The sequence below is a fragment of the Oryctolagus cuniculus genome, chromosome 5, assembly GCF_964237555.1.
Source record: "Oryctolagus cuniculus chromosome 5, mOryCun1.1, whole genome shotgun sequence".
In the NCBI taxonomy this organism is placed as follows: Eukaryota; Metazoa; Chordata; class Mammalia; order Lagomorpha; family Leporidae; genus Oryctolagus; species Oryctolagus cuniculus.
Window position 1 is genome coordinate 36,649,201 of NC_091436.1, and position 144,179 is coordinate 36,793,379.

General features: G+C 38.8%; 1 protein-coding gene across 1 annotated transcript; it reads left to right on the forward strand.

Annotated features, from left to right (window-relative positions):
• Positions 1 to 15,430: 15,430 nt before the first annotated feature.
• MOXD1 (monooxygenase DBH like 1) lies at positions 15,431 to 119,536 on the forward strand. The gene is made up of 12 exons (XM_051854327.2): positions 15,431 to 15,959; positions 43,385 to 43,531; positions 46,163 to 46,330; positions 46,457 to 46,540; positions 88,736 to 88,915; positions 89,469 to 89,571; positions 91,335 to 91,501; positions 93,066 to 93,257; positions 96,402 to 96,461; positions 103,694 to 103,836; positions 115,209 to 115,377; positions 115,832 to 119,536. Exons 1-12 carry the CDS (start codon positions 15,435 to 15,437, stop codon positions 115,994 to 115,996), a joined length of 2,103 nt encoding a protein of 700 aa, XP_051710287.1. The 5' UTR covers positions 15,431 to 15,434; the 3' UTR covers positions 115,997 to 119,536.
• Positions 119,537 to 144,179: the final 24,643 nt, after the last annotated feature.

Genomic DNA, 144,179 nt, shown 5'->3' on the forward strand with positions numbered 1-144,179 from the left:
CCCCAATTGGCCGCAACGGCTGGAGCTGCATTGATCCAAAGCCAGGAACCAGGAGCTTCTTTCGGGTCTGAAAGTTGGGGAGTGAAATGCCAAGTTCTAGGGCCTGCTGGGACTTGCACACCAGGGTCTTCATGGGAAAGAACTTGGCAGTCTTGCTGAGGAGTTCCCAACATCAAATGTCTCTAAGCGGAGTAGATTCTCCAGAGATTAAGTTCTCCAGGGAACAATTTTTTTTAAAAAAAGTATTTATTTATTTATTCATTTGAAAGGCAGAGTTACAGAGAGGCAGAGAGAGAGAGAGAGAGAGAGAGAGAGAGAGAGAGAGAGTCTGCCATCCGCTGGTACACTCCCCAGATGGCTGCAATGGCTGGAGCTGAACCAATCTGAAGCTAGGAGGCAGGAGCACCCACATGGGTGCAGGGGCCCAAGGACTTGGGCCATCTTGTACTGCTTTCCCAGGTCATAGCAGAGAGCTGGATTGGAAATGGAGCAGCCAGGACTCGAACTGGGATGGTGGCACTACAGGCGGCGGCTTCACCTGCTACGCCACAGGGCCAGCCTCAGGAATAATCTTCTGTCTTCTGTCTGGAAGGTTGAAGTCTGCTCTCAGAACTTGGGGGGCAAGTGCAGCTTGGCATTCAGCATTTATTTGACATTCAGCATTTATTAACTCCCCCACCCCCTCCCCTTACAGAATTCAGTGTGGCTTGCTCTTCTCTCCCTCATTGAGAGTTGCTATGTCACCCTTTCTGCAGGTTCATGTTCAGTTTGTGGTGGGAATAGAAGAGGGTCACTTAAATGGCTGAGTGGAACAGATGGGACAATTGGTTGCCTAACTGCTTCCTACAGTTTTCAAACACTTCCTGTTTTTCATATCCTCCCCACTTGGTCTCCATGCTACTTCATTCAGTGATTCTGTGATTAAAGCATCTTCCTCTGGACTTTCTCTATTTTTAGGGTAGGGTTTCCAAGGTAGTTTTTTTTTTTTTTTTATCACGTGTGCCAAGTGTGTTAACATAGGTCTATAGACTTTATAATTCAGTTTGCTGCTCTTTCTCACCTTCCACTCCATTTTTCTTTGTGGGTTTACAGCTCTGAAAACTTGTATTATTGGGTTTCAAGAGACAGTCCAGGCAAATCATGCATTCAATAGACCACCTTTATTGAGAACTTGGTTATAGTGTTCCTTATATCTTTAAATGTTTCAGAAAGTCTTCATAATCTAAATTAATTACTCAGAAACACAAGGGAATGTCAAAAATTTTGTGGAAATGGAATTAAAAGGTAAATGTGGGGGCCAGCGCTGTGGCATAGTGGCATCCCATATGGGTGCCAGTTCAAGTCCCAACTGTTCTACTTCCAGTTCAGCTCCCTGCTATGGCCTGGTAGAGCAGTGGAAGATGGCTCAAGTCCTTGGACCCCTTCACCTGCGTGGGAGACCCAGAAGAGGCTCCTGGCTCCTGGTTCCTGGTTCCTGGCTTCCGATCAGGGCAGCTCTGGCCATTGTGGCCAACTGGGGAGTGAACCAGTGGATAGAAGATCTCTCTCTCTCCCTCTGCCTCTCTTTCTCTCTCTGTATAACTCACTTTCAAGTAAAATAAATAAATCTTTTTTTTTTAAGAAAGTAAATGTGGGAAGTATTTGACCTAGTGGTTAAGATGCTCATGTCCCATAATGAAGTATCTGGATTCCATAACTGGCTTTGCTCTTGATTCCAGTTTCCTGCTAATGCAGACCACGGGAAGCAGTGGTGATAGCTTAAGTAAGTGGGCCCTACCACCCATATTGGAATCTGGATTGAGTTTGTTTAATGCCAGTTTGGGATGTTGTAAGCATCTGGGGAGAGAACTAGTGGGTGGGAACTCTTTGGCTCTTTCTCTGTGTCCCTCTGCCTGTCAAATAAATGAATAAAAAATAAAGTGTTTACTTTGGGGCCAAAATTTTTGAAATTAATGCACAGTTCATTTATAATTCTTATTTTCCATGAACACCCTTTATATGCATGAATTTCAAGGCTGATTCAGGGCAAGCTTGGTAGCTCCTGGTAAGGGGAGTTATGTTTCCAGAGAATGTATGATCAATATAACCATGTGGAACCATCTTTCCCCAGCACACCCAGAAATTACGTTTCTTCTGATCTCAAAGGAAATTACTATCTTTTTCTTGATAAATGTATATAAAAACACATCTTGGGCTTTTCTCTATCTACACATCTTACAAATATTACTCTTATTTTATTTTTGAAGAGTAGATATTGAATAGTGATTTAGTGAACTTAGCAATTATAGAGCAATAAAAAAATGCCTGAACACATTCACATTTTAAATTCCAAGAATTGACAAATTCAAAATGATTTCCTAGGCTCATAGACTTTGTGTTTCAAATTTCAGTCAAATGAATAGCTGTCTCAGAACCCTTTTAGGATCTGGAGCTTCCCACTGGGTCAGAGGTCAACACGAGGCAGCTCACAGAGGGCGAGCTTTGCGGGTGATGCCAAAATGCTTAGGGGAAATCTGCAAGCCTGTGAGAAGCTCTATTCATCCAAGTCAAGTTCAAGGGCCTCAGTAAGTCCCCACTCAAGAGACAGAGGAATACAAAATACATGCCCTTTGGTACCATGAGTAACTGCCCATAATGCCACTTGCAGGCTCAGCCAACAGAGCTGGTGAAAAATTGACATTTAGGGTCAAAACTGCTGGTTTGGTTAGTGTGCTGGAAAGTTGTGTTAGGCCCAGATCATCCAGGAAGTTTGGGTGGGGCCCCTTCAGCCCATCACACTTTCCCTTCTCCTTTGATGTTGTTTGCCCTGGAACGCTTCACCTCTGTATTTATGGCAAACAACATAGTCGAGTAGACGATTTTTCTCGTAACCGGGTTATTGGAGTCAGGCGAGGTTAACAGGACTCTTGCATGCTTTTAATCATAGGTTTTTTAAACATTTTCCTCTGCTTCCCGTATTTCACTTTTAGTCACTGCTGCTGCACTTCTCTGTCTTTTTACCCTGCCTCTCTAGTATCATCTAATTCCAAAAGGAATTCTGCCTTGAATGAATTACATATGTGTGGGATGGAAACAATAGGGAACTTTCAGAGCGTTTATTTGCAAATGTGAATTTGATGGATAAAGATGGATTCCATTTCAGCTTCTTGAAATGAAATGTATTTGTTATGTAAGAACCGGTGTAATTTGTGAGGTAAACAACAAAAACAATGGCTTCACTAATTTACCAGGCTTTTCTTTTAGAGAAATCATTTCTAGGAGTGAACAAGAGTTTTTTTTTTTTTTCCTAAGCTCATTTATTTATTTATATATCACACACTGAAATAGCATTTCCTAGTGCTAAGCCTTAAGGACTTTACAAATTTAAGCTCATTTGATCCTTATAATCCTATGAGAGGGTGAGTTACTCATCTTCTTTCCACGTTGAAGGATAATGATGAGACGCAGAGAAGTTAACTAAATTCAGAGAGTTGACACAGATACTAAGTGGTAGAACAGAGATTCAATTCTAGGCAATCCCCAATTCTAAAGTGCATGTTCTTCCTTTTCTAAAAAATTGAAATTGAAACCGTATCTCATTATCTACAGGTATACTTTACTTATGGAAACTAAATAAGGAAGGAGGAAAGAAAGGGAGAGGAAGATGGACAAGAAAAGAGAGAAGGAAGAGAGGGAGAAGGGGAAACAGAGAGCAGAGAAAAGAATAACAAAGATCGCTTTCAGCAAAAATTGGGCTTCTTAAGTTCAACAGCTACATTTAAAGGATGCAGCAGTTGAAAATGCTTCCAACGTCATCTTATACATGATGCAAGGAAAAGTGCCTGCATTTGAAAACTCTGAAATGATGCATTAAATCCTGAATGTGCTTTAAATAAAACTTCATTTTCTGAGTAGACTGTGACTGCGAGAGAATAGACTATTTTATTATAATTTTTAGGGTAGTTGGAAGCTTCTCAATTACTTAAGAAAATATGCATAGAAGAAAGATTTCAGTTTCTACTAAGTTCCTAAAAATTGTTTTTTGCTTTAAAGTGTAGACTCAATAACGGGGCTTTAGCTCTTGCAAACATGACTTAAATAGATACCAGAAAGATGCTTTGTATGTATGCTTGTGAAGTCTGTTTCACAATGGAGATGGATTTTTGACTTTGTGCCTATGTGTGTTGCAGTAGCGGTGGTCTGGAGAGTGGTGTCGGGCTGCAGAGGGGGTGAGGCTGGGCAGTGAAGCTGGAATAGTGAGACTTAGAAAATGATTGTGAATGTGTAGATCTATTTGAATAAATGTAAGAGACCAAGAGACTGAGAATACTTAACACAAGAAAGCCAGTGATTGATCATGTCCCATACATACTCAACTATCCATTTGGCTGACTGAATTTTCTTCCTAGTAAGAAGGTGTGGTAAATTTAATTTATAAATTTAAATCTATACTTTGGAGAATCACAAGAAGAAAGGCAAGGGCATTTCAGACTTTGATGAACAATGGACTCAGGCCTATTTCACTGTTTCTTTACTGCTTGGACACATTATTGCTTTTTGATGCTTTAAACTTGTGTTTTAGCTCCATTAAGAATATCTTGGTACTGTTCTCCCTTACGTAAATATTCTTCCCTCATTTTTTTGCTTTGTTTTCATTATGTTTATATAATTCCTACCACATGAAGAAGACACTTCCACATTTTATTTAGGAGAATGGGAGCCTGTATTTTGTTATTGCTTTTTTTTTTTATTAATTTTTTGACAGGCAGAGTGGACAGTGAGAGAGAGAGAGAGAGAGAGAGAGAGACAAAGGTCTTCCTTTGCCGTTGGTTCACCCTCCAATGGCCGCCGCGGCCGGCGTGCTGCGGCTGGCGCACCACGCTGATCCGAAGGCAGGAACCAGGTACTTATCCTGGTCTCCCATGGGGTGCAGGGCCCAAGGACTTGGGCCATCCTCCACTGCAGTCCCTGGCCATAGCAGAGAGCTGGCCTGGAAGAGGGGCAACCGGGACAGAATCCGGCGCCCTGACCGGGACTAGAACCCGGTGTGCCGTTGCTGCAAGGCGGAGGATTATCCTAGTGAGCCGCGGTGCTGGCCTTATTATTGCTTTTGAAAGTGTTCAAAATAAGAAAATAAGATTTCCTAAGTTGTTTTATATTTTCAAAAATATCTTCCATATTCAACTTAAAAGAAGGAAGGAGACAGCTATCAGGTTTGTAGCTATCTACACTTTGATTCGTTCTCTAACAATTCATGAGTTACCTAGTTTCCTTGAATATAAGCTCCATGAAGAGACAAAATGACTTGTTTGAGGTTGTATCTCCAGTGTCTAGAACCTAATAGGTACACAATAGGTCCTCAAAAGTGCTTTTGAATAAATGAATGAAGTAGCATCCTGGAATGCAATCTAAATTAAGAATTTACAAACTTCAAACAAGCAAAATATATCAAAAGATTAATCCTAATGAATTAAAGAGGTGTTCTTTCACATGCTTATGTAAATTTGATAGTTTTTAAGAGAGGATTTGGGGCCAGCATTGTGGTGTACTGGATAAAGCTGCCACCTGCAATGCTGGCATTCCATGTGGGCACCTATTTGAGTCTCAGTTGCTCCACTTCTGATCCAGTTCCCTGCTATTGTGTCTGGGAAAGAAGTGGAAGATGGCCCAAGTCCTTGGGTCCTTGCACCCAAATAAAAGACCCAGATAAAGCTCCTGACTCCTGGCTTCAGCCTGGCCCAGCCCTAGCCATTGCAGCTATTTGGAAGTGAACCAGCAGATTGAAGATCTCTCTCCCTTTGTCAGCTCTCCTCTTTCTATAACTCTGACTTTCAAATAAATAAATAAAATTTTTTTAAAAGAGAGAGGTTTTCCTTCACAATACACTTGAAATTTTTTGTTTGCTTTTTTAGAAGTTCTGTGGTTACATGAAAATCCATTTGCAAACTTTTAATTATTTGTAAAACTATGATTATTAATAACTCCCAGTAGCTATTCATAAAGGCTCAAGTAAAAAACACAATATTTTCCATTTATAGAATGCATGTTGCAAATGTTTCCTTGTCTGAAATGTTTAAGTACTATTTCTTAAAATTTTTTAAGTGTTTTTTTCTAGAAAAATGCAAAGCCATCCTGAATAATCAATTGTGATTATTGTGTTCTGTTTTCTGTTTGAAGCATCCAGGCCCTCCTGGATTAGAAATTCTATTAGGGGATGCCACAAACTCACCAAGTTAGAGCAGTGGCCATACTTGATGGAAAGATACCTTGAAACAGGATATCCAAGGAAGGTAGAGTTCTAGCAGACCAAGATCATTGAATTCATGTTGGAAAAACTCTGATATTCTATTGACACGCTTGTCCCTTGCATTCTTACATTTCCCCTACATTTTTTTAATACTTACTTAGAGGCATTCAATGTACTGCTTTTTCTTGTTTTCTTTTTTCCTCTCCTCAGCCACTAAAGAAATACATGGGATTGACATGACCTTAAAAGCACATTTTTCAGGTAATTTATTCCTATTAAAGAGTTCATTTGCCTAATTGGTAATGCAGAATTAACCAGAAATAGGCTTTAAGATTGATTATAGTGTCTGTTTGTTTAACTAAGCCACTCTCAAATAACATACAGTTTATCATTTGATATTTGTTCTTGCTCATCTTGATTTAAAGAATCAAAATTAATGTTCCTTCTTATCTTTTTGGGAAATGGATGGATCCAAGAATTTCTGTAAGACTGAATTGAGATGTCACTTTCACAGAGAAAGAAAGCAGGGAGCAGAAGATGCTCTCTATGGGCTGGTCATTTGGTGGTAGCGCAAAGGTTTTCTCACATTTCAGCTCGAAGCCCCTTTCCTTGAATGTTTGTGCCTCTTAAATGTTCTTTACATGGATAAACCTCTATCAAAAGATGAGATATTTTTAAAATATTTTCAAATCAAAACATTGAGCTGCTAGTTGAAAAAACTCTTTTAACAATATTAGAGATACAGAAATAATGTTTGGATCTCTGGTTTATATCCCAAGTCATGATTTTTTTTAAAAAAAATTTAAATTTTTTCAAGAGGCAGAGAGACAGACATAGCTGAGAGCAATCTTCCATTCCTGGTTCCCTCCCCAAATGCCCACAATGGCCAGGGCTGGACCAAAGCCAAGAGCCAGGAACTCAATCCAGAACTCCCAAGTGGATAGCAGAAACCCAAATACTTAAGCCACCACCACTGCTTCTGATGTTCGCAAGCTTCTTAACTCTTGTCTTAATAGCCGGGCTAAATACCCACCCTTCAAATCATGATTTTTGGGGACACCTTTGTGTCTGATTTTCTCCTGATACAATAGTTTTGCTATGTAATAGCAATAGTAAAATGCTACCACTATTTAAAAAATAATTTTTTTTTTTTTTTTTGACAGGCAGAGTGGACAGTGAGAGAGAGAGACAGTGAGAAAGGTCTTCCTTTGCCGTTGGTTCACCGCCCAATGGCTGCCGCGGCTGGCGCTGTGCGGCCGGCGCACCGTGCTGATCTGAAGCCAGGAACCAGGTACTTATCCTGGTCTCCCGTGGCATGCAGGGCCCAAGCACTTGGGCCATCCTCCACTGCACTCCCTGGCCACAGCAGAGAGCTGGCCTGGAAGAGGGGCAACCGGGACAGAATCCGGCGCCCTGACCGGGACTAGAACTCGGTGTGCCGGCGCTGCAAGGTGGAGGATTAGCCTATTGAGCCACGGCGCAGGCCAAATTTTCTTTTTTAAATTAGATTTTCAAAATATTTCAGACCCACATATTGGTTAATGATACATCTGTACTTAGAGTATGAATTAGCTTAATGTCTTCACTCTCTAAAATCTCTAGAAGGCTCATAAGATAAACCCACCTTTTGAAAAATGTGATCACAGCAATTTTCTTTGTAACTGACTGCTGCTATGAATTCTAATCATGGATTATATATTTGAAAAAAAGAATTTCAAAGGTAACTTAGTTTTTCTTAGTTGTTCCTTATAACACATTCACTCTTACTTTATACTGCATAGAATTTAGATTTTTAATATATCTATTTCTCCTGTTCCTAATATATGAAAAAAAGAAAAATGGATTTGATTATAACCATTCCCCCTAATGGGAATAATTGAACTACTTTAACTTCTTTGTGTGTGTTTGCTGATGTGTACATGCACCTAAGTGTGTGTAATGGAGAGAGAGGGAAAAAAGGGGGGGGGGGGACTAACAGGCTGTCTTCAGTTTCATTCAAACTCATTTCCCCCTCCTCATTATGCCTCCACCATGACCTTTATATAACTGAAATTTTATATTTTGTGCTACCATGTAATTTTAGTATACAGCCACTACTCTAGGAACTCAGTAACCGCCTGAAATTTTAGAAATTTATTTTGAGAAAATCTCTAAGCATCTATAGCATATTGACTTTCTATGTTTTGTTCATTTATATCTAACAAAATAAGTACCAAAAGAATTCTTTGATAAAAGATCTAAAACTTTCTAAAACATGCTATAATTTATGGTATTGATAAGTATTTAATATTATAAGAAATTTCTTCACAATTGAGAGATACTCCTGTTGTTGGTCTTACAAATTGAAGAAAAATTTTCTTACTCAATTTCCTCCAAAAGGGAACACCACCAGTCTTATGATGTTGCTACAGAATTAAATGAGACAACTCATGTGACATACATGTGGCACTCAATATGTGAATGAGAATGATGGTGGTGGTGGTATTTTGCTCCTAATATCAACAATGCCTGGCTTCTTCCGCATCCTCCTCTTAACAGTGATGGATTATTCTTTTGGCTTCTCAGGTTCACCATTGGTACTGGTTTTACCAAGTACTAACTTCCATAAACATGTTAAGATAAAAAGTAAGAGAAAGAAGGCATTGCAAATCTGAAGTACCTCCAAAATGTTCATGGAAAATAAATATTATGAAAAAGCCATTCATGGATCTCATTTTTTTGCACCAAAACAAATTTCTTTTAATTTCACTTTTCTATGAATTTTTGAGGTCTTCTCCTATAGTAATATGGTCCCCAGCTTCAAATTCTTCAGAAAATACCCTTCTGGTTATGTTGTGTTTTCATTGTTGTTGATGCTTTTACTCCCAAGCCTGATTTCATGATGAGAATTTGATAGACCCCATCTGGACAAATACTGCTTTAGTAAAGTGACAGTGACTTTCTTGCCAATTAGTAAATTGACAGGCAACCTGATTATGTGGTTTATTATTATTTATTATATAACTATTATTATAAATTATTTTAAATATTGTTATAAAGCTTCCATCTTTTATTCAATTACCTAAGTAAGGAAAAAGATGTCTTTCTTTTGAAAACCAAACTACATTGATGTAAAGCTGAGTTAATTATTCAATGTGGCAATTTCCAAAGAATTGAGACTAGAGCTTAGATTTAGAAATGAGAGGAAGTAAAATGTTGTGGCAAAGGAATAAATATACACATTTTTCTTCTCCATGCATTGATTAGAGGGTTTCAAAGCTTTGCTCAACACTTATTCTCAGAATGTCTTTTATTTGCTAGTTTCCATATGAAAAATAATTGCTAATTATTTCAATTTTTTATTTAAGAGAATTTCTATTCATTGTTTATAATTCCAAGTCCTTAGTGTCATGACCTCAGTTAAGTTTTAGGATAATTAAATATTTATATTTATATTTCTAGTCTTTATGTTCTTTCATTAGAGTACAAATTTTTTTAAGTTCTTCCAAAACCGCATGTGGAAATTTGGAATCAAGTAAGTTGTACTAAATCCTTTCATCATTCTCATTGTGGAGTCAAATTTCTATTCAGTTTTGAATTCATGCTGGGTGCTCATTTTGATGAAGCTTAGACATTTCTTTAAACTGAAGACTATAGAGTCTGAATATAAACATATTTAAGTCTAAGTATATAAGTGGCAATTCTATAGTGCAGCTCAAATGTAATTTCTAGGGAATGGCTTGGAGAGAATACCACTAGATTCACAACGACAACTTTCTTTCTACTCTATGTTTATGGAAGTTAAAATTGTGTAAAATCAATACCACTGTTGAACCTGAGGCATGCACGAGAATAACTGTTAAAAGGAATATGTTGAAGGAGCTGGGCATTTTTGTTCATTGTGTCAGCAACTAACCTCTCTGCTTTTATGTTAAAAAATACCATAATAAAAACATTTTTCAGAAATAAAAGGGAAGCAGATACTTAGCCTAGTGGTTAAGATGGCTAAGTTCCACATTACATAGCCTGGGTTCAATTCTTGGTTCTGGTTGCTGACTCCAGCTTCCTGCTAATGTAGACACTGGGAGGCCAACGTGATGGTCCAAGTAATTGGGTTTCTGCCACGCATGTGGGAGACCTGGGTTGCATTCCTGGCTCCCAACTTGGTTTCTTTATCTGCAAGGTGAAAGTATGAATTAGAGAGTCTCTAGGGTTCTTTGCAAGGTTGACATTCCTATAGTAAATGAGCATTGTTCTTACTCCTATAATCATTGTTCTCCCCCTATAATCACTGTCAGTTCCTGTTACCTGCTCTGCCTGGAAGTGAGATTTGCCAATATGTGAGGAAATGGTTATTTTTCTTATGCTAAAACTGACTCTAATAAACAGTGTGATACCAGGGATTCTTACTCTCATCAATCCCCCAAACAACTTTTTTTTTTTTTTTTGACAGGCAGAGTGGACAGTGAGAGAGACAGACAGACAGAAAGGTCTTCCTTTGCCATTGGTTCACCCCCCAATGGCCGCTGCGGCTGGTGTGCTGCGGCCGGCGCACTGTGCTGATCTGAAGCCAGGAGTCAGCTGCTTCTCCTGGTCTCCTATGCGGGTGCAGGGCCCAAGCACTTGGGCCATCCTCCACTGCACTCCCGTGCCATAGCAGAGAGCTGGCCTGGAAGAGGAGCAACTGGGACAGAATCCCTATTGAGCCGTGGCGCCAGCCCCCAAACAACTTTTTAAACATGGTTTTATAGTAATATAATAAATCAGCTTCTCCTTTGCCGCACATCATGGATCCCTCTAGAGGGAAATTCTAACAGATGGTTATTAGTGATTTAAAAAAGAGAGAGTGAGAGCACTGATTTTTTTCTTCCACAGACTTTTTTTTTTACAGTGTAACAGTTATATTTCAGAACATAGTTTACAGATAATACTAAAGTGTAACTTTTGCACAGAGAAAGTGGTTTGTGTTCTGTGGTTTTCATAAGCAGTGAAAAGTGCTTTTCAGGGCTAACTGGCAGTCGATTTCCAAGGCACCTCAAGAATACCATTGAACATTTCTCAGTCTCCTGATGATAAATGCAAATGCTATATCCTCATGCTTTCCATGCGCACCACTGTCCTCAGTAATACAAATATTATCCTTTGTTAAAATGAACAGCATAACATGGAGCAAATAGTGAGTCAGAGCATCTTGCCCATGTGAAAAATATCAACCATGCTGAGAGAATGCTTCATGATGATGATCTGGTGGTTTTAAAGATTTTTTTTTTTTTTTGTATTAACGATGAGGTGAGGGGTAGAGTGGGTAGGTAGGTAAAAAACAAAAACCAGCAACAACCAAAGTTTTATTTCTGGCTCTTCTGTGACTGACTCATAGTATGAACTTGAACCAGTCATCTTTATCCACACAAGTGGCTTAGTTTATAGACTGAAGTGAGAAAATGCTTCAGCTTCCCTATTTGAGTGTTGGAGAACTGCTGAGATCACTTATATAAATATTTTTCTTTGAGCTCCCTAGAAGACAGAAAATTTATAAATATTTAGTGTTATTGTTGCACCTTAGTAGACAGGAAAATTATAAATATTTAGTGTTATTGTTGCACCTTAGTAGACAGGAAAATTATGTTACTCCCGAGAAGAAATAACCTATTTCAGACCATCCTAGTTTATACCATGTGGCTTTATATTGGTTTGTCATCCTCCATCCATGCTGTGGGCTTTCTTTTTTCTTCACTCCTTCTCCCAGCCCCTTGCAGTTAATTAGTATAGAAATATAAATAAACCTTAGCAACAGAGGGTTTGAAGGTGGGGAAGCTCAGCATGGGTGCAGTCATATCGAATGATCTCAAACTGTGTATCAGAATGGGTGTGGAATAAAAATAAATAGTACATTTTAAATCCCTGATTGAAAATTGTGAGAAAATGATTCATTTTAAGAATGAGTAATTCAGTTGAACATCCTGAACTTAAGATCTTACAGACTCTCATTCTGTCTATTCTGTTTCTTTTGTCTATTCATGTGTCCAAAGGACACATTGAGGAAAAAGAGGCATAAGAAAACACAATTGTAATGAGCATCTTTAGAGCAACTCTGTTTATTTCAAGTGGAGTCTTGCAAAATTAATTCACCTGTTTCTTTGCAAACTCTTGCCCAACAGGCTGTTGCTCCAACACTTTTATGGCTCTAGGTTCTGAAATGATGTTCCCGGAATGAATACCAAGGTTATTTTTGGATAGTGGGATTTCAGGTGATGTTTTAAAAAAAGATTTATTTATTATTATTTGAAAGTCAGAGTTACAGGGAGAGGGAGAGACATTAAGAGACCTTCCATCTACTGGTTCATCCCCCACATGGTGGCAACTGCTGAGGCTGGACCAGGCCAAAGCCAGGAGCCTGGAGCTTCATTGGTATCTCCCAGTTGGGTGCAGAGGCCCAAGGACTTGAGCCGTCTTCTACTGCCTTCCCAGGCACATAGCAGGAAGCTGGATTGGAAGTGAAGCAACCTGGACTTGAACTGGCTCCTGAATAGGATGCTAGTATTGTAGCTGGCCCCTTAATCTGCTGCCAAAATGCCAGCTCCCAGGTGATTTTTTTTCTTTTAGTTTACTTACTTATCTATACTTTTCTACATTTCCTAAATTTTCCCTTAAAACAGGTAGGTTTCCTCGACACAAAAACAAATTATTTTTAAAATATAATTTTCAAACCTCTTACCACTGATTTCATTCACTTCTCTGCCACACAGCCTGTGTTTTTAATGAACCTGTGCTTACTTTCTGCTTTCCTTAAAAATTTAAGGCAAGCAATAGCTGTAACTGATTTCCAAATAGGGAAAATGAGTTCTTTATGCAACTGAAATGTAGAGCTGACTTTGATTCATAGAACTCAGATAGCTTACAAAGCACACTTAGGTGAAAACTTCTGTTTTATCACTGGGGCAATTCATGTCAGAGTAGAGTGGGTCTCCTGAGAATGAATTATGCTAATTTTTTGTTTGTTGGCCTAATCTCAAGATGATTATGTTAGTTTTAATGTTCCTTGCACTCCAGAGGCAAAGTTAGTCACAAAAAAAGACAACAGTTTCACCTTCAATGATAATAATCAATGCAATCATCAAACCAATTCAAATTTTTTCTTTTCTGAGTATCCAGGTGCAAGCTTTTCTAATTTTGCCTCAATTTCAATGCAAAGTAGAAAATTCCATTGTATCCAGGGGCAAAGGTTCCCCTTCCATGGTTCAACTTTTTAAGGAGAATGCTTCCAGGAAGATTTGGACATGCAACTATGCACTTTTCCTACTAATACTTACTAAGCACCTACTGCATGTCTGTCTGTATTCTAGGAAGTGGGGTTACAGCAAGGAACCTGATGAGGTTCTTGCCTTAAAGCAGCTACTAGAGGAAAACAAGCATAGCACCAAAAGTGCACTGAGGTGTCAGGGGTGCTATTTGAGCTGCACAAAATATTCCATGGGCCCCACCATGGAGAGGTTGACGCCATCTGTGAAATGTGGGAAGGAGTTTCAGAAAATACTTCAAAGGAAAAGGGAGGGGTGGGCTGGGTGAGGTTGAAAAGCAAACTTGGCAAAGCAAGCCACCTGCAAGGCACAGTGGTGGGAAAAAGGCTGGCTCTCACTGAGGATCCTAGACTTCATTTTCATGGCTTTAGAGGTCAACAGGCAAGCAAGAGAGTGATAGAAGGTAAAGCAAGAACAGTAAATGGAGGGATCATCATTTTGCTTGCATAAGGAAACATAATTTGCTAAGAGATGTAAATTGGGGTTTATATAAGGAAGCCTCAGACAGGTATGTTCAGGCTCCTCCCTGTTAGGAATCAAAGAAATGTTACAGAAGAGAAAGATCTGCCTTTGACCATGCTTCAGGATTTTAACTCTCCTGAATTGCTCGACCCGCATGGTGAGTGTGCCTCACAGGGTGCCAGGACCGAATCCTCTGGGCCTCTGCATCCAGCACTTTATTCTTCTCTCTGCATCTCCTCCTTATTTTCATGGAGGAAGTCAGGATCAGCAGCAGCAGGCGTTGCCACAACCCCTGGTGCTTGCAGAAACCCAGCTCTGAGGTTGCACCCTTTGCTTGCTGCAGTGATGCTGGGAACCCTGAAGTCAGCAGGGTGGATCTTGTTGGAGCCCAGTCCCCAGATGCTGGTGTTTCCCTTTCTCAGTGCCTCTTCCATTCCTTCATGTCTCACTTCTCACTTTACCCCAAGCCTTCAAAATCACTCTTCTCTGATGCCTGGCCCCTGCTTCCTTTATCCTTGGTACAAATTCCTTTCTGGACAAACTCCCCAAACCCCTTGGGAAGCACATCCACATGCAGTTTGCCTTCCAGACTCAGCCAAACGTGCTGTATCCTTAGAAGAACATAGTTTAGATGCATGCTGGAAGCTTTGGAAGTTATGGGAAAAAGAAACAAGAGAAACACAAGCTCGAGAAAAAAAAAAAAAACCTAAAGGTGGTTTCTGTGGAGCCTCCAAATCCAAGATAAATAACACATTTTTTTCAATATTCTTCTTACTCATATTTTCCAACTGAGATAGATCCTCGCTTGTGTGTTTTTCTGTTTAGTATTTTGTATTTTTGTAAGCCACCTCCTTAGAACCTTTTTTTTTTTTTGCAACATGGCAGAATAAAAATAAAGGAATAAAGAAGGTTACTTAATAGTTGCCATATTTGAAGTCAAGAATGATGTAGTAAGAGGTAGAAACGAAAAACAAAACAAACTTTTTGCTAAAACACGGCCAGAGCCATAAGTTGAAAGGGCAGGGAATGAAGACTACATGGCGACCCGTCCTGACTTCCTCTGCCGGTGGTGAAGTAGTCCAAGGGGGGAAAACCAAACCCAAACGAAGGCGGGAGGAAGGTTAAGCCTGGGGCGCGGAGACTTCGCGGCTGCAGACCTTAAGATCTGCAGCTGGGAGAGAGAAGGGAAAGGCGCTGTGGGGTCCTGTGGGGGCCTATGGGGAAAAGCCGACAGCCACACACAGGGACGTGAAGGTCACCGTGGGTGGCGGGATTTTCTCCGCACCACACCCAGCGAAACCCCCTTCGCTCAACGCCCCCCTCTTCCCGGCTGAACTCTCGTCAGTTTCCCCGTCGTTTCCCAGGCGTCCCTCCCCCAAGCGGGGAAGACTTTCTCTCCGTCCTTCCCCTCGGCTCCTGGCGTCCGCTCTGCGCTCTTCCCACGGAGCCCTTCGTTTGCCTCCCTGCCAATGGGGGGTCCGGGCGGCAGGTGGATCGGCGGCCAGGGGCAGCCACCGCGAAGAGTCTGCGGGGCCTGGGCCCGACGGCACTGGACGGGGCGCGGCCCGCGGGCCGCCCGGGGCGGGGAAAGCGGCCCTGCCCCTCCCGGGCCCCGCGCAGCCGGCCCCAGGGGCGGTCCCAGGCTGCCCGCTCGCCGCCGCAGCTCCGCGTGCCTGCTGGGCGCTCCCCAGTGGTGGAGCCCAGGTGCCGGAGGGCAGGAGGCCCCGAGGATGTGCGGCTGGCGGCTGCTCCTGCTCTGGGGGCTGCTCCCCGGGGCAGCGGCGGGGGGCTCGGGCCGAACCTACCCGCACCGCACCCTGCTTGACTCGGACGGCAAATATTGGCTAGGCTGGGGCCAGCGGGGCAGCCGGCTCGCCTTCCGCCTCGAAGTGCGCACCGCCGGCTACGTGGGCTTGGGCTTCTCGCCCACCGGGACCATGGCTGCGGCGGACATCGTAGTGGGCGGCGTGGCCCATGGGCAGCCGTACTTGCAGGTAAGCGCACCTCTCAGAGCAGCTGGCCCGGCCGAGCCCAGTTCGGAGGGAGCGGGCGCTGGCGCGAAGCGCCCCCGAGGCCGCCCGCGTGTCTAATCCCAGCCTCGCTCCCTGCATCCCAGCGCCCCGAGCCCTTCGCGAGCTCACATTGGCGGTCTGTTTCCGTACCTCCGCGGTCCAAAGCGCCCTTGGCCAGGCTCCCCGGCTACGCCGCGCCCTGCTGCTCCGAGTTTTCGGTCGGGTGAGCCCCAATAATTTTCCTTCTCTGAACCCTTTACTGTTCCCAGCGTCCTCACTAAGTAAATCCCGCACGTCCACACCTGCCACAATTCCCGCTTTATTCCTGGTGGGAAAGGAGAGACTCCAGGCGTAGGGGACGGAACGGGACGGCTCTGACCGGACGGCTCTGACCGAGGGAGTGCGAGAGCTTTTACACCTTGCGGACAGGGGTTGGGAATCTTGAACTTCCCCAATGGCTGCGATCTGGAAGCCCCTGCGCCTGGGACTGTTCAGCTCCGTGGTGCAGAGGGAGCGTGAAAGGTTCTTAAGTATCCTAAGTATCTTAGGAACTTTGCTATTCAGAGGGATGTTTAGGAAACTGCGCTTAGAGACCTTCAAAAGCTAATGTCCTCAGGCAAAAATCCCCTATTTAGTGCTAACAATAGTAACAATGGGAGACGCGTTAATGTGACAGCTGCCGATTGGCTGTGAGGGAGATGGCTTAGCGAGGTTGCCTGGTCCTAGGTGCCATTCAGGAATTGGAAAAAAAAAAAAAAAAAAAAAAAAAAGCGGGAGGAGGAGGTGGAGGAGGTGGAGGAGAAGAAGGAAGTTAGGTGTCTTGGACATCTTTGACCATGACCAACGTTTGGATCCTGGTGGAGATACACTGTTATTTGAAATACTCTTCTCAAAATAGTGTCCTTTGTTAAAAAGCCAGGTGAGAGCTCCCGTTGTTTTGTCGTTGTCTGAAGGCTTGGTTGGTATTTTAATCAAAGTTCCCGAGGGATTGCACGGGGCACGACTTCATAATTTTATCCTCAACGAGGGATTGCAAGGGGCACGACTCCATAATTTTATCCTCAACTTCTAAGTATTATTTCCACAAGCTCTGACAGACGCCATCAGTTTGGAACCCTGATTCTTGGCTACAAAAAAAAGTGACAGAAATCAAAAAAAAATCAAAGCTCCCCAAAGGTCTAGGTTGTTCATAAATTAAACGTTTCCTCCCTGAATAAGTGCTCTAAAGCTCCAATAAAGTAAAGTTTTATGATAATTGCACTCTGCTGAAGTCACTGAGGAAACTACTATACTCCTGCTGTGCATCCCAGACATTAAATTTGTGAATTAACAATTTGACCCCAAGTAAACGTCACTGACTGACAATCTGCAGTGTTAGGAAGTAGATAGCAACTTATTTAAATATGATTTGAACCAAGTTGTTGGTTGGTTGTTTGGTCTGTATGCTTATTTTTGAAGATTGGGGACTGTAGCATGCCCCTTAATCATGTGTATGTGTTCTACAGAAGGGACATGAGAAATTTTAACATGACGGTGTTACAGAACAGGGCAGACTTTGAAAATTAATGATATTATGTTTTCCCAAAAGTATAGCATTTTTAGAACGCTCACCCAATTTGATATCAAATAAAAGGCTAAGAGTAGAATCCTGATTCAATGTGCCGTTAATGGACTCACCAAAGGCATAGACTCTGCTAAACTACCAAATATCTTCACACTTCTGGTCGCTTTTCATAAAGATTGCATAAATGGTCTTTAGATCAATTTTGAAACTGGATCCTTTTTTAAAGAAATTGTTGAATAGGTATCACTTTTAGATTAATTAGAAACAGTTTTCCAATATAAAGATCAATAAGTAGGATTTTCATTTCTATATTTATTCTTAAAGAAATAAGATCTTAGTTTTATATATAAAGGATAATCATTTTCTTATTTGGCTGACATTCTATGCCAATCCACTTCTTAAAGCATTCTACTCATTTTGAGATGTATAAAATACAATAAAATGCTGATCAACTAAGTGGAAAGATAGAGGAAAGACACAAAATACTATAAATAAAAAGAAATATATAGTTCTGGCTGAATCATTTGGGCTAGGTGATCCTATTTTTCATGACTTGAACTTGAATCTTTTCCCTGGGAACTATTGGCAAGTCTTCCTACACTAGTGTAATATAGGGTATCTTCAGAAGCTGTACTGAAAAAGAAATAAGATTCTTTAATGGGGTGTATGTGGTTCTATTAGTAGACTTTTGGTTTCATGTAACTTGAGAGAACCTTAGTGGAACAATGGAAAAGCATCTGCTCTGGGGGCAGCCACTAATAGTTGGGCAATGTCTTCAGACCTAATGATAACAATCTCAGTCACCTCATCTTGAGGCTTTTTCCCATCTATTTTCTTCTTTCTTTAATTTTAAGCTTCAGTTTTAGTGTTTCTTTAGGATTCTTCTGACTTTAATTTCTAATTATGTGTGTGTGTGGTTTTTTGTTTGTTTTTGTTTTTACAAAAGGTGTTCACTTCTGGATAACTCTCGAAGAGTGAATCCCAACAAGCAGGTAGAGCATTGTTGGCTAAACCTGGTAGAGGTCAGGAAGGAAATGCAACAGAGTGGTGTGCAGTTGAGTGAGACAGGCAGATGTTTTACAGCAGAGATAGAGGGCACTGAGGTGTTGAGGGAATTGGAGACTTTGTGAGTGAATTTTGACAGAGGAATGCAAAGCCAGAATTACTAGATCTTTTGTATATTTTGTTTTGTTTTGGAAGTAGACAAAAATTTAGCTTGTGTGTGCATATGTAAAAATCTTCTGACTACTAAATATTGGCAATGGTTCAGATTTGTACAAAGCACCACATAGTGGGCACATACACCAGTACACAGACACACACAATTTCAGTTGGGATGTATCTCATAGGCAATCTAATCTTGGACCAAGAGGAAAAGAGCTAAAATTAATAAAGAATCAACCCAATTTATGAAAATCAATGAAAGGCACAGAAGCAAGTCCTATTTACTTTTAGGTCAATTTAATTCTATGCCAAGAAGTGGGTTTAATATTGGGCACCTTTGTCCAATGTCTATCAATCCTACATAACAAACTGCCGCAAAACATACTAACCTAGAACATTTTCCTCTCTCAAAGATCTGCAATTTGAACAGGGCATGGAAGGGATAGCTCTCCTGTGCTCCACTTTGTGTCAACTCCAAAGTAGATGATTGAAAGCATATGTAGGTTCACTCCCTGGAATGTGTGACTGGTGGTTGATGTTTGCTGTTGACTGGGATCTTAGCTAGTACTGTGGTGAGATCATGACTTTTCCATGTGACTACATAGTTTCCTTGCATACCAAGGGTTGATACCATGAGTGAAAATCTCAAGAGGCCCAGATGGAAACCGTGTAGATTTTTATGACATTGCCTTTAAGTCAGGTCATGTGACTTTTGCTATGGATACAGACCCACTGGATTCAAGATGGATTCAGACTCCATCTCAATATTATGTCATAATATGGTTACATGGGAATGAAATATATTGTTGTGGTCATATTAGGAAAATATATTTATACTATATCGATCCTCACTGGCTTCTCACAATCTCTTTCTTACCACCATTTTTGATGTCTATCTACATATCTTTATGTATCTACTCTCTTGACACTACTTAAAATGAGAGGCAATGTTTACTTATTCACCATTTCTTTTGCTCTCTTTCTCCCCTATCCTCCCTTTCTCTCTCTCTCTCTCTCTCTCTCTCTCTCTCTCTCTCTCACACACACACACACACACTCACCCTACTGTTATAGAGTTGGTAAACAGTTGGTACCTTTCCCATTGGCTTCATGTTCCATGCTCTCTCTGTTTCTGCCCATTGCCCCTCCTCCCAACAAGAGTTCTGAATCTTGGCCACTCCATAGTTTTCAGTGGTTGCCTATCACTGATTCAGCATTCCATCCAGTGAGACAACCTGCAGAGGGTGGTGTGCTTGCCTGTATGCTTAAGGAGTCAAAAAATGAGTTTGAATTCCCTTGCTTCTTGGCAAAAGGCTTTGCCACTCTTAAAACTGGTATACTGGGAATTCTCCCTGCCTATTTGGTAACTTTTTTGACCTTGTCTGGAGATATTTCCTTAAAGGGTGATAAAAATGGGGAAGAAAAGAGGGGAGCACTGTGGTTGTGAAGCAAAGCCAGTTCCAGTGTCACCCACTGGATCAATGGATGGGGGGTGCTGCTGAGGTCAGTTTCTACATTGTCTTTTCGCAAAGCACTGAGGCAGGAGTGGAGAACTGTCTTTCCTTTTGCATTGGCTTTTCAGAACCTCACTATTTTGTCTACATGAATCGGCTCAACTCTAATTTTCCTGATAGATTCCTGTCCCTTCCTTATTCTTTGCCCCTCTTTGACACAGAGCAACTCCACCCCCACCGGAACCATTTAGCAGCTAAGAGTGCCCATTTGAGACAAGTAATCCGGTTGATGAATGCCCAGTTTGTGTGAGTGAGAGAGCAGCATTGTAGGATGTGCCTGTTGAATTTGCACAAAAATGGATTCACCCTTCCTATGGGGGTATGAATTGCTAGTGAATGCAGACCAAAACATATGTCATCATTTGCCACAGCCTTGCTTGTTGGCTATCACAAAAACTGAAGCCTTTCTGTGAGAAGTGTCTACAGCAGCAGGGTAATTGCTACTGGGCCGTTCAGTCGCCGAGGAAGAGCTTGGAACTGAGTTGAAATCACAGAAAACAGTGAGCATTCTTTGTGGTTAACGATGTGCTTCTTTTAAGTGCACCCCAGCCAACGGCAACAAAGAAATGTTTGGAAAGCAAATTGAAAGCCTGTAAGGGGAAGATGAAGAGAGTGTGCAAGGCTGACACAGCTCAGCTGGTGCTTTGTTAAGAGATATTTATAAGTCTTTGGATTATGCCCCCCAATTTCCAGATGACGAAGGGACTTTTCCAAGCTTCATGCTTTGTGTATTAGTAACAAGGACACATGGTCCAGTGCAATGCTTTAGCGCAGGCAGGAGGATGCTCTACAGCTGTATGCTTCTCCTTGGCAGAGCAGATGATTTCATAATTAGCCTGAGGACACGGGAAGACCTAATAGCGAAAGCAACAATGCACCTGAATTGACAAATGCGCTTCAAGCCTTCGGGCAACCAACGGCCTATTTTGGAGTCTTGGAGAAAGAGAGGCCAGAGTCCACTTTAAAGGAAGTGAATGGTGATTTTATTGATTCATCATTTGTAAAATAAAATTGCTGGCAAAAGGGATGAATTCATTACACATGATCATGTTTCTGGAAATGTTTAATCCATATGTAATAAAAAATCATGCAAATGGATGCATCACAATGTTTTTTTATTGCTGCTAGTAAAGAACTTTTAAACAGAAAAATATTTCTCCAGGAAGCTTCTTCCAAATTTTTGTCTTTTAACTTGTTGAATTCTAGAGTAGATGAAAAAATAAATAAAAGTTGATTTATCAGTAAGGAAAGCATACAGTGTATATGCAAAAATTACTTCAAAAATTATTTCAAGTAGATAATTTTTTATTTGAAAGTCAGAGTTACACAGAGAGAGAAGGAGAGTCAGAGAGAGAGAGGGATCTTCCCGATGGTTCACTCCCCAATTGGCCACAATGGCCGGAGTTGCGCAGATCTGAAACCAGGAGCCAGGAGCTTCTTCCGGGTCTCCCATGCGGGTGCAGGGGCCTAAGGACTTGGGCCATCTTCTACTGCTTTTCCCAGGCCATAGCAGAGAGCTAGATCAGAAATGGAGCAGCTGCGACTTGAACCGGCGCCCTTACGGGATTCTGGCGCTTCAGGCCATGGTGTTAAGCTGCTGCGCCAGAGTGCCAGCCCCTCAAGCAGATAATTTTTTTTTTTTTTTTTTTTTTTTTTTTTTTTTTTACTTATTTGACTGGTAGAGTTAGACAGTGAGAGAGAGAGAAAGGTCTTCCTTCTGTTGGTTCAAACCCCAAATGGCTGCTATGGCCGGCACTATGCCGATCTGAAGCCAGGAGCCAGGTGCTTCCTCTTGGTCTCCCACGCAGGTGCAGGCACCCAGTCACCTGGGCCATCCTCCACTGCCCTCCCGGGCCACAGCAGAGAGCTAGACTGGAAGAGGAGCAACCGGGACTAGAACCCGGCTCCCATATGGGATGCCGGCGCTGCAGGTGGAGGATTAGCCAAGTGAGCCACGGCACCGGCCCCAAGCAGATAATTTTTATGAAGTATAAGTTTGGAATTCTAAGATCCCTTCTGAGTGCTACACAAATAATGTACAGAGCAATTTTAATCTGTGATTCATCTAATGTAACCAAAAATTATGAGAAAAATTTACAGGTTAAATGCTGATGTTTTGTGTGTTTACTTACTGCCTCTTAAGAACTCAGAGTTTGACTGAATCCTTCAAGCCTTCTGCCCTCAATCTCCTTCCCAAATTTTATGGGTGAAGAAACGATGCCAGAGGTAACTATTAAATGGCTTGTTGGAGACAATTCAGGCACAGATCAGCAACCTGGATTTATTTCCTCTGAGTGCTGGTCTGGTGCCCTTTCTTCTGCAGGCAACCTGTTCTTACGTTAAGAAACACAATCCACATTTTTTCCTAAGTGAAAAAATGTTTAATAAAGCACATCTTAAGACAAAGTGATAAAATCACAGTATTTCTCTTACAACTTTTCTGCTATAAATGTTTGCATACACATTTCTATGGTATGATTTTAAATGATTTTTCATTCATTGAATTCTTAATATATGCCATGCATTGTAAAAAAAAAAAATCTTTGAAAGTGCTTGTGCCAGCAATTTCAAGATAAGTCTGTGCAGTCAATATCTTATGTCTCTCCTTTTGTAGATGTACAAACTTGGGGCTCCAGGTCACACAGCGTGGGAATCATTTGTGGTTTTCACATGACTGTTTCGGTAAAGTACTCACTTATAGGCAGGGAATGTTGGGATTTTCACTCATTCATTCAGTCAATGTTCATTGAATGTTTGCTGAAGAGTTCTAGATACTAGAGACATATTTTTGGATGAGATGAAATAAGTGAAATTATGGAGTTCATGTTTTGGTTAAGGGTACCTGAAAAAAAAAAAAACAAGAAAAACTCAGAAAGGGATAAGCGCTGTGTGGATAATTGAAACATGATGTGATAAGGAGCATGATATGTTTAGGATGCTGATAGCAATAAAGGAAAACAAGTGTCCCAAGTTTAGAAGATTGTTTTTCAAAGTTAACCCTAGTGTTTACAATTCAAAATATTCTATATTATGAAGAACATTATCTAGTATGGGCATCAAAGAATTCAGTGTGCCTTAAATATAGGCGACTACCTACCTGGAAAAAATATAATTAATGTTTTTCAAATATTCCTGAACCACATTAGCTCTCTTTTCTATTTCTGTGGCATTGTTACACAGATGTTTAGTAAGCTCAACTAGAGTCTTTCAAGCTTTGATCTAGAGAAGTTTCTTAATAGTAGGTGTGAATGTTTTTCTCTTATATCCTGTATTCTTTCTCATCTTCAATAACATTAAACAGCTAAGAGCTTTGACCGGCTAGAGCAACAGCACAAAGTGTGTTTGAGGAGAATTTCTACCCTCCATGCAACTTTTAAGCTAACATTTTGAAATCTCAGTTTTTGGAAAAAAAGTGAAGTGCTTTTTTTTGGCTGCGGAGCACATGCACTGAAATCTCACATACACAGGGAAAGTCATGGAGAAGAAATTTATGGACACCAGGCTTCCTGGTTCTTTGGACACTCAGGTCCCTTTCCACAAGGCCAGATGAATTCGTGATATGGAAGATTACAGTCTGCGATGAGCAGGCAAATGTAATGGAGAATTGAGATCTGGGAAAATATTCCATTTTCCTATGTCAGAAGTTTCTCAAACTCATATGTATGGTAAAATCAACTTCGGGATCTTTTTTTTTTTTTTTTTAGTATTTATTTTCATTTTATTTGAGAGGCAGAGAGAATAACAGTTATCTTCCACCTGCTGATTCATGCCCAAATTCCTACAAGAACCAGAGCTGAGCCAGATTGAAGTCAGGAGCCAGGAACTCCATCAGGTATTCCCATATAGGGAGCAGGGGCTCAAATACTTGAGCCATTGTCTGCTGCCTCCCAGGGTGTGCATTAGCAGAAAGCTGGCAGATCTGTTTGGCACAGTGACTTAAGTTGCCACTTGGTACACCTGTATCCCATATCAGGGTCCCTGGGTTCTAGTTCAAGCTATTTACTTGGTGATCTTCTAAAAATTCCAAAGCCCAGGCACCTTCCCACACTGTTAAAATACAATGACAGGGGTGTGGAATAAGATTTTTTAAATGAAGATTTATTTATTTATTTGAAAGGCAGAGTTACAGAGAGAGAGAGAGAGAGAGAGAGAGAGAGAGAGATCTTCCACCCTCTGGCTCACTCCTCAAATGGCCTCAGTAGGACTAGGCCAAAGCCAAGAGCTTCATCTGGATCTCCAACAAGGATGCAGGGACCCAAGCACTTGGGCCATCTTCTGCTGCTTTTTCAGGAACAGAATCAAAAGTAGAGCAACCAGGACATGAACTGGTGCCCTTATGGGCTGGCAGCTTAACTACTGTGCCACAACACCAACCCCTGGACTTAGGCTTCATTATATTCTGTTTTCTCAACTGATGCTAACATGGAGACAAGTTCATGGCTGCTGGCCTTGTGTGGTCAACATCTTCAGTAGGAATCGAGTGACTCAACCTGCAGAAGCATGGAAGATTCCAGGCCCAGGGTTTAAGGATGCACAAAAGATTCCATGCAGTCAATGACAGCAATCATTTGATGTTTGAAGCAAGGGCTAACGTATGCTTGGATGTTTATGATAATTTTTAAAAGGAATAAATAAAGTGTTTTTTTTCATGCATGGAAACATGTCTGAGGTGAATTTAATTAGGCTGTCGATAGTTCCAAGTATTTTCTTAAACATATATGCTTAGAAAAGAGCAACAATTGAACTAAAATGAGTGTGTTTCAAAATATACTGAACTAAAAATCAATCTCTCTAGAAATAAACCTCTCTCTCTCTCTTTCTTTCTCTCTCTCCCTTTCCCTCCCTCCCCCCCCCCCAGCCTTTTAAAAAGAGATTTGTTTATTTGAAAGGCAGAGGAAGAGGGACAGGGAAAGAGAGAGAGACATGGAGAGGAAGTAGAGGGAGAGGGAGAGAGAGAGATTGTCCACCTGCAGTGTTACTCCCCAAATGCTTGCAACAGTCAGGGCTGGGCCAGGCGGAAGCCAGGACCCAGGAACTTCCTCTGGCCTCCCAAGAGAGTAGCAGGGACCTAAGTACTTGAGCTATCACTGCTGCCTCTCAGGCATATGAGCAGAAAGCTGGATCAGAAGTGGAGGTGGAACTCTGCCTAGGCACTGTGATATGGAATGTGGGTGTCCCAAGCGGTAGCTTAACCTACTGGGCCACAATGCCTGACCCTCCTATACACCTTTTGGCAGCTGCTGTATTTTTAGGAAATAGGAATATCTGCCCACATAGAGTCTAAAATTTATTTGTTATATGTGGTCACAGGGCATCAGAGAAACATTATTTCATTTAATTAGAAATGAAAGTCTGAAGTCACTTTCAGCCTGTATGTAAGTCATTAGAACCAACAGTAACCAAATGGACTCCCTTTGTGTTTGGAAAAACCCTCCAGCATCTTTCCCGGTATATTACATAAATACATCTTTCCCTTTCCTCCTCACTTCCAAAGTTACTAATAAACAGTGGAATGCCCTCAAGCTGTAGTTACTGAAGAAGGAGGAAGGGTTGAGGGAGTGGTGGATAATTAGTATCTTATTAGGGCATGGATGGAACATTTAGAAGTCAGTGACTGTGTCAGTGTTGCCAAGTCTTCTCCAGGCAGCAGAAACAATTCCTTGTGTTTGGCACATCCCCAGGAAATACCTGCTGAATAGCTGCTGGGCAGTTGAGTGTAGGAAATACTGTCAACTAGGTGTGAATCCAGGCACTGATGGCTACTTTTTCATTGTGTGGCTTTTGGCAAACTTCTCTCTCTGACAGTTCCCTTCTGTGGAGAGGGGAAATTACAATATTTAACTTCAGGGTTTCTGTGAGGATTAAATTAAAGAGCATGTAAAGCTTTTAGCAGATTATATGACATATGGAAATTACTGAAAAATATAAGATTCTATTAAAATGATTAATCACTAAATGAACCATGAGAATGGTCATAACACTAATGAAGACAAATATTTCAGCTTTTCTTTTTCTTGTTTTTAAAGATTTATTTATATATCTGAAAGGCAGAGTTACAGAGAGGAAGAGGCAGAGCGAGAGCAAGAGCGAGAGCGAGAGCGAGAGCGAGAGAGAGAGAGAGAGAGAGAGGTCTTCCACCTGCTGGTTCATTCCCCCAAATGACTGCAATCACTGGATCTGGGCCAGTCCAAAGCCAGGAGCCAGGAGCTTCTTCCGGGTCTCCCACGTGGGTACAGGGTCCCAAGGACTTGGGCCATCTTCTACAGCTTTCCCAGGCCATAGCAGAGAGCTGGATCTGAAGTGGAGCAGCCAGGACTCAAACTGGCACCATATGGGATGCCAGCCTGCAGGCAGTGGCTTTACCTGCTATGCCACAGTGCCAGTGCCATCCCCTCAGCTTTCCAACTTGGGGAGAAAGGTGTGTGTAAATGTATAAATGGAGGAAGGTGGGGGGTGGGAGAACGGGAATATCATCATGTTCTCAGAACTGTATCAAAAGATCACATTGAATCTGTTAAAAACTAAATAAAATTAAAATTAAAATGTTAAAAATAATTATTGCTATCATAGCAGGAGGTCTCCTACTTAACACCTCCAGTTCACAAAATCCCAACAAACTTCTCAGCCATCCAGTGCAGTCACATTCTTTCCATTGAGATTTAAATCTCAGCCTTCCGGTAGAAGGACTTCTCAAGTTTGTTCCTTTCTCAGATCACCATAGAGATAATAGCTGTTCCCTGCATTCTGTATTCTCATATTCTTTTGCAGCCTCTGATTCTTTTAGAACAGTTAACTATGTTTACTGGCTAATAATATTTCATATTAAATTTTTGCTTGCAAAAATAACTGTACAAATGGAGGAGATGGATAGCAATTTTGGGAAAAATTCAAGGACAAATTTTAAGCAATGCATTTTCTTTTAAGATTTATTTATGTATTTGAAACTCTGAGTTAGAGAAAGAAGGAGAGGCAGAGAGAAAAATAGAGAGAGAGAGAGAAAGGGAGAGAGAGAGGTCTTTCATCTACTGGTTCACTCCCCGATTGGCCGCAATGGCTGGAGCTGTGCTGATCTGAAGCCAGGAGCCAGTAGCTTCTTCCAGGTCTCCCACATAGGTGCAGGGGCCCAAGGACGTGGGCCATCTTCTACAGCTTTCCCAGGCCATGGCAGAGAGCTGGATCTGAAGTGGAGCAGCCAGGACTTGAACTGGTGCCCATATGGGATGCCAGAATTGCAGGTGGTGGCTTTTCCCGCTATGCCACAGCACGATCCTCAAGCAATGCATTTTCAGACTCTTTGCAATCATGAATGATTAGAGGCTAGCCTGGTTTTGGTAAACAGTTTTAAAAGAAGACTATGTATTTTTTTGCATTTGATTTTCCAGACATGTAGATTAGATAAATGGTATTTCTTAAGAATAGTAAGGAATTTTTCTGGGTATCCATTTCATGGTATCCTTGCAGAAGATGGACTCTTAAGTTGAATTAGTTATAAATATTTATTAGTGGGTGAAGAGAGAGGGAGAAAGAGAGACCAAGCTCCCATCTACTGGTTCATTCTCCTAATGCCTACACCTCAGGTTGGAAGCAAGGAACTCAGTCTGGGTCTCCTATGTGGGTAGATGGAACCCAATTATTTGAACCATCACTGGTGACTTTCAGGGTCTTCATTAGCAGGAACTTGGGAGTCAGAACTAGAACCAGGAATCAAACCCAGTACTCTTATGTGGGATATGGGCATCTTAACTTGTGTCTTAACTGCTAGACTAAATACTTCCCCGAATAATCATAAATGTTCAAACACCCACCCCCTGAACATATTTTTAACAGACTGATTACATTAGATTTCAGAATGAGGGCTTAAAAAAGTGATATGCTAACATAAGAAAAGTAAACTAGAAGTTAAAAAGTCCTTGGGAATAAAAATAAAGTCTGGCAACTTTATTGAAAACATTAGCTGTGTATGTACAAAATGTATACAACTGTACTAAATTGAAATTCATGTGAAAATGATCTGTATTTGATCATTTTAAGTTCAATATGATGAGGTTGTTAAACATACAAATGCAGTGTTAGACCTCAAGACCTTCTGTTCACAACAAGGGGAGTAGTATTGCCATAGCATTCTGTCCTAGGCTACTCATACTAGAAGATCCCTTCTAGGAACAGGTTTTTTTTTTTTTTTTTTTTTTTTTTTGATAGGCAGAATGGACAGTGAGAGAGAGAGACAGAGAGAAAGGTCTTCTTTTGCTGTTGGTTCACCCTCCAATGGCCGCCACGGCTGGCGCGCTGTGGCCGGGCACCACGCTGATCCAAAGGAAGGAGCGAGGTGCTTCTCCTGGTCTCCCATAGGGTGCAGGGCCCAAGCACTTGGGCCATCCTCCACTGCACTCCCTGGCCACAGCAGAGAGCTGGCCTGGAAGAGGGGCAACCGGGACAGAATCCGGTGTGCCGGCGCCACAAGGCAGAGGATTAGCCTCTTGAGGCGCGGTGCCGGCAACAGGAACAGGGTCTTAAAAGGACAAGTGAGAGAACTGTGGAGGAGGACTACGAGGATGGTTGGAACTCTTGAAATTCTGGGTACCTGAGGAATGGGAAATAGTTGGCAACGTTTGCCAGGAGAAAGAACAATTAGAATGACAAGATTATTGTCTTTCAAGTTATAGATAATTGTGGAAGTTGTGGATGTTAAGAAATATTACATACACTTTTTATAATTCTCTTCAGTGACTTATTTTTATTTTATTTTATTTTACTTTTTTGACAGGCAGAGTGGACAGTGAGAGAGAGAGACAGAGAGAAAGGTCTTCCTTTGCCGTTTGTTCACTCTCCAATGGCCGGCGCGCTGCGGCCGGCACACTGTGCTGATCCTATGGCAGGAGCCAGGTACTTATCCTGGTCTCCCGTGGGGTGCAGGGCCCAAGTACTTGGGCCATCCTCCACTGCCTTTCTGGGCCACAGCAGAGAGCTGGCCTGGAAGAGGGGCAACCGGGACAGAATCTGGTGCCCCGACCAGGACTAGAACCCGGTGTGCCGGCGCCGCAAGGCAGAGGATTAGCCTAGTGAGCCGTGGTGCCGGCCTTTCAGTGACTTATAAAATCTCAAAATGTCTGGGGCCCCATCCATGCCCTACTGACCTCATTCTCTTGGGCACTGGCATTCAGCCACACTGGCTTTTGTTTGCTTCATCACGCTGGATAGCCTGATCCCACTCCAGATCCTTTTCGGTAGTTGCTCTCTCTTCCTGCAAACTACTTCCTTCACACATTGTGTCTCTGACTCCCAATTGTAGTTTACTTCTCAGCCTCAGTATCTTTTGGTGACTTTTCCAGTCACCCAACCCAAAGCAGTCTCTGATCCCTCTCTGTCATCTCTTTTATTTTCTAATAAACAATTATTATCTATAATGTCTTGTTTATGTGATTATTCAAGTTTATTTAAAAATTGTCTGCCCTCTTCCAACTCTCAATAAATTAAGTTCCATTTTCTAGAAAAATGCCTGCTCTCCTGTTCCATCATGTGTGCACAGCCGTAAAACAAGGACTAAAGATAAACAGCCTTTCAATAAAATATGTGCTGGAGGGAGGATGGACAGAGGAGGAGGAGGAACAAAAGAAGAAAGGAAAATAGGATGAGAAGCAGAAGGAAGGAGAGAAGGAAATAAAGTAGGAAGAAGAAAGGGGTGGGAAGAAGAGAGGGGAAGGGGAAAAAGGAAAGGAAGAATTTGCTTTCTTTCCCAAATTTATTCCTTGTAATGAGTAGTCATGGACAGATAAGTCATCTACATTTTTAAAAATTAAATTGATGGGATAGGATGAAGGTACAATAATACATTACTTGAATAGTAGAGTCTGAAATTGTTTTTTTTTTCCACTGAAGTATACTGTTGTGGATGAAGAGTTAAATCTTTTATTTTATGCAGTATCTCCAATAATTCCATAATTAAATAGTAATTAAAGTTAACTACTTAACTTTAAGTTAAATATTAAGTTATTCTGCATGAAAACTAAATGAGATGATTGACTATGAGGGAAAATTTAGGGTGTGTTTTTTCAGAAGGCAGCACTTGAGCAACAAACAGATTGCTCAGGTGGGCCTCTTTCTTATTTGAACACAGCTCTGGGTTCCAATTTTGACTTTCTGGTAAGTATTTAATAGATCTCTCGTTAGAGCCACAGAGCTTCACTTTCGGTTTCTCAAGGGCAATCCCCTTGCATTTTGACATCGCACTCAAATTTCTTAGATCAGTGAGCAATTCACTTTTAAAGATCAGTTTATATTGAAATCAGAAGATTGTGTTCATGTAGCCTGTTTACATAACCCTGTGATTTTTAAGGATTAAAGATTCTTTTTAGTACAAAAATATTTCTTATTATACCATCAATATTACTAAACCACCATAACATTTATTGTAGAAATTGATATTAGAGACAGCAGTGTTTGAAGGACTAAGGCTTTTGAGATTTAGAAAAAAGAAGAACAACTACAAGCACCTGTCAAAGAAAATGATGACAGATGGTAACATTTTTCTCAAGGGTCTCCCCGCAGCTGTGCGTGCATTCAGTACTCCAAGCTGAACCAACTCTATTCATATCTTTTATTACATCCAAAAGAGTTTTCACTTCATCCTGTTTAACACAGAACCAGCCAAAGCTCTATTCTGTAGTAGAGATTTAAGAGAAGAAAGATTGACAATGGGTGAGAACTGATTTAACATCTGTGTAATCATGTTTTTGAACAAGAGGTCATAGCAGTTTTGTCAGTGATTAAAGCTAGATTTTGCAAAATGTTATCTTAGTTTCAAAGTGGCAATTAGTACTCACACTATCAACTAAATGATAAATACCAACCTCTTACCCATTTCTACTGATGGTAACTTGCTTTATTTCTGCCACACCACATTTTGAAGCCTCAATTAAATACTTCATAAGTTTTTTTCAAAGCATAAAGTGTTCAAAAGAAAAAAATACCTTGTGAGAACATGTCTCAAGAGTAATATTTTTGTGCCATAGCTGAAGATTAACTGTATTACAGGAGGCTAATGATGAAATAGAAGTTCCAGAATAACAAGTAATATTTTACCCAAAAAAGTAAGCAAACTGAATACAAAATCAATGCAAAATTCACAACTGAACAAAAAGTAATATCTATATCACAATTTATATGGAACCTGAGTTAGATATTTGAATTGGAATGTAATTGAGCTTCACATAAAGCCATTCATAGAGAGTAACATTACTGCATAGTTCAAATTGCAGGATATAAAAACTATGTAAGCATAAACAAGAGTGTCTTCTGTATATCAGTTTTAATGTTTACATTATTAAGAACATTTGCCTATTTTTATTCTTAAAATCTTACAGAATAGCATTATGATTACTTGAATCTTGACCAACCCCTGTACTTCAATAAAGTTCATTATAATGATTCTTAATTAGAGCTTTTATTTATCAGTATTTTATGTTGTATTTATACTATATACAAATATATTTAATACATACATTACAAATTACATTTTTATTATGGCTGTGACATCAGGCCATGATAGTCAGAGTGTACTGTGATCAATACTCCTATTTTTAGTTAAAAAGTCTGGAATATTGAGCAGTGCAAGAAGATGGTTAAGGAATGGCTTTCACCAGAATGTACTTAGGGTTGCTTTTGATTCCATTTGCTGAATGGGATTAGGAATGGGAATGAAGGCATCATTTGGCTATTATTCTCAAAGCAAACATCATATGTAAAAATAACCTGGGGAATTTCCTTATTTTAAAAAAAAAGATTTATTTATTTATTTGAAAGTCAGAGTTACACACAGAGAGAGGAGAGGCAGAGAGAGAGAGAGGTCTTCCATCCACTGGTTCACTCCCCAGTTGACCACAATGGCTGGAGCTGTGCTGATCTGAAGTCAGGAGCCAGGAGCTTCCTCTGGGTCTTCCCATGTGGGTGCAGGGGCCCAAGGACTTAGCCATCTTCCACTGCTTTCCCAGGCCATAGCAGAGAGCTGGATGGGAAGTGGAGTGGCCAGGACTTGAACTGGCACCCATATGGGATACCAGCACTGCAGGTGGTGGCTTTACCCACTACACCACAGCGCCAGTCCTGGGAATTTCCTTAAATATCTCATAAGTACTGTATAGTATCCTTTGGTGAACATTAACTTCTGGATGACCTTACCAGTATTCCAACTCTTAGTCTGCCAAATTTTATTGTGTCATTTTCATTCTGTAGTATGTTCCCCCTGGACAAAGGTGGTAGTAAATAACTACTCATTTGAATGCCCTTTAATCAAATTTGAGAAACTCTTAATCTCATTTAGCATTGCTTAGAGGTTTAGCCAATCTAAATCACAAGACCTGATGGTTTGCAGACTGACTGTTCTTGTTCTTTGAGTGACTTGCTTTCTTTTTCTGTTCTTTCCTTCTTTTTTTTCTTTCTACACAGAATAGTTTGAAATACATGAAATTTGACACCCAGAGAGTTTTTTGTCTTTTTATTTCCAGTTGCCTCACCTAACTGTGCTTTTAAGATTTTCCAATATGCCGTTTTTAATTGTAGTGTGGATGCCATTAAGTTTCTGTTTGATTGTAGTTCATGTGTTTTCCATGTGCCTCATTTTTTTTTCGGTTCCATGTCAACAATTATTCTAAAGATACAAATTTATAATGTATTAACAAGATTATCTGTTGACCTATTTCTAGACAGTTACCCCATAGTTGAGAAAATACTGCAACTTCTAGAATATAATCATGCTTATATGGAAATGTAAATAGAGGAATACATATTCAGAGAAGGAATTATCCCTTCCCGTTGGGATAATCAAAGGGAACTTCACCAAGGAAATAGAATCAAGAACCCTTAAGGGAAAGAAGTGTCAATAGGAGGAGCTAGTCAAAAACATACCTCAGTTGAAAGAAAAGAGTAGGAGAGACAGGAAGAATGAGTGAAAACAAAGAGTTGGGGGAAAGCTGAGTATTTTAAAGGAACAATAGCAACATAACAGAAGACATATGATAAGAGGTAAAGGTAAACCATGTTAGACTAAGTTTTAAGGAACTTGGAATCTAAATTTTAGGACTTAGTACGATATACTGTTGAATAAAGCACAATGACCCATAGCGAGTAATTCTTCAGGGAAGCCCTTGACAGAAGTTTGTAAATGATGCAGTATGAACTGAGAGAGGTAGAACTGGAATGAAACAGAAGTAAAAGGCAAGTTATTTTTCCAAAGGATGACTTACTAGGAGCAGCCATCTATGGGACTGTGAGTGAAAGGGAAGAAGGTAAAGTAGACTGCAGTTCTGAATATGGGGCTCTAGGAGAATGGCAGTAAGCTTGAGAACCAGGAGAACTAGTCTTACGTAAAAAAGGTAGATTCAGTTTTGGGTGCATTGCATTTGAAATGACAAAAAAAGTCCAAGTGAAACTGACTTTTGAATGTGCGATAAGGAATATGATTTGAAACTGCTGGAGAGGAGATTCTCAAAGGGTGAAATATGAAGACAGAAGAATATAATGTCAGGGACAGAAATCTGAAGTCCTTAGGGCTAAGTAGAGGGAAAAGTAGAGGCAGAGAATAATAGATGTAAACTGTCAAGTAGACTATCAGCAGTGGGGCTTCTTGCTAATGGAAAGTATGGATATCGTCTCCTTGTTCTCACGACTTTTCCCCAAACATGGTGGGGAAGAATTCAGTCTTTCACCATTAACTGTCAATGGGGCTGTAGTAGATAAATTTGATGAAGGACCCTTCAATTGTTAGCTTACTGAGAGGTTTTATTATGAATGGCTATTTTCAAATAAGACTTTTGATATATATAATGATACAATGAATTACATTCATTGGTTTTCTTTCTTTTCTTTTCTTTTTCTTTCTTTCTTTCTTTTTTTTTTTTTTTTTTTTTTTTTTTTTGACAAGAAGAGTTAGTGAGATGGAGAGACAGAGAGAAAGGTCTTCCTTCCATTGGTTCACCCTCTAAATGACCTCCATGGCTGGCGTGCTGAGCCGATCCAAAGCCAGGAGCCAGGTGCTTCTTCCTGGTCTCCCATGTGGGTGCAGGGCCCAAGCACTTGGGCCATCCTCCACTGCACTCCCTGGCCACAGCAGAGAACTGGACTGGAAGAGGAGCAACCAGGACAGAACCGGTGCCCCAACCGGGACTAGAACCCAGGGTGCCAGCGCTGCAGGTGGAGGATTAGCCAAGTGAGCCACAGCGCCGGCCCTCATTGGTTTTCTAATATTGAAACAAGTCTGCATAGGTGTTATATCAAAGCTGCATAGTTGTTATATATTGGATTTAGTATGTTATATGTGATACCTGATAATTGTTGTTTATATTGCTGGGTTCTCTTTGATAAAAAATATCTATTTATTTTTGTTTTTTCAATTTTTATTTATATAATGTGAACACATTTCATGTATTTCATATGTACAGATTGAAGAGCATAGTGATACTTCTCACCCTACCCTCCCTCTTGCCCATGCTCCTACCCTCCCTCTTCCTTCATTTATTGTTCTTTCTCTTAATTTTTGCAATTGCATACTTTCAGTTTGTTTTATACTCATAAGCTTAATCCTCCACTAAGTAAAGAATTAAACAAATAGTAAGCAAATAAAAACACTGTACCAAAATATAGAGACAAGGGCTGTAAACAATAATCAAATCTCAAAATGTCAATTTCACTCATATACATTACATGTTTTTGTACTCTGTTAGTTACCAGAGATCAGAGAAAACATGTGGTATTTGCCTTTTTTGAACTGGCATATTTCACCAAGTATAATGGTCTCCAGTTGTATCCATTTTGCTGCAATTTTTTTTATGGTTCAGTAGTATTCCATAGTATATTTATAACACATTTTCTTATTCCAGTCATTTGTTCAGGCACATCTGGGTTGATTTTTTATATTAGCTATTGTGAATTGAGCTGCAATAAACAAGAGGATTCAGATAACTCTTTCCATATGCTGATTTAATTTCATTTGGGTTGGTTGGGTGGCTGGGTCATATAGTAAATTTATTTTCAGATTTTTAAGAAATTTCCATAGTGTCTTCCACAATGGCAGTGCTAGTTTACATTCCCACCAACAGTGTATTAGGATATTCTTTTCTTCACATCCTCACCAACATTTTTTTTAATTTCTGTATGGGAGCCATTTGAACTGGGGTGAGGTGAAATCTTATTGTGATTTTGATTTACAGTTCCCTGATGGATAGTGATCCTGAGTATTTTTTCATATGTCTATTGACCATATGAATTTCATATTTCAAAATATGCCTATTCAAGTTGCTTGCCCATTTCTTGATTGGAATGTTTGTTTGTTGTTGAAATTCTTGAGCTCTTTATAGATTCTGGATGTTAATCCTTTATCAGTTGCATAGTTTGCAAAAATGTTCTCACATTCTGTCAGTTGCCTCTTCACTTTTTTGTGTGTTTCCTTTGCAGAGCAGAAGCTTCTGAGCTTGATGTAATCCAATTTACCTATTTTGCCTTTGATTGCCTGTACTTCAGCGGTCTTTTCCAAGAAGGCTTTGCCTATGCCAATGTCTTGCAGAGTTTCCCCAATGTTTTCTTTCAGTAATTTGATAGTAACAGGTCTTAGATTTAGATCCTTGATCCATTTAGTGTTGATTTTTATATAAGGTGTAAGGTAGGAGTCTTGATCCATACTTCTGCATGCAAAGATCCAATTTTCCCAGCACCATATTTTGAAGAGACTGTCCTTTCTCCAGGGATTGATTTTAGCTTCTTTGCCAAATATTAGTTGGTTGTAGATGTGTGGATTTATTTCTGGAGTTTCTGTTTGTTCCTTTGGTCTACATGTCTATTTTTGTGCCAGTACCAGGCCATTTTGATAACTACCCTGTAGTATACCTTGAAATCTGGTATTGTGATACTTCTGACTTTGGTTTTGTAATTATTTAAGAATGCTTTGCTTTTTCAAAGTGTCTTGTGTTTCCATATGAATTTTAGCATTGTTGTTACTAGATCTGAGAAGAATGTTTTTTGTATTTTGATTGAGATTGCATTGAATCTGTAAATTGCTTTTGGCAGTATGGACATTTTGATGATATTAATTCATTCAATGCAATAACATGGAAGATTTTCCCATTTATATGTCTTTTTACATTTCTTTCTTTAATGCTTGGTAATTTTCATTATAGGGATCTTTCACCTCCTTGGTTAAATTTATTCCAAGGTACTTAATTTTTTGTAGCTATTGTGAATGGGATTATCTTAGCAGTTATTTCTCAGCCATGGCATCATCTGTGTTCAAATGCTATTGATTTTTGTGTGTTGATTTTATATTTTGCAAATTTACCAAACTTTTCTTAAGAGTTTTAATAGTCACCTAGTGGAGTCTTTTGTTTCCTGTGTATATAGGATCATGTCATCTGCGAACAGGGATTATTTGATTTCTTGCTTTCCAGTTTGTATCTCTTTGATTTCTTTTTCTTGCCCAGTGGCTCTATCTAAAACTTCCAAAACAATATTAAATAGCAGTGGTGAAAGTAGGTATTCTTGTCTGGTTCCAGATCTTAGTGGAAATGCTTCCAACTTTTCCTCATTAAATAAGATGCTGACTATGAGTTTGTCTATTTATTTTTTATTTGAAAAGCAGAGAGAGAGAGAGAGAGAGAGAGAGAGAAATCTTTCATCATTGGTTTATTCCCCAAATGCCTGCAACAGCTGAAACTGAACTTGCTGAAGCCAGGGGCCTAGAACTCAATCTAAATCTCTCATATGGGTGGCAGGGACCCGACTACTACCTTCTGTCTCTCAGGAAGCACATCAACGGGAAGCTGGATCAGAACGGGGGCCGGGACTCTAACCCAGACACTCTGATATAGAATGCAGGTATCCCAAGTGGTTACTTATTTGCTGTAAAACTCCCTTCCAACTATTTTTCAGTAGAAAGTCTTCATGTATGGTCATGAGAGATATAAGTGTATATTTTTTTGATGATGTTTTTAATTTTGGTATCAGGGTAATGCTGTTGTCAGAAAAATGAGTTAAGTGCTTCCTGTTTTACTTTCTAGAAGAGGTCATGAGGTAGTGATATATCCTGTTCCTTATTTGATAAAATTCCAAGTGCAATTATCTTGGCTTGGGAATTTTCTTTGCTAAGAAGGATTTTTAGCTGTGAATAGATAAAGCTATTCAGAATATTGCTCTTTTCCTGAGTGATTTTTTTTTTATTTTTTGCCAGGCAGAGTTAGACAGTGAGAGAGAGAGACAGAGAGAGAGTTATAGACAGTGAGAGAGAGACAGAGAGAAAGGTCTTCCTTCAGTTGGTTCACTCCCCTAATGGCCGCTATGACTGGTGCTGCACCGATCCGAAGCCAGCAGCCGGGTACTTCCTCCTCGTCTCCCATGTGGGTGCAGGGACCCAAGTACTTGGGCCATCCTCCACTGCCTTCCTGGGCAACATCAGAGAGCTGGACTGGAAGAGGAGCAATCAGGACTAGTACCCGGTGCCCCAACCAGGACTAGAACCCAGGGTGCCAGTGCTGCAGGCAGAGGATTAGCTAAGTGAGCCACTGTGCCAGCCCTCCTTAGTGAGTTTTGATGATTTATGTCTTTCAAGAACTTGGTTTCTTGTATGAATTATTCAATTTTGGGGGGAGGTAGGAAAGTGTTCATAATATTTTTTATATTATTTATTTAAAAGGCAGAGTGACAGAGAGAAAATAGAGGTAGGGACAGATTTCCCATCTGCTCATTCACTTCCCAAATGGCTACCAATAGCCAGGGCTGAACCAGGATCCAGGAACTCCATCCAAGTCTCCTACGTCGGTGGCAGGGGCCCAAGTATTTGGAATATAATCCACTGCTTTCCCAGGTTCATTAACAGGGAACTGGATCAAAAGCAGAGTAGCTGGGACTTGAACTGGTATTCTGATGTGGGATGCTGGCTTTGCAATGAACAACTTAACCTGTTGCATCATAACAATGGCTTTTCGTAGTATTATTTAGCTTTTATTATCTGTAGGCTCTTTGGTGATGTTTCTCCTTTGTTTTACTGCATTGGTTTTCAGTTTATCCTCTCTACTGTTTTTTTTTTTTTTAATTTCTGCTTCTTTTTAGATTATTTTTATTACTGCATGAGGTGAGTTTTGTTTAGGGTAAGAATAAGGCAGGATAGGAGGCCTCATATATCATAATTAGGATTTTCTATAATAGTGAGATTAGATCATAAGCTGACAGTGGAGAGCGGTTAACATCTTGCATAGAAAAGGTTTAGAATATTTGGAAGATCTGGGAAAATAGTGAGAGATTAACTTGTGTGTTAATGAGGATTCTGCTGAAGCAAACATGTAAATAATAATATTACTGCTATTTATGATCAAATCTGAATATATGCCTGTAATAGGCACTAAAATTAGAAAAACATGAAAGAGTAATAATAGAATTGCAATGGAAGTTAGGTTAGTTCACATTTCAATTTTAGTTTTAGTAAAATCCAACTGTATTTTCCCTAAGTTTGAACTCATCACCTTTCATTCAATCACATTCTACTAGGAATCCAAAACTTTGAGGTAACTGGTAGTAGTCTTTTCTAAATAGGAGGTTGTTGGGGTTTGTTCAGGCCAGATGAGCTCACTGAATCTTCAATATAAGCTGATTGAAGATTCTCCTATGATATCTGAAATTTGATAATTTCTCCTAAGTTTTCTGAAATGCCAGAAAAAGATGGAGTGGCTAGATGGAGTTAGGACTGTTTGAGTGAAAATAAAACAAGTGGAAAATTGGCAAGTCAGATGTATATTTTGTAGAACTAATGATTTTGGACACATATTTACAAGACTAGGATAATCATTCTACTCTTTCAACTGATTACTTTGTATTGTATTCTTTTTGTTTGCAAAAATTGTGACTGCATGAGTTATGTAAAGAGATGAGTTTAGTGTAAAGGCACAGCTAGTTAATTCAAATGCTTCTTTGTCCATAAGCATTGTTTCATTTCCATATTGAAATCTTTGTGATGAAAAATGAGATATCACAGCACATGGGAGTGCATTGTCTAAATTGTTTCCACAATTATAACCTGGTTCTCAGAATAAATTTCTAGACAAACCCTGACATTGGCAGTAGGAATGCAACATTTTATGTTAAAAACTGATGTAGGGGCCACTGTTGTGACATAGCAGGTTAAGCCACTGGCTGGGATCATGCTTAGATCCCATGTAGGCTCCGGCTGGATTTCTGGCTGCTCTACTTCCAATCCAGCTCTCTATTAAGGGGCCTGGGAAAGCAGTGGAAGATGGCCCAGGTGCTTGCCCCTTGGACCCTCATAGGAGACCCTAATGAAGCTATTGGCTCTTGCCTTCGGCTTGGTCCAGCCCTGGCCATTGTGGCCATTTGAGGAGTGAACAGATGGGAGCTCTCTCTCTCTTTCTCTCTCTCTCAATTTCTCCCTCTGTCTCTCTGTAACTCTGCCTTTCAAATAAATAAAAATTAAAAAAAAAACTGATGTAGCTAATTTTTATAGACAGAAAACCAAAAATAAACCAGGGTAACCCATCCTCATTCTGTAGAAAATTCTATAGTGTAGAATAGTGAAGGACACAGACTCCAGGTAGACCATCGGGGTCTGAATACTGCCCTTATGTTTACCAGCTGCAGAATCCTGGGCAGATTGCCTAATCTCTGTGTCCTTCAGAGTTTGTGTCTGTAAAATGGGAAAATAGTTTTATCTCATAGATTTGACATAAAGATGAAATGAGTTCATTACTGTAACATGCTGAAACAGAACCTGGTGCATAGAACATATTCGTAAGTTGTAGTTATTGTTCCCAGGGCAAAAAAAGATTCCCTGGATTCTACACATTGACAGTAATTTGAGTCTTAACATATTGAAGAATATTTCGAACAGGTACTCTGGATATCAATTTGCATATTCTTGATAATTATCTGAAAAAGGTATTAGGAATAAAAATGCCAACTATCATCTGTTTGAGTGTGACTTTTTTTATGCAATTTAAGGTTTTTTTTGGTATATTGTAGGTCCTCAGTCAAGATTAGTGATCAATTCTTTAAGTACAATTTTAAAGTTAATAAAATTAATTATATTTCAGCCTGTATGTTATAAAAGAACCTTCACAGTGTTTCAAAAATAAATGTCATTAGGAACTGGAAAAACATCATGACAAATTTTGTGTCTTTTATAAATGATGAAAATTAACATGATTTTGATAACTTTCAGCAGAGTAAACACATGGTAGTAGACAAAGAAATATTTTCTCAGGGAAAACTGTATTCCAAAGTAGGGGAAATAATTGGCATTGAAAATATACTAACCTTGGTAGGCAGTCCCACCATGCTATTTCATTTTACTTATCTTTGAAAATCTATAAAATAGGCATGCATTATGACAATTTTACTAATGTTAAAACTGAAGCTCTCAGAGTTTGATTTCAGCAACTCTTTTTTTTTAAAGATTTATTTATTTGAAAGTCAGAATTACACACAGAGAGAGGAGAGGCAGAGAGAGAGAGGTCTTCCATCTGATGGCTCACTTGCCAATTGGCTACAATGGCTAGAGCTGCACCGATCTGAAGCCAGGATCCAGGAGCTTCCTCCAGGTCTCCCACGTGGGCTTAGGGGCCCAAGGACTTGGGCCATCTTCTACTGCTTTCCCAGGTCACAGCAGAGAGCTGGATCAGAAGTAGAGCAGCTGGGTCTTGAACTAGCGCCCATATGGGATGCCAGCACCTCAGGCCAGGGCGCCTGCTGCACCACAGTGCTGGCCCCAACTTCAGCAACTCTTTAAAGCTGTTTAGGGTTAGATGTTAGTCATTTGTCTTCCTTGTTGAACTTGTCTGCCTCCCCAAAGTCACTGTACACCATTAAACAAGTTTAGTCTAAAAATTATGCCTGATCCATAAAATCAAGCTTCCCTAGTTTTCAGTATCTTCTTTTTTTTAAAAAAATATTTATTGATTTATTTGAAACACAGAGTTACAAACAGGAAGAGGCAGATAGAGAGAGATCTTCCATTCACTAGTTCACTCCCCAAATGGCTGTAACAGCTGGACTTGGGCCAATCTAAAGCCAGGAGCCAGGAGATTCTTTCGGGTCTCCCATGTGGGTGTAGGGGCCCAAGTGCTTGGGCCATCTTCTACTGCTTTCCCAGGCATATTAGCAGAGAGCTGGATCTGAAGTGGAGCAGCCAGGACTTGAACTGGTGCCCATATGGGATGCCAGTATTGCAGGTGGCAGCCTTACCAACTATGCCACAGCACTTGCCCCTAGTTTTTTGTATCTTTTAACTCAACTAATTTCATCTCTGCATATTTTTCCATTGCATTTCACTTTCAAAAGCACATCCCACTAACGTTCATAATGTGACAATACAATCCTTTTCCCATAAGTCTTTTTTACTTATGAATGGTGAAGGGCTGCTGCACCAGTCATAACAGTGGAGAGTGCTAACCCTGGGCTGGCTCTGGCTTTGTTGCTGTCAAGGTATTTTATTTTGGGGTAAGACATTTCATGGTGCTGTATGCCTCTGGGAAATTTCAAGTGCTCATTCACTCTACCTCCTTTGGCCCTCTATGATGTTATAAATCTATACTGCATTTTTCTAAAGGACCAAAAGTTTAAATATCAACCAGTTTCCTAGGGAACTGTTTCCCTGATTGGACTATTCCAGCTCCTTGAAAATTCTCCAGATTTTGAAAATGTCTCTAGGTCCATGTTTTGTAATAAGCAAACTCAGAATTATTTATTTTATTTTATTTTTAACTAATGCAGAAAATTGTAAGTATTTGTGTGGTACCATGTGATGTTTTGATATACATACATTGGCGTAATGTTGAAATCAGAATAAGTATATCTATATTCTCAATCATTTATCATTTTTATGGTGAAAACTTAAAAAATGCTTTCCTCTAGCTTTTTAAAAATAAAACCACAGTATATTATCATTATCTGTAGCTACCTTATTCTGAACAAATCACCAGAATTCATTCCTCCTTCACAAATATAGCTTAATACCAGTCAATCAATCTGTAGACACTCCACCTGCCTCCATTTTACTCCTTCCAGTCTCTGGTAACTATCATTCTACTCTCAACTTCTGTAAGGTTAACATCTTTACATTTCACTTATGAGGGAGATAATGCAGTACTCATCTTTCTGTGCCTGGCTTTTTTCATTTTACAAAATGGCTTATACTTCTATCCATGTTATTGCAAATGAGAAGATTTAATCATGTTTATGGCTGAAGGGTATTCCATTTATGTGTATGTGTGAAATTTTCTTTGTCAGTTAATGGACACTTAGATTATTTCTGTTTCTTAGGTATTTTGCATAGTGCTGCTATAAACATGAATGCAGATGACCAAAATTGTTCTTTTTCAGTTCTATAAATTCTCTTATTTTTTTGCTCTATATTTGGGATATTCTGATTTTTCTTTTAATTTTTTCCTTTTTTTCTATGAGATTTATTTATTTAATTGAAAAGTGATGTGTGTGTGTGAGAGAGAGAGAGTCTTTCATCCTCTGGTTCACTCCCCAAATGCTTGCAATATCCAGAGCTAGGCCAAGCCAAAGCCAAGAGCCAGGTACTCTATCTGGCTATGGTAGCAGGGACCCAGGGCCCAGGTACTTAGGCCATCATCTGCTGCCTCTGAAGTACACAAGCAAGAAGCTGATTTGGAAGTGTAAAGTAACTGGGTACACTAAGTGTTCTGATTTGAGAAGTGGATGCACCACAGCACCCATTTCCTTCCTGCCTGCCTACCTTCCTTTCTTCCATCTTTCCTTCCTTCCTTCCTTCCCTTCCCTTCTTTCACTTTTGTTGTTTATCTATTTATTTGTATTTATTTGAAAGGGAGAGAGGGAGTGAGGGGGGGGAGAGAGAGAAATATCATCAATTTGTTGGTTCACTCCCCAAATTCTCACAACAGTTGGGGATGGGCCAAGCTGAAGCCAGGAGCCAGTAACTGCACCCAGGTCTCCCATGAGGTGTCAGGGCACCAAGTACTTGAAGTCATACCTTGTGCCTCTTGGGGTGTGCATTAGCAGGAAGCTGGATAAGAAGCAGAGGTGGGATTGGAACCAGGCATTCTGATCTGGGAAGGAGACATACCATGTGAGACCTTAACCTGATGCACCACAATGCCCATCCCCTGACTTTTCTTCTTCATTTATTTTCACAGGATTATTTTACAAGTGCAAATAAAGAGTTGAAAAAAGATCCTCAACAAGATTACCACCTGGAATATGCTATGGAAAATAGTACACACACAATAATTGAATTTAGCAGAGAACTGCATACTTGTGACACAAATGATAAGAGTATAACGGTAAGAACTCCAGGAACAATGCTTGCAAGAATAAATGGTTTATTTATACTTTGAAACGCTTGACAGAATAGAAAGAAAAATGTTTTAAAATAATTTTAAAAACAAAGTCATAGTCTTTTGGAATATTTTTGAAAATCCAAAAAAGAAATTTAAGATGATAAATTTCAATAAAGGCATTATTGTGTGAATTTAACAATTTATAGAGCTGTTTAAAGTTTGAGTGATTTCAGCAGACTCATAGAATGACAGTCGCTTTAAATAGCACTCTGACCTCAGAATCAGCCCTTAAGGCATTCTGGTCTGACTGAAAAGCCCACGAGAGCATTTCAGGCATGGAAAACCAAAACACAGTGGCAAAAAAAGTCCTGCACAAAGAATCTCTGTGAATGAGACCCCAGTGTAAAGACGTGGCCATCAAAGAAGGATGTACTTTTCTCTGAAGGGAGGAGAGAACTTCCACATTGCTTATGGCCTTATCTAAATACTAATGGGGATTGTGGCCTCAAAAGGCTTCCATAGCCTAGGCAACTCATGACAAGAGCCTCGGGTGATCATTGACATCATACATAAGAGTGTTAATTGTTAAATTAACAACGGGAGTCACTGTGCACTTACTTCCAATGCAGGACCTATGTCCTCAATGAGTTGTATAATGAGAATTAACTGTGAAACTTGTTGTCAGTTTTTTTTTTGTATGTGTGTATGTGTGTGCAAATTGTTGAAATCTTTACTAAGTATAGAGTTGGTTTTCTGTGTATAAAGTTAATTGAAAATGAATCTTAGTGAAGAATAGGACTGGGAATGGGAAAGGGAGGAGGAGTTTGTGGTGAGAGTAGAGGTAAGAGGTTAGGTATGGTGGGAAGAATCACTATATTCCTAAAGTTGTTCCTACCAAATTTGTACTTCTTAAATAAAAGGTTTCTTTGGGAAAAAAAAGTTTGAGTGATTTGACTTATAAATGTATTTTAGCTTCTTTATAAAGTTTGAAAATGGATTATAGGTACAGATTAGAAGAAGTGTATTAAACAAGAGATAATTATGATACTATTAGAATATAGTTATATGATTTATATCTCAATCATTGTCGTGAATTTCTTCTTCTTCTTTTTTTTTTTTTTGACAGGCAGAGTGGACAGTGAGAGAGAGAGACAGAGAGAAAGGTCTTCCTTTACCGTTGGTTCACCCTCCAATGGCCGCCGCGGCCGGCACCGCGCTGATCCGATGGCAGGAGCCAGGTGCTTATCCTGGTCTCCCATGGGGTGCAGGTCCACTGCACTCCCTGGCCACAGCAGAGAGCTGGCCTGGAAGAGGGGCAACCAGGACAGAATCCGGCGCCCCGACCGGGACTAGAACCCGGTGTGCCGGTGCCGCAAGGCGGATGATTAGCCTAGTGAGCTGCGGCGCTGGCCGTGAATTTCTAAAATCAAGATGAATAGTAGGCTAATTATAATTGTCTATTGGCATAGTATGCCAGATTTCTTACTTTATGACTTCATTAAAAATTAATACCATTATGCATATGCAAGTTAAATATTTAAATAATATATAATTCATGTGGTTCTTCATACATTTCCATACATTGTTTGGATGAATTTCGTTTGGTGTAGACCAATAAAGTGATCTTTTTTACATGGTAAATCAAAGCTTTAAAAATGGGAATGTAAAAGAATCAGAAGTAGTTTTAATTAACATTCAACATAAAGAGTAAAAACGGGAGAAAAAACATGCAAAGACATGGATCACTTTATATAATATATGGTGCAATTATACTTTAATTGGAAAAATAATTATAGTCATTTGAATTATTAAGAGAGAATATAAGAAAGTTAGGAAAGGGAACATTTAAAATATGTAGCTTTCACTTTGTTATTTATTTTCAAAGTTCTTCTTACAAAGATCTGGCAAACAGCTTTTTCTTTGAGAGGACTGAGCACTTTCCTTATATCCCAGCAAAACCTCCCCACCCCACAACCCTCTGTGTGATTTCTCTTGGTTGCTCAATGGAAACTAATTTCACTAAGCAGTACTTTCCCTAGTTGGGGTACCCCAACCCCTTGGAAATTCCCAGGATGTATGAAATGACTCTTGTATCACAGACAAACCAGATTCAGAAATTCCTTCTTCATTTGTACTTTCTGTAAGTACATACATTTGATTGGGCTAGCATCTAGGAAAACAATTTATGATAAATAAAAAGGCTGAAGATAATATTAATTTTCATTCTATTTATTTGTTTCCCTTAAAATATTTCATAGTAATAATGTGGGTTGCGATTTTTCAAAATCCCTGCTGCTTAGCAAGGATATTTGCTTGGTAATTACTAGTTGGTAGTTTAGAGTTTTGGCATAATTGTTTACTCTTTCATACTCGTAATTAGTCAATTGTCTTTCCCTCTGTTTTGGAACATGTATCTTGTGTGCTAAAAAAACCAATTCCTTCCAAAAAGTCAGTCATCTACTCAGATCTTTAGTGTCTTAATAAAATTTGCCTAATGAATGTTGAGAACTCCAAATATCCTTACCCTCTTTTCTTCGTTTCTGTATCCTGCTTTGATAGAGTTCTTTAATCTCACCTCGGGAGATAAGGAAAGCGCTGTCATGAGACATAATGGTGTTTATGTCTGATCTCCAGGATAGTACAGTGAGAGTGATCTGGGCCTACCATCATGAAGATGTGGAAGGAGCTGGACCCAAGTACCATGACTCCAATCGGGGTACTAAGAGTCTTCGGTTATTGAATCCTGAGAAAACCAGTGTGTTGTCTACAGCCTCACCATACTTTGACCTGGTAAATCAAGACGTAAGTTTTTTTAGGTTGTTTGATTGTCATATGGGTTTATTGAAGATGTATAAGAGAGGCTTTGCTTACATTATTGGATTGAATACAATGTGACCTTGTGTCTTCTTCCCCTTTTTATTAAGACAGGTCCCCATCCCAAACAAAGGTACAACATATTGGTGTCAAATGTTTAAGATTCCTGTGTTCCAGGAAAAACATCACATAATAAAGGTATGTGACTCACTCACAGACTAAACTTAGTTTGTCTGGATAAAGGAAGATATTGATAACCTCGAAATAAAAACAGCTTGGGGCCAGTTCCGCAGCGCAGTAGGTTAATCCTCCCCCTGCGGCACTGGCATCCCATATGGGTGCCAGTTCTAGTCCTGGCTGCCCCTCTTACAATACAGCTCTCTGCTATGGCCTGGGAAAACAGTGGAAGATGACCCAAGGCCTTGGGCCCCGGCACTCACATGGGAGACCAGGAAGAGGCACCTGGCTCCTGGCTCTGGATTGGTGAGGTCATCTGGGGAGTGAACCAACAGAATGAAGACCTTTCTCTCTGTCTCTCCCTCTCACTGTAACTCTACCTATCAAATAAATAAATAAAATCTAAAAAAATAAAAATAAAAACAGCAAAAAAATTCAAATGATTTTCAATTACTTAAAAGTTATTTCAAGAACAAAGATCTGACTTGGTTGCCCCACAAAATATTCTAGGAGTTTGAAAGTTTGGATTGTAGCTAATATTTTGGTTATCTAATTTTAAATGTCAAATGTAGGAGTTTGGGGATATATTTGAACACCTCTACTTGTTTATTTAGGTAACACTTCTAAAATTAGAAGTATAATTTTAAAATTATACATAAATTTGTTTATTTATTGATAAATTATACCCAGCAATGTTACATTCTCCATCAGTATTATCTGAGAGTATTTGATTCATTGAAAGGAATGGATACTGTCATCAAAGTCATTATACCTTTTTCTGAAAACAGAAAGAAAAGAAAGTTAGTGAACTTTTATGAAATAATAAAAAAAAAAAAAACAGATTTGCTTCTGGCATACAATTTCTTTGCACCCAACTGGGATTGGCCTTCTAAAACTTTTTCATCTAGTTACTGAATGAACAACCAATTTTTCAAAGTTACAGGAGCTGCCTTGGCCCTGTACTAGTAATTGTTGGCAGTTTCACAGAGAATGAAGATAGGATCTAAGTTAGATTGTGGGAGAGGTGGCCAAGACATAAGAAAGAATGACTTGGAATAGGAATACTGTAAACATTCAAAAGGCCAGACATTGCAGCCGTCCCGTCAGCCCCCAGACTAGGTAATGAAGCAGTGTGGATGTTAGAGGAGAGCAAATTCCTCGACTCTGGAATCTAGAGGGGAACATGTGGGTTTGAATCACAGGTCCAGTCTTTAATTAACTCTGTGTTCTCAGGTAAGTCACTCTGGGTGACTACGCCTTGGTTTCCTCATCTGCATGGCTTTAGAAAGTCATCACATTTTCCCTACCAACCTCAAAACATTTCAGCAGAGATGGGAACACTGAGCGCATTCTATAAATTGACTTAAACTTGTTAATTTCTAAAATATTTGTCCAGTTGCACAGATCTGCCTTTGTTTACACAATGATTCACAACTACATAGAGAGGCAATAGTGGTGAAATTTGGGAATATTTGAGTTAATAGGTAGTCCTAAATATTTGTAGGATACTTTTGCAAACAGAAGACCTACCAACAATCTGACTGTAGATGAATTATTTGCCTCTGTGTAATAAGTTATTTTCTATTTTGTGCATGTGAAAGGGGACTGACTATAAATTCGAATCCTTAGTTAAGAATTCCTACCTGGCTTTCCTAGCACTAACATCACAATAATACTCGATAAGTGGGCTTAGAATTAAAAACTGCTGGGACTACCCTGCTGTCTTCTATGAAACATGTCTATCAAGAGGGATCTTAGTGAAATGAAAGTCTTTGGACAATTTTTTAACATGCTTGGAGGTCTACCGAACAACAAAAGTTCTTTACCTTGAGCAAGGGGGAATTCCAGGGAAGGACAGCAAGTCATAGAGGACTGCTCTTACCAACTTTGTAATTTCAGAGTACAGAGGTCTGTATTTAAAACTGTTCATGGCCGTTGCCGCGGCTCACTTGGCAAATCCTCCGCCTGCGGCGCCCGCACACCGGGTTCTAGTCCCAGTCGGGGCGCCGGATTCTGTCCCTATTGCCCCTCTTCCAGGCCAGCTCTCTGCTGTGGCCCAGGAGTGCAATGGAGGATGGCCCAAGTGCTTGGGCCCTGCACCCCATGGGAGACCAGGATAGCACCTGGCTCCTGCCATAGGATCAGCACAGTGCGCCAGCCGCAGTGCGCCAGCGGCGGCGGCCATTGGAGGGTGAACCAACGGCAAAAGGAAGACCTTTCTTTCTGTCTCTCTCTCTCACTGTCCACTCTGCCTGGTAAAAAAAAAAAAAAAAAAAAAAAAACGTGGAACAGTCAGGACTCAAACTGATGCCCATATAGGATGCTGGTGCCGCAGGCAGTGGCTTAGTGGCTTTACCCTCTATACCACAGTACTGGCCCTCGTGCAAGTTATTTACCTCTCTGTGCCTTGGTTTCTTCATCTGAAATTGGTATAATAATAGCCATTACCTAACACTATTGTTATGACTGTTAAGTGAATCAAATGCATTTAGTATTTTTAAAGTATTTAGAACAATGTCTGGCACTTAGTGTCCCCTAAATAAATTAATTAAAATTATGTATATTACTAGTAATACACAGTTGGTAATCTGCTTGTCATCTTGTTCATTTTCTGGGTTGCTAGACAATCTCCAAACAGCCAACCCCATTTACAGAGTCAATTTCCAAATAAATCCTAGATTGCCAGTTGTTTCATTTAGGAGGAACATTTTGGAAATTTTCTGCTTTGGAGAAATGTGAAATTGAGGTAAACAAAGCATTATCATCATTGTTTTTGTCATCAATGGAGGCAGGAAGGAAAATGCTGTGCTTTATTTACCACTGACCAGGGAGTCTTCCTTTTCATGACATCGGACATTGCTGTTCTCTGCCATGAGTGGCACTCGTAAATCTCAACAATTTAATTTGGAAAATGTCTTCTAGCATCAAGACATGTGAGAAAATGGACATTGAATAGCCATGGAATGTTCTTAAAGCTGTAGAAGTAGAAAGAGCTGTGAAATATTCACTCAACAACTGGTTTTTCTATGCTAGACCCATTATATAAACTTTATTTATTTTATTTTTTTTTATTTATTTGACAGATAGAGTTAAATAGAGAGAGAGAGAGAGAGACAGAGAGAAAGGTCTTCCTTCCATGTTTCACCCCCCGAATGGCTGAGCCGAAGCCAGGAGCCAGGTGCTTCCACTGAACTTAGATTGCCCAGAGTTGTAAACAACATTCCAGATCCTTTTAGATTATGTCTACTTCACAACAAGATTGGAGATTATCTAGTTATGTGGGAGTCCTTAAAAGTCACTTGAGATTACAAGGTAGTTGAATCTACTTTAAAAGCGTGTCTTTGTGGAACTGATTTATTGCTCTGTCACTAGTCAGCTTTCTGACCTTAGAGAAAGTATTTAACCTTGTCTGGACCTCAAATTCTTTGTAAGATAAAGGGATTAGATCAGATAATCTCAACTGGCTCTTTCTTTTTGAAACTATGACTTGATAGAAAAAAAAAAAAAAGTAAAGTCTGTGCTGGGGTTTGGATGCTCTGTGGTCCAAGTTTCTGATGTGCTTGCTTCTTACAGTCTCATTTCATGCCAGGGTAAAAATGCCTCCTTTAAGTAGAAAATGGGCTTTCTTAGCATGTATTTTGTGTCATCTTAGTCTTTTCTAGAGCCTGCTAATACATGTCAGAACACCTAGGTGAATCCAGAATGTCTAGACATGTATGATTACTTGGTATGTTGACATGAATACCTGATTTTTTTTTTAACAAGGTTCATAGTCTTTCTGATTTTCTGGACTCACTGTTAACACCACTCAATGTTTAATCTTTAAATGCCCATGCACTTAACTGAGCATTTCACTAATATATTATTTAATGTTTATTAAGTTTCTCTAATAATGCTATTTATATACATAAAATTGTAATGAACATTCAAGTATGCACATCAAATCAAACTATGAAACCACAAATATTTATAGCATTTTTTATTATCTAGTAGTGGCTTTGGTGTAAAGCCATAGGATCAGACCACCTGGTTCAAATCTTGGCTTCATGAGCTACCAGTGTGTGTTCAAGGGCAAGCAACTCAACTTCCTTGAATCTTAGGAAGACACTTGTAAAACAGGCTATAATTGTACTTGCTTTTACTGTTTAGTTGTCTTTACCAAATGTAGTAATTTCTTATAGAGTGCTTAGGCTTTTCATATATTAGATAGTTCAGTAAGTACTACGTGTATTCCCAGTTTACTTTGTTTTTAAGATACCTTTGAAATCATGGAGTTAATGTTATTCTAAAGCAAGGATAAAAAGGAAGAGGGCCAGAGTGAGCAGTGCTCTACTGAGTTAGGTTGGTAGGGCACAAAATGATCTGTTTTAACTCTGCTTTTCATAATCTCAGTGCCCTTGGACAAACTAAAGTCTCAGAGTTTAAATCTTCACTTGCAGAGGAGGAAAAATAATTTTCAGTGACGATTAAATGAACACAAGTGAGGACACCTGTTGCATAATAGGCTGGTAATTGCTTGTTTTCTTCTCTTGACGGGGATTATAAAGATGGATGACTAAAACTTCATCTGGTACCGTCTCATACTTAGCATCTAGGCTGCACTGAAACTTTCATAGACAGTAAGTCTATTTTATTTTAAAGAAAAGATTCCTTGGGAATTAGATTTCATAGCTTACTTCCATTACTCTAAACAAAATGAAATTTAAGCTTATTTCCTTCTGTTCTTGTCTAAGGAAGGATGAGAACCAACTGGTGACTATGTTCTGCAAAATGTTCTTTCACATTCTTAGGTCATTCATTTAGCCTTCTATTCTATGACCTTAAATGATACCAATTTCAACATACGTAAAAGATACTTTCCTTAATTTTTCTTCTATTACCGAACTCTATTCCAGTACAGTGTAGTTTTTGAAGTACTGTGTTTGGGTGACAAAATTGAGAAGCACTAGTGCAATTAATGCTAATTATTGGCTATAAAATTGTTAAATAATTTGATCAGTGACCTCTTATTGAACAACTAGTATGAATTCTAGGTGTTAATGACACAACAGGATTAAGATGTACAGTAGCATTAAGATATGAATGACTTTTACTTATATACAGGGAAGTCTGTAGCTAAGATGCTTACCTGTTTTTTGCTATGGTAAATACATTATCTCACTAGATTTTTACAATCTGTCATGAGTTTAGTTATCTCCACTTTCCAGATGAACATACTGCGGCAGAGTAAGCTTAAGTAACTTGTTCAACATTACACTGAATTGTGTGAAGCAGGATCAACACTTTACATAGATCTCCTTAGCTAAAAGAGTGGATCTTTCTTTATGCAGTTTTACTAGCTGCAGCCCTATGATTTTTTTCAGTGTGTGAGGGAACTTCAACACATTCATGGAAAGAGGAATTAAAAGACAAGCTTATTTTGGTGCAAAACAATTTTGTAATAAATGAATAATTTCATAATATACATTTTTAAATTTTTAAATATCCCTTGTATTAATGTGCACAACTTGATGATTTTGGACACATGTAAACACTTGTAATACCATCATCACAATCAAGAAATAGACAGTCTTTCCCTCACAACCCTTTGTTTTATTGTTACTGTACTAATTCTTAGTGTGAGATCTACCCTTTTAACAAATTTTGAAGTGCACAATGTCATAGTGTTCAAGGCTACTTTTGAATCCTGTGATGTTGGTGCATAGACTCAAGGCTATGTGAACAGAATTCCCCTTGCCCCCGAACCTTCCAAAAGTTTCTATTCAAAGATCCTGGGAACTGATTTTTACCTAGTTGGACAGCATATGAATTCACTGAGGCCTGGTGTTTTTACCCTTAAGAATAGAAACATTAGCAACGGATGACACTTATAACTTGTGACTTAAGAAGTCACTCAAGCAAGATTAGAGTCAAGGTGATTAGATTAAAGATTATGCATATGGCTATAAAAGTCTCATAATGTTAAATCTCAGAGATGATGTTAGAGAGAAAAGAATTTGAAAAAATTTTCTGGAAAGAAGATAATGAGCCTGTTAATCTTATTGGACACGATTGGACATGTCTTATAACATAAGGATTATTGGAAACAAGCCAATGGCCTGCTGTATAAGCTGAGTTAAAGTCCTCTAGAGAAGTGAAAATAATGGTAACATACTCTTTTATTCACCTTCATGAAAACAGGCCATAAAAAACAACTTCTGATAGGAAACACTACACTTTTTATTGGACCGTTAAATTTATAACAAAATACTCATATTAAAGTACCCTAAAGCAAGAAGACATTTGTTCTTGGGGAGAAAACTAGAAATGTTTACATCTCAGAATGGCCTAAGAATCAGATAGAGTATCTAGATTCTAATCCTGCCATAACCATTTGTCAGTTGAAATCATTGGGGCTGGCGCTGTGGCACAGAGGGTAAAGCCACCACCTGCAGATTTTGGCATTCCATATGGGTGCTGATTTGAGTCCCGGCTGCTCCATTTTCAATCCAGCTCTCTGCTATGGCCTGGGAAAGCTGTGGAAGATGGCCCAAGTCCTTGGGCCCCTGCACCTGTGTGGAAGACCTGGAAGAAACTCCTGGCTGCTGGCTTTGGATCGGCTCAGCGCTGCCCATTGTGGCCATCTGGGGAGTGAAACAGCAGTTGGAAGACCTCTCTCTCTCTCTCTCCCTCTCTCTCTCTATCTTATCTATCTTTCTGCTTCTGCCTCTCTATAAGTCTTCATTTCAAATAAATAAATAAATCTTTCAAAAAAAAGAAAATTGAAGTCATTATACTTCAGAGACTGAGAGATCACATTTATGCTAATAATACAATTAAATCACTATAAATTTGTATAACTGAGAGATTGTTCTAAATTATCTTTAAACCTTAAAATTCTGTGACTTACTTTGTATTGGGTTTGACAAAGCTGGAAATTCATAAAGTACATTTAAAATATATATTATAGCATTTATGAATTTATAAAATAAACTGTAATCAACAGTTTATTTTAATTTTAAAAATTAAATTAAATCAAAAATAAAATTAAATTAGTTTTAATTTTAAAAATTATAAAAGGAATGAAGATAATTTTGTGTGTTCTCATATGTTATATCAATTCTAATTTAATATCTATTTTCAATTTAGAAATTGTATGCTTCTCAAAATAGGATAACATCCATCACTCCATGAACTTTTAATAATCTTCAAGGATGAGCTGTTAATAATTAGCAAAACAGTTATATACCAGGATGCTTACAAGAATTAATGAAAAATGGAATTAAAAGATACATTTATTTTGGTGCAAAAACATCTTGAGATCCATGGATAGTTTTTACATAATACACTTTTTCTATGAACCTCTTTAAGACCCCTCATATTCATGAGTTCAAAGGATTTTTTTGCATCCTAATAAGCTTACATTTTTAAAATTTTTTTAACTTTTATTTAGCAAATACAAATTTCCAAAGTACAGCTTATGGATTACAATGGTTTTTTTCCCCCCATAACTTCCCTCTTGCCCACAACCCTCCCAACTCCTTCTGCCTCTCCCATTCATTCACATCAAGATTTATTTTCAATTATCTTTATATATAGAAGATCAATTTAGTATATATTAAGTAAAGATTTCAACAGTTTGCACCCACACAGAACATAGAGAGTAAAATACTGTTTCAGTACTAGTTATAGCATTAATTCACATTGGACAACACATTAAGGACAGAGATCCTACATGAGGAGTAAGTGCATAGTGACTCCCGTTGTTGACTTAACAAATTGACACTCTTGTTTATGGTGTCAGTAATCGTAGGCTCTTGTCATGAGTTGCCAAGGCTATGGAAGCCTTTTGAGTTCACCGACTTCAATTTTATTTAGAAGGGTCATAGTCAAAGTGGAGGTTCACTCCTTGCTTCAGAGAAAGGTACCTCCTTCTTCCCAAATAATCTTACATTTTAATACTATTTTCCACAAACCTTTTGAAGTACCCTCATATGTAATAGAAGCTTACTTTGCATAAATGAGATGCTTTATACTCAAATTTATACAATATGTAAGTCAGAGAATAATTTTTCACAACTTTAGTCAACTTATATAAGGCTGCACATTACAGTCTCTAAAGTACCAGCACTGTCTTGGTGCGTTTAATCTGGATGTATTTCTGTGTCAAAATTCAGATAATATATAAAGTTCAATAATATATTTTTCAAAGATGGATTTTATTTATTTGAAATGCAGAGGGATGGGGGCAGGGGAAGAGCTATCTTTTTTTTCTTTAAAGATTTATTCATTTATTCAAAAGTCAGAGTTACACAGACAGGAGAGGCAGAGAGAGAGAGTCTTCCATCTGCTGGCTCACTCCCCATTTGGCTGCAATGGCTGGAGCTGCACCGATCTGAAGCCAGGAGCCAGGAGCTTCTTTCGGGTCTCCCACATGGGCGCAGGGGCCCAAGGACTGGATCCATCCTCTACTGCTTTCCCAGGCCATAGCAGAGAGCTGGATTGAAAGTGGAGCAGCCGAGACTTGAACTGGCGCCCATATGGGATGGCGGCACTGCAGGCGGCGGAATTACCCACTACGTCACAGCTCCGGTCCTAAGAGCTATCTTCCATTCACTAGTTCACTCTCCAGATGGCCGCAATGATTGACACTGGGCTAGGCTGAAGCCAGGAGATTGGAACCCCATCCAGGTTCTTATGTGGGTGGCAAGGGATCAAGAACTTGGGCCATCTTTCATCGCCTTCCCATGTGCATTAATAGGGAGTTGGATTAGTAATGGAGCAGCTGGGACTCAAATTGGCCCATCTCAGGTTGTGGTTTACGCTGCTGTGCTATGTAATGATGGCCCCTAATAATATGTCTATTTTGTGATGAAAATTACAGTAGTGTATCAAAAATGTATGGTTGAGTCTCACTTCATTGAGTCATTGTTGTACTTTTCTTGATTCATCTTCTAGGGTACACATTATAATCATCTGACCCAGATCGTTAGGGATGAAGTCCTAGCTTTTGTGAGGTGATGTTGGTTGTTGTTATATGAAAAAGTTCCACAAGTGACCCTTCTAAAATCCCGTTTTCTAAGAATCACTGTTTTGTACTTACTAAAATTTCCCAGGAGACTGCATTTGTTAACTGATTTTATGGTACCTACTATTAAGAAGCACTAGTATGTATTTTTATAGTGAAAGGCGGTTTTATTCAAACATTGTATTCAAACATTGTATTCAGAGATTGAACATCTACTATCAAAATTCACTGTGTTATTTGTCTACACATGAGAAAGAATTAAGCAGTTTATGGTCTGACATAGTTTATTCCTTGAGATGTTACATATTTGTGGGAGTAGAGAGGCAAAAATGCCAGCTGTTTCCTGGAACCACAGCTGCATTTCATTATAAAGTTTGAACTAATTCAAATATAAGAGAGAGATTTTCTTCTATGATGGGAAAGATTTATGTTCTAGTGAAACATATACATAGAAGTTAACTCTATACATTAATGATCATAACGGAATGGGCTTAAATTGGAAATTGTATCCTGCAGGCCACCCCACTGACTTCAAGTTGCATTCTGTTAGCTACCAGTAAAAGGAGAGCTTTTCATCAATGAAATATCACTGCATTGTTCTATGTGAAGTTTATTTTTTATTTAAAATTTTTAAAATGAATTCATTTTTTTGAAAGGCAGAAAGAAACACAGAAATCTTTCATCTGCTAGTTAACTCCCTAAATGCCCACAATAACTAAGGCTGGGCTTGGCTGAAGCTTGGATCCTGGAATTCAATCAGGATCTCCAATGTGGCTGGCTGGGACCCACATACTCACATAGTGCTTCCTCCCACGGTGTGCATTGACAAGAATCTGGGTCAGAAGTGAAGCAGGGACTTGAACTCAGACACTGAAATATGGAATGTGTCCTGAGTGATGTCTTAAATGCCTTGCCAAATGCTCACCCCTGGAATTAAAAATATTAAGACAAGATTATGTAAATGAGTGTGTAAATGTTATCAATAGCCTCTTAGGGTTTATCTTGGCCTATGACAATCCTGCAAATACAGGATAAGTACTTTGGTTTATGTTGTGTTTCTGAAGTGTATGTTCTCTGTATGCCCAGTATATATTTTAGTCAGCTAGAAACATCCATTCACATGTTCCTGTACATCAAAACGAAGAATCAGTGAGTATGTAGTGAGTGTCTTCTGTGGATAGCACTCAGTGCTATGGCTTTTGTCAGATATTGGCAATGTAAAACATGGTTCTCTCCCCAGGGACCTCATAGACTATATGGGGAGAAGAGATGCACACACACATACTGTAGAATCCCCAAAGCTAGACAATGAGCATTTGGGTCAAAATACATGGTGTAAACAGTAAAGGGAGGAAAAAGAGAGAAGGCAGTCATGGTGTGGACACAGTGCTATGCCATATGGAAAGGAATGACTTTTGAAAACTGCAAAGTAGGTGGGTGTTTGGTAGGGGAGGTGGCAGAGTACTTACTAGGTGGCATCCTCTGTGTGATTATACCCAAAAGTAAAATACCAGATATGGACCAGCATTTGTTGAGAGTGCTGTCCGTTTTGTGGGGTTGTCATTCATCATACAAAGCCCTTGAAGCAGGCAGTATCAGAGTTTTCATTTACAGATGAGGAAATGGAAGCCCAGGACCATTAAGTAACTTGTCCATTGCTAATGATATTCCTCTTGGTCTCTTCTCTGCAAAAAATAGGATGTTTAAAAACTAAACATGCATTAGCACTTTTGCTGGTTTAGCCTCAAAACACAACTTTTAGAAATGTGGAAAATGGCATTCACAGGACTCTAGCTTCAGTATTAATATTCTGAAGTACAGTATTGCACATTGGGCTATGTGAAAGCTCCATTTGGTCCCACATGTGGCAAAGAATGCTTGATGCTGCCACCAACATCTGTCTTTCTTGGAGCCAACCAGCAGCTGCTGGCTTAACTTTAAATCCATAGTCTAATAGGTCAAATTAGAAAGCAGGATCCCTGCAGTTACTTGTTGTCAGGGTAACTGCATTTTTTGACCAGAGAATGCCTTGACTATAGCAAAGCCCCTAGTGTGAAATACTGAAAAGGACTGCAGACTGTGGCCTTTAATACCTAAATGGGGGTCACTGATTTTATCTTGAATGAAACCATTGTGTGGCTTTAACAAGTTTTACTTAGTGTTAAAACTCGCAAATTGCATCATACTTTCTAAAATAGAAATCAAGGCTACTTCTTAATTGCACACATATGTGTGTAACTGTTTAGTTCTTTAACATAAAACTGCATGCGGTTTCTACGAGGGTGATGGCCTTTCAGGAAATGTGGAAATGAAGGGGTCTTCCTCAAAGCTCGTGATATGACTATTGAGTTTGCTGGAATGATGGCCATTCCCATTGTCAATGTCAGTCATGTTTTCTTAATAGTTTAAGTGTATATGATATGTGTGTGCCTCTTTGTAGAAGAGGTTGCATTACTTAGATGTTCACTTTATTCTAAAAAAGGACCTAACAAAGACCTGAAGAGACTGTGTGTTTATTGTTCAAGGTTTGAGAAAAAATGCTGTCTTAAAGCCATCCTCCACATGTACACTTGTGCCTCCTAATTATTAAAATATTCCATACGTTTTCTAAAATCAGCTCTATTTGAATTAATTGAATTGGATATTTTCTCCACATAGAAGCTAATTTTAACCTCATGACTTCAAGGGGAAGTTAGTCCTTTTGAAGGGACACTGAGTACAAGTTTTTCATCATTATAGTCAGATTTATGGCCTATTATTTAATATGCACCATTACTTTTCCCTTAACTTTTGTGACCTTAACATTAGTACATGCTCCTTATGTAAAATGGGAATAAGAATTCCTGTCATCTCAAGATGTCTGCAAGTGCTTTAAGAATGTTGAATTTGAGAAAACATCTGTTTATTGGTGTTCATTACGTATCACACTGTGCTCTACTTACTACTGGGGCTGTGTTTCAGATGTCGAGATGGAAGCTCAGAAAAATCAGATATTTTATCTACTGTCACATAGCTGGAAAGTTGTAAACATGGATATCTTGTCTGATTCTAATGCCTGAGCTCTTACTTATTGACAAGCATATAGGCGTTATATAGTGGTGTTAACTGGAACAACTTATTTAATATTTTATATGAGTCTAAGTTTGAAGTGCTCTTTCTGGGCACATAAATTTTACCACTTGCATGACCTTGAGTTACTTATAGAACTTGTATGAATCTGTTTCCTCATTGGCAAAATGGAGATACTACCTATTCATGAGATTATTGTGAAATTGAGAATGTTTGTAAGCTTGATAAGCAGGAAATGTTGTCATTTTGTTAAAACATTTTCTCTCTCACAGTCTAGGCCTTCTATTTTCTTTTGTCATCATTTTATTTCATGGCTGTAGAAAATGAAACCAAGTTGGGCAGGGGTGGGAGTGGAGGGGAGAACCTGCCTTTCACATTCAGTTGATTAAATGAAACCGGGATTCAACTTTAGGTCATAAATTGCTGCCACTTATCTATTTCTCTTTCAACATATGAAATATAAAACAATTTCAAGGTGAAAAATACACCTTAGATTTTATATCCCTTTCTACTGTGTCATCTTTTAATAATCTGTAATTACAGAATTTTTAAAGCTTTTGAAAAAGCTCTAAATTACTGGGATGTAATTATCCAATAATAATTTAGGGCAGTTAGAAACCAGCTTTGATCTTATTGACTTTTTTAGGACACTTAAAACAGGAAGAATGTGGAAATATGTCTGTTTATATCCAACTGGATTTTATATGGTTTATCAGTTCTTTTATAACTTGGAATTCACTCCTTCCACTATCTTTGCTGTTTATTTCTAAATTCACTTTGGAGATAAAGCTTAGTGCTTTTAAGAACTGAACTGCCAAATGTAACATACTTATTATGTAACACAAGCTCTTATTGTACGGGTTTGTAACAGTCACAGTTGAATCAAATTTACAAGGTTAGAGAACTAAGGTTATTTTTTTTAATGACAGGACTTTGAGTAATATTATCCATTCACATTGCAATTAAAATTTTCCACCAGATTATTGGTTTGATCATATTATTTTAAGCTATATTTATTCCAAATGATAAAAGATATTTTATAGAATATTTTTTCTTTAGCTTGATTTAATAATCACATGAAATTCATATGCAATATGATATGCTCCTGGAGTGGCCTTTACTGTTCTTGAAAAGAGATCACAATCGTTAACATTTTGTGCCTACTCACTTGAAAAATTGAATTGGTTCTGTACTCTGTTTCTCAAGAAAACACTCTGTTTTCTAATGCATATGTTTTTTTCACCATGAATCTGATATTTACTTGTTAAGAACAAGTAAAAAGTGAAAAATACATAAAAGAAAAATGTTATAAACCTTTCCTCCAAATTCCACTTCCCTGAGGTAACTAATGTTAACAGATTTGTGTAAGAAAACATTTACAGTATTATTTAAATTTCACTGGGCTAATCTTACCTGTATAAGCAAATTTAGGATCAATATATGTAAATACTATATATGCTAATTTGAATAACTATAATATATATCGTGATCTTAAATTTGTTACATATATATACATATATATAACTTTAAAATTTGATTTTTCAAATTACCACCCTTATTATTACAGGTCAAAATAGAAATGTAATGATATATTTATCTTAATATTTGCATAACATAGCCCTCTATTAAGTATAAACCATAACATCTATAGTCATTCACAATTGATGCACATTCAAGATGACTTAAGTTTTTTGCTACTATAAAAATGTTTTAATTAATGTTCTTAAAAGCATATCCTGTGTATTAGCAGATTGATAAGACTGAGTGCAAAGTACATTGAGTCAAAATTATATATATTTTACATTAGTGCATTTGTCAGATTATTTTCTAAAGTATACACTCCAGCAATATATGAATATTTTCTCATTCCCACTTAGTCTTTTATGTTAATTGCTTACTGATGAGTGATGCTAATATTTCTGATTGCTTTGAGTTGTTCTTCTAGATCTACTAGAGTACTCAAGATAGATGCTCATTTTGTTTATATTTCCTCTTCTGGGAATTGTCTGTTCAACCCTTTACCAATTTCTTCTTGTAAAAATACTTATATTGAATGTCATGTATAAGCATAGGCAAACATTATTACACAACACATTGCATTTTCACAAACTGAATTGACACATGAAATCATAATGCTACCAGTTCTCCAGAAGATGCTGTTGGGCCCTTCCTAGGCTGTCTCCCCAGAAGCTCCCACTACTGTGACTTTGATTGCTTTGCCTGTTTTGAACTGTGTGTAGATAGAATTAGATAGTAGTACTCTTTTGTATCTGACTTCTTTTAGAAGCCCAACATGATGCAAAAGATAGCACATCATTACATGCAGAAAATAATGTGTCCATTTTTGTCTTGGTCTAGTTTTCATTGTCTGAATACACTAAAATGTTTAGTTAATCTGAATCAGTTACTGTGTACTAAACCACCTCAAAATTCAAAATCTTTAAGATTTTAATATGCTTTAAATAAGCATTTATTGTAATTTACAGGTCAGCCAGACTGATCACTATTTAACTGAGCTTGCTGTTAGGTCTCTATTCAGCTGAGTAGGCATCTCTAAAGATGGATGAGTTCTCGTGTGATTGGGAGTTAGCTCATATTGTTGGTTGAGAATAATCTGGTCTAGGAGGCATCCTCTGGGACAAATGGGCCCTTTTTTACAGTTATTTTGTTTTCTAGAAATTTCAACAAATCGTTCAAAAGGTGGTGGCAAGATTTCAAAAGAAAGAGTAGAAATGGTGAAATTATTTTTAGTTTGCTTTGGGATTGATATACCATTACTCTTACTCCAAGAAGAAAATTCAGCCTATGTCTAAGAGATGAGTAAATAGACTTTGCCCCTTGATGGAAAATCTTCGAAATCGCAATGGAATGGGCATGAATATAAAACAGAGGCAGGACCGGCGCTGTGATGCAGTGGGTTAGCACCCTGGACTGAAGTTTCGGCATCCCACATGGGCACTGGTTTGAGACCAGGCCGCCCCACTTCCCATCCAGCTCTCTGCTGTGGCCTGGGAAAGCAGTGGAAGATGGACCAAGTCCTTGGGCCCCTACATGTGTGTGGGAGACCCAGAAGAAGCTCCTGGCTCCTGGCTTCAGATTGGTGCAGCTCAGGCCGTTGTGGCCAATTGGGGAGTGAACCATCGGATGGAAGACCTCTCTCTTTCTGCCTCTCCTTTCACTATGTGACTCTGACTTTTAGATAAATTAAAAAAAGACAGAGTCAAACTGGGGAAATCTTTACAACCAGTTGAGGAAATTTTTGCAATCTGTCTACCTGTCATTTGACTGTTGACAGATACTTGGATCACTTCCAGGTTTTTTATTATTTCAATTACTGGTACTATAAACTAGCTTGTACATGTCTATGAACATGTTTAGATATTTCTATTGAATGTATTTGAAGGTACTTCAAAAAATCATGGAAAATTGAACTAAAAATAGACTTATTTTGATATAAAAAATTGAAATCAGGAGTTTTCAAATAACTATGTAAGGATTTCATTTTCATTTTACACCAAAAGTAAATTTCTTTTTCTTTCTTTTTTTTTTTTTTTCAGGCAGAGTTAGACAGTGAGAGAGAGAGACAGAAAGGTCTTCCTTCTGTTGGTTCACCCCCCCCCCCCAGATGGTCGCTACGGCCAGCGCACTGCGCCAATCCGAAGCCAGGAGCCAGGTGCTTCCTCCTAGTCTCCCATGCGGGTGCAGGGCCCAAGCACTTGGGCCATCCTCCACTGCCTTCCTGGGTCACAGCAGAGAGCTGGACTGGAAGAGGAGCAACCAGGACAGAATCTGGTGCCCCAGCCGGGGTTAGAACCCAGTGTGCCGGCGCTGCAGCCAGAGGATTAGCCTAGTGAGCTGCAGCGATGGCCAAATTTCTTTTTAATTACATTTATTTTCTTGAATTTTTGAAGTACCTTCATACATATGGATGAAATTTCTGTGTCATAAATCTGAATATTAAGCTTTGAGAGATTTCACAGTTTTTCAATGTCTGTTTACTCTGTAGCCTCATCAATCCTTGATATTATCAGTACTTTCATTCTGGCCATTCTAGAGAGAGTGTGATGATAGTGTTTTTTTTTTTTAAAGAGCTTCATTGAGATATAATTGTTCATAAAGTACACATCTGTAAAGTGTACAATTTGGTAAGTTTTGATTTCTATGTACACCTGTGTTATCATCATCACAGTAAATACAATGAGTATATCCCCTAAATTTCAGCATAGTTGTTTGTAACCACCCCTACTCCTTCCCTCTCCACATTTTTGGTCAAAGATGTAGCTACTGTCTGTCACTACAGTTTAGGTTCTATTTTATACAGTTGTATATGGTAGAATCACAGTATATATATTCTTTTTGGGGGCAGGGATCTAGTTTATTTTAATCAGCATAATTGTTCTGAGATTTTTTAGATTGTTCCACATTTGAACAGTTCAGTCTTTATCCATTCACTTGTTGATGGATATTTGGGTGGTTTGTTTCCAATTTGGGGCTATCGTAAATAAAGCTGCTATGAGCGTTTGTGTTTAGGTCTTTGTATGATTATACTGTTTCTTTTCTTTTGGATGTATGCCTAATATGGAATGATTGGAGGACCATATGGTAGGTAGTATATTTGACATTTTTAAAAGCTGTCAAACTGTTACCCAAATTGGCTATGCTATATACTCATGTGCAAGTGGAGGGTTTCTGGTGCTCCACATTCTGACCAATATTTGGAAAAATTGGTCATTTTAAATTTTAACCATTCTAATTGTTGTATCTATTGTGGTTTTAATTTACATTTCTCTAATGACTAATTATGTTGAACATAATGAACATAATTATGTTGAACATATGCTTTCCTTTGGTGAAATACATTTCAAATCTTTATTCATTTAAGAAATTGAATGTTTTTTTATTATTACTTAGTCTTGAATACTCTAATATTCTAAGTTGTTTTCACATTTGTGATTTGCAAATATTTGTTTTGAAAATATTTATAGTATTTTTAAAGAACTGAACTTCAATTTTCATAGTCTGTAACTAAAAAAGTTTTGTCCAATCCAAACTCATGAATTGTTATTTAATTCATCTAAGCAATGTTTTTTGATTTTATATAGAAGTATTATACCTTTTTTGTTAGATTTATTCCCAACTCTTTCATATTTCTGATGCTATTTTAAATGGTATCTACTTTGTAATTTCAGTTTCTGATTCTTCTTTGCTAATAGATAAAATCAATCTTTTGTATATGGATCTTGTATTTGTCAAACATGCTAAACTCACCTGTTAGTTCTAGTACCATTATCATTGAATCTACCAACTCTTCCACATGGGTGATAATGTCATCTGAGGATAAAGAGTTTTTCTTTCCAATCTGATGCTCTTTCTTCTTGCCTTTCTTGCTTCTTCTCCTTATTGGGCTGTGTCAATCCTCTGGTATATTGCTGACTGGAAATAGAGGGAAGAAATGCTTACTTTTTCTTTAGGAAGAAAATAGTTGACCTTTTATCATTGGAGATGCTATTAGCTTTAGCTTTTTCCATTTCTCCCCTCTTATGGTGACTTCAATAATGTATATATTAGGCTGCTTCTGGTTATCCCAAAGCTTATTGAAATTCTGTTTATGTTTTTCAGTCTTTCTTGAATATGTTTTATTGTTCTATCTTCAAATTCAACAATATCTTCTTAATCATCTAATCTGCTTTTTATACCATGCACTGTAGTTCTCATTTCAGATATTATAGATTCAATCTCTAAAAATTAGATTTGAATTTTTAGTATCTTCCATGTCTGTACTTAACGTGTTCATCTTTGCTCTATCTTCTGGAACATATGGAATACAAGTGTAACTGTTTTAGGGTCCTGTATACTGCTTCTGTCATTTGTACAATTTTGGTGTTAGGTTGATTTAACTGGATTTTCTCATTATGTATTTTATTTTAATAATTCATTGTATGGCTAATAATTTTTGGTTGGATGGTAGACATTTTTAATTTTATGTTGTTGAATGCTGAATATGTTTGTAGTACTCCAGATATTCTTGAACATTCTTCTGTTGTATAGTTAAACTATTGGAATAATATCTTTGGGGTCTTATTTTTAAGTTTGGTTAGATGCTAATTTTACCCAGTCAAAGGCTATATGAATGATGAGGTTTTCCATTGTGGTTGTTGGGAAGACACTAGTCTCCATGCTGTGATATGAATGTGACTAGTTCCTATAATCATTAATAGTGGATTTTACCTGGTTTTTGGTAGTTTCCATCTATACTTGAGAGGATCAGTAGAATACTTTAGGTGGACCCCATGCAGATGCTGGGGGTTCTGTCAGTACATCCATCTCCTAACCTACATTATACCCTGTGAACTGTAACCATATAGTGTTCCTTGGCCCCCCAACCTTACCTCTTCAACTCAGGGAGAATTCTAGATTCTCCCTTATTTCTACCTCCTGAGTATCAGCCTAGAAACTAGAGCACTGATGTGACTTATTTCTTGTTTTTCAGACAAATTTGCTATGGTTTTCTTTCTCTGTTGTATATTTTTCATTTTAGGAATTAAGGTGATGCTGGTTTCATAGAAGGAGTTTGGGAGAATTCTCTCCCTTTCAATTATTTTAAATACCTTGAGCAGAATTGGTATTAGTTTTCTTTCAATGTCTGGTAGAATTCAACAGTCAAGCCCTCTGGTTCTGGACTGTTTGATACTTATGGTGTATCAATTTTGTACATTTTTTTAAAAAATCAATTCTTCATTTTACTGAACTTTTGTATTTTTTTGTTTTAATTTTGTGTATTCTCCAATATAAATTATTTATTTTCTCCTACTAATTTTGATTTGGTTTGTTGTTTTTATAGGTCCTTGAGATGTGTTGATATATCACTTATTTGGTGCCTTTCCAATTTCCTGATGTAAGCACCAATTGCTATACACTTCCATCTTAACAGTGCTTTTATAGTATCCCATAAGTTTTGAAATGTTGTACTGTCATCTTCATTTGTTTATAGAAACTTTTTTTTATTTCTCTTTTGATTTCTTCTGTGATGCACTGTTCATTCAGGAGCAAGTTGTTCAATCTCCATTGTTTGCAAATGATCTAGAGATTCTTGAGTTGTTGATTTCCATCTTTATTCTGTTGTGTTCAGAGAAGATACATGCTATGATTTCAATTTTTTTTTTAATTTGCTGAGACTTGCTTTAAGGCCTAGAATGTGGTCTGTCCTAGAGAAAGTTACATGCACTGGTGAGAAGAATGTGTATTCTGTAACTGTGGGATGATATAGATATTAGTTATGTCCATTGGGTTTATAGTGTTGATTAGCTCTGTTGTTTCTTTGCTCATTTTTTGTGTGGTTGATCTGTCTATCCTGAAAGTAGGGTGTTGAAATCCCCCATTACTATTGTATTGGAGTCTATGTCTCCATTAAATCCATTAACATTTCTTTTAAATAGCCAAGTGACCTGTAATTGGTGCATATGTGTTTATTATAGTCACATTCTCCTGTTGAAGTGATCCCTTAATCATTACATAGTGCTCTTCTTTGTCTCTTTTAACAATTTTTCGCTAAAGTCTATATTTTTTTTGATAATAAGATGGCTAAACTGGCTCTTTTGTGCTTTCCATTAGCATAGAATATCTTTTTCTATTTTTTTTCCACTTTCAGTCTGTGTGTATCATTGCTGGTGAGGTGTGTTTCTCATAGGCACCAAATAGATGGATCTTGTTTTTTAATCTATTCGGCCAATTTGTATCTTTAACTGGAGAGTTGAGACCATTTATATTCAAGGTTACTATTGATAAGTATTGACTTGGTTCTTCTATTTTTCCATAAATATTTCTATTGTTTGCTTTGGATGTCCTTTGTACTTTTACTGGGATATTTTCTACCTTCACACTCTTTCATAGTGATGACTGTGTTTCTATGTTTCTGTGTGTAGCACATCCTTAAACATCTTTTATAAGGCTAGGTGAGTGGTTCATTATGGTAAATCTTTATTTTTACCTGCATTCATAAATGAGAGCTTTGCAGGGTAAAGTATTCTGGGTTGACAGTTTTTTTTTTTCTCGTAAGACTTGGACTTTGTTTTACTATTCTCTCCTAGCCTGTAGGGTTTCTGATGAGTAGTCAGCTGTAAGTCTAATTGGAGATCCTCTGAAAGTAATCTGGCGTTTCTCTCATGCACATTTTAGAATCTTTTCTTCATGTTTCAGTGTGGATAGTTTGACTACAATTTCTTGTGGTGAAGTTCTTTTTTTCATCATGTCTATTAGAATTTCTATGTGCTTCCTGTAATTGGATGTCTCCTTTTTTCTCCAAATTAGGAAACTTTTTCTGTAATCATTTCACTAAAAAAGCCTTCTAATTCATTGTCTCTTTCCATGATTTCAGAAACTCCTATAACCCGTATGTTAAGTAATTTGGTAGTATCCCTTAAATCTCCAACACTATTTTTAATTTTTCTAATTTCTTCTTTCTTTTGGTCTGGCAGAAAAAATTTTCAAAGATTTGTCTTCTACTCTGATAGCTTTTCTTCTGCCTCACTAAGTCTGTTGTTAAGTCTTTCCACCACATTTTTTTATTTTATATATTGGATTTTTCATTTCTTACATTTCATTTTGTTTTTTCTTTAAAAATCTCCATTTTTCATTCACATCATAAATGGATTTCTTTAATTCATTGATTTGCTTCTGATTGCTTTTGAGTACTCCTGTGATTCATCTTTTGATGTCTATTTTAGGAATTTCTTCAATCTGTTCATTTTTCATCTAATATTGAAGTGTTTTTGTATTCCTTTGGTGGGACATGTTGTCTTCCTTCTTTTTTTCCTTGAATTTCCACATATTTTTAGGCATTTGTGAAAATATTTTTTGTTTTTTTCCTCTAGTGGCTTTTATCTTTGGACTATCCTTCTGTGGACTAGTGGGGTGTCTGCTCTTTAAGTGAATACCCAGAAGCGTGTGCTGGGTATGGCTGGGAAGGTCTTGTCAGTGTTGCAGGGTGGGTGAGTATCCAGGGTGACACCCAGGTTGGGTATGTAGAGCTCCTCTTTTTTTTTTTTTTTTTTATCAGCAGGGAGAGTTTGATCAGCTCTGTTGGTGTAGTCACACCCTCTCTTCCTGTCTTCCAAGGTGAGAAATGCCTGGGTGTTAGCCTGCTGTGGGTGCAGTACTCATCAATATTGCCATAAGAACCACACAAAGGATCTGTGCAGTCCTTAGTGTTAGCACAGATCCTGTTGCAGTGACCCATTCCAGGCAATCAGAGAGCTCTGAGCGTGTGGAGCCACTCCCAGTCATTGCCCAGAGACCCAGCTACATTCTGTGCCTTCTCCTGCAGTCACACAATTCCCATAACCTCAACATACAAGGCTCCCACAGTCATGGGTGCTTAGGATCTGCTCTGTCCCAACTCACTGTCTGTCCCACCACAGAGAGGTAGACATCCTCCCAGAGTCAGCTGCATGTGGTGCTCGACCTAGGCAGTTTGAGCCCCAGAGCCTGTGATGTGTTGTGAGCCTGGATGTACCTCACAGTCCTGCATGGGTGCCCGGCCCCTGTCAATCCTCGCAGCTAGATTCTAGCCCTCTGTCAATCCTTCCAGCCAGACTCAGGCATCTCCTCTCAGGTGGTTGCTGGGTGTGTGGATATGAGCTGGTGCAGTTTGTATCCACAGGGCTCCACAGGGATACAAACTGCACTAACGGCAGGTTCTCCCTGCTGCTATATCAATGGGATAGGCTGCTGTAGTCTGGTCTCACCTCACTCTCCAAAGCTGGTGGTCAGGCTCTTGGCTGCTGGCATCCTGTGTTGTCTGTGCTCATGCTGCACATCCACATCTTCCAGGAAGATCCCTCTTCCTTCCATGGAATTTCTACTGCAGTTTTCTTCCCTGAGGTTGCACTCTCTACTTTTTTTTTTTAACTATCTCCCCCTTGTCTAGAGCAGTAAGCTCCCTCCATCTTGGAATCCTATTATATATATTTTTTTTTCCAAGAGTAAAGAAAGTATGTATCCATTCTAAGATTTGTATGACAGTATTCATAGCAGCTTTGTTTGTAGCAGTCAAGTTTATTCATTAATTAGTAAATGGATAAGCAAATTTTGGAATACCATACAATGAAATACTACTCAGCATTTAAAAGGAATGCACTATTAATAAACACAATCAGCATGGATTAAGTTGAGAAAATTATTCTGCATAAGTTAAGACAAACAAAATAGAGTACATAAAATATGATCCTTTAATAAAATTCTAAAAAATGTAATTTCTGTAGAGTGACATAAAGTCATTAAGCAGCTTCCAGGGGGTGAGAAAGCAGCAAGATAGGAAGAAAATGAAGGTTACTTAGACAGTGAAGATACTTCATGGAATAATGGATGTTTTCATTATCTTCATCACAATGATGGTTTTGTGGCTACATAACATCAAAATTTGTCAAATTTGATGTTTACTTTAAATATGAACAGGATAGTATGTATCAATTACACCTTAATAAAAATGAAAAATGTTTTCTTGAAAAATGTTGATGTAATAATGATTTTTTAAAGATTTACTTATTTATTTGAAAACCAGAGTTAAACAGAGAGAGAAGGAGAGACTGGGGGAGGTGGGGAGCTAGAGTGAGAGAATCTTCCATCCACAGATTCACTCCCCAGTTGTCTGCAATGGCCAGAGCTGAGCCAGTCCAAAGCCAGGAGCCAGGAGCTTCTTTTGGGTCTCCCACATGAGTGCAGGAGCCTAAGGACTTGAACCGTCTTCTGCTGATTTCCCAGGCTGTAGCAGAAAGCTAGATTGGAAGTGGAGCAGCAGGGACTCAAACTGGCACCCATATGGGATTCTGGCACTGCAGTCAGTAGCTTTACCCGCTATGTCATAGTGCTGGCCCCATAATGATTTTTTGATACCCAGTAATTTTTCCTTAATTGTTTTAATATGTCATTTAACTCAATCATGGCTTTAAATTTCAAGTACCTTTTTTAATTCTAGAAAATATATTTTCTTTTTTTAAAGATTTATTTATTTATTTGAAAGAGGTACTCAGAGAGGAGAGACAAAGAGAGAGAAAAAGAGAGAGAGAGAGAGAGAGATCAATCTTCCATCTGTTGGTTCACTCCCCAGATGGCTGCAACAGCCAGGGAAGGGCCAGGCCAAAGCCAGGACCCATGAGCTTCTTCCAGGTCTCCAACGTGGATGGCAGGGCAATCCTCTGTTGCTTTTATCAGGCCATTAGCAAGGAGCTAGATCAGAAGTGGAGCAGGCAGGACTCAAACCAGCTAGAGGTGCCGACATTGCACCTGCTACACCACAACACAGGCCCCTAGAAAGTCTATTTTTCAATTGAATCAAGTTTGATATTTCTTACCCATCTAAGTCTACCTTTTACTTCTTTAAACATGCAAATATAATATCCTAATGTTTAAAATTTATTTATTTTCATTTTGTTTTAAAAGCAGAGAAGAGAGAGAGAGAATCTTTCATCCACTGGTTCACTCCTCAAATGTTTGCAACAGCTATGCTAGACCAGGTTAAAGCCAGGAGCCAAGAATTTGATCTCCTTCTCCTACATGGGTGGCAGGGATCCTTCTATTTGAGCCATATCTGCTGCCATCTGAGATCCTCATTATTAGGAAATTGGAAACAAAATCAAAGCCAGGACTCAAACATAGGAACTTGGATATGTGATGGGAGCATCTCAAGCAGAGTCTTCTCTGTTATGCCACGCACATAAAACTCAAGTCTTTGGGGATCTAAATGTGTTGTAGATGGTCTCTTGTTTCCTCAAGCATATGTTAGATTTTGTTAAGTGCCTGTAATGCATGAGAATTCCAAGGTGCTGGACTTAGGATGCTTTATTCAAACAAGTACTATATCATGTTTGCTTTTGACATAAGCCAGGGGGATGCATACCATGAAGGATCCTTTATTTTCTTGGTTTGGGATTTCTATAACTGTTTAGGTCTACAGATTCTATTCCCAGTGTCACACATGAGTGTATCTGTGTTTATACTTCATGGTAGAATGTTATGATTTCTCTCTTCTCCCCATATTTTATTTATCTTGGGTTGTCATAAAATATTTTACACTAGATGGATTAGATAACAAAACTTTAGTTCTCACGGTTCTGGAGGCTGGGAAGTCCATGATCAAAGTGCCAGCAGGGGCCAGTGAGGTAAGCTTCATTCCAAGGACTCTTCTCTTGACTTGAACATGACCACCATTTCACTCTGTGCCACATGACCTCTTCTTTGTGTACTCATGGGACAAGAGAGCAAAGTCTTTGATTTCTTCTTTTAAGGGTAAAGCAGTGCCCTTTTAAGTTATGCATTGACCCAAAATTCACATGTTGGAATCTTAATTCCCAGTATAACCGTGATGGAAATTTGGGCCTAATGGGAAGTACTTACCATTTAGGCCATGAGGCGTCTGTCCCCATGAATAGATTAATTCTGCCATAAAGGGCAGTGTGCCTTTTCCATTGACTGCTTTGCAAGCAATTAATTTTTTTCTGGTTTACCATTTCAGTGGAGATGAATAGGCTTGAGGGGTCTAGGAGCTATGTCTAAATGAAGGGTTCAGGGAAAGAGAGAAGTGTGAAAGTTAAGTCTTTCCCAATTATTTGGCTAGACCATCCTAAAACCACTATTCCTAAAGAAAATGGGATCGTAGCCCAGGCATATATTTTCATGGGAGGCTTAGCTGCTGTTTTATTTACAGCTTGAATATCCCTTTATTTTTGGGAAGATTTGCTTAAATTCTTGCTGAGTTTAACAATACATTTTAGGACACATTTCTGAGCATCTAAGTATTTACCAAATGAGAGGTATTCAGATGATTTAGTTATCCTTCTACTTGAAGCTCATGTTCTTATGGGTACAAGGCTGTTTTGTCAGATTTGGAATTGACCAGGCTGCAATGCCATGAACAAAGGCATAGAGGAAAGACGTAAATGGTAGTTTTGGAGTCTCGTGAGAGGATCACAGAGAGTGTGAATAGCAGGCCAAGAAGATGTGTTTTCCTTGGGTTGAAGTAGAACTGTTGGCTTTCAATTGGAGGAATAGCATGATGTGTTGTAAATACATTAGAATACAGATGATTAGAGCCAGCAGTTTTATCTTGCGTGTTAGGACAGTGAGTAAATGCAGCCTCCTCTGGGAAAGGGGCTTTGGAAGTAAAGAGACCATGTAAACAAAGATTGTCATGGAGGTAGAAGTTGAAAGACTTGGCACCTCATTTAATGTGAGTAGTTAGAACTGTAATAATAAAGTCTGAAAAGTGATGCCTCATGGGGGAGAGAAGATGATGAGTTTGCTTTTGGAACCATTATCATAACTCAGTTTATCAGATCTTTTTACAGCTTCTTTCATCTGCCAAGAAAAGAAACTGGCTCCATTTCTGGAACTGAGTTTTTTTTTCTTTGAATACATATGCAGGTTGTGAATTACCAAATTTAGATTGACTGTAGCTTTTATCTGATGGGGAGATAATGGAATACGTCACTCATGCTTTATGTGTTTCTTTCGTGAGTAGAAAACTTGTTATACTTTCTATCATTATAAACTTAAGAATATACTCTGGTTAAAAAAAAACACTGCAAAAATATTTTTAGGGTTAATTTAAAGGATATGGTTGATGTGTTTAGGGCAAAAATTCAGATCATATCTGTTAAAAATTACCATCCCTGAGCCACCCCACCTTGATTGGCAAATGTGGCCCTCAGTTCACTATTTGAGTACCTGATGCTGTATTTTTTATGGGAATTCTCTTTTCACCTGACCGTATGACTTCAGCTCTTTGAAAACCATGCTTGCCTTTGGATCTTTAGCCCTGGACACAGTTACTGAGAGTTTTTAGTAACCATTTGCTGGATCAATGACTGAATTCAATAATGGTGAGTTGTAAATGGTGCTCAAAACAATCTATTTTGGGAATACATGAAAGAAAATCAAAGAGTTATCTTCACTCCCATGTTTATAGCAGTTCAATGCACACTAGCTAAGATATAGAATCAACCTAAATGCCCATCAACTGGTGTATGGATAAAGAAAATATGGTATATCATGATATATATATACACTATAGAATAGTGGTCAATCATAAAAAAGTGAAATCCTGACATTTGCAAAAAAAAAAAATGCAACTGGAGATCATTATGCTAAGTGAATAAACCAGGCCCCTAAAGAAAAATGTCATACTTTCTCTTACTTATAGTAGTTAACATATACAAATAGGATAAAAATTGTGTGGATGTCAGATCGTTTGTTATATCATTATAAATATTGCTTTGGTGAATCATTTCATGTAGATGACAATGTACTTTTATTTCACATGTTAAAGAAATGGAGAAGGGGAAATAGTGAGGACTCTTGGAGTACTAGTAGTGCTTTGTTCTTCATTTGGATATCGGTTATGAGTGTGTCAAATGACAAAAAAAGCTCACTGATCTGTATGCTTCTGTGCATCGTTTGCAGTGTATACTGTATTTTAATAAAATATATTTTAAAAATCTATTTTTTCCTTGGGACAAATTAAGTTTGAATGAATGGCACTATAGATTATATATCTAGGAGACCTGGATGCAATCCCAGGCTCCTGACATTGCAGGTATTTGAAGAGTGAACTGGCAGATAGAAGATTTTCTCTGTTTCTATCTTACTGCCTTTCAAATAAATTTAAAAATTTTAAAAAATAAAAGAAACCAAAATTCAATGACGTAAACCATGATTTGAAGATCTAACCTTATTTTGTATCTTAGAGAAAAACATCTAACGTCAGTTATTATATTCATTGCAAAATAAAATGGGATTCTTCTTTGCAGGCATTTAAGAGTGATGAATTCTAGGCATTTGTATAAATGCCAACAGAGCCTTTTGCATTAAGCAATGACATTAACTTTTGTTGGCTACAGTTAGAACTCATCTTTAGACAATATGCAAAGGACAGAATCATTAATAGTATATCCCTGCTCCCAGAAGAAATAAACATAGCCCATATACTAAATTTCTCCATGAAACAAAATCCTTAAATTACGATGAATAGGTGCTGTAGTAATATGCTTTATTTAAAACTGCCAACATTATTATGACAAATTATATGTAAGCCAAGGTACTAGAAATTTTAGGATGTGAAAACATCTTTGCAAAGGAATTTAATTTTAAAAACATGCTGAATTAAGTTGGTTGTTTTATATGTAAGTTGAGTTGGGTAAATGAAAAAAAAAAAAAACTTTCTCCTCTTTTGGAGCTGTGACATTTTCATCTGTTGGTAATTAAGATAGAATGATGAGGTCTTGAAATTAAAAAAAAATTTCCCCCAACAACAATACCACAACAAAAACAGACCAGCAATTGTATCTTCAAAATAGACCAAAAAAGGAAAAAAAAATACAAAGAAACACAAAAATATTTGTTGCAGCACCAAATGGCCATCGTGTGCTTGCTAGGACTCTCCTATCAGAGCTGTTTTCTGTCCAGGCTGTAGCCACATGCAGAAGCCAGGACAGCAGATTTGCCCACAAACACTCTCTAAGAGCCTAAAATTCAGAGGATATGATTGGTTTTCTAGAGGAAAAATATGTTGTTCTAGAAACCTAGTTCCAAATTCATCCCCATCACTTATTACTCTAAATATGAGCTTTTTTAAAAGGATGAGAAGAGATACATCATGCTGCATTAACTAAATTATTAGGGAAATAGGTTTGGGAATATTAATATATAATTAAGCATGATAATATACCATAAATATAATACAAGTGTGATTTTCAAGGAAACACTCTGCTCTAGATAGCTTATAGATGGGAAATGTGAGAACTGGTGAATTCTTTGTATGCATTCTGTACTGTCTGAGATTTTATAGTATCTCATGCAATTCTCCTAATTGTCCTGTGAGGTAGGAGATAGAGACTCATATAGTTTTTAAGACTCTGATAAGATATATAGACACTGCATACTTTGCCACTTGCTTTTTATATTTAACTGTATATTTTAAAAACTGATTTACTCATTTCTTTGAATGGAATGTTGACACAGAGAGAGAGGACAGAGGAGAGAGAGAGAGAGAGAGAGAGAGAGAGAGAAAGCATTCCCATCTACTGGTTCACTCCTTGAATGCCCATAAGGGCCACAGTGGGCCAGGTTGAAGCCAGAAGCTTGAAACTCAATCCAGTTCTACTGCTTGGGTGGCAGGAACCCAATTATTTGAGCCACCACTGCTGCTTCCCAGGGTCTGCATGAGTGGGAAGCTGGAGTCAGGAACCACAGCCAAGAATGGAACTCAGCTTCTCTGATGTGGGACTTGGGCATCTCAGCTGGCATCTTAGCCACTAGGCCAAACACCTGCCCCTATTATCAGACTTTTAAAATGTTGCCAATCTGATAGGGGGAAAAGAAATATTGTTGTTTTCATTCCCATTTATTTGTGAATACTTTTTAACATTGTTATCTGTTTGTAACTCTTTTCTATGAACTTTCTGTTCATGTATTTTGCCCATATTCAATGGGATTTTGATTTGTTTTCTGAGAGCATAAAAGAAGAGACTTTGCCTTTTGCTTCACATAAATGTTGCAAATAATTTCTCCATCCTTTTGATCACTTAATGTTTACTTATGTGTACTCAGTTGAATCTTTCTTCCAATGCTGCTTTTATACTTTTAGTCTCTTGCTTCAGATTAGGAGTGTGGTGCCATAAAATTAAGTTGGAATAGCCATGAATTTTATTTCAGAGTTTTGCCTCCCCTGTTGTTCTGTGATGCGGAACTGTGTTCCTGTAAGAAGTTTCCATTGTCTGAAGTGTTTATCCTCAATAAAACATGTTGGTCCCTGTGTGAGTATCTATCTTTCACAAAACTGGCAGAAACCCAGATATACTCTTCCCTTTGATGTCCTGCTGCACTGAAGAGCATGTATTGGCCAAAAGTACTGTTGGGAAAATTCTCTGAACCATTTTCTTGTGCAATGTGAAATAGCAAGATCACGTATCACTACTTTATATGAGCCACATGAATCTGAATTGCCAGAATTTGAAATGCATGTTCATCTAATACACAAATCATTTTATCATTTAAAGACTGTTCACACATGGGCAGGCACATAGCCTAGTGGTTGTGTCTCATATTTGCACCTGAGTTCAATATTGACTCCAACTTCTTGCTAATGCAGACACCGAGACATAGTGGTGATGGCTGAGGTGGTTTGATCCCACTCATGTGAGAAACCTGGACTGAATTCTTGGCTCCTGGCTTCAGGCTGCAAGAGGGCAGGGAATATTTAGGGAGTGAACTAGTAGTAGGATTTCTCTCTCTCTCTAATAAATAAATTGAAAATTTTAAAAAGAATTCATATTTATAAAGATGTAAATGATAGCATGTCAAAAAGTAAGCAGTAAGATCTAATCTTTCTGTTATGCTTTCTTAATTATACACATGCATATATAATAAAGACTTTGGAAACATGTTCTGTGCAATGAATTGACAGAAAGTGATAAAACACTTTCTGATTTAATGTAGAGAAAATATCATATATGAAATGATTATACTCAGTAAAAATTATATATTTGCTAAGTTGTAAAGAACTAGGTAAAATGTTAAACTAATGTTTAATACAAGTGATCTACTAGACATGTTTCTCATTTAATTCTTATATAAATGTATTTAATTATTTAAAAGGCAAAGTTACACACACATGCACAGAGAGAGAGAGAGAGATTGGGATCCTCTGGTTTACTCTCTAAAATGGCTTAAACAGCTGGAACTAGGCCAAACTGAAGCCAGGGGCCAGGAATTTCTTTGGGTTCTCCCACCTGGGTTCAGGGTCCCAAACACTTGGGCACCATCTTCTGCTGCTTTCCCAGGTGCATTAGCAGGGAGTTGGATTGGAAGTCAAGCAGCCGGGTCTCAAACTTGTGCCCAAATGGGATGCTGGCACCACAGGTGGTGGCTTTATCCGCAATGCCACAGTGCTGGCCCCACCCATTTCCTTCTTGTCCTTGATCAAATGAATTGTATTTTATAAATAAGCACACTGATTTTCAGTAAGGTTAGGTAATTTGCTTCCAGCTACATAGCTAGTAAACGGCAGCTGATTCCAAACCAGGTCCTTGGCTTCAGGTTATCACCCATGACTGCCTCCTGAAAGAAGTTGAGAGAAAGCACAAATGTGGGCCAAAGTAGTCAAAGAAGGCATCTGGGGAAAACAAAACTGGGCCTTCATAAATGAATAAAATTTCAATAAGCCGAGTTACATGGTGTGGGGTGGAGGACTTAACAGGATGCAAACAACAGTGTTAATAAAGCCATGCCATTAAGAATGAACATGCTTTACACAGGGAAATTCTGTGTGTATGGGACTATGTAGGTAGCACATAGCCAATGACAATGGGCCCTGAATATCAGAAAAAGACATGTTGACTTGATCAGCTGGAAGATGGGTCCCATTGAATATTATTGGTCAGGCTAACAAATTCAGAAGTGCTGATTTTGAATTACTGTCTAGTAGTGATATGGAGTGTTATCCAGAAGGCCAGTTGCTAAATATTTGTCTTAGTGCATATATACTACTGTAACAAGTTACTTCATACTGGGACATTTATAAAGAGTAGACATCCGATTCTCACAGTTTTGGAGGCTAACAAATCCAACTTCATGAGACCATCATTGGTGGCTGTTGAGGGCTGCTCTCTGCTTCCAAAATGGCACACTGTTGTTGCGTCCTCATGTGGAACAAGGTAGAGGTAAGGGAAGGAGCCCAGTACTTCAGTTCCTTTTATAAGGATCTTAATCCCATCCATGAAGGCTCTGTACTCAGGACTTAATCACCTGTCAAAGGTTCTACCAGTTAACACTATCACGTTGATAATTAAGCTTCAACATTTGATTTTGGGAGACCACATTCAGATTATGGCAATATTCAAGAAGATAAATAGGTGGCTGTTTGTATAACTTAGAAAATGTCGATGGGAGGTATGGATAAAGATGATTACTATGACTGGAAGGTAGATTGAAGTTCATTTCAAAGATGAGAATTAGGAAATAGAATATGTTGTATTATTTCAGCATGTCCTGAATCTTCAGTGTTCTCTTGAAAATATTGTAGAGTCAAGATTAGCTACTTTGGAAAGTTATTTTGGAAACTCTTTTTTTATTTCTTCAAAAGTCTAACAACAAAATTTCTAACTTACTCCAGAATTGGGCAGTCACTTCAGCATTAGTTACTTATCTGAAAAGGAGAAGCAAATAAGGGCTATTGAAGACATTAATTTGTATGGGCAGTATGACTATCATGCCCATTTTTGTTTCTCTTGGGTGTTGCTTGGATTTACTTAAATAAATCCTTTAGTCCAGAGCTGATGATACTGAACCTGTAACACATTTTAGCTTCATTTTTAACTTCACCTCAGCATTTTGTTGATTTCATCTCTAGACTGTTTTTCCTCACATACAGAAATAGCAACACAAATTCCTGAGATAGTGTTGTTTCTTTTCACATCATGGGAGAGAGGAGAGGATAACCATTAACTCTCATATAAAAGTCAAAGGATTCCTTGTGATTGGGAAAATTTCAGTTAATGTCAAGGACAGGATCACGTACATTGGTTTAGATGACTCAAGGAATTAGGGGATCACTGTTAACCAAGTGGTATTGCTAAAGTATTCAGGATTCTGATAGAAAGACCTGAAGGATTTGATGCTGGAAGACAACCAAAAATGGCTATTTTCCAGCTTTAGTTTCTCACTGTACTAGAATGTAAACTGCGTCACTGTCAGGTTCATGTCTGATGCATCATGGTTTCTTCCCTAAACACCTAACAAAGAGTACATAATAGATATAGGGTTTCGGGGGGATGGTGGGAGTTTGTTGAGTACCTGAATGAATTAACTAACAAATGAGTTAGGAATATCTTTTAAGGGAAAATATTTATAGGTCAGAGTGTTAGAAAAAACTTATACTCAAAGTCATGCATAAACAGTCATGAGAAGTGTTAACATAGACAAGTTTCCTTAGGAGAAAAGAGGTCATACTTCAGCAGAAAATATAGCTTAGTCTCATACATATTAACTCAAAAATCAAAGCATTAATAAATTGAGCTGGCACATTTGACCATGGCAATATTTTTGTCTGAACATTTGTGACATGCAAGTTTAAAATTAAACTTTGAAATATTGGAACTTGTGAATGGACTATTTGTATTGATTTAATTATTGTCTATGGGAGAAAAATGCTAAACAATGTTAATAATGTATTTTAAAACCCAACTAGTATAATAATACTAGTATTATTATTTGAGCCCCTATAGGGTATTTGTTACTTTCCATGTACCAACTATTTAATTGTTAAGTAATTGCATGGTCCAACTATTTAATTCTCAATTAATATTCTAAATAAGCTTCATTATGATTGATTTATTGGTAAACAAAATGAGATAGAAGTTCAATAAGTAGGAAAAATAGATAGAAAATAATAAAGATTCAAATCCATGAATATGTGGTCCCAAAACCACTCTTCCATTATACTACTTACCTTAGTTGGCTTTCCAGATGAGATATGGATTTATGTGCAAACTATTTACTAAGGAAGTAGCAGGAGAAAACATTGGATGGGTAGAAGGAGAATAAGGCTGAGGAAGAAAAAATTGAGCAAGGGTGTGATCCAATTGTAGTTCCAGCTTCAAGCTAATCCCATGGAGAACATAGCTTACATTTAGGGTTTTTCCCACCTGATGCAAAGTTACAGGATGTTTAGATATCTACCTTTCACCTGCCCCGGAGGCATGTCTATTTTCTGGTACTTCTTGTTCTCTTCAAAGTGATCCATCCCAAGATCACAGGTGTAAGTGATTACAAATAAGGCGAGATTGTGCTTGGGGCACCCACATCCAATTCCAGAGTGCCCTGGCTTCCAAGTTCCAGCTCTGCTTCTCTTTGCAGCTTCCAGCTAATGTGCTCCCTGGGAAGTGGTAGGTGATGGTTCAAGGTGATGGTTCACCACAGTCCATGTGACAGGACCAGATGGTGTCCCCCACTCTTGGTTTTGGTGTAGTCCAGCTCCAGCTGTTTTGGGTATTTGGGAAATTAAGAAGTATGTGGAAAATCTGTCTTCCTGTCTGTCTCTTTCTGCCTTTCAAATAAGAATACATTTTAAAATAAATTTAAATGTAACTCACCCACAACAGAATTCACAGAGAAGTTAGGGCATTTACTCAAGTAACTTTCTTATCAGCTTACTCAAATCCAATTAAAATAACCTGGAAAAGTAAAAACAAAGGCTGTTTTAAATTGAAGTTTTACTTAGTGCAGAAAAAAGGAATTTTGGGGTAATACCTATATCAGTGCTCACAGATATTGATGAATTGATTAAATTTCCTTACTTATGTTTGATTATTAGTTAGGATTTTTGGTTGCAAGTAACAGAAACTCAAGTAACTAGCTTAGGAGAAAGAAAAGGATCTGTTGACTCATCAATTAGGAGGAACAGTTGGATTAGAAAACCATATAACGACAGAGATGCAACTGGGTCCAGGAACAACTCGGTTATAAATTCAAACTGTCAAGACTGTCTTTTCTTCTTTTTGATATACTGCTATATAATGACTTTATTGTTTCTCTCTGCAAACTTGCTCCTTTCATATGCTGGAAACATCCCAGGAATTGCTGACCCACATAACATCCAACTTCCAGAGGTAGATAAATTAGTTTGCATGTTTAAAAAAAATCCCAAGGAAAGACTGATGGGTTGGGTACTGTGGGGAGCAACTCGGACTATACTGTTACTGGAATTAAGACTTATTCTATACATCTGCTCTCCCACAATATGGCGCTGGGAGAGGAGCAAACAGCTTCTACCCAGCTGCCTCTCACCAACTTGACAAGCTGCAGGAGCTGCTCCTGATTGGAGGAGAGCAGCGTACTCAGCGTGTGGGTAGCAGAGTTGGGATTGGTGGAAGAGGACTATAAAGGAGGAGAGAGACAACATGCACGGGGAACATCTAAGGGGAACATCTACCTGAGGGAACACCTGTGCAGCCCCCGAGAGAGCCGGCCGGCAGTGTGCCGCTCCCCTGCAGAAGTGGGGAAAGTGGCCAGGGGGAACCGCCCTTCCACGGAGGTGGAAGGGACGGTAGCCAACCCGGGAAGAACCAGCAGCAAACCCGGGGAGGGCCGAGCAGACGAAAGAACAGCGCAGGGTCCTGTGTCGTTCCTCCGCGAAGAGGGGGAGCGACAGGTACCCATCTCTGAACTAGTCAGTTGAGGCTGGCAGAACAAGATCATTTGGCAATGGTCATTCCCATGAGAATTCAGTACTCCTGTAAGGGGTGAATTATTTCCCAGAAGTCTCCTCTCCTTCAATTCTGTTCTTTTCTTCATCTCTATCATATGTGACCTCTTCTTGCTGTCACCCCTTGGATTAGCTGCCAAGTCTATTCATGCTATAGCCCCTTGACACCACTTCAATAAATCAAGTTTTGATTTGAATTCTGAGTTTCTTCAAAGTGGTATTCCTCTGGGACAACGATAACTATCCCCTTGCCAAATTTGGTTGCCTTTCATAACTTGGACATATTGTTGTGCTAAAACTGCACTGCCCATTAGGGGAAAAGATATGGAAGTAGGGGGAAGAGAGGGGAGAGATAATGGTCCTATTGTCCATCACACCAGCTTGTCAGCACAGTCATATAATCATCTATCTGTGCTGCTAGTTCTGGCCGAAATGTTCTGTTAGGTATTGTCACTTTCTAAGGCAGCTGATCTTTGGGTAGAGATGTTTATGGGCTTCTATATGGACAGTGACCTCTGCCTCAGGCAGGTGCATAAAGCTGGGTGCCAGGAGGAACAAGAATGGGCAGGAAGAAAAGCAATGGGAATTTACAAAATTTCCAGCTCATTACAGATTCCACCATCACCTCTCACCTTTTGTTTTAATCTTTAACTCAGTGAGTTCAAAGTTGTTTTTGGAGAGCTGTGTTCCACTTGCCTACTCATGTTTCAACATGCAAGGAGCCACATCTTAAAAGATAAACTTGAAAAATGAATATTGGAAAATCATTCAGAAGAGCTCTAGGCAATTTCTTTGTGTTTCTCACATAAAGTAGATAAATAACAAACCTGTTTAACTTCAATTGCATAATGAAATATGCATTTTTGTGATAAGTCTGTGTTACAATTACAGGATCATAACATAGTATGAAGTACAAATCAACAAGTTGCCAGTTATGGATAAAAAGTTGAGGATAACAGAGATATTACCTTCCCAGTGGTGCCTTAATAAATTACCATAACCTGGTTAGCTTGAAACAACAGAAATGTGTATCTCATAGCTTTGGAGACTAGAAGTCTAAATCAAGTTGTAGGCAGGGCCAAACTCCCTTCCAAGGCTTGAGAAAAGCATCGTTTCTTGCCTTATCTAGCTTCTGGTGGCCTCTGGTATCCCTTGGCTTGCAACAAAATGACTCTGACCTCTGCCTCCACCCTCACATGGCCATCTTCTCTGTGTGTGTCCATGTCTGAATCTCCCTTTCATTCAGACACAGTCATCGGATTTAGGGCCCACCCTAATCCAGTATTAAATCATCTTAACTACTTATGTCTGCAAAGAACCTTTTTCCAAACAAGATGACATTCTGAGTTTCCAGGTGGATATGAATCTTAAGTAGACACAATTTAACCCAGTACAGGAAAATTAAATTAAAAATTCAGTTTTAATTTGTTTTTTTTTTTTTCAGCAAGGAGTATTACTTGGGTAATTGGCTACTTTAAGGCTAAAAAAGCAAATGACTTTTTAAAATATTTATTTATATATTTCAGAAGGAAGAAGGAGAGAGAGAGAAGAAAGAAAGAAAAAGAAAGAGAGAGAGAGAGAAAGAAAAGGAGGGAAGGAAGGAAGGAAGGAAGGAAGGAAGGAAGGAAGGAAGGAAGGGAGGAAGGAAGGAACAGTTTTCCTCTGGTTCATTCCTCAAATGCCCCTAATAGTCAAGGCTGAGTGAAGCCAAAGCCAGGAACCAGGAATTCCATGTGGGTTTCCTACATGAGTGCCAGGAACCCACATACTTGGGCCATTATCTGCTGTCTCTCAGGGACAGTAGCAGGAAGCTGGATCCAGAAGCAGAGTCAGGCTTGTTCCCAGGCACCTTAACAGGGATGTGGGCATCCCAGTGGCAGCTTAGCCTGCTGCACCACAATGCCTACCCCTGAGTTCTGGATTGTGAGATCTTACAAGATGTAAATAGTTTTAAGTCTTCTCAGTTTCCTAAGCAAATGGGAAGAAGGGGCAGATTATAGGATGACCCACCATTGTGAGGGAATGGGATGGGTTAGTGAGTGTATAATTTCAGTGACTTCTCAGGAGGGAATGGTGGTACAAGCGACTTGGGGAGGGTGAAGAAGCCAAAAGAGCAGGAAAAAGAGATGAAGGGTTTCAGAGGTAGTGCAGTAGGACAGACTGTGACAGGGAGATCCAGTCATTGAAGCAGAGACCATCATTAAGAAACTAAGAGGCAAATGGATGTGATGGTTCAGGCTCATGGAAACTGGCTTCATGCAGAGGGTAGCATTCATTTTCTTTCAGTTCAATACATTTTATTAACTACTCTGTATGGACCGGGTTATGTTAGGCATATTTGACCTGGATAATGAGGGTGAGAGATGATGGCATCAGGAAAACCAGTATGACTATTTGGAGCTTTTCAATTTCCAGGTTCAGTTTCATGGGCAATACTCTAGTGCCTTTAGGTTGTTGTTTTCTTTCTTTTCTTCCTTTATTCCTTCCCTCCTTCTCTCCCTCCTTCCCCCCTTTCCTCCCTTCCCCTCTCTTCCTCTGTATTTTAGTTCCTGATTGTTCTTTACCTATGACTGAGGCTAACATAACTCACTGCTTCCAGGCCGTCCTTGCCTGGCCTCTAGTATCTGAGAAGGTGAGCACTGAGCCAAGCGTCTGTTCTTTGCCTTCAAACCCACTTTAAAAAGAAAAGATTTCATTCATTTATCTGAAAGGTAGAGTTACAGACAGAAAAAGGGAGAGACAGAAATAAAGGGCTTCCAATCCGCTGGTTCATTCTCCTGATGGCCACAACAGGTAGAGATGTACCGATCCAAACCTAAGAGCCAGGAGCTTCTTCCAGGTCTCCCACCTGAGTGCAGGGGCCTAAGCACTTGGGCCATCTTTCACTGCTTTCCCAGGCCATAGCAGAGAGCTGAATCGGAAGTAGAGCAGCCAGGATATGAACCGGTGCCCTTATGGGTTGATGGTGCTGCAGGAGGCAGCTTACCCTGTTATGCCACAGTGCCGGCCCCTAGATCCCACCTTTGATGAGAATGTACTGATCAGTATTAAGTTTGATACATAATTAGAAGATTTTGTTCCATGTTTGCGTCATGGCCACCCACTCTATATGCATGGCTTTCCAATCCTTTTTATTTATTTCTTCTGTCATCAGATAGCCAGACTGAAAACAAAATTAAATTAAATGCTCATCCCTGTCTCAGAAATGCCAGTTTATCTACATTTGTATTCTTTATATAGCCACGGACATCTTGAACAATTCTTGTACCTTTAATAGCTTTTTTGAATAGAGGCAACTTTTGGCATTCTCATTTTGATCGTGATAATAATGGCACATGTATGAGGTATCCTACCAAAGTAGGGTGTGGTTTCAAAGTTCTGCTTGTTGCTGTATTGATTCATTTTAGCCTTACAGTGCTCACATTTTTGAATTGTAAAAAATGTGTTATTCTGCCATCATTCCAAATACTGTGATGATGTGAAAGGAGAAGACTTTCCCAGGACACATGACATGGCAGTGTTTAATGTTTGCGTTCAATCAACAGACAGGAAGTGCCATGGAGCATTTACTCAGAAGATGTCTTACTTAGCAACTCAGCCTTACTTGGGCTACAGAACAATAGCACAGCATGACTTAAAATACAAGTTTTATGACTTAAAGTGCTTGTGGAGCTGCTTGGGGAAGCAAAAGGAAATGATGAGCTATCATTTTGGGGTTGGTGGCAACCATATATGTGCCATTATTATGCCATACATGATTAGCCTTCATAAACATGGTATGAACCAAATAAATAAATGAATCTTTTATAAAAAGACTGTATTTATTTATTTGAGAGAGCGTTAGAGACAGTGAGAGGGAGAGACAGAAAGTCTTTCATCCGCTGGTTCACTCCCCAAATGGCCATAATGGCTGGAGCTAAGCTGATCCGAAGCCAGGAGCCAGGAGCTTCTTCCAGGTCTCCCGTGCAGGTACAGGGGCCGAAGCATCTGGGCCATCTTCTACTGGTTTCCCAGGCCATAACAGAGAGCTGTATAAGAAGATGATCAGTTGGGACTAGAACTAGTGCCCATATGGGATGCTGGTGCCATAGGCAGAGGCTTAACCACTGCACCACAGCGCCGGCCCCCAAATAAATAAATCCTAAAAACAAAATATTTCAGGTGGGGCCAGTGCTGTGGTGAAATGAGCAAAGCTGCCACCTGCAGTGCCTGTATCCCATATAGGTGCCAGTTGGAGACCTGGTTGATGCACTTCTGATCCATCTCTCTGCTATGACCTGGGAAAGAAGTAGAGGATGGCCCAAGTCCTTGGGCCCCTGTACCCACGTGGGAGATCCTGAAGAAGCCCCTGGCTCCTGGCTTCAGATAAGCCCAGCTCCGGCCATTGCAGCTATTTTGGGGAGTGAACCAGTCTCTCTCTCTCTCTCTCTCTCTCTCTCTCTCTCTCTCTCTGCCCCTGCCCCTCTGTAACTTTGTCTTTTAAATAAATAAATAACTCATAAAAAAGATTTCAGGCTTTGTAGGCTATAGTGTAGTGTCTTCATCTACATCAGTATATAAATGGATGAACGTGGCTATGCCCTAATAAAGCTTTAATTAAACAAATAAAAGCATGATAAGAACCTTGTGAAAAACTCTGTCCCCTGGTGAGCCCCTTGAGCTGATGGCCCTACCCTGTGATGAACAAAGTGCTCCTGCTTCCTGGAATTTGTACCGTCCACTCAATCTGCTATGCCCATTCTTAAGGACCATTTTTGGTGCTTCACTTAATTATCCTCCATGTTGCTCTTAAATTCCATCTCCAGAACTTCTAATCTTTAAGAGTTTGATAACCAGTGTCTTTGTCCCTCTACAGTAGTGACTCCTTAATTCATAGTTGTCCTTATATAATTGCCAACCACTTCTTTTTCTTTCCTTCTGCCTCTCTTCTTTTACATGCTTTATATTTGGCACCAGGCTTTGCTTATCCAAGTCTTTTTTTTATCTTCTCCTCTTGTGGTTAATACCCCAACTTGCAGAAAATCTCCTTGCTGTTCAAGGAGTGTGGTTTTTTTTTCCCTATGAGATCCTCATGTTTTAGGCTGCACCCTCACATTGTATTCTGGATGTTGGATTATAATTTAATTCTTGAGAGCTTGTTTGGAGGTTCTAGCAGGGGAGCACAGCTACTCGTATACCTTCGACAGAAGACAGTCCTTCTTTCTCTAGTGGGGAAGATTGTCCTCTTAGACTGAGTGCACAGCTTCAGGAGGGATGCACATGGAGCAGTGAGGGGGAAAGGGGGCACCAGCCTAGCCAGCCAGATCAAGCGAGTCAACCCTGGCAATCAGTGGGGTGACAGATGTCACAGCCAGATCACCCTCACATCCACAATTTAATTCTTGAATGCCTCATAAGGTTGACAGAAGAGATGTTTTATCTTCTGCCTTTAGGAAAGAAAATTGAAAGCTCTGTCTGCAATGTCTAGAAGCCAAGAAACACTTGGACTAGGATGGAAAGGAGATCAGGATGAGCCCCCCAAAGCCACACACACACACGAGTCTGGTGCTGCGTCTCTGATGGCAGTGTTGTGTGGTTCTTGCTAGTGGCTCCTAGAAGCACCTTCTGGCATTGGCTCATGATGTGATCACCACCCTGGATGACAGCTGTCAACAATTTACCTTCATCCTCCTTCCCACTGGCATTGACTTCCAGTGTCCCTGTTGATCTCCAGCACTTCTTCCTGCTGTACTGTGTTATTGTTTGATCATAAGTGCTGGAATCAGTCAGCCTGGTTTCAAATCCCCATCTACCACTTCCTAGCTGTGAACTTTGTTGCTTGATCTCCCTGGGTCTCAGTTTTTTCGACTGCAAGATGAACAGAGTAACATTTAATTTATGTATTTGTTGTAAGTATTAAATAAAATTTGTAGGATGAGCAATAATAGTGGGAGAAGGTGTTCAATAAAAGACCTATTACTGTAATTATTAAATAAAAGATATACTATTGTAATACTTCAGGAATGCATTGGTAGCTTGGCAGCTTGGTGTTAGTTTCAGGACTTGCCATAAAAAGGGCACTTGCTGGTGAAAGGTTTTTGAATGCGGTTTATTTGAAGCTCTCTAAAGTCAGGTACTACCTAGCATTGCATACTCCATGCCACACTCTTTGCTACCTCTTGCTATTCCTCAATGAAGACCTTTAGTTCTGTAGATGCCTTGGCAACAGGCAGCTCTCATTGGACCTAGTGACTTCATTTCAAAATCTCCCTTGTAGATTCAGATCAATCTTCAGGGTCTGCCTGAACTTAAAATGCTCTCTGAGCAAAACAAACAAAGCAAAACAAACAAAAACCTTCTATATGCCTGAATATTTTGCTATGCACACATCAGCAGGGCCCTGTCCCTCTCGGACTCCTGAGGCATCTGAACAAGTCTAGTCTCATGAGAAAGCTCACACTCAATGTGTAAATTAAATTCTAATGAGAACCCTATGTTACACTTCTGTGCAATCATTAGTTATTATGAAATCATGCTTGAACAATAACTGTCAATTTCAAGAAAAATAAAAAACAGTTTCTGCCTCCAGGGCTTACGACCTTTGAGAGACTAGACAAGTACAAACAAAACCATGTGTAGTGTTATTCCTGTGACTGTGATGTCTCCATTGTACATGTGGGTAAGGTGTGGCGTGACTCACTATGGAACACAAAAGAAAACTGGATTTAATAGCTTGGATTCTTTGCACATTGAGACTTCTATCCACTGCATCCCCTTTGTCCCTTTGACTGCTTAGATTTTCCTTCAGGAAAGAGAAACGATGTAGAGAAAATGGAAAGCCCTAGGATAAAATAGCTGAAAACACATCATGTAAATATGCATGTCTGAAGCAGAGAGCAGGCAAAATTTTCAAAATGCGGTGCCTGAATTTGAGTAGTTAGGGCTAAAAGCAGAAGGGTTCAAGGGCTCTATGGCAGCTGTGTCTCTGAAATTTAGGAGCACACCAGGGTTTCTTTATTCAAAGAACCCTATTACTGGTGGGAATACCTACAGCCCAGGTAGGCTGCTTAGGTTCCAATTTTATCTGGATGTAGGGGTCTCTGGGATGCTAAGATGTGCTCCACTCATTCCGAATCAGTTTCCAAGCTCATGGTCTAAAGTAGGCCAATGTTATGAAGGGAACTTACAGAGAAGACACAGACGGAGTTTTTACACCTTGCTTACGCTTTCAGTATTAGGACCCACTTCACTACTCATCCTTTTAACCACTTTCTGGTTTGCTTCTTCTAATTTGAGCAGTGTCATGCACCTCTTTTTCTCTTTATCAAATTATAAAAAATTATTATTAAAATTTGATCTTAATCATCAAAATAAAATAACCATGGTTGAATCCTAAGTTGTGCTAAGCAGGTGTATATATAAAAATAAATGGGACATCATCTATCATGTCCAATAGGGATGGGTAAAGAGAAGATTTTGAGGTGGGAGAGGAAACAATATTTGCACCTATAGTTCTGAATTCTTTCTTCTAGTGCATGGGAAAAAATAGGAGGGAAGAGGATCAATGCAAGGTAAAACCTAGAAGAATGTAAGCAAGTTTTTAAATAGTTGCTTAGCAGAATGGGTAAAGAGAACAAATGTGAGTTAAAAACAAAACATAAGCAGACAAGTAAAGTCCTCTGATTCTTGGAGTAAATAATTATCTTGGTTGTTGCCCTTATCATTATCATCTTCTTCATCATCATCATCATCATCATCATCACCTCTAGCACAAATTATACCTGAAATGCATAATTGAGAAGGATGTCTGGACAATAAACTGGTGATCAGTTATGCTAGTTTTGTACTTGTTGTAGGATGTTGTAACATGGTTCTCCCCATCACATCCTTCTTGTTTGTGTCTGTGCAGGTGGAGCCAGTGATACAGAGAGGACACGAGAGTCTGGTCCACCACATCCTGCTCTATCAGTGCAGTAGCAGCTTCAATGACAGTGTCCTGGACTACGGTCATGAGTGTTACCACCCAAACATGCCCGATGCCTTCCTCACTTGCGAGACCGTGATTTTTGCCTGGGCCATTGGTGGAGAGGTGGGGCTAATGATCACTGAGATGCAGCAGGAATAACTGATCATGTTCCCACCCTCCCAAATACAGTTCTAATAAGTAAAGCTCTACACACTATTTTTGATATGAGGGTGGTGTATTTCTGTTTTCATGGAAAGGATTCTTCCTGTAAATCATTTTATCTAATCAAATATAGAATAATGGAGTTCTTTTTTTAACTTTTATTTAATGAATATAAATTTCCAAAGTACAGCTTTATGGATTACAATGGCTTCCCCACCCCATAACTTCCCTCCCACCCGCAACCCTCCCCTTTTTCCCTCCCTCCCCCCTTCCATTCACATCAGGATTCATTTTCAATTCTCTTTATATACAGAAGATGAGTTTAGCATATATTAAGTAAAGATTTCAACAGTTTGCACCCACATAGAAACACGAAGTGAAAAATACTGTTTGAATACTAGAATAATGGAGTTCTAAAGGGTCAAAGTATCTTATAGAATCCTTGGCCTCTGAGTGGAGTAGAGCTGTCAGGGACTTACATGGTATATCGTCTCATGGAATTTTCCATATTTAGGGTTTTTCCTATCCACCTCACGTGGGATTATCCCTTGGCACTCCGTTAGATCCACATTATGTGCTCCTAGAAGTCCATTATGACAATCCAACTCATAAGAAAGGTGAGTTTAACACTTTGTATATTTTACTTATTAATTTTTAAAAAGTTTGTAGCTCTTACCTTTACTGAGGGGCTGCCGTTGTGGTATGTTGGATTAACCCACTGTCTGCAATTCCAGCATCCCACATGGGTGCTGGTTCATGTCCCAGCTGCTCCAATTCTGATATAGCTCCCTACTAATGTGATTGGGAAAGCAGCAGACCATGGCCCAAGTCCTTGGGCCCCTACACCCAAGTGAGAGACCCAGATGAAAATCCTGAACCCTGGCTTCAGTCTAGCCCAACCCTTGCCATTGCTGCCCCTTGTCGAGTGAACCAGCGGATGGAAGACCTCTTCCTCTCTGTCTCTATAACTCTGCCCTTCAAATAAATAAAATAAATCTTTTAAAAAAAGGGTTGAAACAAAACTGCAAACAGGTTGCAACAAATTGACCTATATGTTTATCATCCAAATTAGGGTACTTTGTAATGTGAAAAAAAGCACTATTCATGATTATACTGGGACAGTCAGCATTAAAACACACTGAACTAGGCAAATGGGCACATATGGCTATAATCTGAAAAAAAAAAAAAGCTTACATATTACCTGCCAGGAAATAGAATAATAGACATTTTTCATTTGTGATATAAATTAGTTCCAAATATACGGTGCTTGTGAAATATTTTCTTTCTAACTGCATATATGGAAAAGCCATCATTTGTTATGATAAAATATACTAAGTTTTTTGTTGTAACTCACAAACATATTTAATAAATCTTTATGTAGTGGCACTGTGCAATATGTTAAAGAAAGAGGCATTGCACTTTTGATGTCTGAATCTACTTAATTTCAAAACTAAGAAATTGCTAGATTTTATATATAATTATCAAAATAAGCAACTTAAAGTTATTATTTTACATTGATTCATATGATTATTGTGCAAATACTAACCACCAACTAGGTCTATTCTTGATTATATAACATGAATGAAAAAGCAACACCATGTCAATGCACACGGAAATAACAGACTAGTGGGAAAAAGAAATGATAAAATAATCATATCAGTTAACAGAAAATTGTATAAATGCTAGTTGACCCAAAGCCAGGATATCTGACACTATGACAGCATATAATTGGTAATGTCACAGAGTCAGAGGTGTGTGGTGCACATGGTTCAAAATTCTTGGAAGTACTTGAGATTCGTAATCTCTCACCTTGTCATAACCTTGCCATAGCAAGAACATGACTTATTCATGTTTCATCTCCACATTGATTAATGCAGTGCTGTTCATGTAAGAGATTCTTAATAATTATTTGTTAATTGAATGACTGTTGAATGAATAAGACACTGGTGACAAACTATAGACAGTTCATCCTTAGCATTGTTCTCCATCAGTAGGTGGCTTCTAGACCCAAAAGTTTTCACTTCAAAATAAATGTCATTGAACTTCACCTCTAAACACTATAAAAGCCACTTTTATTGAGTTATTCTATATTCTCATGATGACTATAATTTTCATTCTGTTGTCATATTAGATAATAGTGAAATGTATCAGTTTTTATCTCAGTAATTTCCCTCAGGATGTGATCTGTGTGTCCACCACAGTGGCAGACAACGTGGTGACTCATTTTAAGTCTTTCATGTGAAACTAATTGTTGTCTTACATTAATCTCTGCTTCTATCATTTCTCTTGTGAGATTTAAAGAAAATAAATTAATTTCAACTAAATACAAGGGTTTTAATTTAAAAAATCAAATACATTTAATGATGTACTCTTATTACAGGCTTAATAGATAATTCTGGACTGCGGTTATTTCATACAACGGATATAAGGGAATATGATGCTGGAGTAATTGAGGCTGGCCTCTGGGTGAGCCTCTTCCATACCATTCCTCCAGGGATGCCAGAATTCCGGTCCGAGGGTCATTGCACTCTGGAATGCCTGGAAGAGGTATGCAGTATCTGAGTTTTTGAGCAGCTATCTAAATATTAAGCAGTGCTCTTAGAAACTACGGTGTGAAAAATTATATGTTTGTTTATTATTTTGCTTGCCAGCACATTGTGAAACCATTATGATATTTTGAGCAGAAATATTGTCTTTTTAAGTCATGAAGTCCACAGGAGTATAATTCCAAAGACAAGAATAACTTGTAGGATATTTTTCCTTCTTACTCCTTCCATTTGTTTATATTAGATACTTTATTTAATCTTTTACAATTTATATCTTTGTTTGTATAGTCTTTCCTTTCACTTCTTCACCTTGTATGCAAATTTTTTTTCATCATTCATTTCATTTTTTCTGTTTTTCTTGTGCTGTGGACAGTATGGCAGATTGGTGCAGTGGGAGAACGATTATGCTCTTTTGAGTTATTTAGACCATGACTCTGATGGCCATGTCACCATGTTGGCTGTAAGACCAAGGGTGATCTATTTAATTCCACTGACACACCTTGGCTTTCTTATCTGAAAAAGTGAGAATGATTTTTCCTTTTAGGAGTTTGGATTCTCGGTTCCATTGTGCTGTGGCACAATGGGTTAAAGCCCCAGCCTGCAGCACCGGCATCCCATATGGGCACCAGTTCAAGTCCTGGCTGCTCCACTTCTAATCCAACTCTCTGCTATGGCCTGGGAAAGCAGTAGAAGATGGCCCAAGTTCTTGGGCTCTTGCATTCTCCTAAGAGAGTTGGAAGAAGCTTCTGGATCCTGGCTTTGGATAGGCTCAGCTCCAGCCATTGCAGCCATTTAGGGAGTGAACCTGTGGATAGAAGAGCTCTGAGGGCTGGCACCATGGCATACTAGGTTAATTCTCCACCTGCAGTGCCGGCATCCCATATGAGCACTGGTTCTAGTCCAAGTTGCTCTTCTTCCAGTCCAGCTCTCTGCTATGGCCTGGGAAAGCAGTAGAAGATGGCCCAAGTCCTTGGGCCCCTGCACCCATGTGGGAGACCGGGAGGAAGCTCCTGGCTCCTGGCTTCAGATTGGCACAGCTCCAGCCATTTGGGGAGTGAACCAATGAAAGGAAGACCTATCTCTCTGTCTCTCTCTCTCACTGTAACTCTACCTGTCAAATAAATAAAATCTTTAAAAAAAAAAAAGGACCTCTCTTTCGTTCTCTCTCTGCCTCTGCCTCTGTGTAACTCTGGCTTTCAAATAAATAACAAAAATCTTAAAAAAAAGTTTGGATTCTAAGGTTACAAATATTCTGAAAGCTTTTTGCTGGGAGTGCTGGCTGTCTCTTAAGCTCCCAAAAGAAAGAAGTAATAAAAATAACATTTAGGAATGGTCTGGCATGTCCTTAGTAAGCTTCAGTTCCTTTGCTTGTCTCCTAGCACCAATATTGCTTCACAGAGAACACTAAACCATCCAAATTCAAAATGTTTGGCAACTCAAGCACTCACTTAAATTGCTTTAGCTTTTCTTCTCAGTTGTCCCTCCAAGTGCATTTGAAGGTGAATTGTCTGTACAGGAGTTTGTTTGTGCTCATCTGATCTTAGTCTTCCTCGGTGTACCTGCAGGCTCTGGAAGCTGAAAAGCCAAGTGGAATTCATGTGTTTGCTGTTCTTCTCCATGCTCACCTGGCTGGCAGGGGCATCAGGCTACGTCATTTTCGCAAAGGGGATGAAATGAAATTACTTGCTTATGACGATGATTTCGACTTCAATTTCCAGGAGTTCCAGTATCTAAAGGAAGAACGAACAATCTTACCAGTATGCATGTTTTTGATCATTTTCATTTAATAAAATCCATGAGATATGTATCTGCTGAGATATAACAGAAAAGTGAATCATCACCTCCACATTCTTAAAGCCACCCAGTGTGGGTGTTGCACAACCCTGATGGAATGTGTTTGATCTGTTTTCCAAAATCAACTCATTTTTTCTTACTATTCCAGAAGTCATTCAAATAGTTAGGGGGAAAAAAGCAGAAAACAAAAAACATCAAGTTCTAAACACTAAACAATACTTTTTTTTTATTTGATTTCTCAATTAGTGATCTTTTGAGTTGCAATTTTGGTAATGGTTGAATCAGAGCTTTGTCCCATATTAACAATATGGGATAATTTATGAAATTTTTTTTCAGTAAAAATGAATATAAGAATAATTCATTTAACAAAAGTATTCAAACATAGCTCATTCCTACTGTGCAATGTAACCCAGCTTGAAACAGTATTTGGAGTTACAGTAAAAGGGTAGGAGAGAATTGCATGCCTTAGAATATTGAAAGCCTTTGTAACATTTTTGTGATATTTCATGTTTTCAAAATTTTTATGCCATGACCATTAAATATCACAATTTCCTACTTTTACCCCACTCTTAAAAGTCACATCTTGTTCTACTTATGAAATGATAGCAATAGCAAAGTATTTCACACTTGATCTTAGCTAAAAGGCTGAGAAGTGATGCAATGTCTTTCTACATGATGCTGGAGACAGTATTTGAAAGAATGAGAGCTGGCTTTCTGGCACAGCAAGTAAAGCTACCACCAGTGACTCCAGCATACTATATGAGCACAGCTTGAAGTTCTGGCTGCTCCACTTTTGATCCAGCTCCCTGTTAATGTACCTGGGAAAGCACTAGAAGATGGCTTACATCCTTGGACCCCTGCACCCACATTGGAGACTTAAATGGAATTGCAGGCTCTTAGCTTTGGTCTGACCTAGCCCCAGCCATTTTAGCCATCTGGGGAGTGAGCCAGCAAATGGAAGCATGCTCTCTGTCTCTCATCTATAACTCTGATTTTCAAATAAATGAATAAATATTTAAAAAACAAAAAGAAGTGAGATGAGAAGGCATAGTACAACATAATGTAAGTTGAAAAATTAATAAAAGAAGAAAGTTATGAAAAGAAGGAATTTCTTTCTAATAACTGTCCTTTAAGTCCACAGTTTTCTGTATTTCTTGCAGAAATTTGCTATTAATGTCCTCAGAGTAGAAAGATGACATTTGAGAAGCAATTGCCCTGTCATGATTGTTTAAAGACTGCACTTTATCTCTTTGTATTGTCTTAGGATTTTTCAAACAGAATTATCTCAGAATTATCTCAGATCTTTCTAACAGATGTTCCATGAGTAGGATCTATGTGCTGAGATACTGACCTCTGGGCCTCTGAATAGTGGAGGAGGGAGGGAAAATCTAAGGGCAAGCACCAGAGGTGGCTGGCTCTGGACCATGAGTTGCTTCATCCACTTATCTTAGAGAGGAGCCACAAACATATTACTTTCCATGTATGCTATGATGTTCAAAAGGTAAGAAAAGATTAGAATAAGTTACAATTGATTTTCTTCACAATTCTGTTGTAAGAACATATAACATGGCCGGCGCCGCGGCTCAATAGGCTAATCCTCCGCCTGCGGCGCCAGCACACCGGGTTTTAGTCCTGGTCGGGGCGCCGGATTCTGTCCTGGTTGCCCCTCTTCCAGAGCCAGCTCTCTGCTATGGCCTGGGAGTACAGTGGAGGATGGCCCAAGTGCTTGGGCCCTGCACCCTCATGGGAGATGAGAAGCACCTGGCTCCTGGCTTCGGATCAGCACAATGCGCCGGCCGCAACGCGCCATCCGCGGTGGCCATTGGAGGGTGAACCAACGTCAAAAAGAAGACCTTTCTCTCTGTCTCTCTCTCTCTCTCTCTCTCACTGTCCACTCTGCCTGTCAAAGATAAAAAAAAAAAGAACATATAACATGACTAAAGAGCTTAAAATAATACAAATGAAGAAGTGATCACAGTAATTAATTAGTCTTTATGACCAACATTGTAAATATGTGATCTCTACTAAGAACTGAATATGCATAATTTCATTTAATCTCACAACAATCTTTCAAGTGGTTTTTTAAAATCACTTTCTTTGTTTAAAAAAGATTTAGGCTGGCGCCATGGCTCACTAGGCTAATCCTCCACCTTGCCGCGCCGGCACACCAGGTTCTAGTCCTGGTCAGGGCGCCGGATTCTGTCCCAGTTGCCCCTCTTCCAGGCCAGCTCTCTGCTGTGGCCAGGGAGTGCAGTGGAGGATGGCCCAAGTGCTTGGGCCCTGCACCCACATGGGAGACCAGGAGAAGCACCTGGCTCCTGCCTTCAGATCAGCGCGATGCACCGGCCGTAGCACGCTGGCCGCGGTGGCCATTGGAGGGTGAACCAACGGCAAAAAGGAAGACCTTTCTCTCTGTCTCTCTCTCTCACTGTCCACTCTGCCTGTCAAAAAAATAAATAAATAAATAAAAAAGATTATTTATTTGGAAGTCAGGGTTACAGAGAGAGAGGACGAGACAGTCTCCATTCACAGGTCCATTCAGATCTCAATTCAGAGGTCTTCCATTCACAGGTTCACTCCCCAGATGGGTGCAATGGCTAGCACTGGATGAGGCCAAAACCAGGAACCAGAAGCTTCATCCAGGTCTTTCATGTCGGTGGTGAGGGCCCAAGCACTTGGGCCATCTTCCATTGCTTTTCCCAGGCCAACGACAGGGAGCTGGATTGGAAGTGGAGTAGCTGGAACACAAATGGGTGCCCATATGGGATGCTGGTGTCACAGGCAATGGCTTTACCTGCTACACCACAATGTCGGCACTTATCATTTTCTTTTAGATGAACAAGTTGTACCTGGATTATTCACTTCCTTAGCTAGGTTATCCAGCTAGAATATTATGGAATCTGGTCTGGACACGGAAGAGCATATTTCTGTGTTTCCTTGCTTTTTATACTAGCAAATCAAAAGGTAAACAGATCAAAAACCTTTCCTTGAATCAAATTGCTGGATACATCCATTCTTACAGGAAATACTAACTAGTATCCTACAAGTATCTCAACTAAATAACAGCATAGAGCTTCACCCTGACTGCTTTTACTTTTATGTTTTAGGGAGATAACTTAATCACCGAATGTCGCTACAACACAAAGGATAGAGTTGGGATGACCTGGGTAAGAATATATTTATTGTTATTAAAGTTCATGTATGGATGGAAAGGGAAAAGCTTTAATTTTAGATTAAAAAGGAAAAACCATTTCCATTTAGAAATAAAATTCTTAAAAGTCTTCTGCATGAAACATCATTGAGTTGAAATAAGAGCCATTTTAAGCATTTTATCAGACTTCAAGTTAACTAATGATGCTATAGTAGTGTTCACAGTGTAATTTATTTATCCTTTCATGAAAAGTACATGGTTATTAACTGCCTGTCTACTTGAGCCTGGACTTAGATAAATCCAGGCTTCAAAAGGAAGAATGAACTCCATGACATCAGGGCCTCTGAGCCGAAGAGAAATCTTGTCCCAGCACATTTATGGGGTAGTTCCACTAAGCATTCAAGAAATTGATAATTCATGACTTCTTCAGTCTTTTCCAGGGAAACAAAAAGAGGGAATATCTTCCACGAACTCATTTTATGAGATTAGCACTACTAATACTAAAACTTCGTAAGAACAGCATGAAAGAGACTAATAATGTACACCTGATTGAAATAACTTTGACAAAGAATTGAGAAACCAAATATTGCATTATTTAAGGGATCTTCAAAAAGGTTCATAGAAAATTTGTATAGTGAAAAAAACTGCATGAATTTCAAATAGTTTTGCACCCAAACTTACTTTTTACTTCAAATTTTTCCAAAAACATTTTGAAGTAACTTTCACATGTAAGTCTAATGTTACTGCCAATTTGGATTTAGTTAAAATTTATTTTTTATTTATTTGAGAGACAGAGTGAAGGGGGGCGTGGAAAGAGAGAGAAAGAGAGAGAGAGAGAAGAGAACAAGAGAGAGCTTCCATGGCAGGTTCACTCCCCAAAAGGCTGCAATGGCCATGGGTAAGCCAGTCTGAGCCAAGAGGCTGGAACTCTATCCACGTCTTCCACATGGGCGGCAGGGCCCAAATACTGGAGTGTTAGCCACTGCTTTCCCATGCACATTAGCAGAAAGTTGGATTGGAAGTAGAGCAGCCAGGGTTCAAACTGCTGCTCTAGTATAGGAGGCTGAAGCTGCAGGTGGCTTAATCCACTACACCACAGTGCCAACCCCTAGTTAATATTTATTTAAATTAGAAAATACGTTAATGCCAATCTACCTTAAGAGGTTGAAGAAAAAAAACGTATTATTATCTCAATAGGGCCAGGATTGATATTTAAAATTAATTACGCATCAGGGTGTAAGAAATTATCTCAATAAATGTAATTTAAAATGACAAGTTGTATAGAAATAAAATCTAACATTAGATGTATTTGACCTTTATGGAAAAATTAGAAATCTTTATTGTAATACATTAAAGGACACCTAAAAATTAAGAGCTGCCATGTTCATGGATAGATGAGCTCAGTACAATAGAGAAAATTCCTTCATTCAATTTAAATTAATCTATAAATTTGGCAAAATAATTAAGATATTTTATGATTTGCAATCTTGATATCCTAACTAAGAAGGCTTCACCTAACTATGCTATGAAGATGATCTCTTCATGTTTAAATATTTATTTAGTATTTTCAAGATTTGATTTTGGTAATAACTTTACACTTTTAGCTTTTACACAGAGCAAGTTGATTCCAAAATTTACATCAAAAAGCAAAATGTTAACAATAGACAAAACACTACTAGAAAGAATGAGATGGAAGATAAACTATGATATATGAGGGCTTATTTTAAAGACGTGGTGATTAATACAGGGTGATTTGGATCCAGATTTAGAACAGTGAAACAGAACAGCAATCCTAGAAATCCATCTTCAAATCCTGTATCTGGAAACTTGTATTCAGATAAGTGCAAAAGGTTGGAGTTTTTCGTTAAAAGGTTCTGGGACTACTTGATATCCATATGACAAAAATAAAATTGAGTTTTAATCTCATGTAATACATAAAAATAAGTTCCAGATAAATTAAATATTTAAATGTGAAGAGCAAATTTTAAAACTACTGAAAGAAAAATTCTGAATATAACTTCAGGACCAAGAAGTAAAGAAATTCTTACACAAAACATAGAAAACACAAGCTTTTTAATGATAAATTACTACCTTAAAGCTCTCCGTCATCAAAAACCACTATTGAGAAAATGACAGATAAGTTTTAAACTAAAAAAATGTATAATACATGGATTAACAAGGCATTATTATCCAGCATATAAAAAATTCCAAATATCAGTAACAGGAGACAGATACACAATAGGAAAACAAATATATTACACAGAAATAAAAATGCAGTTAATTAAGAAACATTTTAAAAAGGGCACAATGTTTTTGTGGAGAATGGCATAATGCAAATGCACAATAGGGTGAGATATTTATACCCACCATTTGGCAATAAAGTTGCAATTCCTACATACAAAGCTAAACATTCTGATATTGCCTAGGAAAATGTAAATTTGTAAAGCCTAATTGGGTAGAAACATGAGATTATCTAGTAGAGTTGGAGCTTCATATGTGCTATTTCCAGTTCCATTCCTGTGTAAATTTACCCATGGTGTTATATTTGCAGGATGAATTTCAGGACACTATAGTGTAAAATATTCATAGTAATGCCTAACAACACAGGAACAAAAAAAACTGGAAACAGTTCACATACCTGTAAAAAGGAAAGTGAATAAATACATTATGGTATCTTTATATAATGAAATAGCAATAGTTATGAAAAATAATAAACCAGAGTTACATATGTTTTTATTTAAGATTTATTTATTTATTTGGAAGTCAGAGTTACACAGAGAGAGATGGAGAGGCAGAAAGAGAGAGAAAGAGAAAGAGAGAGAAAGGTCTTCCATCAGCTGGTTCACTCCCCAATTGGCCGCAATGGCTGGAGCTGCGCTGATCCAAAGCCAGGAGCCAGGAGCCTCTTCTGGGTCTCCCACATGGGTGCAGGGGCCCAAGGATTTGTGTCATCTTCTACTGCTTTCCTAGGCCATAGCAGAGAGCTGGATCAGAAGTGGAGCAGCCAGGACTTGAACCAGTGCCCATATGGTATGCCAGCTCTACAGGCAGTGGCATTACCCGCTACATCACAGTGCCGGCGAGCTACATATGTTAACATTAATGTACCTGAAGAACATAATGTTGATTGAAAAGAGCTGTTTGTAGCAGAATTTATGTAAAGCAATGTCTATGTAAAACTCAAAAACATACAAAATTAAAATGTTTTAATAACCTGGAATAAAATGTAATGAAAAACAATAGAAAGATTAAAAAAAATTAAGACAATTATCATGTTTGGTTAGGTTGAGAAGAATGGGTTTGGAGCTGGGTACACAGGAGTTAATCAATGCACTGGTGTTGATTTTATTTTTCCTCATGCATTACATATAATTTTTACTTGTGTGAAATGTTTTACTAAAGACATAATAAGTTACTATTGTAGCAGATGTTTCAGTGCACTACCTTCATAGCCTATTTATGGCCAATACAACCAACTCCAGCCCCTGGGAATGTCAGGTGATGACATGATAGCACACACCCATGTTCCACAGTGGGAGCTGCTGTTGTGGGAATTACTATTTGTTTTAGAGAACACTCAGTTCCACGAAGTTGGGCAGCCAGAAGTCAACGAGGAGTTAATATGAGACTATAGTAGTTCAACTGCCTTCTTATAATTCTGTACAGCTCTGAATGGTCATCCCAGCTCAAAGATAAATAAAGTACGATATTTACTGGGGCATCAGTTGCAACCTCTTTCACATATCATCTTCTCCTTTTGCCCAGTCCTGCCTTGAGCAAGTAAGGACATTAAGTTTCTAGAATTAATAAAAAATTTTGTCTATTAACCACTACATTATTTTGTAACCAGGAATGGTAGTACTAATTTTTTGACCTTCCTTCTTGAAGGGTGGATTTACTGAATACAGGATTCTTAGTTGACAATTTGGCCGGTGCTGTGGCTCACTAGGCTAATCCTCTGCCTGTGGCGCCGGCACCCCTGGTCCTAGTTCCGGTTAGGGTACCAGATTCTGTCCCAATTGCTCCTCTTCCAGTCCAGCTCTCTAATGTGGCCCGGGAAGGCAGTGGCAGATGGCCCAAGTGTTTGGGCCCTGCACCCGCATGGGAGATTCGGAGGAAGCTCCTGGCTCCTGGCTTTGGATCGGCGCAGCAAGCCGGCCGTAGCAGCCATTTCAGGGGTGAACCAAAGGAAGGAAGACCTTTCTCTCTGTGTCTCTCTCTCACTGTCTAATTCTGCCTGTTAAAAAAAATTTTTTAAAAGACAATTTATCTATGGGAATAAGAGAGGGAGGAGATGTACAATTTGGGACATACTCAATCGGACTTGCCCCAAATGGTGGAGTTAGAAACGTGCCAGGGGATTCCAATACAATCCCATCAAGGTGGCATGTATCAATGCCATCTCCCTAGTCCAAGTGATCAATTTCAGTTCACAATTGATCGCACTGATAGGTCTAAGAGTCAAAGGGATCACACAAACAAGACTAGTGTCTGCTAATACTAACTGATAGAATCAAAAAGGGAGAGAACGATCCATCATGGGAAGCGGGAAACACAGCAGACTCATAGAATGGCAGATGTCCTAAATAGCACTCAGGCCTCAGAATCAGCCCTTAAGGCATTTGGATCTGGCTGTAGAGCCCATTAGAGTATTTTAGGCATGGAAAGCCAAGACATTCTGGAAAAAAACACACAAACAAAAAAAAAAGACCTAAATGAAAGATCTCTGCGAGTAAGATCCCAGTGGAAAGAACAGAGCCATCAAAGAAGGAGGTACTTTTCTCTGAAAGGAGAGAACTTCCACTTTGACTATGACCCTGCCAGAATAAGATTGAAGTTGGCGAACTCAAAAGGCTTCCATATCCTTGGCAACTCATGACTAGAGCCTAGGGAGATTACTGATGCCATAAATAAGAGTGTCAAATTGTTAGGTCAACAACAGGAGTCACTGTGTACTTACTTCTCATGTGGGATCTGTCCTTAATATGTTGTCCAATGTGAAGTAATGCTATAACTAGTACTGAAACAGTATTTTACACTCTGTGTTTCTGTGTGGGTGAAAACTGATGAAATCTTTACTTAATAATACTGAATCGATCTTCTGTATATAAAGATAATTGAAAATGAATCTTGATGTGAATGGAATGGGAGAGGGAGCGGGAGATGGGAGGGGTGCAAGTGGGAGGGAAGTTATGGGTGGGGGAGAAAGCCATTGTAATCCATAAACTGTACTTTGGAAATTTATATTTACAAAATAAAAAAAGAAAAAAAAGATAATTTATCTTTTCCTTGTAGCACTTGAATATGGAATTCCAACTTATTTTTGTTCCTTCCATCATTTATAATGAAATGTCAGCTGTCGGTTGTATCATTGTTTGTCTGTATGTGATGTCTTGCTTTTCTCTTGGTGCTTTCAAGATTTTCTCTTTGCCTTTGGCTTACAGCAGTATGACTGTGATGTGTCTAGGTATGGTTCTTTTTGTATTTCTCTTTGGCATTTGTTGAGCTACTCCACTCTTTATTTAATGTTTTCCTTTAAGTTTGGCATGAGTTTAAGCATTGTTTCTTCATTTTTTAATCCACTTTTCTCTTTTCTCCCATTCTGGAACTTGGATTATGTGTGTGGTGGGACATTTAATATTGTCCCACAGATCTCTGAAGTGTGTTCACTTTCCTTTTTATTTTTCTTTTTTCCTTGGTTAGGATCATTTCTATTGATCAAATTCACTGATTTTCTCCTCGCTTATTTCAAAAATGCAGTTGAGCTCATCCTGTGTAGTTCTTACTCAGCTTTAGAATTTCTTTTATTCATTTATTAAAATGTTTTTCTTTTCCTGGAGCTATTCCATAGTTAAACATCGCTTTTAATTGAACACATTTTTCTTTAATGCTCTGAACATTCTCATGGTTGTTTCTAAGTCTTTGTCTGCTAAACTTAGAATTTGTATCTTCTCATAATCTATTTCTACTGACTTCTACCCCAACTGCAAATCATAATTTTCTGTTTCTTTTTATGCCTAATAATTTTTGGTTGAAAATTGGACATAGTAGATGATATGTTGTAGCAACTCTGGACTCTGTTCTTCTGAGGGTCTTTGATCTTTTAAAAACATTTTAGTAGATAATTATCTAGATTCAAAATAATAAATATTTCCCCTGTGCTATGTAGCTACTGATGTTTATAGAAATGATGCAGATTTCAGAAAATTTAGTTCAATCAGTCAAAAACACCTTAAAACTGATAGATTGGCTTGATGTTAAACAAACATACTCATGATCCACTGAAATGTTCAGTGTGTTGTAAGTTTACATGCATGCCATTAGCAGAAATTTAAGATTACTAGATAAGAAAAGCAACTTTTATTTATCTATTTATTGTTAAAGTTCTTGTTAATTTCTTTTTTTAAAAATTTGAAAGTCAGAGAGAGAGAAAGAGAGAGAGAGGATCATCAATTTACCGCTTGACTTTCCAAATGCACTTAACAACCAGTGCTAAGCCAAGTTGAAGCCGAGATCCTGAAACTCCATTTAGGTCTTCCATGTGGGTGACAGGGACCCAAATATGTGAGCCATTATCTGCTGCACCCCAGGATGTGCATTGGCAAGAAGCTGGGTTGAAAGCAGAGTAGCCAAATTCAGCAAGGTCCTCTGAAATGGGATGCAGTCATCCAGCTGGTGAATTAACAACTGTGACAAATGCCTGCCCCAAGAAAGACAACTTTTAAAGAGATATAAATAATTTTAAGTGTATCATTAACTTTTTTAAAAGCCAAAGCATCACTTAAGTTGCTCATTTTCAGCTTTAAACTGTACTAAGTTTGGGGGGTAGGCACTTAGTCTAGACGTTAAGATACTCATATCCTACACTGGAGTGCCTGGGTTTGAGTGCCAGCTCCAGCTACTGACTCCATCATTCTGCCAGTGGAAACATTGGGAGGCAGCAGGTGGTGGTTCAAGTCATTTGATCTCTGCCACCCATATGGGAGACCTGGATTGTGTGTCTAGATCCTGGCTTTGACCCTGATCCTATCTTGGCTGTGGCAGGCATATAGGAAGTAAACCAGCAAATACAAAGTTCTCTCTTTTTATCTGTTTCTCTCTGCCTTTCAAATAAATAAATAAATATTTTAAAAGCATTTGTTAAATTTAAGTTTTGGACAAAGGTATGTGGTATTGATGATCTGTATATTGTAAATGTTAAATTTGGTGAAACACATACTTTGCTAAATAAAATATCTCCATTTTCAGGGAGGACTAAGCACAAGAAATGAAATGTGTCTCTCGTACCTTCTTTATTACCCAAGAATTAACCTTACTCGATGTGCAAGTATTCCAGACATTATGGAGCAGCTTCAGTTCATTGGTGTTAAGGAGATCTACAGACCAGTCACGTAAGTAATAAAAGAGCTTTATGGTAGGGATATTCTAATTCAAAGAAAGATGGATCTTTTTATTAGATTCATTAACATATTTCAGAATTTTTTTATGTGCTGTTCTGTTGGGTTCTACTAGATTATTTTCAAAGCTTACCTGAGATCAGGTAAGGTTCTTTGTTGCTGTGGCCAGGATCCATAAAACCACGCTTGGGCCCCCTGATTTCATAAAACACATAAAATGACTCAGGATAGATATACTCATGGATCATATTTATTACATTGAAAGGATACAAAGCAAAAAAAAAAAAAGAAAGAAAAGATATGAGGTACAAGGTCAAGAGCAAGCCAGTGTAAGCTTTCAAAAGAGGCCTTACCCAGTAGAGTCACACAGTGCTTTTAATTCCACCAGTATCAGATTGGGATGATATGCGTTAAAGTGTTGTCCACTGAAGAAGCTTGCTGCAGACTCAGTGCTTGTAATTCTTCATGGGAAATTGTCTCATAGCATGTATCATAAAGTCCAGGCTCCCAGGCAGAAAGCAAATTATCATGAACTGCTTTATTTATGAAAATAGTGTAGGTACAATGAGTCACTTTTATCATTTAGAGAAAGTTTTACATTAGTATAGAAAATTATTTACTCATTTACTATTTAAGTTTTCAAATGCCAACCAAGAATTAATCTTGGAAGCAGACTTTTTTCAGGGTAACAGTCTCAAGACTGTTGTGCTTACTCTCTGTGCATCTTTGATTATCATAAGACACCATGTAAGATAAAATCATAGACAAGTTCAACATTTTTCATAGTCTGTTGAGATTATATTCTAGAGTGGGGAAGAGGAAATAAACACATAACCAATTTTAATTATTTATTTTAGTTTATTTTAAAGACACAGAGAGAAAGGTCTTCCTTCAGCTGGTTCACTCCCTAAATACCTACAACAGCTGGAGCTGAGCTGGGCAGAAACCAGGAACACACCATTCAATCCAGATCTTCCATTTGGGTGGCAGGGGCCCAAGTACCTCCCAGAATGCACATTAGCAAGAAGCTTAAATCAGGAGCAGAGCAAGAACTCAAACCCAGGCACTCTGATGCATGATGCTGGTGTCCTAAGCAGCACTTTAGAATAGCCGCAACAAGTGCTCACCCCATAAATATAAAACTTTAACTCTTATATGTTTTGAAGACAATTGAACTGGTGAAGGAAATTTATAGCTGTTGTCAATAGGGTGATGAAAGCCTCTCTAGGAATATCATTTTTAAGCAGAGACCTATATACAGAGAAGCCAGCTGTTGAAAGAATAAAAGTACATGCTATACAGAGAGAAGAGCCAGTGGAATGCCCCTGTGGTGGGTATGATCCACCATGTTTGAGGACTAGCAAAAGGGAGTGTTTGACTGGAGCAGAGCTGAAAAGTGAGGAGGTCTGAGTGGAAGTGGGACCAGATCGGGGAGGACTTTATGGGTAACAGGTCTTCATTTGGAAAGAGAAGTTGTAGGATACAAATGGGATCAGTTTGGCGTTGAGAAAGCCTTCTAGGAGGGCAAGATATGAAAAAATAATCATGACAGGAGGCAATTGTGATTGTCCATTTAAGAGGTGAGATCACCCTGGGCACAGGTGGTGGGCTTAGAGTTGAGGAGAGGTGGTTGTATTCTGGTTACCTTTTCAAACTGCACCACAGGACTTGTTGCCTGCGTTTCTGGGAGGAGAGAGGGAAAGAGAAGAATAAAGGTTCAATGATGATATATGAATAGTATTAGGGAACATGTTTGAAGTGCTGTGGAGACTTCTATTTGGGATACATTAACATTGATGTAGTAAAAGGAGTTTACCTATATTTAGTGATATGAGTGTGAAGATTCAAAATGCTTTGTGGAAATTTGGAAATAGAGGGTTTCCTTTAATAAAAGGAAGAATTTTTAATGATTAGGACTTTTCAAAATGGAAACGAAAGATATAATTAGATGAAATATACACATAGATTTTGGAGTATATTTAAGAACTGTTTTTTAAGAAAAAAATGAGGATATGGCAATTTAAAGAAGCTGAGGAAAAATATAAATGTGGGATGACTTTTGTTGCTAAATGTTATAGGGGTTACAAATTATGAATTAAGAACACTTTTCTTTTAAAATTAAATTTATCATCTGTTAGATATGTTTAGTCAGTTCCAAGTTTCTAATAAAATATAAATAAAATGCTTGAATCACTTATTTGCAGTTTACTAGTATTTTCACATGCATGCTTTCATTTCATTTACTTTTATATAATTCTAATAGACAGAAAAAGACTGCAAACGTAAAGTTATGAAAGAGGAAATAGAAATGAAAATATTAAGAAACCGCTCAACATCACAGAGTATATAATAAATGGGGGAGTTGGGGTTCATACTCTAGTCTCTAAGATATACAAGCATAAATATAAATTAATAAATATATGAATAAAATACATCTAAAATAAATAAATATGTATGCAAATAAAATTAATAAGATCAAAGCAGTAGATAAAATGTTTTAAACACTAGAATAATCATTTTAAAAATATTGATATTAATTTGTTCCTTTTTTAGACTTAAGCACTTTTTTTTTCCTTTGGAATACGTTTTACATGTTAGAGACTTTTCCTAATCAAGGAAGGATTAACTTGAGAGAATGTTAAAAAAAAAAGTGGATATTCAAAGCTGTGTGTTTATAAGATGAATGAAATGCTTTCTATGGCCTAATTATTTGTTGTTGTTGTTGAACTTGTGTGACACCTTTAAAAATGCCCTAATCCTGTTTCTCAATGTGCCTGCCAGTGTCCATACCTTTGATCTCCTCCAGGAAATATTGAAGTTGGGTTTTTCAGTCCTTGGAGAGACAGACAGAATTGCCTCACAGTACAAGGCCAGTTTTGAGATGTCATTGCCCACAAAAAACCATTTAGCTTCATGGTTAAATTTATTCTTCAAAAATATGTATCAAAAAAGAGCCTCTGTTTTAAAACCCACATTTAGACTTTAAATAAGGCTTTGAAATCTGTTCATCATCACAGTGACATAAATGACAGTGAAGGCCAAAGGTACTGGCTCAATGATCAAAAAGAGAAATGATTTAGGTTTTTTTTCCTGTTTTGCTTAAAAAAATTATTAATGTGTTTTAGGATACATTACTAAAAATAATGTATAAAATATGATCCTAAATCTTCTCTTCCATACTTTTAGTGTCATAGCTCATTAGGTGTTTTGTTTTGTTGCAAACATTCTGGATCAATCCTAAGATTCAGAGGCTAGGTTAACAGAAAAATAGAGACAACTCTATTTTAACTTTTATTGCCTGTTCTGCAGGATAACATTTTCCTTTGCCTCCTACAGATCTGGCAAGACTTAAGGAAAACAAAAATCTCACAAAGATCAGATCACAGACTAGATCATGAGGTTAGATGAATTGTGTATTCTCTGTTGTACCACCCATCAGCCCTGAATATGTGCTTTCAGTGAGTCTATGAGATGGAAAGTTATTGTGTTCCTAGCACCATTTATTTAAACGATCAAGAAGAATTTCTCTTATCTTTGCAGGAAAATTATTTTATGTTGTTACTATTTAAAAATCATGCATGCTTGTTATAAATAGTTGTTATACACAGTAAGTTTTCAACCAGAAGGCAAAAGCAGTACTTTAAGTTCTGTTAGAGATGAACTTTACCATCATTAACTGAATGTTATGAAAGACATTATTGAATGCATACATTGCTATAAAGATGTTGTAGCAGGTAAAGCCACCTGGTCTGTGGCACCAGCATCCCATATGGGTGCTGGTTTGAATCCTGGCTGCTGCAGCTCCCTGCTAAAGTGCCTGGGAAAGCAGTGAAAAAATGACCCAAGTGCTAGAGCCCCTTACCCACATGGGAGACCCGAAAGAAGCTCCTGGCTCCTGGATTCAGATCAGCCCAGCTCTGCATGTTGTGGCCATTTAGGGAATGAACAAGCAGATGGAAGATTGTCTCTGTCTCTCTCTCTGTAACTCTGCCTTTCAAATAATAAAAATGAATAAATAAAAAAATAATAGTTTCTAAATTGCTTTACACAAAACCCTTGTTTTACTTTTGTTTTAATTTACCATAAAAAAGAGAAACTATAGTAAAACTGTACTTTGTTGAATTTTAATTAAATGTTGCTGTTGTTTATCACTAGAAGTGATATTATTTTATAAAGGGGATATTTATTTTGAAAGAGATCATATAAATAAATAAGTAAATAAATCTTGATAAAAAAACAGAAGAGATCATAAAATACATGAATATATTTTACTCACGTTTTGAAAAATTGTTTCAGTTTTAAATCATGAAAGATAAGAACATTCAAATTATCATTTCCCCCCACCTCTCTTTTCAATACCACCAAATATTTATTATCCATATTATAATATTTTTATTTTCAATATTTTTAGTTTTTATATTTATTTCTGAAGCCATAGTCCCACAATATTTATATTCATATATGCATTTTGAAATTGTTTCCTTGGGGGCTGACGCTGTGGTGTAGTGGCCTGCAGTGCCCACATCCCAAATGGGCACCACTTAGTCCTGGCTGCTGCATTTCTGATCCGGCTCCCTGCTAATGTGCCTGGGAAATCAACAGAGGATGGCCGAAGTGCTTGGGCCCCCTGTACCCATGTGGGAGACCTGGATGGAGCTCCTGGATCCTTTCTTCGGCCTGGTCCAGACCTGGCCGATAAAGCCTTTTGGGAAGTGAACCAGCAGCTACATCAAGAGAGAGATACATCTCTCTCTCTCTGCCTCTGCCTCTCCCTCTCTGTAATTCTGCCCTTCAAATAAATAAATAATCTTTTAAAAAAATAAATTGATTCATTGGTAACCTCTAATATTGTATGATTTCTACATGTATGAGTTCTTTGATTTGAATTATCATAATTTTATGCACAAGTTGTTTATGCAAGAAGGGCCTCTGGGTGCTTTTGCCCCAAGTTCTTTCATGTCTGAGAATTTCTACACATTTCTTTAGACAGCACTTTGGTTGGATATATTATTTGGGGGTCATACTATCTTTTGTAAAGCCTCTATACGAATGAAAGAATTTTTTTGCCTGTAGGATTCAGAAGTTAAATTGAATTTACTTTAGTATTGAACATCTCAATGAAATTTTTTCTGAAGCACATATAGTCAGATTTTTTTATTTCACAGAAATTTTTATATTATATCTGTAAAAATTATATTTATAAAATTTTTTCATGATATGATTTTTCTCTGTCATTTTATGTTTTTTAGGGCTGTTCTTCTGCCTCTTGTTTTTTCTAATTTATTTGGTGATAAATATGTTTTGTCTTAAATTTATTTTCTTTGGTCTGCAATTTTCCTTTTCACCTCATTCTGGGTTTTTAATCTTTGATTTGAGCTCTTATTTCATTGAATTTGTATTATTAGATAAACATAGAGAAATATTTATTGGAATTGTCTCCAGTGTAATTAGTTTATATTTTCTTCCAGACTCAGATTTTTTCCTTGTTATAAACAATATAATATAATTTCCTTTTTACTCTGTTTGCAGTTATTTTCTTCATTTCTGTTTATACTGAGTCACTTTGCAAAACTTCTTTTTATGCTGATAAAATAAAGGTGAATGTCTGACTTCCTTCTGAGCATATATGATCCTAGGTTTTGTTCTCTCTATACCACAGTTTGAAGTTTTGGGTGACTTATTTTATTTATCTATTTATCTTATGCCCACTACTTCTAAGGTGCCCTTTCTCATTGTCAAGTAAGAAACCTTTTTTTTTAAAAGGTTTTTCTATATTTTATTTTATTTATTTGAAAGGTTGAGAGAAAGAAATCTTCCATCCACTGGTTTACTCCACAAATGTCCACAATAGCTGGAGCTGATCCAGGAGGAAGCCCAGAGTCTGGAACTCAATCCAGGCCTCCCACACAGGTAGCAGGTATGCAAGCACTGGGGCCAACACCAGCTGCATACCAGTGTGCGCATTAGCAGGAAGCTGAGACTGGAAGCAGAGCCAGTACTCAAAGCCAGGTGCTCTGATATAGGATGCAGGTATCACAAGTAGTGTCTTAGCCATTGTACCAAGCGCCAACCCCAGCAGGTAAGAAATCTTGAGTACTCAAGATTTTGATTATTTCTCTTTTCTTTCCATTAAAGATTACGATTTTAGCTTTTACATTGAGGTTGATGATCTATTTTGAATGAATTTTAGTGTGGTATATGTGTTAAATCAAAGGTTCATGGTTATTAAGTTATTCAAGAATCATTTGATGAGAGGAAACTACTCTATTATTATTGAATTACTCTGGAATGTTGGAAGATCTTGTGAAGTTATGTTGATTCCCTCTGGACTACTTTAGCCTTATGGTACCACACTTGGTTATTATTGCTTCATAAGTAGCCTTGAAATAAGAGAATGTACGTCTTCAAGCTTAGCCATATTTTTTCTTTTTCCAAAGTTGTTTTGAGTGTAAGTTTACTACATTTTTACATACACATTTACATCAATTTGTAATTTCTTTAAAAAATGATTGAGTTTATGTTGACTTTCTATGTCACTTTGAGAGAACTGACATCTTAACAATATTGAATATTCTACTCTCTGAACATGGAATCTTCAATTATTTAGTGTTCATTTCTCTAGTTTTCAGTGTAGAAGTTTTGGATAATTTTTAATAAAACTTCATTTTATGCTTTAATATCCTTTTCTTTTAATTTTTTAATCTCTGCCATTTCTAATTCTTGGAGTATTGCCTGATTTTTCTTCTGGTTAAGGTTCACATTCACAAACTTATTCATTTTGTTAGTAATCTTTGACTAGATAGAGATATAGGACATTATGAATTTTATGTTGAATTGTACTAGGTCATCTTTAATTTTTAAGAAACTTTTTGGCATCTTTAAAAGAGATGTTTAGGGCTTAATTAGCTTCGTTACTAAGATCTTACCCATTCTCAGGTCTCTACTGAATGCTGTGTAGTCAACAAAGATACTCTACCCTGGCTAGCCAGAGTTCAAATATCTGCTAGCCCTCTATGAGCTCTGGAAATTGTTTGGCTTCCAAATTCCAAGTTACTATTTGCTCAGCCCTGTGGAATTTTGTTCCAAATATAGTTGCTTATTACTTATTCACAAATTCAGATGCTCCTTGCACTGATTTCAAAGTGTACTCTTTTCCTCTACTACCTTTTCTTGGAAATCCCAGCCTCTTCAGAGTCCATTACCCCTGATTTTTGTCTCCTTAGCATGTTGAGACCACCATGTTCTCTGCTTGGAAATCCTCCTTGACATGTGATAGCCCAGAAGGTGCTGTCAGGGAGAAAGCAAGGATAAACACAGCCTTCGAACATCCCACTTGTTTCCTGCTTTGAGAAGAGTATGGTTCTGTGCTGACAGTTTTCCAAAGTTCAAAACTACTATTTCATTTAGTTTATTCGCTTCTGAGTTCTTCAGAGTAAGAGAATAAGTGTGTTGTTACTTACTCCAGCATATTCAGAAATGGAAGTCTGCTGATAAAGTTTTGTTTTGTTTTGTTTTTGTTTTACTAGTTTTTGATAAGAGTCTGTGATATAACTCAGTCAGCTTTATGTACCTGACACTGTTTCTTAACTAGATGTTTCCATCTTGTTTCCTTCTACTCTCAAGAAAGACACTAGCAGTAAAAATTTGGAACCTAGAGTGGCTCATGGAATAAATGGAACCACATTATCCTCCTTTATCTGCTCAGTTTATGAAGAGCAAGGAGGGATACCAATTATAAAAATCACCAAACTTTTAAATTCCCATTGGTCAATCTGAATTCACAAATATAAATTGCTTTATATTTGCTGGAAAGTTAGAATGTACTCTACGATCATGTGTTATAAACCTTGCTACCTTCCTAGAAAAATACATCTCAGAGTTTAGATTGAAGTTACAAAGGGAAATTACCAATCCCTATTAAATCCTAATATGAACATGACTTGTGTTTATCCACTAGAGCATTATAAAAATAATGCAGTTTTATTTATATGTGTATCTGGCTAAGCATTTTGACACTACTGAGGCTTGGAAAAGTGTGCTTTCATTTCTATAACACTTTTAATATTTCTACCCTAACCCTCATTCTCCCAACAGCAAAAGTCCTTACTACTTTATGGTTACCTGTGTTTTGATGTAAACCTTAGTCTTTGGAGGAAAACACTCAGAATAAATACTTAAAATTAGTGTTTGAGGTTTATTCTTTTTCTGTCTTGTCTTTTCTCCAGGGAGGTAATCTGGAAGTATGGTGTAGGACAGGCTGGCAAGATTATAGATGTAAAAGTTAGCATGAGTGCAAAGGAGATGATAAAAAATATTAGACAAAAATGCCAGCTCAGGGAGGTTGATGACTGTGTCCCCATGTCTCCCAGTTTCAGTCATTCTGTCTTCAACACAGGAGCTGTTGGGTTTGCCCTTTTCTGCATATCTATACTAAAAGTTAAGAATGTCATTACATATTTTCTGTCACTTTATATCATGCAATTTCAGTGAACACTACTTAACTGACTTATAGCAGCAAAACTTCTGAAGATTCCATCTCTGTCTGATAATTGCACTATTCGCTCTTCCCAGCAAAGCTGCAGAAAATTCAGAGGACTTAGTCCACCTCACCATCTTAGCAGGGACTCAGGTGCCACCTTCTGGTGTTGTATGTAGTCAGTCTGGTATTTCACTACCAACATTTCTCTGGTTATAAAGTTGGCTTTCTCTTTCTCAAAATAGACACCTTATCTTGTCCTGACTGTTGATGTACAATTTAATACTTTATCCCTTTTAGTATTTTTTTGTTCTACTTAATACTATTGGTTGAACTCTGTAATTAACACACAATTATTCTTAGGTATTTAAATTTAACTGAAAAGTGATCCCTGTTAAATATAAGAGTGGGAATAAGAGAGCGAGGAGATGGACAATTTGGGACATACTCAATCAGACTTGCCTCAAATGGTGGAGTTAGAAAAGTGCCAGGGGATTCCAATACAATCCCATCAAGGTGGCATGTACCAATGCCATCTCACTAGTCCAAGTGATCAATTCAGTTCACAACTGATCACACTGATAGGTCTAAGAGTCAAAGGGATCACACAAACAAGACTAGTGTCTGCTAATACTAACTGATAGAAACAAAAAGGGAGAGAACAATCCAACATAGGAAGCGGGATACACAGCAGAGTCATAGAATGGCAGATGTCCTAAACAGCACTCTGGCCTCAGAATCAGCCCTGAAGGCATTCAGATATGGCTGAAGAGCCCATTAGAGTATTTCAGGCATGGAAAGCCAAGACACTGTGGAAAAAAAAAAAAAAAAACCTAAATGAAAGATGTCTGCGAGTGAGATCCCAGTAGAAAGAACAGTGCCATCAAAGAAGGAGGTACCTTTCTCTGAAAGGAGAGAACTTCCACTTTGACTATGACCTTGTCTAAATAAGATCAAAGTCGGCGAACTCCAAAGGCTCCATAGCCTTGGCAACTCATGACTAGAGCCTAGGGAGATTACTGACACCATAAACAAGAGTGTCAAACTGTTAAGTCAACAACAGGAGTCACTGTGTACTTACACCTCATGTGGGATCTCTGTCCTTAATGTGTTGTCCACCGTGAAGTAATGCTATAACTAGTACTGAAACAGTATTTTACACTTTATATTCTGTGTGGGTGCAAACTTATGAAATTTTTACTTAATATATACTAAATTGATCTTCTGTATATAAAGATAATTGAAAATGAATCTTGATGTGAATGGAATGGGAAAGGGAGCGGGAGATGGGAGGGTTGCAGGTGGGAGGGAAGTTATAGGGGGGAAAAAGCCACTGTAATCCATAAACTGTACTTTGGAAATTTATATTTACTAAATAAAAGTTTTAAAAAAAGGTTTAAAAACACATCCTTGTATCATCCATCCAAAAAGATAATTACACATTTAAAAAAAAGAAAAATAAATTTTAATGTTGATATTTCATTTCAAAATTATTTTATATATAACAAACCTACCTATAGCTTTTAGTGCAGTCAAAAGGACATTCTATGAAAATATAATAGACCCTTTTCAAGTCAAGCTTTTCTTTTGTACTAATTATGGACTGCATTTCTGCATAAGTTAGCACAATTCAAATATGAATAAACTATAGATTTGAAAATGTTACTTGATATGTTCATTGTAGTGTGATGCTGTTTTATGGTATTTACCTTTAAGCTCCCTGTAAAATAATAGATTTAAAACTCAACAAAGATAAATTAATTATTGATTTTAATTAAAAGAAAAAGGATGTTAGGACTTAAGGTGGTAAAGATCTTGATATACTAGCTGTTGTTTTTCTTATTTTCTCACTTATTAGACTACAGAGGAAATTATTTTAATTTTGATATTAAAAATTTATCTTCAAAACTCCTAAAAATTGAAAGATGTTTGCATTACTTGAAAAGATGCTACTCAATGTACCTAAGTAGATTCTGTGAATTAACAAAGTGAATAAATAAGTGAAATTACAATGATCAAATGTTAAAACTGTAGGTTTCTCAGCTGGTGATTAATAACTGCTGGAAATCCCTGAGACATCTTCCTGGGAAGTCATGGGGATCCAAATCCTGCTTAGGATCCAAATCCTACATCTGATTAGTTGATGTAAATTTTTCTGATGTGCCAATAATTACTTTTACTTTTTCCAGAAATCAATAGGGTAAAAAATATTTAATGGAAGACATCCCTGATGGCTATTTTTTCAAGCCATTTGAACTATTTTTTCATGATTTCATCTTTCTTTCTTGGATATTAAACGTACTTTTTTAGAGTGGCAAGTATAAGCAAAATGTATTGACTACAGAGTATTTTTTTCTATATAGGAGTTTTAAAACATTGATTTAAATTCAATTTTTTAAAAAAGATTTATGATTAGTATTTTTGTATTCATCTTCTCTTGTAGGCAAACAGTAACATGTCAGCCAGCAGGGGTCAGGCTTTTCCACTGATTGATTTGAATTAGAATATTGTGTAACAACCTACAGGTTTCTTTGTTGCATCATTAGCATTGCACTTTTTAGAGATGAATGCTTACCAGTTTACTGTAGCAAAAACAAAGGGCTGAGTTGTTATTATGCTGTGGGAGTCTTTCTGAGCTAAAATTATTTTTCTAAAAGTAAAATTATTTGTCTAAAAGTAATGCTCCTCTGCTACCCAAACAAGGATTATCATTCTTCTTTGGCATGTTATTTCTTCTAGTAACCTCTAATGAGTTCATTAGCAGTTTTACATAGAGTTGACCCTGGGTGTAAAAGTGTGCAATTATGAGCTGTGTCTTAGAATTTTGAAAAATAAAGGAAATACAGGTTTTTTTCTTGAATATTATGGTGATTATTTATTTTAAATTTAGGACTTGGCCTTTCATCATCAAAAGTCCCAAGCAGTACAAAAATCTTTCTTTCATGGATGCAATGAATAAGTTTAAATGGACTAAAAAGGAAGGTCTTGCATTCAACAAGCTTGTTCTTAGCCTGCCAGTGAACGTGAGATGTTCCAAGACAGACAATGCAGAGTGGTCGGTAAGCCCTACATTGTTTTAACCTCTCAACCTAAACATCACACTTACCAGAGTGTACAACAGGAAAATCTAAGGAACAGGCACACATCCATAAATCTGATGGTCCAGTTGGCCTTTTTATGTAACTCGTAATTGTTTGTTCAGTGATTAATTGGGTTAACTGAAAACTCCTGTCGCTCTCGCTAACATTGAGATGTGAAGCAGGAATTGAAGGGGATGTGAGTTTCAGAAAGCACTGGAGCCTGTTTAGTAGCTCTTGTCTAAAGGAGAGCCTGACTTTGTTTTGACCTCCCTCCTAGGCCCTTAATTGTACTCTCCTAATGGTTTATGCATCTTCAGCAACTGTCCCCTACCTCCTTGGCCACCTTTAGAAGTGTGAGCAGTTGAGCAGGCATGCCTACAGCCCTGCTCTTAAATCACTTGCTCATCTGCTGTGTCTTATCTTTCCTTTTCAGATTCAAGGAATGACAGCATTGCCTCCAGATATAGAGAGACCGTATAAAGCTGAGCCTTTGGTGTGTGGAACTTCATCGTCCTCTTCCCTGAACAAAAATGTGTTTCTCAAGTTGTTCCTGTGCTTTATGTCACTCAGCAGCACACTGGGTGCCAAGTCCTTGTGATGCTAATTCTGTTGCAGTTGGTGATGATGTTTTCTGTGATCTGAACCTATTGTTTAAAGTACAGAGTAAAGACTGCGTCCACTCTGGGCATGAAGAGGTGGACACAAAAGGTGTGCAAACTTTTCCTCACACGCTCGCTATCACTGCCATCCCCTCCCCATGCTCCCTTCCTGGTATATCTAAGAGATATCAGTCATGTTTCTTCCTACAAAATGCCTAATGTTATGTACAGTTGTCCAAATAAATCAAAATCAGCCTTAACATGACCTTTAAAAACACATTGGAACTGCTAAGCAGAAATAAAAGAGTTCTTTAATTCCTTCCTTAGCCCTTGTTAAATACTCATTGCTGCAATTTCATTTTTTAATATGACTTCTATGTTTCTTTTAAAAACGCTTTCATCTTAAAAAAATATGAAAAGTACCAGGCTCCATTCCAGTTGTCTCCTTCATTATTGTTCTTTGAGTGTGACCTTCCAAGTGTCACTATGGTCCTTGTTGCCTTTTACATGACCCAGTTCTGAGAATTACTCATGGACTCCTTGGCCCAAGGCTTTTTAATGATGCCCACTCTAATCTCCTGTTTATCTGAGTCCATTGCCACTCTCAAATCATCTTCTCAAGTTCAGAGTAGTTCCTTAGCTCTTCCCTGCTTAGATCTTCCTGGTTGAGTTCTGCCACTCACTAAAAAGAAAGAAACTAAGGGAAATACAAACATAGTGTGCAATGGATTGTACACAGAGGAGAAAATGGTGCTGGCCGCAAACCCAGTGCTGTGCGGGGTCCTTGATAAGGTGCCAAGCTCAGTTCAGAAAGTGTAAGCCAGTGAAGAAGGGATCAGATCTGGGTGGTTCTTCAGTGACTGTGTAGGGTGTTTCACACATTGGCTCCGGATGAGTCATGGTTGATATTCTAGATGTATCTTCTTAGTTTATAAATGAACTTTCCACATAAAATTATCACCAATTCAAAATCTTCTCACTCTTTTTGTTCTCTTTGTGTAGGTCAGCCAAATCTTATTTTTGTCCTGTTTGCCTTTCTTAGTCTAAATCCATTTGGATCACATTAATAAACTAAACGAATTTTAAGTTTTGTGTCATATCATACACAATCCTCGAGAGAAACAGATGACTCTGTGCTTGTGTTGCCAGTAAAAATAGAATATTGCATTTTCTACTCCATTTTTAATCTTTCTATTCTGCAAACAATGTCCCCAACACAAACCATATCATCATTTAAATAAATATGTTTTGGAGTGTTTTCTTGTTGATTCTTAGATTTTGTGAACTTGATGACATGTTTGAATAATTTATGAGGTGTATTTTAGAGTTTATTTCTTTTCATTGTGTAAAGTATGATTTAAAATTCTATGATTTCTGCTTTCAAATATTTGTTTGAGCAATATGATAATCCCAGATGCTCTCTATTTGAAATTTCGTGTTTATTTTTGCTTTGGAATTTTCTGAATGTTGATGTGTCAAAGTCAAATGATTTCCTTTGGAGTTGACATAATAGATATTTGTTTTCGTTGTTCTTGGTATGGACAGTGAACACAGCCACCAGGAAAGGATGAAAATTGCATCTGTGGGGCCAGCCCAGGGACTCTGTTTTTCCACTGATACTACTTAAGAAAGCTAACATTCTTCCTCTCCCAGGATTCTTGTGAATACATATGCCTTTTAAGAATTGGTGTCTAATTTGAAATTAGGAAAAGTTATTTGTTGAAAATTCTGTAGAATTCCAAGTATCTCCTAAATTATTTCCTCTTATATTGAGCAGACTTTTCAGGCATTTTATTTCTCCTTTCTTTTAGAGGCCTTTATTGCTGCTCTGGGTCAAGGCACATCATCTGCTCCCCAGGCTCTCAGGCAGGAGTGGTTGAGCTCTGAGCAAGAATACAATCTCCATATACCATAGTCTCTGGTTTGACCTGTCACTGCAGAGACAATGGAGAATATACCAATATATTCAGGCCCTTGAAATTCATTTTTTTTTCTGATTGAGGTTAAGGCAAGATCTAAAGCATCCTAAATGTGATGAGAGTGATCCAGTCAACAGAAACAGAAATATTAAGAGCTTTCAACTTTATCTTAATGACTATAGGGGACATTTGGAAGCAGTATAGATTGAACTATAAAATTGGCTTAATAAACACTTAATATTGGACTTCAAGGACTATAATCTCAATGAGGTAAATATTGATGACTAACATTCTTATAATGGAAACTTTCTCATGTCTCTAAGTGTTTCCTTGTAATTAAGTTACTATAAGTGGAGCTAGAGAAATAATTATGCATATTTTAAGAATCTTGATATATATACTCAAGTTATTCTAAAATATTTCAGGATAATTTCATGTACCATTTGTCTATCATCTATCTATCAGATTATGTCTCTGTCTAATTATCTATATTCCTCTGTCCATCATGTATTGTGTCATCTATCACGTGTCATCTGCCTGCAGTGAGAGAATTACAATTCATTCAAATATAGTAAAATGGTAACAATTGAGGTCTCTGGGCAAAGTGTCTAGAGTTCTTTATACTATTCTTGCAATTTCTTGTTTGAAATTATTTCAGAATAAAAAATTAGAAATGCACACTAAATAATGAAGGATCCAGCTACACTACAGTGATCCTGGTAAATGTTTTCCCTTATTGAGCACCTCTTCATTTCATGGTTGTAACAATGGAAGAACTGTATTGTGACTAATCCTCCAATATCCATGAAAGGAGGCACTATGACTGTCATTTTGCCAGTTCTTACTGGAGATGAAGTGTGTGCCTGCTTTGGAGATCCAAATCAGACAAAAGATCTGAAGAATCCAGGAAGTGAGGAATGATACCCCAAACTAAAATAAAACAAAAAAAAGGGAAGAGGGCTTTCAGTTAGGAATCATTAAAAAAAAATCTAACTTTTTTTAAAGATTTGATTTGTTTACTTGGAAGGCAGAGTTACAGAGAGGCAGAGAGAGAGGTCTTCCATCCACTGGTTCACTCCCCAGATGGCTGCAACCACTGGAGCTGCACTGATCCAAAGCCAGGAGCCAGGAACCAGCAGCTTCTTCCAGGTCTCCCACGCGAGTGCAGGGTCCCTTGGACTTGGGCCATCTTCTACTGCTTTCCCAGGCCATAGCAGAGAACTAGATTGGAAGTGGAGCAGCCAGGGTCTCAAACTGGCGCCTATATGGGATGCTGACACTGCAGGCGGTGGCTTTACCGGCTATGCCACAGAGCCGGCCCCCAAAATATCTAATATTTATTTTGTGTTTTTCCCCTGATTGTAAACCTAATGTGTAGTGATGTCTATTTGCTGAAGACAATTTAGGATATATGGTAATTTTGAAAACAAATAGAATCTGTTAATACTGTCACCCAGAAAATACCTCTTTCAAATTTCTAGTGCACATGCTTCTAGTACGTGTATGAACGTGTATGTTTTTGTGTATCTGTGTATAAATGTAGATACTTATGTTACTATCTTCTAAAACAAACTCCAAAATCTCAATGGTTTGGCACAATAAATTTTACTTCATCTTCAATTTATAGTTCTGTGTGTGTGGTTCATTTGGTAATTACCTTTCCTCACACAGGATCCTGTGGCTCCATAATTCCTAGAGCCCTTCAGTCCTCTGCATTCAGTCTGCTAATGGAGAAAGACCTACACAGGAAGCTACAGAAATCACTCCCACTTGCGCTCTGTTGTCTAAGACTGGTCACATGACATCAGTGAAATGCAAGAGGGTCTAGGAGTAATCTCTGGGCATCCACAGGATGAGAAGGCTATTGAAGCAATATTATCTGTATGTTTTAGCAAACTTGACTTTCATCTAGACCTGTGATTCCAAGAACTCTGAATTTAAGAAACAATAATCAGCCCAATATAGGGTTATGCTAACCAGGATGATTACTTGTTATTTAATTTAAAAATTTTAATGAAAGTCTATTTGGCTTGGAACCAGAAAGTTGAGCTTATAGTTGTCAGCAAAACCAGATTTTATCTCTAACATGATGCAGGTTGTAGTTTTGTAATAAAACTCAGCTGAGAAAACTAAAACCCTGTATCACCAACATTTTATCTCAGAAAATGCAAGGATTCAAAGTGTCAGCCCTTCAAATGGAATACATTTAGCTTTATGAAAAGCTTACTTGATCATCAGGCATCAGGCTTTTTCCATTGGGTATTGGGACAATGAACCTCGTTTATATCTTTCTGACCGTCTAAGCCTTAGAAGACCTTAACTGATGTTATATCCAAATCTAACATAGTTAAACTGATACTCTGTGACTGACAAATGGTCCACTGAATGGATTTGTAGCATATCTTACATCTCAGGACAGAACTGTGTTCCATGGGAAATAATACTCGTGGGGCCAGCCCTGTGGCATAGTAGCCTATGCCTCCACCTGCAGCACTGGCATCCCAAATGGTGTGGGTCCTGGCTGCTCCACTTCTGATCCAACTCTCTGCTTATGGCTGGGGAAAGCAGTGGAAGATGGCCCAAGTGGACTGGAAGAAGCTCCTGGCTTCAGATCGACTCAGTTCCAGCCGTTGCAGCCATTTAAGGAATGAATCAGTGGATGGAAGGTCTTTCTTTCTGTTTCTCCCTCTCTCTCTCTGTGACTCTACCTCACAAATAAATTAGTAAAATCTTTTTAAAAAACAAAAGAAATAATAACTCATGGGAAATGGCCACACAGTTAAATGGGCTTCCTGTAGAACTTCTCAGAGTCTTTAATACATGAGTGTGCATTTGGAAGACCAAGAGGAGTTATACAGCATTCTTATCCCCTACATCCATTGACTGTGCTATAGTGTCATGGAGCAACATTCCCCAAGAAAACAAACTCCAGGACATACAATTAACTTTACAGGTTTCTCTAACAAGTTTTCTGAAGTTTCCAAGCCGTTCATTGGCAATTGCAAAATCCCAATAGACACAGGCATTCCTCTTGGGCTCACTGATCCGTTCCTTATTTGCTGCTCTATTTTCCCAACAAACATTCTATTTTTCTATTAATCTACAGTGGTACAGTTTATAGCCCAAATAAAATAGAACTTAATCTTTTAAAAAATATGCTAGGCCAGCGCTGTGGCTCACTAGGCTAATCCTCCGCCTGCGGTGCCAGTACCCTGGGTATCCTGGTTGGGGTGCCGGTTTTGTCCTGGTTGCTCCTCTTCCAGTCCAGCTCTCTGCTGTGGCCCGGGAAGGCAGTGGAGCATGGCCCAAGTCCTTGGGCCCTGCACCCATATGGGAGACCAGGAGGAAGCTCCTGGCTCCTAGCTTCAGATTGGCACAGCGCACCGGCCATAGCAGCCATTTGGGGGGTGAACCAACAGAAGGAAGACCTTTCTCTCTGCCTCTCTCTCTCTCTCTCTCTCTCTCACTGTCTAACTCTGCCTGTCAAAAAAATATGCTAAGATGAATTCCATGGCATGAATAATGTGTTTATGAAATGTGGACAAATAAGGCTATCAATGTTTGAAAAGTTTCAGTTCTGTAGGTTATGTTTCAAGAAAAGACTAAGTTTTAAAACTACGCCTTATAGACTAGCAAGGAGAGCATAAAATTGTAGGAAGCCAAACCCATCAAATGCATTATAAGTGAATCTTTTCACCTGTTGCAAGTTTTTCATTTTCTATCTGTCTTCTCTCACTAAAAGTAAATAGTTAAAGTGATTTTTGTGGACATTGTCATGTAACTGAGTTGTTTTGCCATAGGAAGACCATATCCTAAATTACAGTTCTTAAGTGAAAGTTGTTTTATAGAAGTTCCATTCATTGTCCTTTGATTTTTAATAGCATAAGGATTCTGATTTCATTCTGAAGTTTATTTAGTGAACATTTATTTCCTAGTCTCACTAATACATGGTGTGGAATTGCTTTAGTGTGAAAAAAAGTAATGTAATTTGAAAAATATTTTGGATAATAATCTACAAATGTAGCATATAAGCATGAATTGAACCAATTGCCCCTTGATATTTTAAAATTACACATAGTGGGAACAAAAATGCCATATATTTATATAATAATTTGGTGCTTACCAAGGGTTTTCACAAACTTTCTCAATTAATACATAAAGCTACTCATAAAAATGAATACTTCTATTTAGAAAAGCTAAGGAAACAGCACACTGTACTGCAAGAGTCATGGAAGACCTACATTGCAATCACTTTACAAACTACATGTATGCAAACTAGATCCAAACTTACCACGCTTCTGTCTTCTAATCAGTTAAATAGGGATAATAATTTCAAATTTTATAAAGTTGCTTGTGGATTAAATGTGATAATGAAGGTAGAGCACCTGGCATTATTTGTTTTTTTTTTTTTTCCCTCCCTCTGCAAGCTCCCACATTTAAGGAACATAATCCTTGGCAACAAATATAGCTTTCTCTATTTTGTATACCAACTTTTTAGATATAATCAACTAAAATTTGGCTTTAACTGAATCAGATTTGCTGAGTGAATGGCACTTAATCAAAGACTAGATAGGTCTGTGTGAATTTGGCAGTGACTCAAAAAACTTACTTACATATTTCCTGTGTCTCATGCTTCTGAAGTGGAAATTCATGCTATTTTGCTCATCTTTTCCCCTTAGAAATAGTTCGTTTCCTTTGAAACTAGTAAAACTCTTTCACTTGGAATTGTTACACAATGCCTAAAAATCTCCAGGGAAAAATACCTTGTATTACCCCTATTCTTATGTGAATGATTGACATTAAATCCTGCTTTTGACATTAGAATATGCAGCAAGTTTATTTAAAGTTGACCAAAGTACAATAAAGATGCTAGAATAAAATTTTTAAAAATTCTCTAAACATTGGTTAAAAACTCATGTTCTCTATCTTAACTCAAAAGGTTTTTTTGACTTAACTCAAAAGTTTTCATCATTTCTCTTTGTTACCCATTTAAGTTTAGCACAATGATTGGTATATAGTAATTTTATTGTAATGATTACTTGGATGATTCTGAAATGTGCAGACATAGATATTTCCATTGTTGCTTTATAAAATGTTTTTTAGGGGGCCAGTGCCATGTCGCAGTAGGTTAATCCTCCACCTGTGGTGTCGGCATCCCATATGGGCACCGGTTCTAGTCCTGGTTGCTCCTCTTCCAATCCAGCTCTCTGCTGTAGCCTGGGAAAGCAGGGGAAGGTGGCCCAAGTTCTTGGGCCCCTGCACCCACATGGGAGACCAGGAAGAAGCACCTGGCTCCTGCATTGGATCGGCGCAACTGAAAAATTGCAGCCATTTGGGGAGTGAACCAACGGAAGGAAGACCTTTCTTTCTGTCTCTCCCTCTCACTCTGTAACTCTACCTCTCAAATAAATAAATAAAATCTTTAAAAAATATTTTTAGTAGTTTGCAAAAGTCCAACATGTTAAATAGAACATAACTATGCTGCTAAAACTTAAAAATTGGAATTTAGAGCCTTATGAACAAATGTGATATACGGCATGTAATATCAAATTAAACAGAATTTTCTCCAAGCTTTTCATTAATGATATATCTTATTAGTAGTTAAAAAAACACACAATAAACAGATCTATAAGCTTATCGTAAGATCATGTCTTGTAGGTAGGACTTGCTTTGTTTAGAAGAAAAAGTGATAACCATTCATGAGATTTAGCTTCACAAACTCTTGGGCATACAGAATGAATGGCAGACCACTGCTTACATGGCAGCTACATAAAATTCCAAAAGTAGAATATTGTTATTTTGTAATGGAGTAGGTAGTGCATTAAATTTTGCTGTTGTTCCTCCCTGAGAGGGGAGAAATATAATGAGAATGTGATGGGGCTAAGAAGGGTGGCAGGGGGGAATGACCTGGTTGGTGTATCTAGAGTATCCACAAATGGTGATGAGCACTAAGATGGAGGTTAAGACAACTTTCTCTCTGATTTCCTTAGATAATGCTGTATATGAGCATTAGATACACATCTCAGACTTTTCAATATTATTCACACTTAATAATTATCTCATGAGCCACAAAAAAGCAAAATATTTATCACAGCGTAAAATATGGTTTCACAAGTAAAAAGGCTAAGTATAATTCCAAGTTTAAAATGTCCATTCCCATCTCCACACACCACAGAGACTTTTTTTTTTTCAGTCTTCTGCAATTAGAGAGGGACTCGATTAATCAAGAACAAGGTTATGGGACAGTGGATCAGGGGATAAGAAATATTCTTTCTTCTGCTTTGGTAGTAGATGTAACTGACTGGGCTAGAAGAGGTGACACATCATTGAGGTCCTCGTTTAGTTTTAAATAACACATGTGGACCGGCGCCGCAGCTCACTTGGCTAATTCTCCGCCTGCGGCACGAGTATCCTGGTTTCTAGTCCCTGTTGGGGTGCCGGTTCTGTCCCGGTTGCTCCTCTTCCAGTCCAGCTCTCTGCTGTGGCCCGGAGGGAGGGCAGTGGAGGATGGCCCAAGTGCTTGGGCCCTGCACCTGCATGGGAGACCAGGAGAAGCACCTGGCTCCTGGTTTCAGATCAGCGCAGCGCGCCTGCCGCTGTATTGGCCATTGGGGGGGGGGGGGACCAACAGAAAAAGGAAGACCTTTCTCTCTGCCTCTCTCTCTCTCTCTCTCTCTCTCTCACTGTCTAACTCTGCCTGTCAAAACAAAAACAAAAACAAAACAAAAAACATGTGTCACTGTGGGGGCAAATGCTCAGTACCTCATCTGCTCATTACTGGAGGATTCAGCAGTCTACACTTGCAGACACAATAGCCTAGAATTTGAGCCAAATCTGTAGCCCACACAAACTTCATCCTTTCTCCTTTCTTCCTTGTCCTTTCCTATTCCTCCCTTCAATACTCCAGTTCTCCCTTCATTTCTTTATTCCTTCTTTCATCTTCTCAGCTGGAAAGCACATATTTATTGAGCAATTGACTTTGCCAGAACATCAATAGGACACACTTCCTGACATTTTAGAATGGACACTGTAGCTGGAGAGAAATGTAATAAAAATCACACAAATATATACTACATATATATGTGTGTGTATATAAAATATCAGAATAGCTAAATTTTTTTAGTTTCCGAAGACATGCTCATTGGATGTAAAGCAATATTGAATACATTTTTTACACATTTTTGGTGGGAATATGAAATGGTACAGCCATTTAGAAGAAAGGTTGACCAAATTATTTACATTTAAGCATAAACTCAGCCATCACATTCCTAGATATTTACACCTAAGACATGAAACATTAGCTTCATGTAAAAACCTACATGAATGCTCATAGAAGCTAAAATGATAGATAAAAGCTGGAAACGACTTAAATGTCCTTCAATGGATGAATGGATTAACCAGGTCCATGCAACCAATTAAATAGTACCGCAATAAAAATGAATGAACCATCGATAGACATAAAACCTGGTGTAATCCTCAATGGCATGATTGTGAGTGAAAAGGCAACCTTGAGAGGTTACAGAATGTATGCTTCCACTTACACATTATCACAGAGATGCAAATGCAGTGATGGAGCACCTATCTCAGGGGTGAGAGGAGATTTGAGCTAGGGTTTGACTATAATGGGGTAAACTGAAGTTTCTTTGTGGTGGTGAGAGAGTTCTGTATCCAGATTGTGGTGCTAGTTAATGAGAACATACAGATGACAAAGTTTTCATAAAACCATGACTTACAGTACAGCAAATACTGATAAAGTCTAAGCATTATCTGTAGTTAATTGTATTGAACCAATGCCAGTTCATTGGCTTTGATAATATGCATGACTAATATTATATAGGATGATATCATTAGAGGAGGCTGGGTGAGGAGTATATAGAAACTATTTGTATTCATTTCCCAACTTCCTGTGAGTCTTGTACTATTCCAATATAAAAGACAAATGAAAAAATTAATATAATGAAACAATTCACTATGTATTTGCTGGAAAAATCATGGAGATAAATAATTTATTAGAACTGTGATTTATCTTCAGTGGAAAATGTAAGATGTTTAGGATCTTTAACTTCAGGATGGAAACAAGCATTTGCTTTGCTCTAGGTTGGAGTTGGGTGCAGTCATAATGAGGATAGAAATTGCAATTACCCTCTATTTGGTTGAGTTCTCGGTACTGCCTTTCTTGTACTGTGACTCATCTCAACTGTGAGCTGTGGGAGCCACTCCGAGTTGTTAAGGCTGATCCAACATCCCAACAGTCACTCAACTTCCCTTGATGTCTGGTCATCTAAAATGTAAATACTGCAACTGATATCGGCTCTCCCACTTGGTTTATTGGTATATTTATAATTATACCCTATAGAATAAAGCTTTCTTTTCATCTGTCCTTCTCTTATGAATAGACAGATGCTTGCTCATAGGGAGATAATTTTTATTTACTAAGTTGATATATGTTATTGGTACATTTTTTTCATTCTTTTACTTTTAATCAATTTCTATCCTTATATTTAAGTAACTTTCTTTTGGACTCCTCCTTTTCTTCTCTCTCTCTCTCTCTCTCTCTCTCTCTCTCTCATCACTCTACCATTCAAAGTATGTCTTCTGCTAAATGTAAATTGCTTTCACATCATTGTAAAATAAAAACATTGAAAACTGAGCCATCATAAGTCCAGGACTGTCTGTACTAGCATATTTGGCCCCTTGATATTGTCCCAAAATAAATCAGTGTTCTATCTTGTTTCCAGTGCAGTCTCTTTTTTTCCTCACTATATTTCAGTTTGTATAGCTTCTATTGTTGCATCTTTAAATTTGACTTTTCCTTCAGCAATACCTTGTGTACCATTATTACCATTCTGTGCATTTTTCATCAGATATTGTAATGTTTGTCTCTAGACATTTGAACTGAGTTTTTTTACACTCTCTATGTCTTTACTTAACATCCTCAATATTACTATTAGTGCTTTGAATATATGGGTCTTCAAAGTTATGAAAAATTCACCTTATTTTTAATTCCATTTCCCACACACTTTTTGAAGTCCCTTTGTGTGGCTAAATAATAAATCTACAACTTCTATGGTACTTACATATAATAACAAGTCTGCTACTTCTGTCATTGATGACTTCAGATGAATTTCAACTGTTTCCCTCATTATGGATTGGATTTTCTAATTTATTTGCATGACATTTTGCAGAAAGTTTTTTTTTCTTTTCTTTTCTTTTTCTTTCTTTTTTTTTTTTTGTTTTGTTTATTTGACAGGTAGAGTTAGACAGTGAGAGAGAGAGAGAGAGAGAGAAAGGTCTTCCTTCCATTGGTTCACTCCCCAAATGGCCACCACGGCCGGCACTGCACCAATCCCAAGCCAGAAGCCAGGTGCTTCTTCCTGGTCTCCCCATGCAGGTGCAGGGACCCAAGCACTTGGGACATCCTCCACTGCCTTCCCGGGCCACAGCAAAGAGCTGGAATGGAAGAAGAGCAACTAGGACTAGAACCCGGCACCCATATGGGATGCCAGCGCTGCAGGTGGAGAAATAACCAAGTGAGCCACAGTGCTGCCCCGCAGAAAGTTCTTATTGAATGCCAGACATTTTTAAAATTTTGCTTTCTGTATTTTAAGAATTAGGGGCTGGTTCTGTGACATAGTATGTTAAGCCTCTGCCTGAGGCACAGGCATCCCAGATGGGAACCAGTTAAAATCCCAGTTGCCTCACTTCCAATCCAGCTCTCTGTTAATGTCTTGGGAAAGCAGTAGAAGATGACCCAGGTGCTTGGGCCTCTGCACCCACGTGCAAGTTTTGGTGATAGAATCAGAGCAGTATCTAGTCTAGGGTTAATATTTTTCCCTCTGTTAAGGCCAGCATTGTGGTGTAGCAGGTTAAGCCATCGCTTGTGACACCAACATCCTATATGGCTGCCAATTCAAGATCTGACTGCTCCACTTCCTATCCACCTCCCTGCTAATGCATCTGGGAAAGCAGTGGAAGATGGTCCAAGAGCTTGGGCCCCTGCACCCACATGGGAGACCTGGAAGAAGCTGTGGGCTCCTGGCTTCAGCCTAGCACAGCCTGTGCTGTTGCAGTCTTTTGTTAAGTGAATCAGTGGATGGAAGATCTCTCTTACTCTTTCTGTAACTCTGATTTTCTAATAAATAAAAAATAAATCAAAAAATATTCTCCCCTTCTGCTTTTTTTTGTTTGTTTGTTTGTTTGGACAGGCAGAGTGGACAGTGAGAGAGAGAGACAGAGAGAAAGGTCTTCCTTTTCCTTTGGTTCACCCCCCAATGGCCTCTGCGGCCGGCATGCTGTGGCTAGCACATCACGCTGATCCGAAGCCAGGAGCCAGGTGCTTCCTCCTGGTCTCCCATGCAGGTACAGGGCCCAAGCACTTGGGCCATCCTCCTCTGCCTCCCGGGCCACAGCAGAGAGCTGGACTGGAAGAGGAGCAACCGGGACAGAATCTGGCGCCCCGACCGGGACTAGAACCCAGTGTGCTGGCGCCGCAGGCAGAGGATTAGCCTAGTGAGCCGCGGTGCTGGCCTCCTTCCGCTTCTGAGTACCTTACCTGATGCCCAGTGGATTGTGAGCTTTCCACCTTACCTAGCACTATTCCCAGCCTAGAGTGACCTTCAGGCACAGTTCCTCCCACCCCGCCCTGGCTTCAACATGAGCTTCTTAATAGTCGATTGAATACTTCATGGAGACCCCTGAAGATTCCTAGAAGTTTCTTCTGTGCAACTCCCTCTTTTCTCACACACTTCTGTGAATTGTAGCAGCTTTGTCTTTCCTACAATACCAGCTCCGTCTCCTCAGTTGAGACTATTGAGCACCTTTGATACCAATCATACTCATGACTTTGATACGCTTACATGTCCAAAAATCTAATTATGGAGGATACCTGAAATAACTTGTTGTCTTCCCAAATTCTTTTCATAAGAATAAAAGTATACCTACGTGATTCATGAAGATTCATGTGGCTAGGGCAGGAATAGAAAGTTTCCAGGATCCTAGGAGGGCTGAAGAGGGAAGGGCATACTGCTCTAGGCTGGGTAAAAACAGAAGTGAAGGAAGTACGTTCTCGGGGGAGAGTTAGAGAGAAAACTGCAGTGAAAATTCTACAGACGGAATAGGCATGCAGTGGATCAGTGTGGAAGGTGTGCATGCATAGCATGAGCATGGACACAACACACGACCCCTGCGGTCGAGAGCCAGAGAAGCATCAGCTTAGGAGAATGAGGTGAGGCCAGACTGCACCAGCCCATGACCCTGGCAATATAGCCTGAGGGAGAGCTTGGCATGAGTCTGGCCTGGAGCCCTAAGGGGAAGAGGGTACCTGCTAACCCAATGAAAATAAAGGGGGAGTATATTTCTCTCTTCCCATGCTCCTAATAATAGTTCCCAGCAACTGGCTGAGAGAGGGTGGGTGCCATTTGGTGCCTTAGCAGCAGCTATGGAAGCTCTTGTGAGCATGCCCAGCAACTGGCTGGGACAAGAGGCCATCTTTTCTGCTGTAGCAGCAGCAGCAGCAGCTCAGGTGGATACACCTGGCAAAACCCATAAGAAGGCAACACTGTGAAACAAGCAGGGGCTGCAGCCTGTAGCTCTTTTACATGCATATGATCCAGGAATTCTACCAGAGGGAAAAATCTGCATTGCCCACTGACTTTGAGTCTGACTGGGAGGATTGACAGGGGGCTGGATACCCACAGAGGATTTTAAGGTGCCCCCAGCTTCTCAAAATATCACACTGCCTAGATGGACACCCACAGGCAGCTGGCTCTGGGAATGTATCTGCCTTCTGTGGATGGGACAGGAATAAAGTTTCTACTCATCTTATGGAGCCAGCTAAGACCAGGAGAGACTGAAGAGCCAGGGAAGAACTGAAAGCCAAAGGCAAGCCAGGTTGACCCACACCATAGGAAGCCACATAGCCAAACAGAAGAAGCCAGCTGCAGGTGTCCTATCCTGTCCTTTAGGAAACTCCCTGGCATTTCCCTCCTCCCAAATCTGGCTTAGCTGTTCCTACTCCATTGCTCATTTGCCTTTTTCAGAGGATTTATTGCCTTACATTCCTGTATATTTTCTGTATTCTAGCCAATAAATTTCATGAAAACAAGAAGTACATTTATCTTATCTCATTTGTTCCTTACATGTTACCTGGTACAAAGGAAGTGGCCAACAAACATTTGTTGAATAAATACATTTCTTATGTGAATTATTAAATGAAAAATCAGGTTGCACCTGAGGCCAATGTATCGAACCTCTCTGTTGCATTTCACAAAATGATTGTTGCCTCCTACTCTATACTTCATACTTTTCTCCACTGGTTGTGTTTTCCCAATCTTTCTTTCTCAATCTTCATCTTTTCTGTCCACTTCAAAAAACTAGGCTCACAAATTCGGTAACTGGCAAATAAGAATGTGTTGTAAATTGCATTCTTGATTTAAAAAAAATTGAAACAAAGGGGTCTCTGTCAAAATTATAGAACATAAAACTTAGTTAAAATTTCATTTTTTTAATTAGAAAAATTCTGGTCTGTTCCTGCCATATGCATTTATGTGACTCAGCAGCTTCCATCTTTTTTTTTTTTTTTTTTTTTTTTTGACAGGTAGAGTTAGACAGTGAGAGAGAGAGAGAGACAGAAAGGTCTTCCTTTTTCCATTGGTTCACCCCCCCAAGTGGCCGCTACGGCCGGCACGCTGCGGCCGGCGCACTGTGTTGATCTGAATCCAGGAGCCAAGTTCTTCCTCCTGGTCTCCCATGCGGGTGCAGGGCCCAAACACCTGGGCCATCCTTCACATCCCAGGCCACAGCAGAGAGCTAGACTGGAAGAGGAGCAACCGGGACAGAATTTGGCGCCCCAGCCAGGACTAGAACCTGGTGTGCCGGCGCTGCAGGCCAAGGATTAGCCTAGTGAGCCTTGGCGTGGCTCTGCAGCTTCCATCTTAAGTGTTGGTGTTCACCAGGGTTTCAATTTCTCCTTGGGACTCAGCATTGTTTGTGTTCTGATAATTCCTGACCTCCAAACAGGACTAGAGAAGCAATTTGGGGATATTTATTCATTTTGATTTTATTATATTTCTAATGTAACTCAGCTTGCTCCAAAAATTCCATGTTCCTGTTCCTCTTTTGGTGAACTGTCACTACCATCATCTCATCTCGCACTCTAACATTTGGGCTCATGATAGATGTTATCCATGCATCCCCACAAGCTGTCCCTGTCTTAATACTTTCTGTCCTCCTCACTGCTATGGGTTTAATTCAAGTTGTCACTCTTTGTCATTTGGTCTTTTCTCATGGTTTTCTTGTCAGTGAGTGTAAAACCTGGATATGAATCAGAATCACCTGGGACATTTTCTAAAAATAAAGGTTGTCAATCCCTACCTCACACCTACTGAATAAAACGCAGTCTCATGGGTGGACAAGAACATCTGCACTTGGTTCACTGAAGCCCTGTAGAGGTTCTTTAAAAATACTCATCATTGTTGTTATTAACAATAAGATCAGTCTGTATTTCTTATATAAATCCACAGACACTGCTTATATAAACCCTGCTGCTCTTTTCTTTCCCTTACATGATGAAGGGAAACCAAGGCTTAAGGTGCTACAACACAGCCATTGATAAACAAAGCCCAAGAATGTTCATTGTGGACTGTGCAAGTCCAAATTTAAAAATAAGATCAAGAATTATAAATGAATAGATTATTCTACTGAACTCATCAAGCATAATTGAAAATTTAATTGCAATATTCGCATTTGCCAAGGCATTAAAGCTCTCAAGTCCCATATCAGACTGTGTGCACTTGAGTCCTCCGCTAATGCAGACCCTGGGAGGGGAGGAGCAGAGATGTCTGGCGTAGCTGGGTCCCTATCAGCCATGTGGGAGACCTGGGCTGAGTTCCCAGCTCCTACTGCAAACATTTGGGGAGTAAATCAGTGAGAGGAGCTCTCTCTACCTATCAACCTCTTAAATAAATAAATAAATACAGATCTTACTTGTAAAAAGTAATGAAGTATATTGTTCCAAAAATAATTTTTAAAAGATTTATTTATTTATTTGAAAGTTACAGAGCAAGGGGAGAAGAGAGAGATAAAGAGGGAGGAAGGGAGAGAAAGAGAGAGAGGGAATTGTCTACCTTCTAGTTCACTCCTCAGATGGCTGCAATGGCCAGGGCAGGGCCAGCCCAAAACCAGGATCCAGGAGTTTTATTCGGGTCCGCCATGTGGGCAGCAGAGACCCAAGCACTTGGATCATTTTCTGCAGCTTTTACCAGGCCACTAGCAGGGATTGGAAGTGGAACAGCTGGGACATGAAATAGTGTCCATATGGATGCCAGCATTGCAGGTGGCAGATTTAATTACAATGTGACAATGTTGGCTCCAACCCAAAATAATTTTACATTATTTTTCAGAGTTTGGATGCGTGAATTATTACTGATGGATTTGTTTAAAAAAAAAAAAAGCTAAAGGTTTTGTAGAGAGAGCTTTAACGTAGCAGAACTTCATGACAATATGAAAATCAGCATTATCTACAAATGATGGAACCTCTGCTCAGAGAATGGTAAAAATCCTTCAGATATGGTAGAAAAACTTCATTTCATTACTCTAACATTTGATCAACTTTAACAGGAACATATTAAAAGTGGCAAATTTTAATAAGTAGACGAAAAAGAAAGATAACATAACCATTGTAAGATTTCCAAGTAAAGCTTCTAAGAAATATTCTATTTTCAAAATGACAGAGCTGATACACAGTCCTAAATTTTGTAAAAGAAATTTGTCATTTGGCTGGGTGTTAGCAGTGGAGCTATAATTAAGTAAGAGGCGCCATCTTGTGTCAAGAATAAGAAATGACTTGTAGTGCTGACAAACCCATAGTTGCTGCATGTGTTTTCTTGGCTTTTTAATAATTGGCTCATAATGGTTTATGTGTTTCGTCTTCACCTAAATACAGCAAACACGTGAAAACGTTCATTTTACAAAAACTAGTTTCTTCTGGGGTTAGCCAAGACAGTGCTGTTCCCTGTGTGAATTTTAGTGTCTTTTTGAGTGATTTAGGAGCATAGTGCCCTCTTGCGGTAGTTCTGTCACCAGGTAAAAGTAACAAATTTGTCTTCTAAAGCAATAAAAATAAGACTATAAGGACTTGAATGTGATCATATGGATGGGTGGCATTTAAAGTTCTGCCTAGAAATCTCAAATGCTATGGTGATAAAATTTCTCATTTTATGTTAGTATTACCTAAGAACGTCAAGGAATTTCATCTTACAACAGACTTTTGAACAAAACTTGTAATAAGTAATTGATTTTAAATCCAAATACTATTTCCTTAACATTTTCTTATTTATGTTAGTAAAATACACTGAGAACAAGATGTGGCCAAGTATTTCTAGACAATTAGCCAACAATAAAACTGACCCAAATTGATTAGTCATTCCCATTTGTGAGAAATACTGCTTAATTAAATTCTCCATTTCAAGAATATGAATGTTTAGCAGTTATCTGGCACAATGGAACTATATTGGTTTTGCTGAATACTGCTTAATTAATAGAAAACTTCACATCATACTATCTTCCAACTATAATTCAGATGTAATCTTTATAATGAAATAGATGGCTTAAGTAAGTAGTGAAAATTAATAATCATATGCACATCAAGGAAGCTTATTACATTGAAAGATAAAGGTTTATTTTTAAGAATCCTATTGATTAACGAAGCAGATAACAGTTTGTTCTTTTTCAATGAATTTGTTCACAAAATAGAATTGTCTGAAAATAAGATACATGTTCAAGTTTTTCCCAAAAGGAGACATCCTTCTATGACTAATCTTCCTATTTTGTCATCTGTAAAATATAAATAAAAACGTAACATAGGACTGCCTGCATGGTGTAGCCAGCCAAGGAAGCACAGTTCTATCTTGTGAATGGCTATAGAAGGTGGTAATTTCAGATCACAGACATCTGCTATGAGAAGTATCCTTTTTCATATAATTGTGTTCACACACAATCTTCAGAACTCAGTGGATGACACTGACTTCAACTCTAGCGACTTGGCTTAACTTTTTTTTTTATCTTTTATTTAATGAATATAAATTTCCAAAGTACGACTCATGGGTAACAATGGCTTCCCCCCCCATACCGTCCCTCCCACCCACAACCCTCCCCCCTCCCACTCCCTCTCCCCCTCCATCCACATCAAGATTCATTCTCTATTATCTTAATATACGGAAGATCAGCTTAGTATACCTTAAGTAAGGATCTCAACAGCTTGCTCCCACACAGAAACATAAAGTGAAAAACAATAGATGATTTTTTTTTAATGATGATGAAATCAGATCAGACCTATTGTCATGTTTAATCCCAGTGAGAGTCAAGTTGGGAATTGATAATTTCTTTTTTTTTTTTTTTTTTACAGAAGATCAGTTTAGTGTACATTAAGTAAAGATTTCAATCGTTTGCACCCCCATAGAAACACAAAGTGAAATATACTGTTTGAGTACTCATTATAGCATTAAGCATCAGTGTACAGCACATTAAGGACAGAGATCCTACATGAGGAGTAAGTGCACAGTGACTCCTGTTGTTGACTTTACAAATTGACACTCCTGTTTATGGCATCAGTAATCTCCCTATGCACCAGTCATGAGTTTCCAAGGCTATGGAAGCCCCTTGAGTTCTCCGACTCTTATCTTGTTTAGACAAGGTCATAGTCAAAGTGGAGGTTCTCTCCTCCCTTCAGAGAAAGGCACCTCCCTCTTTAAAGACCTGTTCTTTCCACTGGGATCTCACTCACAGAGATCTTTTTGCCAGAGTGTCTTGGCTTTCCATGCCTGAAATACTCTCATGGGCTTTTCAGCCAGATCCGCATGCCTTAAGGGCTGATTCTGAGGCCAGAGTGCTATTTAGGACATCCGCCATTCTATGAGTCTGCTGAGTATCTCACTTCCCATGTTGGATCACTCTCCCCTTTATCTATTCTATCGGTTAGTGTTAGCAGATACTAGACTTGTTTATGTGCTCCCTTTGACTCTTAGTCCTTTCATTATGATCAATTGTGAACTGAAATTGATCACTTGGAATAGTGAGATGGCATTGGCACATGCCACCTTGATGGGATTGAATTGGAATCCCCTGGTATGTTTCCAACTCTACCAATTGGGGCAAGTCAGCCCGAGCATGCCCCAAATTATACATCTCTTCCCTCTCTTATTCCCACTCTTATGTTTAACAGGGATCACATTTCAGTTAATTTTCAACACTTAAGAATAACTGTGTGATAATTACAGAATTAAACCAGTCATATTAAGTAGAACAGACAAAAAAAATACTAAGAGGGATAATGTATTAAGTTGTCCATTAGCAGTCAGGGCTATGCTGATCAAGTCACCATTTTTCATAGTGTCCATTTCACTTCAGGAGGTTGACTTGGCTTAACTTTTCTGAGGCTTTTTCAGAGCCACTGAGATCTTGATGTTAACAGACTAATTCTGGGAAAATTGGATCCTGCAAAATAAAATTCCCACAAAATTTTGCTTTCTCAATGTGAGAACTTTTCAGTTAAACTTAAGGCACAATCTAACATAACACGAATTTTATTAGGGAAACCATGGGTTCTATTCCAGACCACCACAATACAAAAAATGTTGCATTAAAGTGAGTCACAAGAATTTATTGGTTTCCTACTGCATATAAATGTTTACTCTCTACTTAATTAAGTGTTCCAAAGCATTATGTCTGAGAAACTAATGTACATATTATAATTAAAAAGAATTTATTACTAAAAATGCTAATGATCACCTGGGCCCCCAGTAAGTTGTAATCATTTTGCTAGGGGAAGGTCTTGCCCCCATGTTTATTGATGCCTGACCAGGATGACAGATGTTATGTAATTGCCCTAAGCTCTGTGAAGAAAGCATGCTGAAAGCCAAGAGAGGCCAAAAGCTAAGCCTCTTGCATCACTTAGCCAAGTTGTGAAGGCAAAGGAAAAATTCTTGAAGGAAAATAGAAGTGTTCAATGTTCATGACTGACCTGAGCTTCACCCTACACTGACGTTTGGTGTGGCTGTGGCATTTCTCAAAATGAGGCAACAATGACGTTGGCTGCTTCAATTGACTCTTCCCTTCTTAAAAGGTTTCTCTGTAGCGTGAAATACTTTTGGATAGCCTTTCACCCACAGTAGAACTCCTTTCAAAATTGAAGTCTGTTCTCCCAAACCCTGCTGCTGCTCCATCAACTAAGTTTATTTAACATTCTAAGCTCTTTTCTGTCGTTTCAAGAGATTCAGTGTCTTCACTATGAGTAGAGTTCATGTCAGGAAACCACTCTCTGCTCATCCATGAGAAGTAACTCTTTGAAAATTCAAGTTGTATCACCAGAACAATTGAGTGACATGTTCAGGCTCCACTCCTACTTCTCGTTCTCTTGCTGTTTCCACTACATCTGCAATCTTGAACACCTCAAAGTCTTCCACGAAGGTTAGAATTATGTTTGTCCCAACCCCTGCTAATGTTTCGACCTTTTTGTATGAATCATGAATGTTTTTAATTGCATCTAGATTGGTGAATTCTTTCTAGAAGATTTCCAATGTGCTTTTTCCAGATTCATGAGACGAACCACTATCTATGGCAGCTTTAGGCTAAGGGAATGTATTTCCTAAATAACAAGACTTGAAAGTTGGCATTGCTCTTTGATCTGTGAGCTGCAGAATGTAACTGGTTAGGGGCATGGAAACAACATCAATCTCCTTCTTCATTTCCATCAGAATCCTTGGATGACAAAGTGCACTATAAGTGAGGAGTAACACTTTGAAAAGAATCTCTTTATTTTCTCATACATAGGTGTCCACAGTAGGCTTAAAATACTCAATGGACCATGTTGTGAATAGTTGTGCTGCAATTTGGGATTCATCACTTTATTTAGTGTCATTCTTACCAGTCCTAGGATTTTCAGAATGGTAAAATGTGGGCTTCAACGTAAAATCACAGCAGCATTAGCCCCCAATAAGAGAGTCTGTCTGTCCATTGAAGTTTTGAAGCCAGACATTGACTTTCCGTAGCTATGGAGGTGCTGGATGGCATCTTCTTCCAGGAGAAGGTTGTTTTGTCTACACTGAGATCCCATTGTTAGTGTATCCACCTTCATCAGTGCCCTCAGCTGGATCTTCTGGATAACTTACTGAAGTTTCTACAGCACTTCCTATTTCACCATGCTCTTTTACGTTATGGGAAGCTTCTTTCCTTACAACCCATGAACCTGACTCCTCGAGCTTCAAACTTGTCTTCCTCTGTTCTCTCAGATTAGGAGTGTTATCACCTTGCTCTGGATTAGGCTTTGATGTAAGGGAATACCATGGCTGGTTTGGTCTTCCACCCAGTCCACTAAAACTTTCTCAACAACCGAAATAAGGCTGTTCATGTGATCTATGGAGTAGCACTTTTAATTTCCTTTGCCTTCACAACTTGGCTGTTTGATGGAAAGGGTTTGGCTTTTGGCCTGTATTGGCTTTCAGCATGCCTTTCACACTAAACTTAATCATTCTAGCTGTTTACGTGAAATGAGGAAAGTGGGAATCCAAGTTTTTACTTGAACACCCAGAGACTACTTTAGCATCATTAACACAATTTCAACATTTTTAGGTGTCAGGGGATAGGAATGTGATGGAGAATAGGATGAGGTGAACAAATGGCTCACTGAGGGAGCAGCCAGAACACACAACACTTTTTTCAGTTGTGTTTGTCATCTTGTATAGGCAAAGTTCATAACAGCCAAAAATAATGACACTTGTTACCACTTACTGAGCACATGTGATATGTCAGGTATTTTTCAAAATGTTTGCCATAGGACACCTAATTTAGTGCTCACAAAGACAAAAGGAGAAACAAATTATTATTCACCTCATTTCAAGGATGAGAAAGATGGAAGCAGAGCAGTTAAGTAACTTGTCCAGGGTAACAACTGCATCTGAACCTTGTCAATCTCCATGTGCCATGAGTCAGCCTCAGCTCACAGCATTTTCCAAGCATATTTGAGTTTTGAGCCCTCTCTGATACACTGAGAGGCACCATACCACCAGTCCAGAACTAAAGGCTTGGAACAGATTATTTAGGTAGTCCATGGGTAATAGTGTTGTGGGGAAACAGCCTCAAAGAGATGGTCTTTGTTCTTTCTCAGGCACTTCCCAACTCCGAATTTCTACCAGGGAACCACTCTGAATGCCTGTTACCCATGTACCTCCTCATAATAATCCCGACCCCCCACTCTAGCCCCCATTTTTAGAGCAAAAAAAAAAACACAAATAATCAGAGCAAGAAGGAAGGAGACTTGCATAAGATTAGAGAGCAAAGGGCAGGCGTTTGGTGTAGCACTTAAGATGCAACTTAAGATGTCCACATTCCATAACAGAGTTCCTGGTTCAAGTCCTGTTCCACTTCTGATTTCAGCTTCCACACACTGGGAGTCAGCACGTGGTGGCTCAAGCACTTGGGTCCCTGCCTCCCATATAGGAGACACCAATGGAGTTCTAATCTACTGACTTCTGTCTGGCCCAACCCTGGTTGTTGCTGGCATTTGGGGAATGAACCAGAAGATGGAAAATTTCTCACTTTATGCTCTGATTCTCTCTTTCAAAGAAATAAAATCAATAAATAAATATTAAAGCAAAGGTTAGAGAACAAGTGAGGTACAGTGCACCCCAGGATGTGCCTATAACATCAGTCTCCCACTCTCCTTTTGCACATCACTCCACCAGCAGTCCTTTCTTCCTGCTTTGGCTCAACTTTCTGCCTTCTAGGAAACTGAACTTTGATTTGAAAGTTCCAGGAAGACACTAGAAGCCTAGGAAGAAATGACCACAGAGCATGGACACATTTTGTCATAGAAGGCAGGGCCACAGGTCTGTGTGGGTCAGAGGGGAGAGGCTAGGACTGACTTAGTAGGGATTCCAGGGTCAGATTTGAGTGGAAAGTATAAGAAAAGGGGCACAGATTGGCATCTCTTCAAGTGGGCATCAATGTAAGGAAAAGGGTGCAGAACAGATAGGAGACAAAATATGAACTTGTAGCCAGACGGAATTTATTCAAAGAAAGCAAACTCGCAGAGTTCGACCAACTGCCAGCATGCACACAGACCGAACATGTCTGGGCTTTTTATATCTTAGGTGGGCTAAGGGTGGGAGTGGGGGGCAGCAGGCCAAGATGAACTTCTCCATACAGGTTTTTCAGGTTTGGTCCACTAGCTTCTGAACCTGAGGGAAAATGCAGTTGGTGGGGTAAGAAACAATAGGGTGTGAGACTGAATTGGGATTCAAGGACAATGGATAAATTCAATTTTATCTATATTTTGGGCAATGAGCTAGAAGAGCTGAGGCTTATGTCCTTGTTCCATCAATCCAATCCTGCCTCTGAGTGTAGATAAGGAGATGGGGTGCCGATTTCTTTCTGGCTACTCCCTGCTGGTACAGTGTATAGATGTGGGGCAAGGATCTGAGTGAGGATCTATACTCAGGATCAGGTTGATTAAAGAAGAGCAATCTTGTGTTGCTCCTGCCAGATGGCTTGAGATGCAGCAGTCATTCATTCCTGCATGAACGTTTGGAATAAGTTAATTATACATAGTAGAAATAGGAGCACAATTATTATTCAGATAAAAAGAGGTATTAGAGTCATTGCTCATGGCAGAAAAGATGGCCAAAACAAGGCAGAATTATCTTGGGAATACATCTCATTAGCACATTTTTTATGCATTCGATCCCATCTCTTACTGCACCCTATTTGTTGGTGTAAAAGCAACATTCTTCAATCAAAAAGAAGCAAAGCCCTCCTCTCTCAGCTGTGAGGAGGTCTAGTCCCTGGTGATTCTGGAAAACTACTGCTGCCAATAAATCCACCTGACCCTGGAGGTGAGGCAGTTGCTATGCTAGGTCATTTAGGTTTTCTTTGGGACTGAGAGATAAACCTTCAATTTTATTTGCCTTGCCTACTGAAATGGCCAGTCTAGTAGTTCCTGTTCCATTTCTATCAAGAAACCCAGCGAGATTATCAAGGAGGTGAGTCCAAAATTCCTCTTGATGTGGTGGGTTAGAGGGACAGAAAATAGAGCTTGGTCTAGGCTATAGTCCAAAGGAAGAAATAAGAAGGCAAGTGTACAAGTCCCTGTCCAGTCGGTGGGGAAGCAGATGCATGCTTGGTTACCACAGATAAAGAATGACCCTGTTTCTGGTCCTACGCATGTGACCATATGGTAAGAGATAACCTTTATGCTTTCATTCAGCAGGGCAGTAAGATGAGTAAATGCCATTGAAGCTGCATTCATTGGGTTTGAGGAGTAGAGGTGGTTAAGTAGGGGGTGGGCCTGGAAGAGTGACAACTAGGTCACTGGTGTTGTGGGTAATGAACCCACATTGTAGGAAGAAGGAATGGAAACATGCATGATGCATTAAGGAGCCTGACTGATTAGCGAGGCCGCATCAAAAATGTCTTGAACAGGTATAGCAGATGGATCCTCAGGTGTTATTTCTCTATACAATATCGGTGTTTCTTCCTTAGCCATGCTGGCATTTCTTCCTGGGAACTACAAAAGACATATGGCTCCTAGGGTTCTGCCAGAAGGATTCTGGTCCTTATAATATAAACAAATCCATGGGCCCCTTCCCAGAGCTGTGTGGGAGTGGGGAGGGCTTGTCAGCCCTCGGGAGAGGAGTGTGCGCAGATCCAACATGAAGAGACATTAGGATTATCTTCAAAAAAAAGTAGGCTAGAAGAAATGCTGATGAGAGGTATGGAAGAATTTTGGGAGGAGGGGCCGGCGCCATGGCACAGTAGGTTAATCCTCCGCCTGTGGCTCCGGCATACCATATGGGCGCCTGTTCTAGTCCCAGCTGATCCTCTTCCAATGCAGCTCTCTGCTGTGGCCTGGGAAAGCAGTGGAAGATGGCCAAGTCCTTGGGCCCCTGCACCCACATGGGAGACCAGGAGGAAACACCTGGCTCCTGGCTTCGGATCGGCCCAGCTCTGGCCGTTGTGGCCAAATCCAATGGAGGGAAGACCTTTCTGTCTGTCTCTCCCTCTCACTGTCTGTAACTTTACCTCTCAAATAAATAAGTAAAATCTTTAAAAAAAAAAAAAAAGAATTTTGGGAGGGAATGTGGGTGAGAGGTATATAGGGGCTTGGGACCATGATAAGGGACCAGGTTAGAGGCAGAAGATAGCAGAAAAATATCCTGCCCAGAAAAGACAAAAGCATGCTAAGAGAAGTTCTGTACTACAGGTCCAGCTAGTGTGGGCAATTGCTGTCAAGCCTATGGCCAAAGTTAGGACTAGGATTATAGCTTCAGACACTGAAAGAGGGTGACAGCACATTTCAATATGAAGCATAAACAGAAGGTCAAAAAGGATACCTGCATAGGTGTGAAGTCACAGAGATCTCCCTAAAGCCAGCAATCTGAGATGAGGTCAGGAAGGTAAATTGGTGGAGATGAATACCAATAGCTCTCCTGTAGAATAATTTGGAGAAATTCGTGGAATTCAGGAACTGTCAGGGACGTGAGACGGTTATTCTGGTGTTGCAGGGAGTGTTCATCAACCTGAGAGTGGTGGGTCCTGTGGGAATAGACTTATATAAGGGAGATGTTACTAGTTCTAATGAAGTAAAATGTAGCCAGGGGGTGTGCTCCTTGAATTTGGCAGTGGAGGGGGTAGTCAATATCACCTGGTAGGGCCTGCTCCATTTTGACTTTAGAGTAGCCTCATTTTGTTTTAGATGAACCCAGTCTCCAGGTTGAAAGGTAGGAGTATAATCAGAAGGTACAGTCAGTGAGGTTTGGGTAGATGTATGTCTGCATAGGTCCATAGTGGGAGCGCATTTTGGCAAGAAGAGAGAAAGCAAGGGGAGGAGGAATAGCTTCAGAATTTTGTAGGGGATGGAAGTTAGGTGAAAGAGGCCTTCCATAGGGAATTTTGAATGGGCTTCTGGGGAGGAGATCTAATTCTTAACAGAGCTAAAGGAAGGAGTTTTACCTAGTCTAGGTGGACCCGGGTAGAGAGTTTAGTTAGAGCCTGTTTTAAAATTACATTCATCTGTTCTTTTCCTGAAGAGTGGGGAGGGGTGATATAGAATGTGAAAATATCATGAAATATGAAGAGAGGCAACTATTGTTGCAATAATGTGAGAGGTAAATTCTGGTCCACTATCCGATTGAATAGAAGCTGGTAATCCAAATCTTGGGGTAATATTATTTAACAGTATAGTGGAAACTTTTTTATTAGTAGTAAGGAAAGCTTCCACTCACCCTGAGAAGGTGCCCATCATAAACAGAAGGTAATGTGTTAGCCTAACTGGTGGCATGTGGGTGAAGTTAAACTGCCAGTCCTCCCCGGGAGTGATCCACTGACCTGGTCAGTGGGGAATGGGGGTGGTCTGATATTAGAGACGGGGTTAAAGGTTTGGCAGATGCTACATGTTTGAGATATGTTATGCAGTTTCTTGTATGGCAGGAGTTAGGTGTACATGTGATCTCAGGAAGTGAAGAAGAGAGTTCGGATTTGAGTGATAGAGTGGAGGTTTTTTAGAAAGGTTACTTGGAGAGAAGAAAGAAGTATTAGTTTTTCACCAAGAAACCACCATGAGTCCTGTCTAGATGCCCCTTGTCATTGGAACTGACAGATTTCTAAGTCTGAATATACAGGAGCTAAGATAAAGAGAAAAGATGGGATAGTTTCCCCATGAGCTGTTGCTTTAGCTGACAGATCAGCCTTATTGTTAGCTTCAGATAGGTATTGGTTACTAAAGTAGGCAGGCATACAGGTTAAAATTCATTAGGTTTGTGAGCTGGAAGACCACGCCTTCTCCACACCCCTGTGAGACTTCACACCCTACCTGATACCTTTACCACACCCCTGTGTGACCTCATGCTCCTACCTGGCCACACCTGGGTGTCCACCAGCCAATCAGGTTAATTAACCACTCCCCTTTGGAAGTGGGTTAAAAGCCTGGAACAAGGGTTGTCTGCCCCTACTCTTCTTCCCTGGCTTCTTGAACCCAGATTTATCTCTTGCCTCGCTTCTTTTCTCTGGCCTCTTGCCAGGAAGGGGCTTGCTGTAGCCTTGCGCCTCCAGGGTGCATGGCCTTCAGGCCATCTGCCCTAGGCTTCCTGGCCTACATCCTCCTTCATGTGGCTGGTTCCAGGTGCTCAGTATGAACTCAGATTTACCCCTCTCTCTCTTAGATAAAGTTTTCAATCTTCTATGCATCTTTTGCACTAAATAAAAGCTTAAAGTGTAACATGCTGCCTCATTTATTGATGCCGGTATTTAGAATTCTTCTCTAAATATTAGGCAAGAGTGCTCTTGGACTTATTAATATTGGGGATTTATTAATAAGCATATGGTGATATCGTATGGCACCCCAAATTCTGGTGGCACCCCAGATGGGACTTCTGCGGAACTTTAAGGGCTACATTTTTTTAAATATTTTTTATTTATTTGAGAGGTAGAGTTACAGACAGTGAGAGGGAGATACAAAGAGAAAGATCTTCCTTCCATTGGTTCACCCCCCAAATGGCCGCTATGGCCAGAGCTACACTGATTCGAAGCCAGGAGCCAGGTGGTTCTTCCTGGTCTCCCACGCGGGTGCAGGGCCCAAGCACTTGGGCCATCCTCCACTGCCTTCCCGGGCCACAGCAGAGAGCTGGACTGGAAGAGGAGCAACTAGGACTAGAACCCGGTGCCCATATGGGATTCTGGCACCGCAGGCGGAGGATTAGCCAAGTGAGCCACAGCGCCGGAAGGACCACATTTTTATATGTATATTTTAGGGGTCACTTCCAATATCAGTTACCTTTCTGGTGTCCTTTGCAGTGAATAACAGCAACTTTTGTTAGCAGCTGGGCAGCATCAAGAAGAGTTTTAATCAGCTTGCCATTTAGTTTAAGTGTCCCTTGGGCTATCAGAAAACCCCTTTCTTGCCATATCTGGGTATTAGAATGGCTGATATTATAGCCTTTCCCCTTTAGGGAATCTGTATATAGATTAACTGTCTTTCCTTTGGCTAAGGTGAAGGCTCAAATCAAGGCTAACAATTCGGCCTGTTGGGAGATAGTGCCTTGAGGTAGGGGCCTATCCTCTATGACCCTATGGGGGAAAGAAGAAGAGGCATCATCACAGTACCCCTCAATTATTGTGTACCCAGTGGAAAAGGGAGTAGTTTTAGAAGTACTGTCATCAATGAACCAATCAGGGGCTTTGGGAATAGGAGTGTTTGTAAGGTGGTGAAATGTAGTTA

What these genes read in the sequence shown, in the direction of transcription:
- MOXD1 (XM_051854327.2), top strand. Translation starts at nt 15,435, where the DNA reads ATGGGGGGTCCGGGCGGCAGGTGGATCGGCGGCCAGGGGCAGCCACCG. An exon ending in ATAGAGTTGGGATGACCTGG is followed by an intron (nt 96,462 to 103,693) that starts GTAAGAATATAT and finishes CTCCATTTTCAG; the next exon opens with GGAGGACTAAGCACAAGAAA. An exon ending in GAGATCTACAGACCAGTCAC is followed by an intron (nt 103,837 to 115,208) that starts GTAAGTAATAAA and finishes TTTTAAATTTAG; the next exon opens with GACTTGGCCTTTCATCATCA.